General features: G+C 37.0%; 3 protein-coding genes across 4 annotated transcripts; all 3 read left to right on the top strand.

Annotated features, from left to right (window-relative positions):
* The first annotated feature begins 58019 nt into the window (after positions 1-58019).
* On the top strand, positions 58020-63532 carry LOC131041800 (disease resistance protein RPV1-like). Of its 2 annotated transcripts, none has more exons than XM_059221643.1 (3): positions 58020-58978; positions 60971-62855; positions 63012-63185. In XM_059221643.1, exons 1-3 carry the CDS (start codon positions 58407-58409, stop codon positions 63048-63050), a joined length of 2496 nt encoding a protein of 831 aa, XP_059077626.1. In that variant the 5' UTR covers positions 58020-58406; the 3' UTR covers positions 63051-63185. The 2 variants fall into 2 exon arrangements, with proteins under 2 accessions (XP_059077626.1, XP_057830997.2); XM_057975014.2 differs by having other exon boundaries at positions 58022-58978; positions 60971-62872; positions 63012-63532.
* Positions 63533-69540: 6008 nt separating this feature from the next.
* Positions 69541-112603, top strand: LOC131876090 (disease resistance protein RUN1-like). Its single transcript, XM_059220877.1, has 5 exons — positions 69541-69949; positions 93160-94831; positions 94974-95305; positions 109371-109866; positions 111661-112603. Exons 1-5 carry the CDS (start codon positions 69541-69543, stop codon positions 112601-112603), a joined length of 3852 nt encoding a protein of 1283 aa, XP_059076860.1.
* A 308-nt stretch (positions 112604-112911) lies between these two features.
* On the top strand, positions 112912-113983 carry LOC131876089 (disease resistance protein TAO1-like). Its single transcript, XM_059220876.1, has 2 exons — positions 112912-113489; positions 113632-113983. Exons 1-2 carry the CDS (start codon positions 112912-112914, stop codon positions 113981-113983), a joined length of 930 nt encoding a protein of 309 aa, XP_059076859.1.
* The last annotated feature ends 30196 nt before the right edge of the window (positions 113984-144179 follow it).

The raw sequence follows: 144179 nt of genomic DNA, 5'->3' as shown, positions 1-144179 counted from the left end.
AAGAGAAACTGATAGAACGAACCGAGAAGAAATTTGATAAAAAGGTGCTTGAGCACATTGCTCAGCAGATAGCAATAAAACAAGTAGAATTGACCACTATTTTGGCCAAGTTAGAAAATTCTTTCAATAATGTAACTTCATTCTTTGCAAAGTTATGTGATGTCACCGAGTTCACAAAAGGAATCAGAGATCAACTGAAGAAAGTTGATGATGATCTGAAAGCAAGTGCATGACAGTTGCAGCTTGACCCCAGCTCAAGCTTAACTCACCATTCAAAAATCAGAGTCCTATCAGATAAGCAATCAGAATTGCTTAGGGAAGATGCAAGGATCCGGTCTACATTATTAGATATTCAAAATATGATCCTTCCTAACATGGATACAATGCAGAAACACATTACACATTCCAAAACATTGATCCATGATAACAGTTTTTCAGTTGCAGAGCATGTAATTGAACTATCAGCCAAAGTTCAAGTTGCATTGTCTATTTGCACAATTTTGCAAGAAAATTGGGATAAGACCTTGGCTCATATCAAACAGGTACACTCAGAGTTTATCTCATGCTTTAATATCTCTATTTGAGTTATCTATTCTTTGGCATTATTGTCAAAAAGGGGGAGAATATGAAACATATTATTAGAGACAAGGGGAGAATGTAAATAACAATTGGTATAGAGATAAGTATAGAATCATATGTATATTCTATGGGGGAGTTATGTACAGTGAGATATACAGGTATATACAGCAATCTACAATTGGTATCAATTTTGAAGAATCAAGTCAGCATGACAGATTCATTTTTGTCTCATAAGTGTTTTTGTCACTAATGCCAAAGGGGGAGATTGTTGGAATAATGATATATTTGTCATTAGTGAATAACACTTAGTGAAAACACTTATTCGATTTTGAATGCTTACCGAGCTCATCACTCAGTCCACAACCTATACCGAGCATTCGGTAAAGCTTACCGATTAAACAGTTCATACCGAGCAGTAAGACTCTTACCGAGCATATGAGACAAACAGCAGTAACCGAGAAGTCAGTTCTTACCGAGTTACCAGTGGTTACCGAGTGTCACTATATCTACCGAGTCACCACAGCTACCGAGTTCCAAGCTACACTTCGGGACTAGTATGGACCGAGCTTCTACTCTTACCGAGAGCATGATGATGTCGAGTACTGTAGTGGACGCCGTGTATCAGAAGATCACCGAGCCAGCTTGAGGAACCGAGTATCTACCGACTCAGTAATATTTTGTTCACCTTTGTAAGGCCGACTTAAGAATGAGTTTATGTTATTAATTTGTATGAAGCCGACTTTATGAAATGTAATGTAATTATGGATGGTATATATATGTGATGTATTATACCATCTGTAATAAGCAATGTGAAAAAAAATGTAAGATGTATGAATATGCGAAATTAGAAAGAGCAGAGTAGAAACTGCATTAAGGCAGCAGACCAGAACATTTTCGCAGAGTCAGTAAAGAAGCAGAATCGACATATCTATCTCAGAAGGAGATCAATACTCAAAGGATCTTATCAGCAATAAAGTTGTAAGTCAAGATCTACTGTTTCATCCTAACAGTTGAATCAGTTTGTAAATCCTTTAACCGGGTAGACTTAACAGTCTTTTGTAAATCTCTTAACCAAGTGCATACTTCATTGTATGTTTGTAAATCCTCTAACAAGGTGGACCTAGCAGTCCAAATTTGCTTCTAACAGGGCAGATCATCAGAAGTGATCATTGTAAGCCTTAACCGACCAACTTTTACTGCAGTACCAAAGTTTTGTGGGTACCATCCCCACCCCAGTTTTACTTTCTATTTGGAAGGTTTCTGGGTCACCAAATCTTTGTGTTAAGTGCTATACTTTCATGCATACAGTAGATTAAATGAATGAATGGTTTAATATATGCAAGTGCAGAAATGAATTAAAAGTTTTAAGTGTTACTGATTCACCCCTCCCCTCTCAGTAACTTGGTTAGTCCTGAATATTTTCAACACCATTATGGCTTGAAATTAATCTATATTAATATCACTAGGGAATTATGATTCTATTAAGGTGTGATCTAATATGTCCCTATGGATAGATGAATATAAAAGAAGCTCCAAGATAGATAACTATGTTAGAGTCTTATCAAGCATGCTTTACACAGGATTTGGGGCATAATGGAGATGAGATGTGGGGCTCTATGCTAGATGAAAGAAAACTTATGTAGCTTCAACCTTTCACCCTTTTAAATACAAAAGATTGGTGATGACTAACATGCCAGGGATACTAAGCATCATTATGAAATTTCAAGGTTACAAATTTTCATGATCCCTTTTTTAATGACAAACATGGTTACATTAGGGTTTAGGTTAAAATTAGAATTGTATTGATTAGGTACATTTGATGGATCAAAAAGTGACATATTTTCTAAACTAATATTGATTCATATATGATAGACAACTTAGTAGTGTTGACCTTAGTTTCCTCAATGTGACCCACTAAGATAGACAACTCTCATTGTATTTGATTAGATATGGCTATAATTATATTGTTTCATGCATTTGGACATAGAATGACCCTCTACATGATAGTGCTAAAAGTACTAAATTTCTTTCTATCATGCAAGTTTGGGTGCATTGTCATTGAAAACTATGGTATATGGGAATTTAATAAGGTTGGCTTCAACTGATTTTTGAAATACTACTTTGATATTCCTAAAACCTAACCCTAACCATAATCATAAACCTAAGCCAAATCCTAATCCTATTGTTAATCTTAACCTTAATCCTAACCTTGACCCTAACCCTAGCCCTAACCAAATCTAAATCTTCACCCTACTCCTAATCATAATTTTGATCCCAACCCTAATTGTAATTTCAACCCTACCCTTAATCCTTACAATGTCGAATCTAGATTGGATGATACAGACAAAGAGTTAGATGAAGAAGAAGATCAATGACATTGAAATGTATGAGTTATACGATTATATTTTCTATTTGTTATTATTTTCTTGAGAGAATTATATTTGACTTATATGGATACATATTTAATTCATTATGTTTTTAATATTTATGTCATTACATAATTAATTCATGATCTATATTTTCTTTATGGAATGTACCTAATGTTGGAGCTTAAAATCACTAGTTTATAGTAGGAAGCTAAAAAAAATGAGTATATTTTATTTATGGAATGTACCTAATGTTGGAAGCCTAGTATATATTTATATTGATATTTAGTAAAAGTTTTACAATGTATAAAAAAAGGGGGGCTCTTATTAGCTAGATTTTCTCTAACATTTTCAACAGAAAATAACAAGTATTCTAGGCCTAAACAACTTCCAGGATTACCTATAGGTCTAAACAACTTCTAGGGTTACCTATACATATTAGATTAGGCTTGCTTCCATAAGAAAAAAAAAAAAGGAAGTTTTTATCACAAAAGTGCACACCCTTGATGAACCTCTGAGCTCATCAACCTTGTGACACATAGAAAGAACCTCCCAAGTGTGGGACTTGTAAAAGTGAGGCTGTCTCTGGAGAAGGTCGACTTCCTCTTCAATCTGAGAACAAGTGTTGAATCAACCCAACACTGATAAAATTAATCTATGAATGACAGGGGAAAATGGAGAGAGAGAGAGAGAAGGGTAACTAAAAGAGGGGAAAGGGGCTTGCACCCAGACTGAAATAATGATCTCTCCTACTTGTAACTGCATAGAAAATGAACAAGACTACCCAAGTATGCACAATTTCCTATCTTAACCGGCCCCTAAAATGCAGAGTGAAGGTTGGAATTTGTAAGATAGTAGGAGGAACTGATCCAGTTCATGGATGATATCCACAAGGAATTAACACAGTCATCTATACTCAGGAAACAAATTAAAATGCACTTAGACAAAGAGGTAAAAGAAATACACAAATTGTCAGAACTGAAAGAAGGCAAAATAGGTGAACTTTATTGATGTAAGGGGAAGGAAAAAATTGATAAGTGCAGAGAAACATAAGAATTATGCATGAGAAAAGAAGGGAGAAGATCCTAAGAAAAATGTACAAAATTGCCTTAATAGTTCAAGCATAACTCAAATGGTTACATGGAGAAAACCCTAACCCTACCCAAGTTAAGTTACAAAAAATCAAAGAGGAGGGGAAGAAATCAGATCGATAGATCTGATGGCATACTGTAACAACTCTACAAGCTAGTCCTATGTCTCTAGAAGCACAAAAAATGGCCTGTAGGGTCACATCTAAAGTAATGACAAGAAAATCTGGTGGTTGGATGGTGATCGGATCAGATATGAGGTGCTAACTGAGTAGGAAGAACGTCTCGACCATCAAGTTGACAACAACCCACTTGCAAAAGTTTAAATGCCAATGGCCTCCATGAATTCAAATGCTGATCGTTATTCTGAGAGATTCACACGAAGATGGACATGCAAGATCTCTCCATCTAGGCCTCCAACAGGCCCAATCACTGATTAAAACATGGTCATTGGATTGGGTCTTTATGAATTTCTGACGATCATAATTGGTTGACATGGCACCCCGGGTCCACGTATCCTTACTGTGTTTGACCACTAAATAACCCCTGAATTCTTATCCCGTAGGGCCCCTGCGGGCCTGAACTTACCTCACGGGATAAGCATTTTCTTTAATTCTTCCTTATTTCTTATCCCACCCGGTCCTTTGCACTCTCCTGTCTACCTCATGTGATAAGGCCTTAATGTATTTGCTTGCTTTATTCTTATCTCGCGGGCCATTTGTGTCCTCAAACTTACCCCACAAGATAAGAAAAATGCTTTGTAGTTTTTGTTTGCTCCTTATCGCGCGGGATCTTTGTGGGTCTCTCCTCCACATCGCGGGATAAGAGTCCCTCAAGTTTTCCTTATTACCTTATCCCGTGGGAACGTGCGGGATAAGGAAGCCATATGTTCCCTTGTTTCCACTCTATTCCCTCGCAGGATAAAAGAAAATTCAATGTTTCTTTAACAAATCTTATCCCACGAGCCTTTTTTGTCCTTCCTGTTTACCTCTCGAGATAAGAGTCACTTTGATTTACTCTGATTTCCTTATCCCGCATGGCCTCGTGAACCTTTGTTTCACTCCGCAGGATAAGGTTTCTTTGATTTACTTTTGTCTTTTCATATCTCACGACACTTATGCACTCCTCTTTTTAGCTCGTGGGATAAGAAAAAAAAAACTTTATGCTTTGTGTTCCTTATCTTGTGCAGTCCAACTGAAGTCCTTGAAACTCTGCAGGATAAGAATTAATGCTTCCTTTTTCATTACTTTCTTATCTTGCAAGCTTCCATTGTTGCTGAGAAAAGACCGCCATTAGCTGGTGAGAGGGCAAGGAGGAAAACCGACCCACCAATGACCATCGAACCCTCCAGCCGATAGACAAGTGAGTTGACCGGCCAACCCGATCAACTCAAAAATAGAATTGGAGCCCACTATGTTCTTTGAACCTTTATTTTCTTATCTCGTGGGAATGTGAGGGATAAGATAGTCCCTTTTTCTTATGTTTTCCTTGTTCTACAAGACCTTATCCTGTGAGACCTAAGTTTTTTTTGGCTAAGGTTCGCACGAAAATAGCCAACATTTATGGCAACTTTGAGGGGATGGCAAGCCTTCTTTGCACACTAATCAATAGCCTTTAGGTATCCATTGGGCGCAGAGTCAAAACCTGGAACAAAATAAATCTCTGTCCCTATAAAATGTCAAAATTTTCTGCCACATTGAAAGAGCAGACTATGCTCGAGCACTTCTTGGAAAGTAGAAGAACATAAATTACAAATATATACAAAATTGAATTCGCCTCAAGCACATGATTTAAGGTGAATCCCATTTATTGCAATGGGAAGGTCTTCGCCACTCAGTCTAGCCAAATTGAAAACATTAGCCTCCTTACGGCCTATGATCACATAGGGACCACACTATATTGTATCAAATTTTGAATGTCTCCTAGGCTTTTCTCTATCAACATCCCACTTTAGGACAAGGTCTCCAACCCTGAAAGTCCTGAAAGTGGACTTTTTATCAAAACATCTCTTTACCTACCCCCGATTGACATTTAAAACTTGCTTGTATTTATCCCTAACCTCTTCAAGCTCTATAAGTTCAACATACCTCATTGATAAGGCATCATTTTCTAGGAGCTCCAACTGATATGGCAAGTTCAGGGATGGCAACTCAAGTGATAAGGGAAGCCTTGCTTCCCTTCCATACACTAGCACAAAAGGTGAGTTGCTCAAGGCTCTCTTGGGAGTAATCCTATCATACCACAAGGTTGTTCCTAATTTGAGGTTCCACAACCTTTGATTGTCTTCAAGAGTCCTCTTGATGATTCTAATGAGATTTTTGTTGGAGGAATCAACTAAGCCATTGCCTTGGGGATAGTAATTTGATGATGTTTTGAGAAACACATCATGCTAGACTGCCCATAGACTGATCTGAGATCCCACAAAGGCCTTGGAATTTTTTGATATGATGGTGGAAAGGGCTCCAAATTTGGTTGCAATCCCCTCAAGGAATTGAACCACTGAATTCTCAGTTGCATCCTTCAAAGCAACAACCTTTGTCCACCTTGTGAAATAGTCTATGGAGACTGGAATCCACTTGTGGCCTGCAGTTGATATTGGATTGATAGGGCCAATTAAATCAAGCCCCCATTGTGCAAAGGGCTGATCAATTGAAATGGGATGAAGGGGCAGGGCTGCTAATCTTTGTTTTCCTGCAAAAAATGCACACTCCTTGCACCTCCTGACCCACTTGTGAGCATCATTGAATAGGGAAGGCCAATAATATCCTTCTCTCATGATCTTCATGGCTGTAGTTCTTGCTGATAAATGGCCACCAGAGGCCCATTATGAAATTCCTCTAACAACCTATTGGTTCGATCTCCATGGATGCATCTCAACAAGACACCATCCAGGCTTCTTTTGAATAATTCATCCTTCACTAAGGCATAAGGGATGGACTGCAGTCTGAGATGCCTTCTCTTGGTTCTATTAAAGTGAGAAGGATAGCTACCATCCCTTAAGAAGACATACAACTTCCAACCAACTAGTTTGTGCATCTCTCTGGTTATCAACCTATTCTTCTTCCTATAGCAAGAGGGAGGTCTTTGACTCTTTCCCAAAAGATGAAATGAATTTCTCACAAACTCCTCTTCCTCTCACTAACTTGGTAATTTTTATGTCAAGGTCATACTCCATGACCTTAGTGATCCACCCAACTCTCTTCTCACCTATATCCTTGCTAAGAAGGAAATCCTTAATGTTGGCATGTGGGACTAAGAGCTAGATCCTATTGTTCAAGAGCATGTGTCTAAACTTTTTTAGTGCTCTCACAACTATGATGACTTGCTTTTCCACATAGTTATACCTGAGTTCATAGTCCTTTAGGCCTTCACTAAAAAAGGATATGGGCTGCTCCAAATCATCCTGATTTAACTATGTTAGGACACAAGATATACTTGCATCTCCTCCCAATGTATAAAGGATGAAATCCTTCTCATAGTTATGATTTACTAAGGTAGGATCCTGAGCAATGGCCTACTTCATTTGGTCAAAGCCCTCCTTCCCTTTGCTGGTCCATTTGAAGGGTAAATCCTTCTTTAGCATTGTTGTGAGAGGCTTAACCAAAGCTGCAAGGTTTGGGATAAACCTTTTGACAAAGTTGATTCTTCCAAGGAATCTTTGAATTTCATTCTTGTGACGTGGAAGTGGAAGAGACATAATGGCTTCTACTCTCTCTGGGTCCATGGCCAGACCATCTTTGGATACAATATGTCCAAGTAATTTTCCCTGATCAGTGGAAAATACACAATTGTTGGGATTCAAGGACACACCATATTCCCTGCACCTTTTGAATACTTGCTCAAGATGAGCAAAGCGATCTATTGCATGCTCAGAGTATATAGTAATATCATCAAGATATACTAGTATAAATTCTGCTAATACTCCCTTAAAAGCCATATATGTGGCCCTTTGAAAAGTTGCACTTGCATTTGTTAGTCCAAAAGGCATCTTACAATAGGCATAAGCACTCCATTTAATAGTGAATACAGTCTTGTATTGGTCATATTCTTGGACTAAAATTTGGTTATACCCTGAGTATCCATCCAAGAATGAAAATATTTCAAAGCCACTAACTTTGGCTAAAATTTGTTCCATGGAAGGGAGGGGGTAATGATTCTTAAGGGAGGCTTTGTTGAGGTCCCTAAAGTCCATAAAGTCCACACACAGTCTAATTTCCTCATTTTTCTTCCTAACTGGAACAAGATTGGCTACCCAAGAGGAATGCTTAATTGGAAAAATAATGTTAGATTCTATAAGCTTGGATACCTCTCTCCTCATCAAAGGCTCAATTTTGGGATTTATAGGCTTTTGCTTTTGTCTAACTGTTTTAGCATTAGGATCTAACTCTATGGTATGCTGAGCTAAAATAGGGTCAAACCCTTTTAGATCCTCATATGTAAAATCAAAAATATCATTATACTCTTGACAGAGATTTACAAAAGTATTTTGATCTGATTGGGAACATACCTTCACCAAATTGAGAGATTTTCCTTCCAACATGGCTATTGATTTGTAGTCTCATTTCTTGGCGACCAGGTTCATTGCTTTCCCTTTCATTTGATCATCATGGTTGAAGATCCCCTCTAAGGTGATCAACCCCTTGGGCAACTTGTTAGAGCCGAGCTGCATGATTTGATCTCCATACTGGTCCTGTAGCATGCCCTACTTCCTATGGGAGAACTTTGCTTCATCTTGGAGGAAGTTCACAATCTACTGATCAGAATCAAAGACCTACCAATTTACTTGATTATTAGGCACTACAGGTATCATCACAAGTCTGATATGTTGTTCTTTATTAGTTGCAACATGAGATGGAATGTCATGTTGGGCACCAATTGCTTCTAATCGGTCAACATGTTTATTTTGATTTCTAGGGATGCTAGTGTTGGCCATTTGGTGGAATTGATTATGTGTTGCATTGATGTTTTGTCATTGATTCCAACACTAGCTGTTTGGATGCTTTACTGACACCCTTTTGGTCCCGATAGGTTGAGTGGTTTCTAGTTGATTTGGATATGGCATGATCCGGTAGGCTCTAGTATAGTTTGGTGATGGAATTGGATTGTTCATGATACTCGTGCTCATATTTGGTCAGTTGGTTTTGGTCTGGTGATCGGATGCTATCCTGCTTACTTAGAAGCTTAGTTTCTGGTTCCGGCGAGAGTTTCACCGGCAGATCTTTTGATGAAGATCTTTGATGAATTACATAAATGGTGTTGGTGCAGCTTCTGGTGGAGTTTCAAGATGTTGTTGGTGATCATGTTTGAGACTTGGTGAATGGAGATCATTGCTATAGTGTATGGACCTATACTAGGTCTCAGTTGATCTAGGTTATGGATCGACTTTAATGTAACGTGTGGATTGGACCTCTCGATGTGTTTCCAGGATGTCTTATGTGTTGGATATTATTTTTTTGGTCTTAGGCTGACATGGTTTGTAATTATGTAATTGGTTTATTGTTTGGTGGCCGACCTAATTGTTTATGGTCGAGGGTTTGTATATATAGATGTAAGATCTCATTGTAGATCATCATGGTTATGTTAGAGGTTATGGTCAAGGAATGTAATGTGCGAACAATGTAATATCATTCAGGTAGAGGAGTTGATCGATCATTAGAGATCGAATTGGGTTTATGTAAGAGGATTTAGTCCTCTGGTATTGAGATTAACCGAAACTATACTTAGGCATAGGAGATGTTGTCTTTTGTAGTTCAACACTTCTCCGGATTGTAGTCTGGATTTCTATGTAGTCAGTGAGGCTCCATTTGTGATGAGCAGTGCACTCTAGGTTGTTGGCCTTCTTACAAGTGCAGGCCCTTCAGTTGTAATTCACATACTTACTATAGAAGTATTATCTGACTATGGGTAGGCTTCCCACCGTGGTTTTTCCCTTTACTGGGTTCTCCACGTATAAATCTTGGTGTCATGTGGATGGCTCTTATTCTGTGATTATTGTTTATGCTTAATTGGTTTAATTACTATTCCGATATTAATGTTTTGGGTTTCGATATTAAAGTTTAAATTGCTAATAGTTCTGGCAATCTATGACAACTGATTCACCCCCCCCCCTCTCAGTTGTCTTCTAGTTATTTGAACTATCTAATAGCTATAAATATTGAAGGCTTCAACTTTGTCAATTAGGTCCCATGTTTTATGCTTGTAGGACTTGAGAAGGTTGTTCTTGGTGGTGCTCTGAGCTCTAATCTAGTTGTAGCCTCGTAAATTGTACGCACTTGCTAGGGTGGTACAATTTCACACCTAGTTTAGCACCCGCCTTGGCGCAATTTTCATTTTGCATTGCATTTCCCATTTAGCACTTAATTAATTAAATTAATTAGGTCTAGGGTTCTATTTTATCATCTCCCATATCATAAAGTTGGGCCCTTTTCATTAAAGTGTGCCCCTTTCATTTTATTCTTCCAATACATCATTTAATCTAAAACCCTAATTAGGTCCTATTTTGAACTTGGGGGCTTGATTTCGGGGGTCAAAACATCTCGAAATCAGCTGTAACTTTGAGATTCTCTCTAAAATCATCATATCCGACGGCCCTGAAAATTTGGTGAAAAGTTGTCGGGACCATGGCGCCCGGAGAGGACCATGGCGCCTGGAGTGCACATGGTCCCGGACATTTTTCCTGAAATTTTAGGAGCATGATCCAATCATAAAATAAAGCTTAACCCCAAGATATTGGTGGGAGATTCAATCTCTAGGTTGGCCAAAAGTTGAAATTAAGACCTAGGGTTTCATATATAAGAGCTCTCTTTCTTCATTGGAAGGGATCCAGAATTTTGGTTTCAAGGGCCTTCTATGCAGTGAAAGAGCAGATCTTTGAAGACTTCAACAACATTCAACATCCATCCATCAAGCATCCATCAATTTCATTCATCCATTTAGGGCTTTGAAGGCATTGAAGAACAATAAGGGATCACCGACTAAAGATTGGCTTGTACCCCTCCCTTGGGGTTGGGTATGATTTCATGTTGTTTTCATGTCTTTGCATAAGCTTCATCATATCATTTGTATTCATGCTTTAGATCACTTTGCATCTTGATTTGGAGCATTTACATTATCATTTACAAGCAATTAGGGTTTACTTTCTAGGTTGCTCTAGTTTGCTTACTTGCATTTTAGGATCTTGCACACACACAAGGTCTGCACACACTACTTTTACAATACAACTTGGCTATTCGTGGAGGTGGAAATCACCAAAGCAGGGGTTTGACTAAGGAAAAACCCTATATAGCCACCCACAAAACCTTTTCAGATATAAGTGCAGGTTTCGGGATTCGGACGACGCCGCAAGTTGTAGATCCGACGGAAGCAGACTGAGATGGGACAACACACCAAATTTCAGAGAAAAAGACAAGGACAGGGGCATGGGGCACCCTAGTCCTGCCAGGACAGGGGCGCTGGGCGCCCTGGTCCCTCTGTCAGACAGCAGTTTCAACATTTTTCTGACAGCTTTTCAGGTTGCAAAACAACAGTTTCAGGTGCAGAATCAGGACAGTGGCGCCCGCGCCCCTGTCCCAAACATTTCCACTCAAATTTTAACACCAGGTATGCATTTACATTCTTGTCTTGTCCTTGTGTTTACATCTTTCCATTATTTAAGTTCAATTCTGCAAATCTTGTTATTAGTTCATACTTGCACTTTCGGGTTTGGGATTGAACTTGCATCATTCTATCTATCATTTGCAACAAAGGAATAGAAATCCTAATAGGTAGCCCATGGCTCTCTCTTCCACAAAAAGAAGTAGCCAATTGTGTGATACCTCTAGGCTCTTTCGTATTCCACAAGTGTGTGATTGAAAGTGAGATTAGGGCATGTTTGCTTAGTGTCACTTTTTCCCCCACACATTTTGGTGAACCCGACGTGAATTCCAATCTTCTGTAATTCTGATTTATGTTTTCAAATTTGAGTGTTTATGCTATTTCAAATTCAAATTTGTATTTACAAGTGTTAATTTCTTGCAAGATTCAAAAATTTAGAGGAAATTTTTGCTAAAACCCTAAATTTTTCAATTCAAAGTTGAACTTGTGGATAGCTTAATTGGGATCACTAATTTCAAATCTGATTTAGGAACTCATTTGAATCATAAATTTCATTTTCTAAATCTACATTCTAAGTGCTTGCATTGGTTAAAATTAAACATTTCCTTCTATTTTGCATGTGTTATCATTTGAAAGAGGAAAATTGTTGTTATGATGCATTCATTTCATAGATGTGATAATGGGTTAGCTTCCCTTGTTTCAATTTTTCCTTCTCCTAAAGAACCTCCTCCCATCTATAACAACATTTTAGTGCCTAAAAGAGTTGCTACCAATCCCTTTGAGACTCTCCCATGCTCTAAGGATGAAGACTTTAAGAGTGATCTTGGCAATTCTCCTAAAATGTGCCCTTCCTATTTAGCTATCCTGGAGGAAGAGAATGATATCATAAACACCTTTCTTAATGTTACTTCACCTTCCCTACATGATGCCTCTCTAAGTGAAGAGGTATTGATGGACATTGACTTATTTTCTCCTAAAGTTGGTCCTTCCAATGGGGGCATGTTAGTGCAACAAGAGGTTATGAACACTTCTTTCAAAGATCTCCTTCCTAAGCATGAATCTTTGGAGAAATATGTTCATGTTCCTCCTAAAAAACACTCCCTTCATGAGGATCCTTTTGTGCAAGAAGATGACATTATCCCTACATTTCCTAGTGATGGCATTTCCTTTTCCAACAAAATTCCCACTAGAGATGATGAATTAATGATAAATGCTTACCCTTCTCCTAAAGTTTGTCTTACCCATAAGCATCCCTTAGAGAAAGAAGATGAAATAATAAGAAATTTCCTTAATTCTCTCTCCCCTAAAGATCATATTGAACATATTTTGAGGAAAGAGGATGAGTTTAACACATCTATTGATGCTCTCCCTCCTAAGGATGAGGAATTAATAAACAATGTTATCTCCTCTCCTGAAATTGACAATACTTCAAACATTCCTTTCAACAACTTCACTATTTGGGATGAACCATTAGAAGAAGGTATAGATTATTCTCTACCCCTAGCCAAAGGGGATGAAATCAAGATTGAAAAATCCCTTGATAGTTTCTCACCTTCCTTGAATCTCAATTATTCTCCCTCTAAAAATAAAGCATCTCCCTCTCCTCAACTTGGTTCTACTCATAAGGAAACCCTAGTTCAAAGCAAGATGGTTAACATCTCTTTCAAAGATCTCCCTCTCAAGAGTGAGACTTTAGAGAGTAATGTTGATCCTTCTCCTAGAGAGTTTATTCCCCATGTAGATCCTTTGATGATAGAGGATGATATGACCTTTCCTAGTATTACTCTACCTACTAGAACATCAATGCCTACCCCTTGTCTCTCTCCTAAAATTGATTTAATCCGTGATGAGATTTTAGTGCAAGAGAAGACTACCAACAATTCTTCCAACACTTTTGTTCATTCCTCTAAACCATCCTCAATTAATTTGATACATGTGAATGAAACACCTAACAAACCTCTCTTCACGGTCCAAGGTGCCTGTCCTTCTCAAAATTCTCAACCTTTAAATAAGCCTATCTTAGTGGTCCAAGGTGGTTATGCTAATGATTCTTTTTGCACTCCTAAGAAACCTATTATTACTGTGCAAGGAGGTTATTCTACTAAGAGCCCTTATGAGTATGCTAAGCAACTGACCAGAGAGAGTTATAATGCGGTTGCTCATACCTATAACACAAGAAACAATAGGCAGCCTAATCCTCCTCCAGTTATCCCAACTTCACTTCCTCCTTCCCAACCTATTCTTCCGCAAGCTCCACGTATTTCACAAGTTCTTGGTAAGGAATATGATCTCATAGAACAACTTAAAGCTACCCCTGCTAAGATATACCTTTGGGATTTGATCCAAACTTCTTTCGCTCATCATGGAATGTTACAAGATGCCTTGAAATATTTGAATGTTCCTCCACCTAATACGTCTAGTAATATAGTGTCTTTGGTTAACTCTATGATGAATCCTAAAGCTCAAATTGTGTTTACTCAAGATGAGTTGCCTACTAGTGAAATTCAACATCAATATGATCCCTTGATGATTGTGGTTATCATAAATGACACTGCTATAAGACGAACACTGGTAGATAATGGTTCTGGCCTTAATGTGTGTAGCATTAATCTATTGCATAAGATGAATGTGGATACATCCCTTATTGAGCCTGACTCTTGTCCCATCCGAGGCTTTGATAATGTGGCTAAGTCTTCATTAGGTATTATCACCTTACCCATCACAGTGGGACCTGTTACTTTGCCTACTCCTATCCATGTTATGTCGGGAAATCTAACATACAACTTGTTATTAGGGAGACCTTGGATTCACAGTATGCAAGTTGTCCCCTCTACATTGCATAGACAAGTTAAATTTATTTATAATAATAAGACATATACCTTGATAGGTGGTACTAATTTTCAAGCTTGTTTGCAAACATCTACTTCCAAATGGAGTTCTTCTAAGCCTTCCTCTTCTAGTGATGACTCATTAAACAAGGTACCTATGGATGAATCATCACCCTCTGATAATCAAAATTCTTTGGATGAGTCTGAAGTTCCTGAAGAAGATTCTTCTCAACTTGAATCTACACATGAAAAGGCTTTTGATCCTGAGAAGGTTCTCGTAGAAGACGATTGGGGATCTCTTGATTTCAATCCCACCTTTGTAGGTGAGTATAGGGTTCCTCCTAGATAGCTTAAAGTTAAAAAGAAGGAAGAAACTAGAGATCAATCAGTTTTACCTGAACCTATGAGCAATAATTTTGTGGCTGCTTCTCAAACTTTTTCTCCTCACACCTCTAATTCTGAAGAATTTGATTCTTTGTCTTATGAAAAAACACCTTTTCTTTCTGAAATGGCTAATCGTTATGGTCATGGTTTTGATATTTTGGCTAAGAGTGGCTATAGTGGAAATGGTTGTGGCGCAAATGAACAAGGAATTAAAGTTCCTTTAGAACATAACATGCATGAATATTCATTTGGACTTGGATATAATCTTTCTAAGCCCACCAAAGCATCTAAAAGACCATCTCTCAATGTGAATGCTATATTTAGTAGTGACGATGATCTCACTTCAACTAAATCATCTTCTACTTCTATCAACTCTCATTCCCCTCATAAGGAAATCTTGGCGATGAACAAATCTCTTTATGATTCCCCTCAAATTTCTAAATCCACTTATGAATCTTTATCTCCTATTCATCATAAAGTCCTTTCCTCCAGGGATAAGGCTCTAATTAATTACACTCATCCCTCTTCTAAGATTTCTTGTGACTTTTCTTCTTCAATTTTTATCACTTTATACATGTTTTTGATCTCACTTATAGTTGAGCATTTAGCATGTCATATTCAAATACCTTATTCAATCTATCATGTCTTTAAATAACATTAATGGCTATTATGTTGCTCATCATTATGTGACATTGGTAGCTCATTTACTGGGGGCTCATGGTCATTCATGATGGTACAATTTCAAGTGCAATCATATTTTTGAAGCAACATAATAGCCTAATTTTTCTATGTTATCTCTTATTCCTATGAGGTAATAGTGTGGGAATATTGATCATCTTTTCTTTCGAAATCCTCTTTTCCTAGATATGGGAGAAGATGTGTATTCTCTTTCTTATCCTACCCACTTCTTGTGAGGAGCATTTTACATACACTAATGTCTTGCTTGCATGAACTCATGTGAGTATGTAGTACATTTTGCTTATGTCTAAATCTCTCCCTGGAAGATTGTGTGAGTCCTTCTCATTGACCTTATCCTTGGGAGGCAATGATCTTTTCTCATTTTTATCTAAGGATCCACTTTTTCCTATTTCGTGGATGGTGTGAACTTTATTACTTGATGTTATTCCTTGTATGTATTTGTTGTTGTTTGTTCAAGGATTCTCTCTTACAAGAGGTGTAAGTCCTTGACTACAACCTCTTTTGCACTTGGTAAAATACATCCATAATGAATTCACTCTCCCAATTGGGTTAAAAAGAGTGTCATCCTTCATTAAGAATCACTTTCATCTCGCAAAAGGAGGAAGTATTGCATTCTTATTCTCTTCTTTGTCTTATTCTAGAAGATGTTTCCTCTCAGGGATAGGTGTCTTTTGTACAAAGATCTCTTCTCCTCTAAGGATCTGCTTTACATATACTACATGATATCCCTTTTCAACTATCTTATCCATGCTTAAAGAGTGCAAAACTCTCTTGCTTGGATCTATGACATTGTTGCATTTTTGGGGTATCTTATTTTTTGATGAAGGTAGGTATCCTTGTTCTACTTTGCTTATGACATAAACATTACACTTTTGAGCAATGGGTCATTCTCGGAACCAGAGCATAGACTCTTAGAGCGAGATGTCTCCACTTTTCTTGTATGCAAGGTGATTATTCTCGGAACCAGAGCACAGACTCTTAGAGCGAGATGTCACGCTTTTGTACTATACATATACAGGTTGTAGCATACTTGGGCATAGACTCCTATGAGGTGCTTCTAACCTCACTTACACACACATGCACGAGGTTGAGTGGAACTAGCGGCATAAGGCTAGACTTTCTCACTCTCCTCCCTTACATGGATCGCCTAGATAGACTCTAGGGGCTAGTTTTCCATGTCCTTTTTCCCATGGATCACCTAGACAAGATCTAGGGGTGAGAAGTCCATGTTTTCTCTGTCACTATTCTTCTCATGGATCACCAATGTGTATTCATGCTTTTTTTTCCCTTTCTTTTCTTCTCTTTGCATTTTGTTTCCATTTACATCCTTCATCTTGCATTAGAGAACTCTCAAATCCTCACACTCTTTGTTGTGTTGGAATTGAGGTTTAGTCCTCTTTCTTACCAAATGATTCTCCATTAGTTTTTGATCTCATATCAAATCTTCTTGTGAGCATTTGTCATCAATATTCTTTAACAATTCGAAGTGGTAAACATGATACCCTGTTTCAACTCACTAAAATTAGCAAGCCGAAACAGGGGGGGGCATATAGCTACCCTCGAATTTTCATCACCTTCCTTAGTAAGCATTAGGTGATTTTGTGATCTAACATGTGTTTTGTAGGGTGCGGTTCCTAACTGTGTACTGCAGATACCGCTAGGGGCTTCATTCGACGAACTTATGGATATATCCTTTTTCAAATAATGTTTACTTTCCTATACTTTAGCTTGCATATGCACGTAGTGTCCATATGACCGCTAAAGTGGGGGCTAAATGTAGCGTCGTAAATTGTACGCACTTGCTAGGGTGGTACAATTTCACACCTAGTTTAGCACCCGCCTTGGCACAATTTTCATTTTGCATTGCATTTCCCCTTTAGCACTTAATTAATTAAATTAATTAGGTCTAGGGTTCTATTTTATCATCTCCCATATCATAAAGTTGGGCCCTTTTCATTAAAGTGTGCCCCTTTCATTTTATTCTTCCAATACATCATTTAATCTAAAACCCTAATTAGGTCCTATTTTGAACTTGGGGGCTTGATTTCAGGGGTCAAAACATCTTGAAATCAGCTGTAACTTCGGGATTTGCTCTAAAATCATCATATCTGACAGCCCTGAAAATTTGGTGAAAAGTTGTCAGGACCATGGCACCCGGAGAGGACGCTGGCGCCCAGAGTGCACATGGTCCCAGACAATTTTCCCTAAATTTTAGGAGCACGATCCAATCATAAAATAAAGCTTAACCCCAAGATATTGGAGGGAGATTCAATCTCTAGGTCAGCCAAAAGTTGAAATTAAGACCTAGGGTTTCATATATAAGAGCTATCTTTCTTCATTGGAAGGGATCCGGAATTTTGGTTTCAAGGGCCTTCTATGCAGCGAAAGAGTAGATCTTTGAAGACTTCAACAACATTCAACATCCATCCATCAAGCATCCATCAATTTCATTCATCCATTTAGGGCTTTGAAGGCATTGAAGAACAATAAGGGATCACCGACTGAAGATTGGCTTGTACCCCTCCCTTGGGGTTGGGTATGATTTCATGTTGTTTTCATGTCTTTGCATAAGCTTCATCATATCATTTGTATTCATTCTTTAGATCACTTTGCATCTTGATTTGGAGCATTTACATTATCATTTACAAGCAATTAGGGTTTACTTTCTAGGTTGCTCTAGTTTGCTTACTTGCATTTTAGGATCTTGCACACACACAAGGTCTGCACACACTACTTTTACAATACAACTTGGCTATTCATGGAGGTGGAAATCACCAAAGCGGGGGTTTGACTAAGGCAAAACCCTATATAGCCGCCCACCATACCTTTTCAGATATAAGTGCAGGTTTCGAGATTCGGACGACGCTGCAAGTTGCAAATCCGACGGAAGCAGACTGAGACGGGACAACACACCAAATTTCAGAGCAAAAGACCAGGACAGGGGCGTGGGGTGCCCTGGTCCTGCCAGGATAAGGGCGTTGGGCGCCCTGGTCCCTCTGTCAGACAGCAGTTTTAGCATTTTTCTGACAGCTTTTCAGGTTGCAAAACAACAATTTCAGGTGCAGAATCAGGACAGTGGCGCCCGCGCCCCCGTCCCGAACATTTCCACTCAAATTTTAACACCAGGTACGCATTTACATTCTTGTCTTGTCCTTGTGTTTACAGCTTTCCATTATTTAAGTTCAATTCTGCAAATCTTGTTATTAGTTCATACTTGCACTTTGGGGTTTGGGATTGAACTTGCATCATTCTATCTATCATTTGCAACAAAGGAATAGAAATCCTAATAGGTAGCCCATGGCTCTCTCCTCCACAAAAAGAAGTAGCCAATTGTGTGATACCTCTAGGCTCTTTCGTATTCCACAAGTGTGTGATTGAAAGTGAGATTAGGGCATGTTTGCTTAGTGTCACTTTTTCCCCCACACACTAGTTTACAACCAACTCACTCTCTCCATGCACCTTTAAGGATTCGATCCCTCTGTTTTGTGTCATTTGGAGAGCCAAAATCAGGGCTTCATACTCAGCTGCATTGTTAGTGCAACTAAACTAAAGTCTGAAAGAAAAGTAATATTTCTCCCCCTTGGGGGAGGTCAGCAATACACCAGCCCCTACACCATTCTTGCTCCTTGAACCATCAAAGAACATGCCCCATATCCCTTGCACATCATTGTCTTCCTTCAAAATATTGGGAATGGGTGTGTCTTGCTCATGTATACAATATGTGCCCACACTGGTATTATTGACCTCATCAATGGGTTCAAATTGAAATGCATTTTCCCACTCATCAAGTAGTCAATTAGGAACCTCATCCAACTGAGTTCCAGGCTCTCTTACTAAATTTCTTCTTTCTCCTCATGGAGAGTACAATTCATGTTGATAGGACTTGGGGTATAGGGTTCTATATGATCATTGACAATAGGTTCAACCCTAATGGTTACTTTGGTACCATATCTTGTCCTAAACAACATGTGAGACTAGTCAGAAGATAGGCAGCCACCTATCTTGGCAGTGAATTCCCTAGACAGACAAATAGAAAAATAAGTAGGGAGGTCATTCACTGAGATGTCTTGCAACACACTATAATCCGGGCAGGCATGCAAGTACAACCTAGGAAGGTGTGCAAGGATAGATTTAAATCTTTAATGACTTACACAGTCTGAACTGATGTGCCATCAAGATGCACCACCCCTCTTGTTATACATTCATACTTGATACCTAGGCGGTCAACTATCCCCTTTGGCATAACTGAACTACTAGCCCCACTATCTATCATGCAATTATGAACAAGCTTATCTCCTATGATTAATGACAGATACAAAGGGGGAGGCTTAATTATTTTATTTGAACTCTCTACCTCCAAAGGTTGCTCCAAGCTTGTGGAAGTTGAAGAATTGCAATGTTGACCGGTACCTTCTGCAACATCCATCCCCTTCAAGGCCTCCTAAAGTAGGTCTCTTTGAGATGAGATAGCAAGAGCATCCCACATAGATACACCAAGGCTGGCCCTCTTCATCTATTCAACAATATTAAAGGGGATGACAGCCTTAGTAGGGAATTTTGCAACAACAAGGTCCAGTTTTGATATTATAGGAGCCTTAGGTGGCTCTCTCTCCTTGTCACTTTGTGTCAAGTCTTTCTCTTTGTTTAGAGCAATCACCTTATCAAATGAATTTAGCATTGAAGATTGCAGGATGGGTAGTGAAGCTTGAGCTATAGATGGAGTTTGAGGTGATGTTGCAGAATTATCACTAGGATCTATGGCCCTCCTTCTTGATCTTGTGTTGCCATCCACACTACCCCCACTTGTCCAATTCATTCCACAAAAATCAGCCTTCTCCCAATTCATAAAATTTGTATCTTCCTATGTATGACTGAGACAGTTGGCAAATTGTTGTTGCCCTGATGTTGTTCACTCCTCTTGTGCTACTAGGGCCTGAGAAAACTCACCATTCTGACATGAGGCCTGATTATGAGGTTGATTGCATGGAACAAACCAATCTTGTTCTTGAGAACGATTATTCTGAACTGGCACTATAGCCTTTGAGGTGCTTGAAATTGTGGGATTTAAACTGTTCAAGGGCCTAACATTGGTTCTGTTCAAGGGCCTAGCATTGCTCCATTGGTTCTGCCCTTGAAAATTTGATCTTTACTGTTGATAATTTTGGTTTTAGGGCTGATAAGGCCTACTATTAGCCTATGGTAACTATCTCTTGATTGAGACCAATTCATTTCCATGTCCCTGCAACAGTTGTTGTAATGGACTGATCATCTTCTACATTGATATCTCAAGATACACCTGCAGTTCCTTAATTTTAGAAGATAAGGAAGAGGGTACAGGTGTAAGCAAATGGCTTGTGGAAGCCACTAGAATATGAGCTAAAATAGGCTATTGGGTAGGAGCCTCTATAAATAAGGGTATTAGAGGCCTAGGGGACAACTTTTCTGCCTATACTAAGCAATTTTATGCCCTTATAGTAGTTTCATAAGCTAATGGGAGATTATCTCCTCCCACAGATTGAATCATTGCAGCTATGCTGTTGTTCAAAGCCTTGAGAAAATATAAGAAAGCATGGTTTGATGAAGGCTTTACTAATGATGAGATTCTATCCCATGTCTTTTGCAATCTATAGTTAAAATCACCCATAAGTGATAGATGGTTACTTTTGTCCTGAAAATGCTTGCACAATTTCTCCCCTAACTCATCCCAATTGTGAATAGAGTTAAGAGCTAGTACTTTGTACAACTAAAGGGCCTTTCCCTTGAATGAGGCAGCAAGAAGCTTCATTGCAACATTGTCTTGAGTGACATAAAATACTCTGCAAATGCTTGCCATATCTTGTATATGCTCCTCCGGGGAGGTAGATGTCTCTCTAGTGAAAAGGGGTATAGCCTTCAAGGCTGCTATTGGAATGTCATTCTTTTGAGATAAGACTAAGGGACTGCCACTATTGAAGGTGACAAAGGTATGTGGTCTTGGGACCGCCATATGAAATAAGGGCCTATTGATGTGGATAGAAGGGCCTCTAGGCCATGTTAATCTTGTAATAGGAGGGGTGGACTGAGACCTAGGGGGTGTAGATGTATTTGCTTGAGTTCCCCTAATCAGTGACAAAAAAAATCCTACCTCTTCTACTCTTGTAATTTGAATAAGGAAGCTAGATAAATTAAAAAACACTTCTAGATGATGATCTGGTGTGTCTCCTTGGCATAAAGTTGCAACTGGTATCACCGAGAGTCTGAATTGCTCCTTAAGAGAGTCACCAAGTGCTTGATGTTTGCCTCCAAAGGCTTATTTGCTAAGAGTAGCACTTAATCCTTAGTAAAAATGTTGAAAAGTCCCACCAAACATGCCAAAAACTGTGGTATGGCTGGTGGCTTGGAATGGAACTGGGTTTTTTCTTGAATGCTTTAAAAATCTGTCCCACCTGGCATGCCAAAAACTATTATCACAAAAGTGTACACCCTTGATGAACCTTTGAGCTCATCAACCTTGTGACACATAGAAATAACCTCCCAAGTGTAGAACTTGCATAAGTAAGGCTGAGTCTCTGGAGAAGGCCAACTTCCTCTTTAATCTAAGAACAAGTGTTGGATCAACCCAACATTGATAAAACTAATCTATGAATGATAGGAGAAAAGGGAGAGAGAGAAGGGTAACTGTAAGAGGGGAAAGGGGTTTGCACCTAGACTGAAATGATGATCTCTCATGCCTATAACTACATAGAAAATGAATGACTACCCAAGTATGCACAATTTTCTATCTTAACCAACCCCTAAAATGTAGAGTGAAGGTTGGAATTTGTAAGATAGTAGGAGGAATTGATCCAGTTCATAGATGATATCCACAAGGAATCAACACAGTCATCTATACTCAACAAACAAATTAAAATGCACTCAAACAAAGAGGTAAAAGAAATACACAGATTGTCAAAACTGAAAGAAGGCAAAACAGGTGAACTCTAGTCATATAAGGGCAAGGAAAAACTTTACAAGTGTAGAGAAACATAAGAATTCTACATGATAAAAGAAGGGAGAAGATCCTGAGAAAAATGTACAAAATTGCCTTTATAGTTCAGGCATAACTCAGATGGTTACATTGAGAAAACCCTAACCCTACCCGGGTTAAGTTACAAAAAATTAGAGAGGAGGGGAAGAAATCAGATTGACAGATCTCATGGTGTACTGTAACAACTCTACAAGATAGTCTTCTGTCTCTAGAAGCATAAAAAACGCCCCCTTGGCGAAGTAATCCCTACCAACAAGCATGGTTGAGCACACTTGCAAGGACAAAAATTCTTTATTCTGCATTAAAGAGGGCATGGTGGCGTCTAAAAATGGCCTGCATGGTTGCGTCTGAAATAATGATGAGCAAATCTGGTGGTTGGAAGATGATCAGATTAGATATGAGGTGTTGACTGAGCAGGAAGAATGTCTCAACCATTGGGTCGACAACAAACCGCCTACCAAAGTTTAAATGCTAATGCCCTCCATGAATTCAAATACTGACTGTTTTTCTAAGAGATTCGCACAAAGATGGACGCGTGAGATCTCTCCATCTAGGCCTCCAACATGCCCAATCGATGATTAAAACATGGTTGTTGGATCGGGCCTTTATGAAGATCCAATGACAACAATTGGCCGACGTGGCACCTTTGGTCCATGTATCCTTACTATGTTTGGCTGCTAAATGGCCCCTGAATTCTTATCCTGCAGGGCCCCTGCAGACCTGACCTTACCTCACGAGATAAGCATTTGCTTTAATTCTTCCTTATTTCTTATCCTACACGATCCTTTGCACTCTTCTGTCTACCTTGTTAGATAATGCCTTAATGTCTTTTCTTTCTTTGTTCTTATCCCTTGGGCCATTTGTGTCCTCAAATTTACCCCATGGGATTAGCAAAATGCTTTGTACTTTATCTTTGCTCCTTATCCCGCGGGATCTCTGTGGGTCTCTCCTCCACATCGCATGATAAGAGTCCCTCGAGTTTTCCTTATTATCTTATCTCACAGGAACACGTAGGATGAGGAAGTCATATGTTCCCTTGTTTCCACTCTGTTCCCCTGCGGGATAAAAGAGCATTCAATGTTTCTTTGATAAACCTTATCCTGTGAGCCTTTTTGTCCTTCTTGTTTACCTCGTGGGATAAGAGTCGCCTTGATTTACTCTTATTTCCTTATCTCACGCGGCCTCGCAAACCTTTGTTTCACTCTACGGGATAAGGTTTCTTTTGTTTGCTTCTGCCTTGTCATATCTTGTGACACTTATGCACTTCTCTTTTCCACTCGCGAGATAAGAAAAAAAAACCTTTATGCTTTGTGTTCCTTATCTTGCGTGATCCAAATAAAGTCCTTGAAACTCCGTAGGATAAGAATAAATGCTTCCTTTTTAGTTACTTTCTTATCCTGTGGGCTGTTGTTGTTGCTGAGAGAAGACCGCCATCGACCGATGAGTGGCCAAGGAGGAAAACCAGTTTGCCAATGACCATCGAACCCTCCAGCCGATAGACTTAAGTGAGCTGACCGGCTGACCCGGTCAACTCAAAAATAGAATTAAAGCCCATTGTGTTCTTTGAAACCTTTATTTTCTTATCTCACAGGAACACGTGGGATAAGATAGTTCTTTGTTCTTCTATTTGCCTTGCCTCGCAGGACCTTATCCTACGAGACCTAAGTTTTTTTTTTGCTAAGGTTGGCACAAAAATAGCCAACAAAATCCATAACACATGCTAAAGAAGGATTACATATGGGGATTTTACATTACATACATGAGAAAAAATTGGAAGTAGTATTACAAAAATCATATTGTCTATTTTTCATTCTTCCATGGCTACAGGAGCAATAATATTCTGAGGAAACTCATTATACTGGCTGATAATGAAACTCTCCCCCTGACTATGTGTCATAGGTACTATCATGTACACCCATTCTTGAATATCCTAAAAATTGTACACTTAACCCATTGCAACCCGCTCACAAAATTTAATACTTTCCTTAAAAATAACCCGAGAGAAAAATCACACAATGATATGCAAATATCACGGTAAACAAATCAATCCTTAACACATTTGTTCACATGAATTCATAAAAAGAAAATTTAGGAGACAAAGCATATGACAATGGAAAAATTTCTTTCATTTTAAATTGAATTCTTAAAATGATTCAGTCATATGCCTCCCTTTTGAAACAAACTCTACAACCACTGATAAAACTAGCTTATACTACCCAACTTGCTAAGGTGAAACTAATTTTTTGTTCTGTCCCTTTTTCTTACAACCTTGGTATTCCTTTTATATAATAAGGAATGCATAATCTACAGGGTGTTTACATCTATCAAATTCATTATTTCTCATCATTTAGCCCATAATAAGAAAATAAACTTCTACAAAACCAACAAGAAAAGAGAATATGTCCAAAAACCGCTTTGTTGGAGTCTTAACTACTTTTGAGTTGTGCTATCATCGCACTGCAGATGCTTCCAAATGGAGGCATGAATTCCACCACTTCATTCTGTGAAAAAGCCCATTTGCTTTGAAACCGTGCCCTGTGGGATGAAAAATTGTGCACCCTCAGACTTGGAGGAGCCCTTTTCCCTGAACTAGTAGCAATGAGGGTAGAAAGAAGAGCTTATTCAAAAAGCCTGTGAACTGAGAAGGAGTAGCAACTTCCATGCGTTGATAGGATCCAAATTTTTGCAAACCCGATCCATCCATCCTCCTCAACTGCTCCTCTTATTTTCTCTTCCACCCCCTTTGAGTGATTCGATGTTGTAGGAGAAAAAATAAACAATCCTTGAAAGGATCCCCACAATTGAAAAGAACTTCGAAGATCCCTGTGATTATCCATATCCTTTCTGAGATCCCCTGATTATCTAGCAACCTAATGACACTCTCTCCAACCAATGTCATAAAATAAGAACAAGACAAAAGTGCAACTCTACTGCTTCATCTCAGGCAAGGCTAGTAGACTTCTTCGGGAAAATAAGAATCATTGTGTTTTCCTCTTAGTGAACAACTTTGCTGATTTTATAGAAAAAAGAGGATTCCAAAAATAGTCCTACAACTACTCTATCATGCAATTTGTGACTCGTGCTTTTTTGCTTTCAAATCCCTCCTTATCTACCATATGTAAACTTCAGAAGGCTCGTACAGGATTTTACTCATTATGTTCAAGCTTATTCTAAATAAAGCAATTATACCATGATCTTATCTATCCTTTCTTTCCAAATCGCAATATTCACCAATTATGATATGTACCTAACAAGACATTCACTTACCACGTATACTTTACTAATTGCAGCTGCATGCAAGTCGAGAAGTCACACAATCAACTCTGGGTTACTTAAGATCTCAATTCCATATTCTGGACACCAAGCTTAAAACTTCAAATATAAACCATCGATGTTGTTGAGGTAGCGTAAAACAAAGTAGGGTTGAAGAGACTTCAAGTACTTTGCCAAAAAACATTCGGTGGGAAGAAAAACAACCTTATATCATCGATATAACTTGCATGACTTACCCCGATATATCTTCTTTTCGTTGTAGGATGTGCTTTCGACAAAGTACCTTTATATTTGGTAGGATAGATACAATACACCAAAATTTGTATTTTCGATAATATTAGATGTGATTATATGTCGATATGAAATCCCTTTTTGGTACAAGTATCCCTTTCAGAGAAAGTAATACTTATTGTGTTGTTGTTATTAGCTACTCTGAAATATTCCTTTTTGTTGTAGAATTTCATGAGTCTTGTCGATACCGAGTATTTCGTATAAGGAGTATAATGTATTTCTTCCTTGACTTTCTAAAATGAATTCATAGATTTTATTTTGTTTCGTTACTACATGTTGGGCTCGACCCTCATGGGAGACACATTTGTCCCCACATATAGAAAACTCATGTTCATGTATTAAGAAAACTCTATAATTGATGCATATTTAACTGTTTTATCCTTCATGTCTTTCATTAATGAACTTCAACAACAATGATCAAATAAACCATTCTTCTCAATCCAATGTTTGTAGACAACTTAGAAAATTCTGAGTGGAGTCTTAGAGAAGAATTTCTCTTTCTGGTTGAATACAAAAGCTTGGTGATGACAAGACTAGGGGAGTTAACTTATTATTTGAGAAAGACTAAACTTTTTTTAGAAAAATAGGGTTCCAACACCTAAACCATGAGGTTTGTCACTCTAATGCTAGAACCAAGTCAAATTAACCCCTAACACCTATTGGAAAAGTCAAAACATGCATTTCTTTCAAAATCACAAGAACGTATAAACGTCCTTTTTGAAACCACACATGCATGTTATGAAAGTGTATGGTAATCCTACTTATAGTAGAAATTTACATGATAAGCTAACCAATGGCACTATATTGGAGGATAAACCCACATATGGAATTAATTTAAGAGGTAAGGGATGCCTCTTAGTGGAATTCATAGATTTTATTTCCTTTTGTTACTACATGCTGGGCTCGACCCTCATGGGAGCCACATTTGTCCCCACATATAGAAAACTCATGTTCATGTATTAAGCAAACTCTGTAATTGATACATATTTAACTGTTGTATCCTTCATGTCTTGCATTAATAAACTTCAACAATAATGATCAAATAAACCATTCTTCTCAAGTTGAATGGAACCTTTTTTACCGATGCATCTATGTTTTCCTACCCTCATGGATCAAGACTTGACATCACCTAAACAATATTCTTTATGTCATATCATTTATCTGAAGTGCCTTTGGAATGCTTTAGATGTGTCAATATTAACTAGATTGAATATACTTTTAAAGTCTCAACATGTTCCATGACAAGAAAATGACTCATTTGGAAAAAGGAGTACTTTCCTAAACCATTCCTTCATATTCAACAATCCATTCTCACACCCACATCATAATTCATATCCATGTTAGTTGTAATGAGTATTTTAAACCAACAATGTGAATCATAGGATAGAAGAAAACTCTTTATGCACAAGGATAAGTATTTCAATAACTGATTCTTAAACATTCATCATGATAAAACATCACATATCATAATCCTTTTTAACAATCACTAGGATTGTACATAATATTCAATCATATTGTAGGATATAAATCATCAATAATTATAAGAAAAGAGAGAGCCAACTATATAAGCTCAGCAAGCCACCATACAAAAATTATATTTTGTAGAAAATAAAATAAACTATATGTTGGCATGACATATATATTTTGTATATAAACTATATGTTGACATAGCATATATATAAACTATTTATTTCAATTTTGACTGTGCGTGCGTAGGAGCACGACATTGCATACTGCACTGAGACCCTAACTGGATAGTTGCACCAAGAACCACTACATCCAACCCTTGATTGGAGAGTTACGAGACTTCACTAGATGAGTGTTGCAAGGCCATTGAGACGAGGAGGAAGACTAGGAACCATTTGGCAGGAGGAACGCCAGAGCGAGAGTTGAGGGCACTCAGAAAGGGAAAATCGACCAAGGGACAATGATTGTAAGTGATTTTTCTTGACATTTAGAAATTACATTCAAACTTACCATCTTGTCAAAGTTTTAAATCTTTGAGCTCATATTTGTTACAATATTGTTATTAAGATTTCTATTGTAGGAGAAGTAATTTTTCTGGTATAATATATGCCTTTTTTGGATCGATAATTGGTATTTATATAATTTAATAAGAAAATGAGTACATTTGGACTAGAGAAAAGTGGTTTCATAAAACCACCAGTCAACCCTATCACCCAAAAACACTTCTACAAAACCATCTTTTCAGACCAGATGCAAAAACCCCCATGGCATACAAAAAAAGACCCATATCCACACACCTAGATATATAAATTAGTGTCTATGACACCATCTCAAATTTATAGAGGTAGGGACTGAGTCCCAAATACCAAAGACATGAAACAAAATTTTATCAAAGTAGGAGCTAGACCAAAAAAACTACAATCCAAACCATACACAACAATTAACCCATAAGTGGCTTGTACGTTGGATCATTGTTGAAGTTGGAGAGGGACTTCATTGTCATCCTCTGCCTTGCTCACAACTATTGACCCACCTCTTCTCTTGCCACCTTGTGAAAATCCCATAGAATTTCCTCTGTCCTCATTAAATTAGCAAAGGTTTTGAATGCTTCCCACCTACGACAAGCCAGGTCCCTGTCGCAAGCCTTCAAGCCATCCTCCTTCTATCGAATGAAAGGTAATGGTGCACCCGGTACATCCTGGCCCGTAGAGGTCCTAATGCCCACACCTGGAATTGCTCATTCATAGATATCGTCCAAATTCAATAGGTAGTCTGAATCAATCAAATTTCTTAGAGCCCTCTTCACCTTCTCCACCTCTTCCTCACATTGCAACCCCCAAGCAACAATCAAAGAGTAAACTTCCATGTTAGTAAGATATCAGTGACTCATATGGACAAAATCTTCCCCAAGCAACATTTTAACTGATTCATACAGATGTTGGTCTTTGAGAAGGAAAAGACCTTTCATCCTCCTATCTATTATCTTGCCCAAAAATGACACCAATTTCTTGTTTGTCATGAATGTGAAATTCACTTCCATTCTGCATTGACCAAAACCACCCTGCATTTGCATCTTTGAGAAAGAAAATAAAAGTGACATCCCCAAACAATCCCAAGGCTTTAAATGCATTAACATCAGCTGTCAGAATTAAAGGCTTTAAATGCATTAACACAAGAAACATCATTCCTCGCATCTACCAAACTATGTGCACTATCCTTTTGCATGGGATGGCATTGAATACACATTCATATATTAAAAATAATAATAATAGTATATTAGAAATAATAATAGTATACTAGAAATAATAATAGTATATTAGAAATAATGGATTAACATTTTGTGGGTTAGACTGAGCAATAGTTTGGGGCAACAATTAGAGACAAACCAACTTACACCTTCGACCCAAAGATGATTTATATAGTCATTACAGACCCTCACCAATTGTTTTAACATGCTAAATATGACATAAAACCGTGAATTATATCAATTTCATCACTTTTGGCCACCTCTGGAGGCGTTGACCAGTGTTGACCTATTCAAGACGTAGTTGGCCTAGACATCACAAAAAATGGCACAATGGCCTTACAACTTTGATCCAATACATTGAATGACCTTATTTACTCACGGAATGGTGTCAAAGGGCTCTTGGTGCTCCTGCACCATACACCCCCCTAAGAAGATTCTCTTATCACAAGAGAAAGTGCTAAGTATTTGTTTGCCTTGACTCATTAGATGAAGTGCAAGTACCACCAAATAGGTATTTGTCAAATCTGTCTTCCTCGAGCGAGTGAAATTTAGGAAGAGAAGAGGAAAGCAAGACATGTAGTAGGTCTAAAAGAGGGAGATCAACTAGAGGTCAAAACATTAGAAGAAAATTTTGTAAACGCATGGAATTTTTTCTTGCTGAAGGGGAGCCATGTTCTTATGATGATGAGAGCATAGGCAACATCGAGGTGCCCTTGAGGTATAAATATCTATAGAAATAATGGGTACACAAGGAACTTCCTCCAAGAAACACTGATTTTTGTGTCAACGAGAGGATATATCGCATAGAAACATCATCATTACATGGTTTGGGCTTATTTTGCATGGATAACATAAATTTTTGTTATGACAAAGTTATTGAATTGATGGAGTATGCCGGACCCTGTTATAGTTACAAAGATTGGATGCAGCTGGTTCGATATACACCAAGTATGCCTAGGTATGCACTGTGAGAAAATTATATACAACTAAAAGATAAGGATTAAAATAAAGGAGTGGTTATATACATTGATGGAAGGTCAAAAGCATCAAGGAATATTGTAGGGTTTATAAACAATACACGACCTGGGTCAACAAATAATAACCCAATTGCATATTCGAGGCGCTCGAGGGAAATTGTGTATTCGTATGTATGATAAAATCAATAACTGTAGGGGAAGAGTTGCCAATTGATTACAATTTGAATCGCATAGATACAAACACAATTACTATGGGGGCGGTACGTACTATATACCATTTTACCCAACCTCTAATTAATGACTCCAATATACCATTTTATTATTATGTTTTTTTCGTAAGTCTATTGTTTCGTTTTGGTAATATTTTTTTATATTTAATTTTTGTCACAGTGAGACATTGATCATAGTGGGAAGGCTTCGACCCAGAGCATAGATCGCGATGCATCTTCAAGCACTTCTACCCAACATGTTTACCTCGTTGTAACTGTACAAATTAGATATGAGAAAAATGTTTTATTATTATTATTTTTTTGTAAGTTCATTGGGTTAATTTCAATAATGTTTTTAATATTCTTGTCACAACTGGATGATTGGGGAAAGGCACCATCAGTAGAGGAGAGCATCCATAGGGAGGTGCAGTCACTATTATGCGATGATGACCACATATTATGCAAACCCTCTGGATATGATAAGGAAGACCCAAAAAAATGCAATGAAGAAATCCTTCAGTTGTTATTCATAGTGCCTCAAGAAGATGAGATAAGAGAAAGGGTTAAAATATTGACTGAGAGAGCATGGAACTTTCAAGTAAGTTGTCATGAGATCTTTAATTATAACACAAATTCACTCATGGTTTTATATTTTGTACTCTTTTATTCCATGGACTAAAATATGAGTTGTTTTTATAGGATTTTTTGCGTCCTCATGATGTTGTTGGCCATGATCAAGGTACTGGAGGTGCTGCCTAGGGAGTAGGGTTGGTTCAAGTGTCCATCCTGATCTTCTTGTGCATACATCACATCATCTGACCCCATCATCCATGCCTATATTGTCGCCTAAAATGTCAACAACACGTAGCATGCATGCATCATGTACTGCACCCTTTGGTAGCGAACAAATGCCAGAACATGCATTAGGAAATGTACCTGGGGATGCAGAGGACACTAGTACTGGTGATGTTTTAGCAGCATTTCCTGGATCTTCACGTATTACTAGTATGAGAACATTTATGGTCACATTTGTGGTGACCGAGGATTTCATTCCCATAAATATAGAGAAGGGCCTAGGTACTTTAAAATGTTTTAATTATTATTATATATAATCCAATTGAAATTTACTTATTGATCACTTTTTTTAGACTAATGATTCCAAGATCTTTTTGCAAGAAATGATGTTTTTTATAAACATCTAAATGATATTACATTGGAGATATTCAGGCCCACCATATGTACATGATGGAATGCCCAAAATCAAGATTTAAAAGATGAGCTCATTAACCGTTTAGTTGTGTTGTTCGGTAATAAAGCATTCAATAGAACCAAGGTCCTTAAGAAAGTTGGTACCTATCTAAAGTATGTGAGGGACCAATATAGGTCACTTTAAAGAAAAAAGTACGAGCGTCCCCTTATGATTCTGGAGAGGGAGTGGAAGAACCTAGTGTCAGATGGAAAGGAGAAGACTGAAAAGAAAAAAGGAAAGACACCACCAGGCCAAGGAAGGTATGTGATACTATCAACAATGTAATTATATACTGATTACTCTTTCTTTTTACATAATCTAATGTATTTCAAACTTTTCATAGGCTTCCAGACACATCGAAGGCAACGAAGGCAAGACTACAAAAACACGAGCGACCCAAATTTGGCTCTAGTGGCTATATGAAATTTGTTGCATGAATTGTAAGTATCAATAAACAAAATATTGCATCCAAATAATAAATTACAAAAAAAATTGGTTTTATCACACCATACAAGCAAAATTCATGATCTTATGCAAAAATGTAGGGCTCTGAATTCAATAGATTGCCCATAGAAGAGGACCTAAAGATTGCTTTTCAGCAAGGCTATGGAGTCGTGGCTAAACGCCTAAGAGTCTTGACTGGGCAAACAAAATATTCCAGCACACAAGTAAATAAAATCAATGAAGTTTATTAAAATTGAATAGTTGTGCAATCTATTCAATATAATTTTCACCATAAAGTAATTATGTGCCTATTTGTTTTAAACAGGTAGGCAATGAAAATAATGCACATGACATTGGAATGCAGCTTGGTGAGGGTGGAGCACAACCTACAGATGAAAGTCATGGTGTGCATCTTGGTACTGTCATGTATGCATGTGCTATACAAAATATAGTATGGATTAATACAATTAAACATCTTTGATTGCAATTGGTGTATTGATTAATGTAATCTTTCATGTTTCAACTTTAGAGCTTGTAGAGTGTGATCAACATGTTGAGCATGAACAGGCTAGATAAGATCAAGAACATGATGTGGCCCCATCAGGTAAAGAGGACCACACTAATGTTTTGGATTAAGATAAAAAATAGGTTTTAAAAGGGCCCTGAAACCCTTTACATAGAAGATTCTAAAAGGCTTAGAATCAAAGCATTAGAAGATCCAAAACAAAACAAGTTGCAAAAGATAGGACAATATGTATAGAGCAACCAAGAAACCAGCAAATGCCCAAATGGGTAGACAAAAGACCAACAAAGAACCAAAACACAAAACACAAAACCACAGAAACATAGAAAAGATAACACAATTGCATGAGGCTCTTAAGGGTCTCAACAACGTCAGCCTCCAACAGGCTCATCTTGTTAGCAACCATCCTCATCTCTTTGTAATCCACGCTTTGAGTCGCAAATTTTTTCTTCATGTTACCCGGGGTCCGCCTATAAGGGCCTTGATTAGCCCGACTCTTCTCATTATCATCACCAATATTGATTAGAACTTTCTCCTGTTGCACTTTGTCAAAATTATTCACCATGGCATTTATGTCTTCCATAGTCTGTTTGACAATCTTGTGACTATTGGCCATAATTGTCATTAGAGTGGCTTGAATTTTCTTATAGTTTTCTTCCACATGGGTGGGCCTATCCTCAAATATTTTTTGCATCTGACTAATGTCCTCAACAACTCTATTGATGCCTTCCACCACTGATTTATTTTCCTCTTCCATCCATTGCCCGTTATCATTTTTATTTTCCTAAGTAGTGCCCATAGGAATAGCTTCCATCTTGCTACCCAAATTCCTTTGGTTGAGTCTGACCTCTTTAAGCTCATGATAGAGACACTTAAACATGTTGAAAGTATAAATGGAATGGTCCCTGGCCATTCCCAAAAATTTTCCACAGTCATCCCTCTTATCACTTAGCTCCACACTCTTCACATGGAGGTCCTTGGTGGTATTCTGCGGAAGCGGCGAAGGGGGCTTCTCAAGGTTCTGGCTATCAGGCTTCATGCAAGCCCTATTATCTTGTGCAAATCCCTCATAATTATCCTTATTACCATAAGACATAGGGGAATCCTTTCCAGCCAAAGTGGACAAGGAAGAAACAACCAATTGCTTTCGCACATTCTTACCCTTACCCAAAGAGGATTTAGCCTTTGAGGAAATCTCAGATTTGGCTTTTTTATTAGGGGAAGGAGAATCTTCTTCAGAGTCTGAGTTGGATTCCTCACCTCCCAACTCCCCACCGCTAGTGTCATCCTTAAAAGAAGTAGGGATGTAATCAGACGGGGCAAGGAGGGCACGAAAATGGGAGTCAATAAGCACCAAAATCCCTTCATGGAGGATAGGGAACTTGACAAGGTTCTTTTTATGGTCCCTAAAATTATCCCTCAAAGTAGACATTAGATAAAAAGGAAGGTACACCTTGATTCCATGATGAAAGTGATTTAGAAGCACAAAATGATGACCATAAACCATAGTGAGCCTACCATCAAGAGTGAAATATTCCATAATTACCTTGAGGAGTTTCACCTAGAATTCCTTGATGACGGAGATGTCATAGTAGCTTGCCATTTTCTTCACCATCTTGGCCCTCTCTTCTTCATTTTTAGGGAAGTTTTGCATCACCATATCTATATAGTTTCTATCCCTATAATATTTCATCCCATCAGCCGAGAGGCCAGTGACCTATGCAATCAAACTCTCATCTATCAACACCTTGCGCCCATGCAGAGTGATAGTGCCATCTTTCCAATGCTTCTCGACTTAGGCCATCACATCCTCATTTCTCCCCTGTAACCTCTCAATATATGGATTGACACCCCCTTTCTCTAGGAGCCTCCATATTTTCTTGTCCTTCTTGATCTGCACACAGCTTGGAGGTTCAATTCTCTTCCTAGCCCCAACCATTCTTCTCTTCACTATGTGACTAAAGAAACTCATGACTTTCAAACCAAGAAAGAAAGCCCAAATGAAGCCAATATCAACCCACATAACATGAGAATTAATTATACAATAATGACACTAACCACTATAAACACATGCAATATGTGGGAAGGGGCCGATCTTTCTAGATACATATCTAGTTATGATGGCAAAAGTACTCATAAAATTAGCTGCCTCGACTTCTATCATGAAGAGAAAGCATATAGAGTTCAGTGTCCGATTTATCCTTATTGGTCTAGCTAATTTGGCAAGTACTTCTCACTCCCTTATTAGCTAAGTAGTTGGCCACACGGTTGGACTCCCTAAAAACATGGGATATGAAGCATTGATCAAAAGAGTTAATAATTGACCTATCCTTATTAATCCTCACTTTGACATTTCAAGAGGGCTTAGATATACCTTTAAGATAGTTAATAATATTTTTGGAATCACCCTCCACCCACACAAGCTTCTAGTTATGCTTTCTAGCTAAATTGAGTCCTTGGTATGCTCCTATGGCTTCAACAAGGTGGTTAGTCTAAATTCCCAAGGGGAGTGCCACTGCTAAAACAAGATTGCCATTATGATCTCGCAACACTCCCCCACAAGGACCACTCTAATGTTCTTTTTAACATAAATATTAAATTGCAATTGGTGTTTTAATTAATGTAACCTTTCATGTTTCAACTCCAAAGGATTTAGAGGGTGTTCAACATGTTGAGCATGAGGCTATACGACAAGATCAGGAACATGATGTGGGCCCAACAGGTAAAGATCACCACTCTAATTTTCTTTTAAACATATATTTAATTGTAATTGGTGTATTAATTAATGTAACCTTTCATGTTTCAACTCCAGAGGATTTAGAGGGTCTTCAACATGTTGAGCATGAGGCTATAAGACAAGATCGAGAACATGATGTGGACCCAACAGGTAAAGAGCACCACTCTATTGTTCTTTTAAACATATATATTTTATTGAAATTGGTGTATTAATTAATGCAACCTTTCGTGTTTCAACTCCAAAGGATTTAGAGGGTGTTCAACATGTTGAGCATGAGGCTATAAGACAAGATTAGGAACATGATGTGGCCCCATCAGGTAAAGAGCACCACTCTATTGCTCTTTTAATTAATGAAATACTTGTAACAATAATAAAACATATCAATTTAACATTTCTTTGTTATTGCAGCAGACCCCCCTTGCAGCAACATCCACATCATGAGTACACGACTAGGCATATAGTAAGATCATGAGCAGAGGGTAGAACAACTGAAAGAGAGACATATGATTTAAAAAATGATACTCCACTTCTTTATTTAGCTGCAAAAAAGAAACTAAATAAAAAGAGATTGTAATCATATTATGACAACCATGTTTTTGATAATATGGTAATGAATGTTAAAAATTGATATTTTTGACAACCATATTTGTGATAATATGAAAAAATTGAAAGAATGAATGTTATATATTAATCAATGAATGTGAATATGTTAATTAATGAGTGTTATAAGTTATTAATGGATGAATGATTGAATGTTATATGTTATTAATGGATGAATGAATGAATGTTATATGTTAATAATGGATGAATGAATGATTAATGTTATATGATCGGGTATGGAGATAGTCTATGAAGGTATATTTAACATGATTCCATTGAGAGATGGCAGGTATGGAAGTTTCTAAGGAGATTTAATAATGAAAAATAATAAAATTTGTCATTTTCCTTCATGTTCAGATCTTTGTGACAACAATACTCCAAGGATATAATGTTATTTGGTTTCAAATAGTCTTATGTATAACAAGGAATGTTGATAAATGTCTTTCCATTCATTAGAGTCCAATTCCAAAAGGAGGAAGTATAAGGGAATGAAGTTTTTGTAACAGGATGACCAACAGTCATACAGTTCTGCAACTTTATGTATTTGTGATATCAATGTTCATTATTCATGTTATCTTGATGTGCATATAAATGCTCCGGTACTTTTGACTCTCTACTTTTGATTCTTAATTGTTGAGCACTAATTTGTTGTTGCTTTCATTACATTGTCCTATTACTGCAAATTAATGATGTTTCTCGTAGCTTCCATCATGTGGCAATGTACTATTACACTATCGACATAATAAAAACCTACCAAAATGACAATATAAGTCATTTCGATGACATACTATCAATTCTCCTCTATCGACATTGGTATCCCGAACCACAATCCCATCGGAATCCCCAACACTATTGAAATTGCACAAAAAGGATAATCCGATAGTATAGACTTATTCCAAAAATGCACCTCGGAACACTATCGACATAGCTATACCGATCAAGACTCATCGACCATATTTATAGTATCAAAATAGTATGAAAACTTTAAATCAACAATAGAAACTATTCCGATCACTTGGCCATCAGCTAAGCTATCCCGATAAATCTTGTCAAGCCAAAAAATAACCATCGATAAACTATCTCGATATGCTTCCACTAGAATAATTTTTGATCGAATTATTTAAAAAAAAAAATTGTTTTGTTTTGTCGCAATTTTGACAAAAATAGGTATCGACATATCTTAAACTGATAAAGAAACTTCCTCAAAGATGATCTTTTTTAGAAAAGCTATACCGATCATCAAAAGAATAGTTCTATCATAATACTTATCCCGACAACACAAGTCAGTTCTGAAAACACAAAATCGTAATAGCTATCCCGAACAACAATTTATCAACCATGCTAATACTGTTGGGATAACTTGAAAGGGTAAAACGATTCTAAAAGTTATTCCGATCATTTATTATCCTTGAACCTTCGACATACAGAGCCCGAGGAACCACAAACATTTCTAACGAAGTTGTTGTACACGTGACGTTCATTTCATCAAAATGAGAACGAAAGTTTGCTCCCCCTCGTTAGAAAATAGATGATAGTTTGGTGTATTTTCGATGATTTTAAACAGGCGTTTTGCAACGCTCTGTGGTTTTTTTTGTCGATAGATGGATGAAAATTTGCGATGAACACTACAAAAATTTCCCTTGTTGTCGACCAATGATTTTTGGTTGTTGTTCCAACGAAAAAATAAAGCATTGTTACAACGACAAAATTCCAGTGACGAAATTCAAACCAAGGTTTTGTTGGTAATTCAACAATATTTCATCGCGATGTCACCAAACATTCATCAGAAATTAGAGTCAAATATAGTAGTGAGATAAATCCACTCTTGTTTAATAGCCAATACCAACACCTCATAAGTAAACATACGATTAAATCCTATAATTGCATCTTTACAACATGAATAGTAGACATAACATTATTACATTATCTTGATACCATATATTACATCATTACTACATCAATCCCTTCATTGAGAATGTCATAATACAGATTACATATACATAGATGATCTTGACTTAATGAGAGTTTACATAAGCATCATGAATTCCAACCATTGAATCTGAAGAGAATTGGAAACATCCACCACAGTCACGGATAGGACTCCAAGGTATCCCAATGGAAGAAGGCATCAAGCACCTGACCATGTGGAACCAAAAGGCCCACTCCTCGTGCTAGGAGATGACATAAGGCCCCACACACACCACTAGACCTAGACTGACAATCAACATCCAATGTGACTCATAAGAATATATGGGAATAAACATACACAAAGTTGAAGCATCATGTTTCATTGGCTTACCCCAAAGACATGACTCATCAAAGGCTTCTACACAACATAGGGATTAGACCCTCATAAATACTAAAGACACAAAACAGGACATATAACTCATAAGATATCAAAGGTTACATGACACAATTAAAAACTAAAACTAAAATTAATTCCACATAAAACCTCTTTATAATTTGGAAAACAACTATAATTTACTACATATACTAAATTTATACTATTAAGTATTTGACCTTAATTCTTATTTAATTTGTTTATTTCAAATATTTTACCTTACCTATTTTTTAACTTAAAATAAAAACACTAAATTTAAATAAATGAGAATCCTTTCTTATTGAAGTCCTTGATGGGTCCCATCTAACCTCACAATAGATTCAAATTCAAATTGTTATTATTATTTTTGTAAGAATATTTTCATACCAATGTTTGTATATATATATAATTAGACATTTCTTAACATAAAAATATATATAAATAAATAAAGGTAAAGATAACAACCTTTTTCTTATTATTTTTAAATAAATAGCCTCTTTCTTTTTAAAGATTTTAATAATCTGGAACTTATGTGGCTTTCTAAATCTTAATAAGTTTCCTTCTTACTTTTTAGAAAGTTTATTAACTTGGTAAGATTTAATCATTTACTTTCTAGGAGGACGTGATTATTATATTGTAGAGTATGTCATTTAATTTGGTCCAATAATTACCTATAAAGCAAGTATTGCAGGTGGTATTGGTAATCCTTATAGTTTTGCATCAACATAAGAAAAGATAAAATACAAAGTCAAATTGAGTATAATACTCAAAGTAATGATATTAATTGGCAGCTATAAGGTTGAATTCTTTGTCAACACAGGTCTGTCAAAGGCTCCCGAAAAGGCCAACTTCACAAAATCCAAGACTCGAAACCAAAAATAGGCAAAGACCCATTTGAGATTTGAGGATCAAAACTCCATAAAAGCAACTAGATCATACCCAATTGTTTCCATAAAGTTACATGACTCAAAAATACAAATCTTCTCTATAAAAAAACCCCTCATATGTGCAACCTAAAACTCCAGTTTTGAAGAATCAAACCAGATATTGACACAATCAAAAAATCATGAAATTAAGAAAAAATACATTCACAAAACACATAAATACGCTCCAAAAATCAAAAGGAAGAACCAATTAAGTTTATGTACTCAATCTCATAGAAAATCAAAATAAATTCTAGAATCCATTTTTTTTCAAAACAAAAAATGCAACAATTATAGCATACACTTCCAGATTTCTCACAAAATAATAATAACTATAGATTTAGACAACAATACACTCTTTTCAATAAAATAAATTCATATTTTCAACTGAAAACAAAGGTTTTAAGAATCCAACCTGGGTAACGAAGTATGAAAATAAGAGTTGTGTAGCGTCGTAAATTGTACGCACTCGCTAGGGTGGTACAATTTCACACCTAGTTTAGCACCCGCCTTAGCGTATTTTGCATTCTGCATTGCATTTCTCCTTAAGCACTTAATTAATCAAATTAATTAGGTCTAAAGTCTTATTTCATCATTCTCTACATCATAAAGTAGGGCCCTTTCACTAAAGCGCGCCCTTCGCATTTTATTCCTCCAATACATCACTTAATCAAAAACCCTAATTAAGTCCTATTTCGAACTTGGGGGCTTGGTTTCGGGGTCTAAACATCTCGAAATCACCTGTAACTTCGGGATTCTCTCTAAAATCATCATATCCGACGGCCCTGAAAATTTGGTGAAAAGTTGTCGGGACCATGGCGCCCATGCAACATGGTCCCAGACATTTTTCCCAAAATTTTGGGAGCACGATCCAATAATAAAATAAAGCTTAACCCCAAGAAATTGGCGGGATATTCAATCTCTAGGTCGGCCAAAATACGAATTTACGACCTAGGGTTTCATACATAAAAGCTCTCTTTCCTCATTTGAAGGGATCCGATTTTTGGTTTCCAGGAACTTCATAGGCAGCGAAAGAGCAGATCTTTGAAGACTTCAACAACACTCAACATCATTCTATCAAGCATCTATCAAATTCATTCATTCATCCAATTAGGGCTTGGAAGACATTGAAGAACAATAGGAGATTACCGACTGAAGATTGGCTTGTACTCCTCCCTTGAGGGTTGGGTATGATTTCATATTGTTTTCATGTCCTTACATAAGCTTTGATATATCATTTATTCATGCTTTAGATCACATTGCATCTTGATTTAGAGCATTTGCATTATCATTTACAAGCAATTAGGGTTTACTTTCTAGGTTGCTCTAGTTTGCTTTCTTGCATTTTGGACCTTGCACACACACTAGGTCTGCACACACAATACATTTTACAAAACAACTTGGCTATTCGTGGAGGTGGAAATCACCAAAGCGGGGGTTTGACTAAGGCAAAACCCTATATAGCCGCCCTTCCCCCTTTTCAGATATTATTGCAGGTTTCGGGATTCGGACGACGCCGCAGGACACAGATCCGGAAAGAGGAGACTGAGACAGAACTCTGTGTGCAATTGCAGCTCAGAAGACTAGGATAGGGGCGCTGGGCACCCTGGTCCTGCCAGGACAGGGGCGCTGGGCGCCCTGGTCCCTGGGACAGAGGCGCTGGGCGCCCTGGTCCTCCGGACAGACAGCTTTCCGATAGTTTCCAGACAGTGTTTCAGGGTGCAAAATAGTGGTTTCCGGTGCAGTTTTCAGGACAGTGGCACCCGCGCCCCCGTCCCGAACATTTTCAGTTTGATTTTGACTCCAGGTACATATCTGCATTCTTATTTTATCCTTACATTTACAGCTGTTCATTGTTTAATCTCAATTCTGCAAACTTGTTACTAGTTCATACTTACATTTTGAGGTTAGGGTTTGAACTTGTATCATTTTAGCTTTCAATTTCAACAAGGGAACAGAAATCCTAATAGATATCCCGTGGCTCTCTCTTTCACCAAAAGAAGTAGCCAATTGTGCGATATCTCTAGGCTCTTTCGTATTCCGCAATGTGTGTCAAAAGGTAGGATTAGGGTACATTGACCTAGTCTCGCTTTTTTCCCCTACACATTTTGGTGAACCCGAGGTGAATCTATCATTGCTTCCTCTTGCATTGCATTTGTTAGATCTAGATCTAGATTTAGTGTGTTTTTCATTAAAAGAGAAAAAAAAAAAAAAAAGAGAACTTGTGTTTCTTTGCATTGTGTGTTTCAATTTTATGCAATCTTTTCAAAATGTCAGATTTTTATTTGCAAAATGTTCATGCATTTGATGATTATTATGAGTATAGCCAAGATGAATTAGATGAAGCTTTAGATGAGTTTTTAAACCCTAAGGATGCTAAACCTTCATTTTACCAAAAACTCATAAACCTTGTTACTATGCCATTTAGGTGTGATGAGAAAGATAAGTTGAATGATTCCTCTCAAGGATACATTCCTATCCACTCTTCCCCTGAATCTAGTAACATGGTTGTTTTCAATAATCCCCTCTATGAGGAGATGTCTCCTTTCGAATCAAAAGACAAACCCTTTAACCGATATGATTATGCTTTGTTGGATGATGCCCTTGATGACTTTGTGGCTTTGTCGAAACCTATAAACAAAAAAAAGACCTCTAAGTTGGTTAACATGATAAATTTGAATGAATATAACAAACCTCTCTTTGAAATCCAAGGTGCTTATCCTTCTCCCACCTTTCAAATTCCTAAGACTCCTCTCCTTACTGTCCAAGGGAGGTATGATCATGATTCCTTTTGTACTCCAAATAAACCAATCATTACCGTACAAGGAAGACAACCTATAAGTCCTTACAATTATGCTAAGCAAATAACTAGAGAGAGTTATCATGCGGTTGCCCATACTTATCATACCAGAAATAATAAGCAACCTAATCCTCCTCCTGTTATTCTAGTTTCGCTTCCTAATCCTCAACCAATTCTTCCTCAAGCTCCCCGTATTTCGCAAGTTATGGGTAAGGAATATGATCTCATAGAACAACTTAAAGCTACCCCTGCTAAGATATCCCTTTGGGATTTGATTCAAACTTCTTCCGCTTATCATGGAATGTTACAAGATGCCTTGAGAGATTTGAATGTTCCTCCACCGAATACATCTAGTAATATAGCATCTTTTGTTAACTCTGTGATGAATCCTAAACCTCAAATTGTGTTTACGCAAGATGAGTTGCCTACTGGTGAAGTCCAACAACAATATGATCCCTTGATGATTGTGGTTGTCATGAAAGACACTGCTATAAGATGAACACTAGTAGATAATGGCTCTGGCCTTAATGTGTGTAGCATCAATCTATTGCATAAGATGAATGTGGATACATCTCTTATGGAGCCTGACTCTCGTTCTATTCGTGGCTTTGATAATGTGGCTAAGACTTCATTGGGTATCATCACCTTACCTCTCACAGTGGGACCTGTTACTTTGCCTACTCCTATCCATGTTATGCCAGGAAATTTAACATACAACTTGTTATTAGGGAGGCCTTGGATTCATAGCATGCAAGCTGTCCCCTCTACATTGCATAGACAAGTTAAATTCATCTATAACAATAAGACATATACTTTGATGGGAGATACTAATTTTCAAGCTTGTCTACAAACATCTAATTCCAAAGGAGATTCTTCTAAGCCATCCTCATCTAGTGATGACTCTTTAAACAAGAAACCTATCGATGAGTCTTCGCTTTCCGATGATCAAAATCCTTGGGATGAATCTGGAATTCCTAAGGAAGATCCTTCTCGGCTTGAAACTACACATAAAAAGGATTTTGATCCTGAGAAGATTCTCGTAGAAGATGATTGGGGATCTCTTGACTTTAACCCTACCTTTGTGGGTGAATATAAGATTCCTTCTAGAGAACTTAAAGTTGAAAAGAAGGAAGAAGCTGAAAATCACAAAGTTGGAAAGAAAGAAGAAACTAAAAGACAATCAACCCTGCCTGAAGCTATGAGTAATAATTTTGTGGCCGCTTCTCAAACTTCCTCTTCTCACATCTATAACTATGAAGAGTTTGATTCTTTGTCTTATGAAAAACCACCTTCTCTTCCTGAAATGGCTGATCGTTATGGTCGTGGTTTTCGCATTTTTGCTAAGCATGGGTATCATGGAAAAGGTTGTGGTGCTAATGAACAAGGGATTAGAGTTCCCCTAGAGACTAATTTTCAACATTATGCCTTTGGACTTGGCTATAATCCCTGCAGACGTACTAAAGCCTCTAAAAGACCATGCATTAGTGTTAATGCCATCTCTACATCTTTATCAATACAACACCTTGAGTATATTGATGAGGATTCTTCGGGTGATTGTGCTCTAGATATCTTCCCTACCAACGATGCTTTAGCTGAGTTCTTGGGAGCCTATGACACTCTTCCTCGTTATCATCACAATAGGGGACTCCCTTATTGTTTGAACACTGAAGCTTATTTTGGAAAAGAGATTGATAATGATAAGACTGTGATAGAATTCCCTCAGTTAAAGGATACTCCTCAACAAAGTAATCTCCTCATAAGTGATACCCTTGATGTTAAGATGGATCCTTGCAACAAAGAAAAAATCATTAAAATTGGAAAATGTTTGGATGAAGAGGAACAGAAACAATATGAAGAACTATTGCATGAATTCCCTGAGATCTTTGCTTGGGCATATTCTGACATGCCTGGTATAGATCCTAAGATTGTTACTCATAATATCGTCTTAGTACCTGATGCTAAGCCCGTGAAACAAAAGATTCAAAAAATGAATCCTAAGATAGCTCTGCTTGTTAAAGCTGAGATTGAAAAGTTATTGGAGGCTGGATTTATCCGCCCTATTGACTATTCCCCATGGATTTCAAACATTGTCGCTGTGGCTAAACCAGATAACAAAATAAGAATGTGTACCGACTTTCGGGATCTAAATAAGGCTTCTTTAAAAGATGATTTCCCTCTTCCAAACATTGATATGATAGTTGATTCTACGGCAGGACATGCCCTCTTATCCTTCATGGATGGTTTTTCAGGCTACAATCAAATTTTCATTAACCCTCAAGATCAATACAAAACCGCTTTCACCACTCCTTGGGGTACGTTTTGTTGGATAATGATGCCTTTTGGAATTAAAAACGCCAGTGCAACTTATCAACGAGCGATGACCCTTATCTTTCATGATTATATGCATAAGATTTTAGAGGATTACGTTGATGATATTTTGGCTAAATCCTTTCTTCGCATGGATCATGTTAAAGTCCTTCGTCAAATCTTCGAAAGAATTCGTAAATATCACATATGCTTGAATCCTCGAAAATGTGTTTTTGGTGTGGATAGTGGAAAACTATTAGGATTCATAGTTTCGCATCGTGGGATTGAGGTGGACACTAAGAAAATAGATGCTATTGTTAACATGCCACCTCCTCGAAATGTCTCTCAACTTAAAAGCTTACAAGGAAAGATTCAAGCTATTCGTAGGTTTGTGTCTCAACTTGCGGATCGTACCTTTCCTTTTACTCAACTTCTTAAAAAGGATATCACTTTTCAGTGGAATGAGGATTGTCAACAAGCATTTGAAGATTTAAAAGTGTATTTAGCTAGTCCTCCTATTCTTCAACCTGCCGAACCTTCTAAACCCTTTATCCTGTATACAGCTGCTTCTTCTCATGCTCTCGCAGCATTGTTAGCACAACATGATAAAGATGGTAAGGAGTGTCCGGTGTATTACATAAGTCGTACCTTACTCGATTATGAGACCCAATATTCTGTGATAGAAAGACAATGCTTGGCCGTGGTGTTTGCGACTCAGAAATTGAGACATTATCTTTTAAATTCAGAAGTCCATGTCATGGTTAAGTTTGATCCGTTGAAGCATCTTTTCTCTAAAACTGATTTATCAGGACGTCTCGCTAAGTGGGTTATGATGTTAACTGAATTTGACCTTAAATTTGTTTCACAAAGAGCAATTAAAGGACAAGCGTTGACTGATCACTTAGTTGAGGCTCCTTCACCTTTTTCATTCCCTAACCCTGAGTCCTTTCCTGATGACTTCATTCTTTCTATAGAGAAAGATGAAACTTGGGAGTTATATTTTGATGGCTCTAAGTGTCATACGGGATCGGGGGCAGGTGTTGTTTTGGTTTCTCCTACAAAGAAACCTATTCCCTTATCATATCGTCTAAATTTCCTGTGTACCAATAACATTGCTGAGTATGAGGCTCTTATAGTAGGAATAAAAGCAGCCCTAGCTCTTAATATAAAACACATACATATCTATGGAGATTCGCAATTAATTATAAGACAAGTAACAGGAATATATCAAGCAAAACAAGACAAATTATCACAATATAAAGACCTTGCTATATCTTTATTACAAAATTTTGATTCTTATACCATGGAACCTGTTCCTCGAAAAGATAATCGACATGCGGATGCAATGGCATGTGTGGCTTCGTTAGTATCTTTAGAGGACCCTATGGTCGATCTTAACTTCGTTATTCACAATCTTATTTCTCCAGCTATTGAAGATGATTCTAGCTTGGTAACATGTTGTGACTTTGTAGATTTGGATGAATGGTTCTCGCATATCGTACGATATTTGACTGATGGTACCTTCCCTGATTCTGCTAATAGGAACACTAGGGCTAGAATCCGCAAGCTGTCTGCTAGGTATATCATCCTTTCTAATGTCCTTTATCGAAGGGGTTATGATGGTCTTCTTCTTCGTTGTCTTAACAAGTCAGAAATCCCTGTTGCTCTTGAAGAGGCACATTCGGGTGCCTGTGGGGGGCATTTTGGGGGCAAATCCCTGGTTCATAGGTTGCTTCGTATGGGATACTATTGGCAAACTATGCAGAAGGATTCCTTCTCATTTGTTAAGAAATCTCACCAATGTCAACAACACAATAACCTGATTCATGCTCCTACCCAAGAACTCCGCTCTCAAGTAGCTTCTTGGCCCTTCTCCACATGGGGTTTGGATCTTATTGGAAAAATCTCTCCTCCTTCATCTCAAGGACACACCTTCATTATAACCGCAACAGATTACTTTACGAAGTGGGTAGAGGCTATTCCCGTTCGCTCTACTACTGCTGAAGTGATTTGTCAATTTCTTCTAGAAAACATTATTTCTCGATTTGGGATACCTTCCACTATTATCTCAGATAATGGAACATCGTTTAAGAACAAGGACGTGAAGAAATTCCTCGAGAAGTATCATATCAAACATCGATTTTCTACACCGTATTACCCTCAGTCAAATGGTCAAGCCGAATCATCCAATAAGATAATTGAGCAAATTCTTCGTAAAACCGTAAATAAGCATGGTAAGGATTGGAGTAACCAGCTAATCTACGCTCTTTGGGCCTACCGAACGAGTGTACGAATTGCTACGGGAACTACTCCTTATAATCTTGTTTATGGTGCTGACGCTATTATGCCCTTAGAGTTAGAAATTCCATCACTTAGGGTTTCTCTTAAAGGTATAGTAGATGATGACTCCTATAGAGAACAACGACTTCAACAGCTTGAGATGCTTGATGAACAGCGTATAAACGCTCTTGAGCATATTCAAGCGTATCACAAAACTCTACAGCGAAGCTATAATGATAAGGTCATTCAACGTTCCTTCTCAGTAGGTGATTTAGTCCTTTATGAGAATCAGCGCAATGTGAATGCCTTGCCGGCCGAAAAGGGAAAATTTAGTCCTAATTGGCTTGGACCATATATCGTCATTGAGGATTATGGATCAGGTGCTTACAAAATAGCAGATGTAGACGGTACACCTCTTAAAGAACCTATCAATGCTATGCACTTGCGTAGGTATTATGCTTAATTCTTCATTTCTTATCTATCTTCTTTTCAATTCTTCAACATTGGGTAATATGTTAGTATTTCTTAATTAAAGCAAAATAGAATTACATGTTATGACGTTTGATCTATATTGCTTCGTTCCTGACAAGCATTTCTTCTTACTTTATAGTTTGTCTTGAATTCATTAATGTAAATTGTAAAAGGTTTACATTTTTATAATGCTAGCATATTATACAGTGTTTTTATGTGTTAAGTAGAATCGTATCATGTTGTGTTTAAGTTCACAATTAAATCACATTAGTTGTATGATTCTTAAACTTAATGCATATTTCTTCCTTATCATCAATGTCGTACTTGATTAAATATTTTAATTAAGTCACACATGTATCAATTTAATCATGGAGTATTGAGAAATCAATCACATTGAAATTAAATTCTGAACATACATGTACATTTACCAAATGTATTAGATTTAATCAAAACAAAATATACATTGTTTTAGGCATTAAAGATAACACATTTGAGACAGAACGAGAAGCATGTATATATACATATATATGTGTGGATCGTGTACAAACATAGTTCACTGTATATCCAAAGTGTGATCTCTCTCTTACATCATACAATCATCTCCTATCCCTAGGGCTAGTGGCTGGAGAGTGTCGACTGGATGCTCCCTCCTGATCTGGCCGTGGAGGTGGACCCATGGGTGTGTAGCACGATACAGATCGTGATTGACTCCGAGAGGAACTCCTACGATCCCTATCCATGAGGATCGCACGATAGGTGGTAGCCTCGGTCTGGGCCGCTACTAGATCTCGCCGCACCTGCTGGAGGTCCTCTGATAGGACTCTCTCTCTCTGCCCCGCCTGATGGAGATCCTCTGATAGGACTCTCTCTCTCTGCCGCGCCTGATGGAGATCCTCCGATAGGACTCCCTCTCTCTGCCGCGCCTGACGGAGATCCTCTGATAGGATTCTCTCTCTCTCCCTCCATATATCTACCTGTAATCGGAATGGGAAAAACAAATCCTCATGTCGACCCGCGTTCCCCTGAGGCCTGTAGGTAATCTGTGAGGAACTAGGAATCTGTGCTATCATGGAGATGTCTATCATTGCCTGCTGAATCAAGGAACGCCACTCCTGCACATTAGCTGTGGTAGTAGAACAGAATTTTTGTTAGTACCATTCTATATCATCAAAGCATTAATCAATCAATATAAACCTACTATACCTGGACCTCCCTCGCGCCAGTAGGGATCATGATATGGTAGCATCTGTGACTGGGAACTGCTAGGCTCCCCTCGCTCGAATACTCTATCCACGATGGGTGTAGGCTGGACGGTACTGGTGACAGGTCTCCGTATCGCCTCCTGTTCCCCCTGTTGGGGAATAAGAGGTGGATCCAGGGCTATGGTATCGTCTCCTGAGTGGTGGGGAGCTGCATCCGACTCCTCCTCATCATCTCTATCATCCTCCTCGTCGTCCTCCTCATCATCCTCATCCTCATCCGCATCATCACCTGCATCCTCCTCGTCCTCCTCTCTATCTGCATCCTCCTCCTCCTCATCACTGGGCTGATCGCCTGTAGGTGGATCAGGATCTCCCGTCTCCTCATGACCCTCTCCCTCATCTGGCTCCTCTGACCTGGATCCCTCGTCCTCGTCTCGGTCTCCATGTCTCCATGGGCCCGGATAGCCTGTCGGATGATCTGGTGGAAAGATAGGACCTGGATATGATCTCATGAACCATGAAACATATCTACGCTGTGCTCCAGGCTCTGCAGAATAGTCAGTGACTACATCCTGATCTGATCCCTCCAAGTCTGTCGTCTCAATATCATCCACCGTCGGTCTCGCTACTGCTCTAGGTCTGGGAAGGACCCGTGAGTGTCGAGTATAGATGGGCACATCGGCTGGAACACACTGCTCTAGTCCGAACTGCCTCCGTACTCGGTCAAAGTAGAAAGGGACTATGATGTGTGCATATCGTCCTCGCAGTAGGCGGTTCCTCTGTAGACATGCTAACTGTCTCTCCATACCATCCCATCTGTGCATCCGTAGGTAAGGTCTCCACACTATCACCTCGGCTGTCAGTCTGTCAATAATCACTCTCCAATACAACAAATCCCCAAATCTCCACTCGCTGGTCAGTGGATAAGCGAACACCCTAGGTCGCTCGCTCGCTATACTCAGTGGATAGTCGACGGGCCTGGTGCATGTGAAGTGCTCTAAGATCCACACCTGCAGAAGTGTGCATGTCATCAAACTACAACCCTGTCCGAATACATACTCCTCAAGGTCGTGATAGAGATGTGCAACCATACTCCGACCCCATGCATAAACTCTCCTATGTCTCTCCATCCCTCTGATACACCATGTGAGGCCCCCATGCATGTGTGTCCCTCGCCCATTAGGGCTGACGGCTAGTGCTATGATGGCTATCATGAGGCGTCTCAGAAGTGGTATCTCTCCTGTAGGATGTAAGAGCCAGCTGACCATGATACGACCTCTCGTCTCGCTCGGCATGACTCTCCCTATGCAGTACATCTGCTCCCTCTGATGATCCTCTGCTACCCGATCAGTCGCATATGTGACTATCGCTCCTCTGATAGGAAGACGTAGTATACGGTACACATCCTCGAGTGTGACCGTCAGCTCTCCTACCGGAAGGTGAAAGGTACAGGTGTCAGGATCCCATCTCTCCATCAGTGCCATCAGCATCGCAGGATGAAATCGAATGGCCGGCATAAGAATCATGTACCACAATCCTACTATCGATAAGGTGTCTCTCTCTGACTGGGTCAGCCGCGGAATCTAATCTCGCAAAGTACGAAGGATGTGTCCCGCTGTGTGCTCTCTCATGTACGGGAGACCTTGCAAAACGAAAACATGACCAAAATCAGTACTCAATCATCAAAATCGCAAATGCAAACTGTTGAACATTGAATGCTTGCCTTGTAACCCCTCGCCAGGCCCTGATTGGGGACCATGGCGCCCTGTCAGGGACCATGGCGCCCTGCAGGGACCATGGCACCCTGGGGGGACCAGGGCGCCCCTCAGGGACTAGGGCGCCCTAGGTGGGCCCCGTTCGGCATTCAGGGTCCGCATTCGATCACAGAAAAGTCAAACATGCGAGAAATCAAAAGTCAAACGTTCAGTCAACTCACCTCGTCCAGTGGCTCGTCGTCGATCACGGCCTGGCGTAGGATCTCGATCCTCGTGGGACGCTCCGGTCGTCATGAAGGCATGATGACTAGGTGGGCTCCGCTGCACTGAATAGTATCCTGAAATCGGCAAAGTGACGAATACAAGTGTCACTTTCGAAGTATATACTCTCGTTTGTCTATTCTTACTTCTCGAAACCCTAATTTTTCCCCTATCATTCATTTTATCATAACTTGGGTTTGGGAGATGCGATTTTCGAGCCGTTTGTTGCGTTGGAATCGTATTTTCCTTCTTCTACTCTCGGGATGTTCCAAAAAGTGCTCTGATGAAGCCTATTTAGTGAACACCCCTCATCAACACTCTATTACACAATTTGTCGCAAGTAAACATGCTACCCTGTTTCACCTCCCTAAATAAGCAAGTCGAAATAGGGGGGGGCATATAGCTACTCACAGATTTCATCACTTTCCCTAGTAAGCATTAGGTGATTTTGTGATCTAACGTTTGTTTGTAGGGTGCGGTTCCTAACTGTGTACTGCAGATACCGCTGGGGGCTTCGTCCGACGACTTATGGATATATCCTTTTTCAAATAATGTTTACTTTTCTGCACTTTAGCTTGCATATGCACGTAGTACTCATATGACCACTAAAGTGGGGGCTAAATGTAGCGTCGTAAATTGTACGCACTCGCTAGGGTGGTACAATTTCACACCTAGTTTAGCACCCGCCTTAGCGCATTTTGCATTCTACATTGCATTTCTCCTTAAGCACTTAATTAATCAAATTAATTAGGTCTAAAGTCTTATTTCATCATTCTCTACATCATAAAGTAGGGCCCTTTCACTAAAGCACGCCCTTCGCATTTTATTCCTCCAATACATCACTTAATCAAAAACCCTAATTAAGTCCTATTTCGAACTTGGGGGCTTGGTTTCGGGGTCTAAACATCTCGAAATCACCTGTAACTTCGGGATTCTCTCTAAAATCATCATATCCGACGGCCCTGAAAATTTGGTGAAAAGTTGTCGGGACCATGGCGCCCATGCAACATGGTCCCGGACATTTTTCCCAAAATTTTGGGAGCACGATCCAATCATAAAATAAAGCTTAACCCCAAGAAATTGGCGGGATATTCAATCTCTAGGTCAGCCAAAATACGAATTTACGACCTAGGGTTTCATACATAAAAGCTCTCTTTCCTCATTTGAAGGGATCCGATTTTTGGTTTCCAGGAACTTCATAGGCAGCGAAAGAGCAGATCTTTGAAGACTTCAACAACACTCAACATCATTCTATCAAGCATCTATCAAATTCATTCATTCATCCAATTAGGGCTTGGAAGACATTGAAGAACAATAGGAGATTACCGACTGAAGATTGGCTTGTACTCCTCCCTTGAGGGTTGGGTATGATTTCATATTGTTTTCATGTCCTTACATAAGCTTTGATATATCATTTATTCATGCTTTAGATCACATTGCATCTTGATTTAGAGCATTTGCATTATCATTTACAAGCAATTAGGGTTTACTTTCTAGGTTGCTCTAGTTTGCTTTCTTGCATTTTGGACCTTGCACACACACTAGGTCTGCACACACAATACATTTTACAAAACAACTTGGCTATTCGTGGAGGTGGAAATCACCAAAGCGGGGGTTTGACTAAGGCAAAACCCTATACAGCCGCCCTTCCCCCTTTTCAGATATTATTGCAGGTTTCGGGATTCGGACGACGCCGCAGGACACAGATCCGGAAAGAGGAGACTGAGACAGAACTCTGTGTGCAATTGCAGCTCAGAAGACTGGGACAGGGGCGCTGGGCACCCTGGTCCTGCCAGGACAGGGGCGCTGGGCGCCCTAGTCCCTGGGACAGAGGCGCTGGGCGCCCTGGTCCTCCGGACAGACAGCTTTCCAACAGTTTCCAGACAATGTTTCAGGGTGCAAAACAGTGGTTTCCGGTGCAGTTTTCAGGATAGTGGCGCCCGCGCCCCCGTCCCGAACATTTTCAGTCTGATTTCGACTCCAGGTACATATCTGCATTCTTATTTTATCCTTACATTTACAGCTGTTCATTATTTAATCTCAATTCTGCAAACTTGTTACTAGTTCATACTTACATTTTGAGGTTAGGGTTTGAACTTGTATCATTTTAGCTTTCAATTTCAACAAGGGAATAGAAATCCTAATAGATATCCCGTGGCTCTCTCTTTCACCAAAAGAAGTAGCCAATTGTGCGATATCTCTAGGCTCTTTCGTATTCCGCAATGTGTGTCAAAAGGTAGGATTAGGGTACATTGACCTAGTCTCGCTTTTTTCCCCTACACAAGTTGAAACAAAACCACTTTGATGCAAAACCTATGAAGAAAGAATCTCCAGCAAGATGCCAAGACTTTGCATGTGAGGAAATCACCAACAATCGCTCAAAATAACCTCCAAAATCCACAAATTTGAGCACAAGATCCAAACCAACAAATCCCACACAAAACCACTCACAAATAATTTAAAACCACTCACAAATATTCAAATACCACTCTCAAATTATCAAAACCACCCTTCAATTATAAAACCCACTCTCCAACCTTGAATACCACTTGTTAGAGTATTCGGGTATTTACTTGATTAATTAAACAATATTTGTTTAATTATTTAAGTTCCCTTTATCTCTTTTACACTTAAGCTAACTTTAGGTGCATAATAATTAATTCTTTTATTAACTATTATGTGCAAATCTAGGTTTTCCTTTTTAGGGTTTCTTGACCTATTAAAGGTTGAGTTCTTTCTTTTGTATTGTAAGGATTATCACATTACACATTTTGTGAATATTGAGCTCTCATTTTTTTGAGCATATTTTCTGTGTATTTGTTTTATCTGTTATTTATTTCCTCAACTTCTTCATGGTATCAAAGCTTCAAATCTGCAGCTATCTGTTCTTGTTTTGAGAATTTTAGCATTGGAAGCAGATCTAGGGTTTCAGGAAGTTTTTTTTATGTACTTAGGGATAGGCCTTTTTTTGGGCACGTTAGGCCTAAACGGAGCTCACCATTGTGCTCAGAAGGCCCAAAAACCCCTATAGTCATATAAACTTGACCATTTTTGGCTCTTGAGCCTCTGGGAGTATTTTTTCTCCAATCCTAGGCCATATGGCTCTGGCACGTAGTTCGAGAATTTTTTTTTCAAAAAAATAATTTTTTGCCTTTTTACAATGCAAGCTGATTTTTTGATTTTTTGATTTTTTGAAAAAAAAATAAAAAATCAAAACACTTTACAAGGCGAAATATTTCTTTGAAAAATCTAAATTTTTTTTTTTTTTTGGGGGCTCCCACGGTATGCAGGGTACCATGGGGCCCTTGCCTTATCGCAGGCCCTACGGGTGTCAATATGACCCCCGTCGTCGCTTCCCTGGCCGCCGTCGTCACTTCCCCGGCTCCTCGCATATTGCAGCTCCCCGTCGGTCGCATCTTTCCGGCCGCAGCTCCCTGGCCTCCGCTGCCCGTAGACCCTGCTGGCACCGCCTCTGCGCTACGCCACCCACGTCGACCTCCCTACTGGCACCGTAGCCCTTGCTGCCAGCGCCTATGCATTGCGCCACCCGCGCCGACCTCCTTGTTGACCCTGCCGGCCCCTGCCACCGCTGCCTCTGTGCTGCGCCACCTGCGTCGGCCTCCCTGCGACCCCGTCAGCCCCCGCCGCCAGCCTTCCTGCCTGTAGCCCCTTCCCGACCCCCGCCGCCCGCAGCTCCTCACCGGCCCCTAGTCGCCCTGGCTTCGCTTGCCGAAAACCATAGCCCTAGATGAAAACAACCGCCCGCCCACCGTTGCGCCACCTGCCCGCCACCACTGTGCCGCCCACGGGCCACCTCCGCCCACCCTCGCCACTAGACTACCCCTCCCTCTTGTTTTGAAGGGGGGTTTGGTTTTTTTGCCATAACTTGGGCATACGGAGTTGTTTTTTCAAAAACGAATAGGCGTCGGAAAGCTGGTTTTGAAACGAACCTCGTGATGTTGGAATTTTTTTCCAATTTTTCTATTTGACTATGTTTTTTTCTAATCAAAGTGGGGTCTTTGTTTTGCACTCAGGGAGCCATAGAATGAGCATCCGAACTCCATTTTTCAAAAATTTATATCATTGGAAAGTTTGTCTTGTTTACTTTCCAGCCATATGAGTTTTCTTTCCAGATTCTTCTCCAGTAATATTCTCTTCAGCTTTTTTCTTTTTCAGCACCTTGTGGATATCTTGGTTGTTTCAGGTCTTGGGATCTCTTCTCTAAGTAGGATGTCTCTATTTTGGTTCTCCTTTATATTTCCAGTCTTCTTATCATTGTAGCTTCATTTATGCAAACACATTGAGATAAAGTGCCATCATGCATTGTTTACTTGGGATCTTGCACATCTTGTGCCTTATTGTACACGCACTACTTATAAAGTGCCATGAGGGGGTTGATGTTTGCCTTGTTTTCCATCCACCTTTGTCCAGTGAGTGTTCCTTCCACGACACTATGTACTTTCTTAGAACCTTCGATGTTCCTGGTTCTTTGTCATGCAGCTCTTGTTGGGCGTTCTTTTCAGTGTACCTTTCCCTCTCCCTCTTCAACATTATGGGGAGGTTTGTCCTGTTGGTTCTAATACTTCTATGGTTTGATTGATCAGCTCTTCAGGCTTTAGTTTCACATGCCATCTGTATCTTTGAGTTCAGTTGTTTGCCTTGTTTGCCATCTGATTCGAGTAGTGTCATTTGAGGGCACTCATACAGATTACAATCTTCTCTACCTGGTCATGTTCTATTTCAATGGAGGTTCTTCAGATCAGCAATTTCTCTTCGACAGTGTTTGCATCTATTTCATGCTTCAGTGGTGTTCTTTTCCATCTCTTTTTGGAGTAGAGTTTTTTCCCACGTGGTTTTCTCTATTTCTCCGGTTCATAGAGATTTGGTTGTATTTGGGTACCTGATCAGGCCTTGTTGCCGAGACCCATCTTTCATGCTTTCAGTAGTTGTTCTAGGTTTTAGCTTCTCCCTAAGTCTAGCTTAAGGGGGTGTTAGAGTATTCGGGTATTTACTTGATTAATTAAACAATATTTGTTTAATTATTTAAGTTCCCTTTATCTCTTTTACACTTAAGCTAACTTTAGGTGCATAATAATTAATTCTTTTATTAATTATTATATGCAAATCTAGGTTTTCCTTTTTAGGGTTTCTTGACCTATTAAAGGTTGAGTTCTTTCTTTTGTATTGTAAGGATTATCACATTACACATTTTGTGAATATTGAGCTCTCATCTTTTTGAGCATATTTTCAGTGTATTTGTTTTATTTGTTATTTGCTTCCTTGCTTCTCCTTGTAACAGGGTTTTCAGCTTGCAGAGATCATTTGGGCTCCTGTGGTGTTGTGTTTCTCAACTCCAACACTACCCTCTAATTTTTTTTTAAATCACCCACAAAATCTCCTCCCCAAAATCGTCCCCCCAAAAATTTCTAAAACAACTTCACACTTTCAAAACCATTTCCTCCCACATTCACAAATGAGAAAGGCAACCTGCCATAAGAAACCCCTCTCCACTCAAAATGAAAATAGAAATTAGCATTTGAACTCCAACACTAAATTCATTTCCAAAATGAATATATATATTTTATTTAATAATCAATATCTTTCTCACACAATTAATTATAAATATAATAATAATAATAACCATATAATATTTTCATGCAATTAATAATAGTAATAATATTAATAACCATACTATAATACAAAGACATAATATCATAATGATATAATCATGTAATACTAATGTCAATATTAATAATAATATTTTAATAATATAACTAATATAACAATCATATATAAATGATTCTATCCAACAAACTATGATATATATATATATATATATATATATATATATATATATATATATATATATATATATATATATTAACCTCAATTATTAAATACAAAATAAAAGCAAATCATACGATTCCTCGGGTTAGGAATAATAAATAATTGCCAAACACAATCCATAATTTAAAGAAATGTGAAATAATAAAATCTCTTAAACTTCTAGTTTACATATTCAATTATACGCATATTCATATTGCCTTTACATGTAGGATATTTGTATAGATGTACACACATAAATTAATTGCCTTATGATCAACGTAAACCAAACATTAAATGCCACATATAAAACAATGAATAACATAACTTAACCAAAATAATATTCAACACAAAAACACACAAGGCCTAAGGACAACTCAAGACCTAGACCACACAAACTAAATTAGGCTATAGGATAGGTTTTGGATGTGATAAGGGCCTTGATGTCACCTCCAAACAACTACCATTGGGATTAAAGACACGCTCAGACCTGTATAGCCAGGTGGAGTCGATGTCTAGTACCTGCATCCTGCATGAAACCAACCGTCTATATGCATACATACATAACACTCAGATCTAGTGAAAGGAAATCACAACATCATATGGCTCTCACAAGTGAGAAATATGATATCGTTCCCTTCACCCTAATCAACAATCAAATACACATCGGTTAACTAGTCTACTCACACATCATTATAAAAATATGTTCATCATACCAGGGCTAGCTCATGATAAACATCATAGTTAGTAAACATGAACCATATCAACTGATTAATGAATAGTTAGCATAAACCTAACATCACCACATAAAATCAATAATATAAAATTCACAAGCAAATATTATAACCATCCTAAGAAGTGTGTCATGAAAGGCCACTACATCTACTTACCCTCCAACTTTGGCTGCTACAACATAGGTTAGTACATCAAAATCCCTTATAAAACTAATCATTCATCATCTTATAGAAACATTACAAAATCATAATCATTATAAGCATCAAGTCCTAAGCCAACAACACATTCTCAATCATCCATATTCCTAACTATATTGATTACCATTTAATATCAAATATATCTATTGATAACATTTTTGCAAAAGTATGATATCACAATACCTCCTTATTTGTAGCCGACCTAGAGGTGTATTACATGCACAAATGTGTGTTAATAAAAACTAAAAATATTAAATTTTACGTGTTTGTGATACTTAAATGCATGAAAAATTAAAAAAATATTTTATTTATTTAATTATTAAATAATTTTTTGCTTTGTTTAAGAGTTTAATAGAAATATAAAAAATATACAAATAGTAATATATAAATAATAATTTAATATTGATTGTAATATTATAATATAATAATAATAATTTAATATTAATTATAATATAATAAATAATAATTATTTTTAAATAAAATAATGAGTAAATAATATATCTTTTGACATATCTTACTTATATTTAAAATATATATATATATATATACTAATAATGAATTATGATCTATACTTTCAATGTCTTGTATGTTGCCATAGTCTTCATCTCTTCATTGATCGCAAGAGGACTAAATGTGCGACCAGCTGGAATCCTCTTGCTTTCCACGTGTAGAAATTGACAAAGGTATAGGGTTAAGTGTAGTGCCTTCCGAGTCAGCAATAATGTTTCTCGACTACTTTCAGGGAATTGTCAATGTCAATGTCAACGTCAAGACTAATTTTAAAAAGCAACTCTTCCGCGTAATTGTTTTCTTTCCGCGTCAATCTCGCGGACTTTGAACAGTTGAAACTTGGTGGGTCCTCTCCATTTGGTTTCCTAGAAATTCTCTGAAACTCCACTGGAAAATTCCATTCACCCTTTTCTACTCCATTCTATTTTATCTCACGCGCTTTGAACTCTTGAAACTCGTTTGGTCCCCTTCATATGCTTTCCAAGAAATTGTCTAAGACTTCACAAGAAACTTCCCTCTCTCTGTCCTTCTACTTTGTTTATCTCACGCACTTGACCTGTTGAAAGTCCACTGAAAAATTCCATTCACCCTTTTCTACTCCATTCTACTTTGTTTATCGCACGCAGTTGACCTGTTGAAACTCGTTTAGTTCCCTTCATATGCTTTCCAAGAAATTCTCTAACACTCCACAAGAAACTTCCCTCTCTCTGTCGTTCACCGCACTCAGCTTGGTTTATATAACCCCGATCGCGTTTGGGACTGCATATCCATACTCTCTCTTCAAACTTGTGCAGAACAAGTCATGGAGATTTCTGTTCAGCACCAGTCTCAGCCTCCCGCCATCAAAATCCTCTGCGATCTCAACGAGGAGTTTCATCAGTATCAGCCGCCCATCAACAGAATCCCCTTCGATGTCAACAACAAATTTAATGTGTTTCTGAGCTTTCGCGGAAAAGATGTGAGAAAAACTTTTGTCGACCATCTTTACGAATCTCTCTCTGGAGCGGGACTTAGGGTTTTCCTCGACAGCGAAGAACTGGAGAAGGGCAAAGACATCGATTCCAGCTTGCAAACGGCCATTGAAACAAGTGATGTTTTCATTCCGATATTTTCCCAACACTATGCAGAATCACCATGGTGTCTGAAGGAGGCGGCCCAGATGTTGAGATCTAATGGCTTCATCATTCCTCTGTTTTATGATGTGGAGCCCTGTGATGTTCGCTACCCTCAAAGAGAGGGAGGTCCATTCGCCGAGGCATTCAGAAAACATTACAGCCATTTAGATCGGCAGGATGAGACTACAATCGAGGAATGGAAGAATGCTCTTTATCAAATCTCTTCTCTTTCTGGTTGGACAAGGGCGGAAGAATTCGGGTTAGTAATTTGCATCCTTTTTTTTTCAATTAACCCATGGCAAAAACCAAAGGAGAACTGTTTTTTAGAGTTTCAGTTATACTATTAGCCATTTGTTTGGGGAACAAACTGTTTCCTTACAAAATCCTTCAGAGTTAGCTTGATTTTCATACTTCATACGAGCACACCACTTTGAAAAATTGTTTTTCTTTTTCATTTATAGTTCTATAAATGTTCAACTGTTTGCTAGAGTTGATTATAGCTCACTGAATAGAATCAAAGTAGATGGACGAATGTGATACCAGAAAATAAGCTCATTTTTTAGCCATCATTAATTCATTATCCATACAGTCTGCACTCTGCAATAAAGGAATGTGGTCTTATAACATCAATATTTTTCCTTGGTGAGCCAACCCTGTCATAGTCACAGCTGCCTATGTCCTCTTGTTCAACTCTTTACACCTGTTTCTAAGATGATACTTATACTAGATTATGGGCTCCTCCTTGTATTCTATTGCCTGGTTTAGTCGCTTTATTAATTTCTTCGAGATTTGCTTCAGGTCTCTTTCCACTTTACGGCCCCGAAATCCGTGAATGGTCAATTATCTCTTTTTCATGTCTGATAAGAGGGATCACTAAGTGATTTGATTTTATCAATGTTTTTTTTTGCTGTTATTGTGTTTTCTCTGCTGTCATATACATTCAATCAGCTAGTTTAAGGGTAAGGGCTACCTTAAGAAATTACACGAATAATTCGTGGTAGTCTCATTTCATTTACTCCAGGATATGTGATCATGTCATTCCAGGATATGGAATTGAATTTCATCTTTCTTTGATTAGCTAGTTTCCAATGGTGAGATCGTGTGGGGCTTTTTTTCCTCTTTTTCTGACACAAATTTTCTCAGATTTGGCCGTAGTTAGTCCTGTTAATTTAATCTTGTGAAAAAAGCACCCTCTCTTCACTCGGTTTATCCCTCTCAGCAATCACTTATACATTTAGCTATTTGCCATTAAAAAAATGTAGTTCTAAATTGGAATAAATAAGGCATTATTCCTTAAATAGTATATATAAAACCAAGAGTCTGAAAACCTTTCTCAGATAGAAATTGTGTTACTCCAGTATATCCTATTATAAATTTCGGGTGTAAACATAAGTCTGATTAAAATCATTTAGACCTCTTGATTCTTGATGGTAAGTTTGGCTCCTATTTAAAATATCAGGTTGTTAGACTTTGATCAGTATCAACGTTTACTTCCATGAGATTTTGGAAAGAATAATGTTAAGGTATTTTATATATTTATTAGCCATTTGTAGATAAAGTAAATCATTTTAGTATGTAAATTATTCAGAAGAGGCTCACTTTCTATTTTTGCTTTGCTTTCTGTTACTTTTCTTTACAGAGTAGGATATGTAGATTCTTGAAACACAAGACACAAATAAATCTTTTATTCAGAATGGATTACATTTTACACCTCAATATAGAGGTCTTACATCAATTGTTGCTCCTCCTCAATATAATAGACTTACACACTTAAAAACAAGGGGATCTCTATATCCCTAAAAATAGACTGCAAACTGAACTTGTTTGTTCTCTATATCCTTAAAAATAGACTGTAAAGTGAACTTGTTTGTTCCATACATTTAGCATGGACAACGTAGAACTCAAATTAACTTTAAGACTCCTGGATATTCTCTTTACTCCCTCATTACCGGTTACATCAGTTTTATTAAAATAAAATCCACACTTCAGGTAGCTTGACTGGCTGTCTTTAATCTATATATCAAACCCCTAATTGTCCTTGCAACATTTTTTAATTTAATGGCAAAATTGATAATTGTGAATGGTCAATAATATGTTGTATTCATCTCAGAATATATGATTTTTTTTTTTTCCTTTATAAATTCATGAGATACTCTGTAATTTTTCAACCCTATAAACTGGTCGTATAAGTGTTCCTTATATTTAGTTACGGCTTAAATTTGAATCGTAATATATGTAAGGTGATTTGCAGATACGAAGGAAGACTGGTTAAAAGGGTTGTGAAAGACGTGTTGAATACCTTAAAGATCACTCCGCTGGATGTCCCTGTTCATCTTGTGGGACTTGAAACGCATATGTGTGACCTACTCAATAGATTAGATCTCAGTTCGTCGCATAACACAGTAAGAGTGGGAGTCAGTGGTATAGGCGGCGTCGGTAAAACCACCCTGGCCAAGGCTGTTTACAATGGAATTTATGCTAGGTTTAATGCCTATTTCTTTGCACAGAAAAATAATACTCTTGTAGACTTGCAACGGGCAATTCTAAGAAGATTGGTAAATTACCATGGAGAAGTTTCAAGTGTTGCCGAGGGAAAAGCTCTGATGGAAAACCTATTGCGAGGAGTTTGTGCCCTTGTCATATTGGATGATGTGAATGATCGGAGCCACTTGGATGCAGTGAATGGGGATTGGTTCGGGCCTGGTAGCAGAATCATCATTACATCCCGAAATCGACACATACTCAATCTTGCTAAGGTTGATTCAGTTCTTGAAATGAGTGGGCTAGGGGAGGGTGAAGCTCTTCAATTGTTTTGTTGGCATGCTTTCTCGAGGGCATTCGCGGAGAACCCCTACAAACAACTTTCTACAAGAATTGCAAAAGCCTGCCGGGGACATCCTCTTGCATTGCAAGTTATTGGAGCACATTTGTTTGATAAGAAGCAGCGGGACGACATTCAATGTTGGGAAGAAGCTCTGCACAACATTGGGGAAAATCAAGAAATATCCGAAGTCCTTCGAATCAGTTACGATGGACTTAGCCATGTTGAGAAGGAAATATTTCAGGATATAGCTTATTGCTTTGCTGGTGAAAGGGAAAATGACGCTGTTATGTTCTGGGAAGTTTTACACCCAAACAGAGTTCAAACAGCCCTCAAGAACCTTTCGCTGAAAATGCTTATAGGTATAAATGTCAGTGACTCTCAAGCATTCCTCAGTATGCATGACCTTTTGCGGGAAATGGGAAGAGGAATTCAAGAGCAGGTTGATAATAATAGGAGACTGTGGCTGCCAATGGGTGCACACAGAAATTTGAGCAGAGACAGAGCAGAGGGAGTGAATATGCTCGTTTACACAGGAGAGAATGGAAGAGAGCCCGTCAGTGTCCATAGAATGCATTCCCTACGCTACCTAGTTGTGCAAAATACTATAGTGGGGAACATTGGAAACTTGGCACCGAATTTGTTATGGATAAAAATAAGAAATTGTGAATTTGTAAGTGATACATATTCATTGTTAACATTGAGAAACAGATTCCAGCTGGATAGCAATTGGTCCCAAGTCAGGATTTTAAGTGTAGACCAGTGTGCAAGTATTACGAGAATTCCAAATACACTTGACAGCTTGGTGAACCTCCGACGCCTGTATCTGCGGGATTGCATAGCTCTCACAACACTTCCAAACACTCTTGGTAACTTGTCACAATTGGAAAAGTTATATTTGGGCGGCTGTACGAGTTTAACAAGCCTTCCTCATACTGTGGGCAACTTGAGGCAGCTAAAATATTTGGGTTTGGAAGGTTGTACAGGTCTAAGAAGCCTTCCCAGCACTGTAGGCAACTTGAGGCAGCTAGAAGCATTAGATTTGTCAGGCTGTATAGGTCTAAGAAGCCTTCCCAGCACTGTAGGTGATTTAGCTCATCTAAAAGTGTTGTACTTAAGAAGATGTACAGGACTAAGTAATCTTCCCAACACAATAGGCGACCTGGCACAACTCTGGCGTTTGTCCATCTTTGGTTGTTCAGCTTTACAGAGCCTTCGTTACCCGTTGGCCAAGTTACAAAATCTAAGGAGTTTCACTTTATCAGGTTCGGGAGACATAGAAAGCTTTCATGATGCGGTGGTCAAGTCAGCCCAGGTTAGGGAGTTAAACAGGTAAAAGATCATTTATTGGTGCATTTCATTTGGTGTACACGAACGCTATTTAACTTTGAAAGAAGATATATTTCTATTGAATTGTTTGGAATTTTTTCTCGTGATAAAGTAGTGAGTAAAATGATTTTAAATTTTGCAGAAGGGTCGGCATAGGAAGCTTGGTTCAGAAGAAGTTTAATGTCTACTTTATTTACCACGCAGCAGATGAAAAGGAAATATTGATAGATTATTATAAGTACAAATACTTGCGCACCGGATCACTTCGAATATGCCCAGGCAGTTTGGATAGCGAAAGTAGTGACATTAGGGAGGCAATTGATAACATTGATAACTCTGATATTCTTGTTCCTGTATATTCCAAAAGCTTTGCGGAGTCGAATATGTGCGTGAGAATGTACGCAGCCATGAGCCGCTCGAAAGCCTTTATTATGCCTCTGCAACTTCGCACCTATACACGGCGCTATTTTAACGAAGTTACGAAAACAATGAGAGAGTTAGAAGTCAAAGGTTTTAAGATATAAAAAGTTTTTATTTTTTCATTGACATATTTTCATTGTGAATATTGAAACTATAATGTCTATTTTCCGGGGTTTAAAGTTTTGTAATGAGATTTTTGGGTAGAATATTTAAATAAAATTTGAAATTCAATTGGATTTAAAATTTTCAATCTAAAGTGTTTTAAATTATATTTAAATTTTAGTAGTTAAGTTTTTAATTTTAAATTTTATAAGTAATGTTTAAATTTTGATTAAGCTTTATGTTTATCTTGTGGAGGGAAATGTGCATGTTCTTATCTTAAAGATTTATGATTAAAGCTAAGATACAGTTTTAAGTATAATTAAATGTCTATTTTCCTCCACCTAGTAACGTGTTTGGATTTTTTTGGTTTTAAAGTTTTGTAATGGGATTTTTGGGTAGAGTATTTAAATAAAATTTGAAATTTAATTGGATTTAAAATTTTCAATTAAAGTGTTTTACATTATATTTAAATTCTAGTAGTTAATTTTTCAATTTTAAATTTTACAAGTTATGTTTAAATTTTGATTAAGCTTTTATTTTTATTATGTAGAGGGAAATGTACATATTCTAATCTTAAAGATTTATAACTAAAGTTAAGATAGAGTTTTAAGTATAATTAAGTGTATTAAGTGTTTGGATTTCATTTATTTTGTTACAAACCACATTGTCCCTAACATGCCTCAAAACATCACTTTTGAAACCCTTCCATGAAAACTGCTCTCTTACCTGCTTGTATGTCTTGTAATACCCTGGATGACCAACATGTGTTATGTCATGCCATGCCCTTAAAGTATAACTTGGTCAAATATCAATTTTAAGTATAACTTGGTCAAATATCAGTAAATCTATAAAATATTTATATGTTAGTGAGATTTAACTATTTTTATTATATTGTTCAAGTTGTTAAGTATAACTGGAAAATATTTCTTTTTTTATTGATTTGGTAAAAAATACTTGACAAAATAAATTTGATATTGATTTTATTTTCTTCTCACAATTATTATCATGAACACTAAGAGGAATTCCTAGTATGTAGATTAAACAAAATCAATGCCTAAATTTTATAAATAATGATTCCAAGTAAGAATTTATGTACCGTACTCATTTTGAAGTCTCTAATCCACCATTGCTTCCAATCGAATTCTTCCTCTATTCTATCCTTGCCAAAAATTTAGGTTTCTCTTCCATTCTTCTTTAGTATGTTTTATAAATCATCATTGACCTCTGTTACATTGCGCTTGTGCCCTAGTTGATTTTTGTAGTATTTACGTCCTGATACATGCTAACCCTAGCGCATTTTGATATACTCGTCTGATATATAATTTGCCTAGTTTTATGCTTTAAATGATGGATTTGTTCAGATGATTATGCAAATGTGAATAATGATATTTATGTTTTCTATGCTAATTTGATGTACTTTGATTTAGTAAATTGATGAATAGCAGTTAGCAATATGATATCATGTTTCACTTTTATCAAGATTTATTATTTGTCAAAACTAGACAAGATTGGATCTAATCGATTTCTATGGGCCAAGTGTGTGCAAGAGATCGTCGTCCTCCACGAAAGGAGGGAAAGTATTCTCAGGTCGGGAGGTGAAAGGAAGGAAGAACTCAATGCCGTTTGGAAACCCTAGCCTAAGCCAGGTAAACCTAGGTTGATCTTGTCAGACCTTGTTAGCCAGTGTGTTAGGTAACCTGGTAGGTCAGTACATAGAATCTAAGGTTTGTCGCTTCTTTTAATAATTAATAATTATTAATATTAATAAATTATTTCATTAATTATTAATTAAATTGTTTGGATTGATGTTACTTTTAATGTATAGGTATATATATTTATGTATGTGTATATATACGTTACAAATATATCCTATATGAGTACTTGGGTACGGTAGTACGTATACCTGGTCGTATACGTACTACTGCAGTTAGGTATACGTAGGATGTATGGGTCACACACACACACACACACACACACACACACACACACACACACACACACACACACATTAAGTATATTTAAATTAATTAATAATTTGCATGACAAGGTTTATTGTAATTAAATAAATTAATATTTTTTGCCAACTTTAATTGGCAACTCAATTATGCAAGTGAATGTTATGTGAGGGGGAGATATGAAATTAACCTCTCCTATAGTTGCTAGTTAATTGGCTTAGAATATTTTAATAATGCCAAGAGGGAAATAAGTTTTTTAATAAATCATTTTGCATCGCTCCACCTTACCTTATGATTTTATCGGGCATGAAGGAGGTATTAATTATAAATAAAAGTAAAGGAGATTAAAACCATTTTATTTCTCAACCTTGATATAATTTTTATCGAGCATATTGGGAGGGAAACAAAATTTCATTTTCTTGGAGCATTTTTGGCGTGAAGGGGTCGAAGCTTCTCTTGGAAGCCAAAATGCAGATCGCGTGAGGGAATGAGCATGCCTTGCATGACTCCTTGGGGGGTTTTGATAATCCTGCCTAGTATTAGGGCGTGGGATTAAGACTACGTTGGTATATAAAAACCAGAAGGAAAAGAGAGGAGATATTATTTTTACGGCTGGCTTTTGGAAAACGGCAGAGGTTAAGAGTTGCTTTGCATTTTTCTACCATTATCAACACTATTATTTGACACTTCTGAGGGTCTTTAGCTGGGTTACTTCTTTTCCTAGGTCATTCTATCTCCCAGACCTGCGATTTCCTCTTACAGTTATTTGGTTCCTCAAATAGAAATTAGAAGGAAGAAATGCATATATGCATTTGTGGTTGTAAAGTACAGAAAGTCTGCAAATATTTCATGGAATTTTTACGGGTTAGAAACCTTTATGCATTGTTATGAAACATAATGTTGTTACTTCAATTCTTAGTAAATAATTTTTAGTTTGAAATTAGTCCATAAAATTTTGAAAGGGGTTTCAGGTAGCTGAAAATGAAATATGAAGGGAGGTATTCTTGCATACATATTTGTTTATATAAATGGGAATATATGCACAAATATGCATGTAAGGATGCCTACAGGTTTGTAACTTACTATTATGCCCTTTAAAACATGTTTGAAAAGAGAGGAAAAGAATTAAAAACTCATACCTCTATTGGATGAGGGTTAAACTTGTATAAAAAGAAAATACAGGTCTCTTCTCTGCAGAACTTTTATATTAAACAAATTTGTTCACTATTTGGAATATTAAGGAAGGAAGGAATAAATGTCATTATTGTTATTATGTTGTAAGTAGAAGCATGACCTTGAGAGAGCAATTTATTTTAGAAGGCAAGATATCTCTATTATGATAATCCTGTTGTTGTCTTCCTAAAACAAGGAAATTAAATCTTCAACAACCTTGATAGAACAACTGAAACTAAACAACAAACTATGAATTAATTTTATAGACTCACTTGTAAATCGCAGTTAAACTACAGTTTGGAATAAATCTTACCCGCAAAATCTCTGCTCTTATGAAATTTTAAGACAATATAGCACAAAGGACAAGGCCATTGTTAATTTATGACTAAAGTAAACTAAGCCTTAAATCTTAGACACCAAGAGTACTCATTGTGTCTGCAAGGGAGTGGATACAGGTGCACATATGTACCATACTTGGGCATATACGAAAAGTATGTACTAGTGTGTTAATAACTGGTAATACTTGTCATGTACACATTTGAAGGTAATTGTACTCGCATGTATGTGTATACGTATCTTGGCATACACTGGTAAGTATATTCCGACATAACGGTGTGGATCTGTATCATTCCAAGGAAGAGAGTTCTTTTCTGAGTCAACCTAAAGAAGATTTGACCTCTAACCAAGCTTCCAAAACCTTTTAAAACTGAGATGTTAAGACATCACTTGAACAAACTTATTATAATAAGATCAACTGCTCTAGAATTATGAAATTTATCCATACCCCAGCCTAGGAAGGCAGTGGGTGGAAGATCACGATTGTACATGATGCAGTAGCATCATTTTTGGGAGGTTACTGTCAAGTGACTGGACAGTAGTGATGTGTTTGGCAAGTTTAAATCCATACTTGGGATTTGTAAGTGCAATTGGCGGCTCCTATGCCTCTAATTTCCTAAGCCAGGGGTTCAGTTGAAACATATTGAAAACATAGTAGTTGTGCGAGGAAGAAATGGTTGATAACACTTGAAATACTTATACTATAACTATTGAAGACTAACCCCAAGAAGGTCCTTAGATTTCCTTTTGAGTTCAGCTGAACTCCTTAACCCAGACTTATTGCCGAGAAGGGTGAGATCATTGACAGGGCGGAAATTTGTGCTTACAGTGTAAAACATTGGCCAAGGTGGTGCTGCATAATGCATGCACTAGTCTGATCTTTAGCACCAGATACACCATTAGTCAGAGTGTCATACTAGTAGGGAGTTACCCTTAGTGTATGACCAACTAAGTGTGTAGGTCCTAACACCAAGTCTCATATGGCATTGAGTTCTCATATTCCTTTACCTCCCTATGAAGGGTCGGGCCAGTCCATAAGGACATGGCATGGGGGGCTAGATAGTCTGTGGCTAGGCAAAAAAGTGCCCTAATGATACTTTCCCTCCTCACCAGTATCATGATAGAGTTTGAAGTTCAAAATTTAGTATCAGTTGAAAAGTAGTCTCTAAACCCTATCCCTTTAATTTCATGCAAGTTATTTATTTCTTAAATCTTAAATGTATGCTTAATTTTTTAATATGCTTAACATTTCAATTACCATTATTCATGATCCTATTTTTAAAAAAATAAAAAAATTCTTCTTGCCATGTTTATTTGTCTGTTAACGGTTATATTTGCAACGGTTAGTTTATTTGAATTTAATTTTCTTTTAAATTTTTTAGCATGTTACATATGGTATTAGAGCGCCGGGTTGAACATTGAACCTTGGCCTCACCACAACAACAAAAAAAAAACTTGAAAAGAAACTGAAACAAAATACTTGGCATTGTCCAGGATGTTCCACACAACCAAAAGAAAACAAGTACGTGACCTGGTTTACCTTCGGTTGTGGAAGGTAATCAATCACAAGTATGATTACTCATACTGCTTCATGTCGTCTGATGACGAAACCCTAGCGGATGCCCTAAAAATAATCATCAAGGAAAGATGACCTTAGACTATTGCTAGTAAGGCATCAGTATGAACAAAAATACTAGCAAACAAAGCACTAAAACTGATGAAACTTGCAAGGGAAGAGATGAAATATAACACAGCCGTCATCCATCTCGAACCTGAGGAACCGAAGATGGTTCGCATACCCTGACCTGGTTTTCGGTTGGTAACCTTTTTCGACTTTGAGGGGCAAGAAGAGTCCATCATAGGATTGGAAAGTAGTTCTTAGAGAGGAAGCCTTTCTTGTAAATATTGAAACCTAACCCGAACTATTTTTGAGAATAACCCTGCTAGGGTTACATTGTATATAATGAACTTTAACTCCCTCGCTTACTTTTGACAACAGTTTTTGGAAACATTTTCATGATATATATGTGGATAGTTAGATGGTTAATTTTTTATTATTATTATTATTATTATGCTTTCATCCCATACTCTTAATGTTGAATGCTAGACAAAACTAAAACTGCATATCTTTGTAATATCAGGTGTCACAAGAACTATAACATGTCTCATCACCCGAAAGGTGGGGGAGAATCCGAAGGTCCGGAAACATCAAATGATAAACTAGATAAACTCATCTAGATGGTTCAAAACATGCAAAACAGGCTCCATGACTTGGAGCAGAGAGTAAGTGGTCATACAAAAACACCCAGCGTGGAATTTGATTCTCGATCAATTTAGGGACCAGTTTATAGAGGAGCACACTCTTTAGAGTGGGTTCCAAGAAACACAAAACCGTAACTGGAACCCCAAGGGGAAGCAACTTATGGGGGTAATATCGAATGATATGAAGAAAGTAAGACCTCCATAGTACGATGGGGCTGAAGGAGGAGACGTTTCTGAAGCCTGGCTTACAAGCATGGAGAAGTACTTTGAGATAAGAGATTATACTGAAAACATGAAGGCTGTTTGGGGAGCCTACCAACTAACCGAAGAAGCTACTAGTTGGTGGGAGAACAAAAAGACCAAACTTGGCTTGAGATCAAACACTATAACCTGGAGCAAATTTATGGAGGTGTTTAGACAAAGATGGCTGCCTCAATTATTCTTCGAGCAAAATTTATAGACTTCCAGGATTTGAAACAAGGAGAACTTTCCGTGCATGCTTACTGGAAAAAATTTACGCGTCTCCTGAAGTATGTACCTCGCTTCCAAGTAGACGAAAGGTATAAAATTAGGAAGTTCATCATGGGCTTAAACAACCAAATAGGTGGTTCAGTAGATGTTTTAGCTCGGACTACTATGGATGAAGCCTATGAGAAAGCTGTTAGGCAAGAACAAAAACTCCGTAAGGATAATTCCATTAGAGATAAAAGCAGAAAGAAGAGTAATTGGGGACAGTCATCTCAGAACTTCAACAAGAAGGGAGATAGATATGGAGTCAACAATAAAAACAATAAAAGGCACCAAGGAGGACAACAAAACAACCATAGAGAGGGTAAGAGTTTTGATAAACCCATAAGGGACTATGGTGGGAATAGTAGCAAATTAGAAAAGAAGGGACTACCAAGGGGTTGTTTTAATTGGGTTGGTAATCACTATGCCAACTAGTACCCAACTAAACCACCAGGAGGGCAACATCAGAGGAACCCACTGCCACCTCAACAGGCAGTTTTTCAACAAAGAATTCATGCAGTGGTTGATAACTGCCAAGTTGAGTACCAGTTCACACCAGTAGAGACTCTAGGTACTTTATATGGTATATGCATTAATATACTCATTGATATAGGTGCTACTGAAAATTTCATTTCACCAAAACTGCTTAGGAGATTTCCTAGGAGAGCTAGTTTTATGGTTAATTCATGGACAGTAGAATATGCCAACTAGTCAAGAGCTCAGGTAGAGAAATGCTTGTTTGGGGCAAGAGTAGAATTTCCAAACTTCACTACTGAAGTTGACTTGTTTGTAGGACCACTAGGCACATATGATGTCATCTTAGGAATGAAGTGGTTGGGTCAGCATAGGGCAAGGGTAAAGTGTTTCGACAAGTTTGTGGAATGCCAGGATGACTTTGGCAACAAAGTACTCTTACGAGGCATGCAACGGGAAATTAGATTGCGACAACTCTCTGCCATGCAACTGAGACAAAGCGAAAAGAAAGGATGTCAGATATTTGCAGCTAAAATGGATGAAATCAGGGATGCAAAGGATGTCCTATATTAGGATGATATGATGATGTATGAGAACTGTAATTGTCACGAAAAGGAGTTTGGTGAAGTTGAAGAACCAGAAGAGCCTTTTGAAGTGAAATATCCTTACCTCCAAGATTTTCAGGATGTATTCCCAGAGGAATTGCCTAGCTTACCACCAAAAAGGATATTCAATTTTTCCATTGAATTAATAGCAAGAGCAACACCTGTATCCAAAGCTCCTTATCAGATGACAACTGTCGAGTTGATGGAGTTAAAGGCCAAACTTAAAGAACTCCTGGATAAGGGATTGATAAGACCTAGTGTGTCACCTTGGGGGGCACTAGTAATCTTTGTTAAAAAGAAAGATGGGACTCTCCGACTTTGCATAGATTACAAGATGCTGAATAAATTGACCATCTGAAACATATATCCTCTACCTCGCATTGATGATTTATTTGATCAAATGCGTGGAGTAGTAGTCTTTTCCAAGATCGATTTGTGATCAGGGTACCATCGGTTGAGGCTAAAGGATGAGGATATCCATAAAACTGCCTTCAGAACTTGTTATGGACATTATGAGTTCACGGTTCTACCATTTGGACTTACTAATGCACCAGCCACTTTCATGAATTTAATGAATAGTGTATTCCATGACTGCCTCAACAAGTTCATCTTGGTGTTCTTAGATGACATTTTGATATACTCAAGGAATGAAGAAGAACACCTGCAACAATTGCGATTTGTTGTACAACGATTGCGAGAAAACAAATTATATGCAAAATTATCCAAGTGTACCTTCTTCCAAAAAGAAGTACAATACCTAGGGCATATAATTTCAGCCAAAGGGATATCAGTAGACTCGACAAAGTTTAAAGTCATTTATGAATGGCCAACTCCCAGGAATGTGCATGAAGTTAGAAGCTTCATGGGGTTAACAAGATACTATAGAAAGTTCATAATGAACTTCTCGCGCATCGCACACCCTATCACATCATTGCAAAGGAAGGGCAAAAGATTTGAATGGTTAGAAAAATGCCAGGTGGCATTTGAACTCCTTAAAGAGAAGTTGACCACGACACCAATTCTAAAAGTGCTAGATCCAGATTACCAATACTTAGTAGTAATTGAAGCTTCAGGGAAAGTATTAAGTGGAGTCCTGATGCAAAGAGGACAAGTAATTGCCTATGAATCAAGAAAGCTAAAAAATTATGAGTAAAATTATGCACCACATGACCTTGAGCTCGCAACAATAGTACATGCTCTACAAATGTGGCGTCACTATTTGCTAGGTAAGCCTTTTGAGATTCAGTCGGATCACCAAGGGTTGAAATATATTTTCACTCAACCCAACCTTAATGCACGACCTAGACAATGGTTAGAACTAATCTCAGATTATGATTTTGAGATCAGCTACATCAAGGGTAAGGAAAACCGAGTGGCAGACGCACTGAGTCGTAGATGCCATATTAATGCCATCACTGCAGTGCATACAGATTTTTGGAATCATGTCCTACAATTGTTAGGAGGGGATAGATTTTACCAGCAGGTAAAAGAGGCTTTACAAATAGATTCCCAGGATCCAAGATATGATGGTTTCAAATTTGAATCAGATGAACTTTTAAGATAGCAAGGTAGGATGTATATACTCGAGTCCTCCGAGTTGAGAAAATTGGTGTTGAAAGAAGTGCACTCTGGACCTTACTTTGGACATGGGTATGTGCAGGATCATGGCATGCCAAAACAGACCCTTAAGTGGCAATGAAATTTCAGAAAATCAGAGTTATGCAACTTGACATGAAAATTTGAATAAGTTGTGAACATTATTTTTAAAATATGTAAGAAGAGAATCTATAGAAAATTGAATGTAGTTTCTAAGCTACTAGTTATTATTTGGAAAAAAAAAATCCCATTTGATGAAAATTTCAAATTTCAATGTAGTGGTACTAAAATTTCAGGAAAAAGATAAGAAATAGACGTAATCACAATCAAATCATAATATTTTTGTATAATATTTATAATATAAGTATTAGACTCATGTTTGGATGTGACACATATTTTTTAATAATTTTTTATAAAGTAAATAATTATTTATAAATTTTTTACTACAACTTTTCATAAATTCAGAAACTCCTACGTCTGACCACCTTAACTTGGTCAAAACCTTATGATTTTTTTTCTTTTTTTTTTCTCTATAGTAGACAAAGCATAGGATGTGATGCATGTTTTGGATTCAAAAAATGTTATACCGTTTGAAAGAATTGAGTGTTTTTCAATCAATCTATCAATCAGGACTATTGTCAGAATTCAATTAGAAAATAAATAATAATTATTTATTAAAGTTGAAATAAGACAAGCCTTATATTGTTGGAAAGCTGAGAATGTCCTTAAAAAACCCTTTTCATTTTATCAATTTCAGCTACAAAAAAATTCGTCAGCTACCAGTGTAAAGTCTAGAAAATCAAGGAATACTGAAAAACACGTTTTTTCAGTTGACTTTCTAGGCTTGTCACTTCCAAGCCAAATCCCAAAGAATTCCCGAGCCAAAATTTGAAAATTTTATAACAAAAATAGGATATCCGATTTTAATCAGTAAATTCACTAACTAAATTTGCACATAATTAATCTAATATTTATTAATATATTAATATATAATATTTTAATATATTAATTTATAAATAAATTAGTATATGATATGAGGGAGAGGGAGAGGGAGAGGGGGGAGTGGGAGGAGAGAGAGAGATGGGGAGGGGTAAGGGAGAGAGAGATAGAGAGAGATTAGAGGAAAGAGAGAGAGAGAAAGAGAGAGAGAGAGAGAGAGAGGGGGGAGAAGGGAGAGAGATAAAGAGATTAGTGGAGAGAGAGAGAGATTAGGGAAGAGGGGGAGAGAGATTAAGACACCAAATCGTTTCGTTATCAGTCATATGGTGTCCTAAGGAATCAGAGGACACAATATGACCCCTTAGGACACCATAGGACCCATAGCGACCCAATATGGTGTCACGAGGGGTAAGATTGTGTCCTGAGGGGTCATATGATGTCTCAAAGGGGTCATATGACACAATATGACCAATTAGAACACAATATGATTCATAACCACATAATTTGGTGTCTTAAGGGGTCATATGGTGTCCTAAGGGGTCGTAGGACACAATATGACCCCTCAGGACACCATAGGACCCATAACGACCCAATATGGTGTCTTAAGGTGTCATATGGTGTCCTAAGGGGTCGTAGGATACAATATAACCCCTTAGGACACCATAGGACCTATAACGACCCAATATGGTGTCATAAGGGGTCGTATGTTGTCCTTAGGGGTTATATGTTGTCCCATGACCCCTTAGGACACAATATGACCTATAACGACACAATTTGGTGTCTTAAGGGGTCATATGGTGTCATAAGGGGTCATATGGTGTCCTATGACCCCTTGGGACACCATATGACCCCTTAAGACACCATATTGTGTCATTAGGGGTCATATGGTGTCCTAAGGGGTTGTAGAACACAATATGACCCCTTAGGACACCATATGACCCCTTAAGACACCAAATTATGTCTTTAGGGGTCATAGTGATCCAATATCATGTCATAAGGGGTCATATTATGTCCTTAGGGGTCATATGATGTCTTAAAGGGGTCATATGGCACAATATGACCCATTAGGACACAATATGACCCATAATGACACAATTTGGTGTCTTAAGGGGTGATATGGTGTCCTAGGACACCATATGACCCCTATGAACACCATATGACCCGTAACGACACCATATGGTGTCATAAGGGGTCATATGTTGTCCTTAGGGGTCATATGGTGTCCCATGACCCCTTATGACCTGATATGACACCATATTGGGTTTTTATGGGTCCTATAGTGTTCTAAGGAGTCATATTATGTCCTACGACCCCTTTGGACACAATATGACCCCTAACGACACAATTTGGTGTCTTAAGGGGTCATATGGTGTCCTAAGGGGTCATATTGTGTCCTATGACCCCTTAGGACACCATATGAGCCCTAACAACACAATTTGGTGTCTTAAGGGGTCATATGGTGTCCATAGCGATCATATGGTGTCCTATGACCCCTTAGGATACTATATGACCCCTTAAGACACCAAATTGTGTTGTTAGGGTTCATATTATGTCCTAAGGGGTCATATTTTGTCGTTAGGGGTCTTATTGTGTCCTAAGAGGTCATATGATGTCTTAAAGGGGTCATATGACACAATATGACCCATTAGGACACAATAAGACCCATAACGACACAATTTGGTGTCTTAAGGGGTCATATAGTGTCCTAAGGGGTCATATGGTGTCCTAAGGGGTCATATAGTGTCATATGACACAATATGACCCATTAGGACACAATATGGTGTCTTAAGGGGTCATATGGTGTCCTAAGGGATCCGAGGACACAATATGACCCCTTATGACACCATATGACCCCTAACAACACCATATGGTGTCATAAGGGGTCATATGTTGTCCTTAGGGGTCAAATGGTGTCATAAGGGGTCATATGGTGTCCTAAGGGGTCATATTGTGTCCTACAACCCCTTAGGACACCATATGACCCCTAACAACACAATTTAGGACACCATATGACCCCTTATGACACCAAATTGTGTCGTTAGGGGTCATATGGTATCCTAAGGGGTTGTAGGACATAATATGACCCCTTAGGACACCATATGACCCCTTAAGACACCAAATTATGTCGTTAGGGGTCATATGGTGTCCTAAGGGGTCATAGGACACAATATGACCCCTTAGGACACCATATGACCCTTTAAGACACCAAATTGTGTCATTAGGAGTCATATGGTGTCCTAAGGGGTTGTAGGACATAATATGACCCTTAAGGACACCATAAGACCCATAACGACCCAATATGGTGTCATAACGGGTTGTATGGTGTCCTAAGGGGTCATAAGGGGTTATGAGACACCATATGACCCCTAAGGATAACATACGACCCCTTATGACACCATATGGTGTCTTTAGGGGTCATATGGTGTCCTCGGACACCATAGGACCCCTTAAGACACCAAATTGTGTCGTTATGGGTCATATAGTGTCCTAAGGCCATAGGACCCATAGCGACCTAATATGGTGTCATAAGGGGTCATATTGTGTCCTAAGGGGTCATATGATGTCTTAAAGGGGTCATCTGACACAATATGACCCATAACGATACAATTTGGTGTCTTAAGGGGTCATATGGTGTCCTAGGACACCATATGACCCCTAATGACACCATATGGTGTCATAAAGGGTCGTATATTGTCCTTAGGGGTCATATGGTGTCCCATGACCCCTTATGACCCCTTAGGACACCATACGACCCATTATGATATCATATTGGGTCGGTATGGGTCTTATGGTCTCCTAAGGGGTCATGTTATGTCCTATGACCCCTTAGGACACCACATGACCCCTAATGACACAATTTGGTATCTTAAGGGGTCATATGGTGTCCTAAGGGGTTATATTATGTCCTAAGGGGTTGTATTATGTCATTAGGGGTTGTTATGTGTCCTAAGGGGTCATATGATGTCGTAAAGGGGTCATATAACACAATATGACCCATAATGATATAATTTGGTGTCTTAAGGGGTCATATGGTGTCCTAAGGGGTCATATGATGTCTTAAAGGGGTCCTGTGACACAATATGACCCATTAGCACACAATATGACCCATAACAACACAATTTGATGTCTTAAGGGGTCATATGGTGTCCTGAGGGGTCCCAAGACACAATATGACCCGTAACGACACCATATGGTGTCCTAAGGGGTCCCAGGACACAATATGACCCCTTAGGACACCATATGACCTGTAATGGTGCCATATAGTGTCCTAAGGGGTTGTAAGACACAATATGACCCCTTAAGACACCAAATTGTGTCGTTAGTGGTCATATGGTGTGCTAAGGGGTCGCAAGACATAATATGACCCCTTAGGACACCATAGGACCCATAACGACCCAATATGGTGTCATAACAGGTCATGTGGTGTCCTAAGGGGCTGTAAGGGGTCATGGGACACCATATGACCCCTAAGGACAACATACGACCCTTTATGACACCATATGGTTTCGTTAGGGGTCATATGGTGTCTTAGGACACCATATGACCCCAAAGGACAACATACGACCCCTTATGACACCATATGGTGTCCTAAGGGTTCGTAGGACACAATATGACCCCTTAGGACACCATATGACCCCTTAAGACACCAAATTGTGTTGTTAGGGGTCATATGGTGTCCTAAGGGGTTGTAGGCCATAATATGACCCCTTAGGACACCATAGGACTCATAATGACCCAATATGGTGTCATAATGGGTCTATGGTGGTCGAAGGGGTCATAAGGGGTCATGGGACACCATATGACCCCTAAGGATAACATGCAACCCCTTATGACACCATATGGTGTCGTTAGGGGTCATATGGTCTCCATAGGGGTCAATGGTTTCCTAAGACACCATATGACCCCTTAAGACACCAAATTGTGTTGTTATGGGTCATATGGTGTCCTAAGGGGTCGTAGGACACAATATGACCCCTTAGGACACCATAGGACCCATAGCGACCCAATATGGTGTCATAAGAGGTCATATTGTGTCCTAAGGGGTCATATGATGTCTTAAAGGGGTCATATGACATAATATTACCCATTAGGACACAATATGACCCTTAACAACACAATTTGGTGTCTTAAGGGGTCATATGGTGTCCTAGGACACCATATGACCCCTAACGACACCATATGGTGTCATAAGGGGTTGTATGTTGTCCTTAGGGTTCATATGGTGTCCCATGACCCCTTATGACCCCTTAGGACACCATATGACCCGTTATGACACCATATTGGGTCGTTATGGGTCCTATCATGTCCTAAGGGGTCATATTATGTCCTACGACCCCTTAGAACACCATATGACCCCTAACAACACAATTTGGTGTCTTAAGGGGTCATATGGTGTCCTAAGGGGTCATATTGTGTCCTACGACCCCTTAGGACACCGTATGACCCATAACAACACAATTTGGTGTCTTAAGGGGTCATATGGTGTCCTAAGGGGTCACATGATGTCTTAAAGGGGTCATATGACACAATATGAACCATTAGGACACAATCTCTCTCTCCCCCCTCCCTCGATGTCTCTCTCTCTCTCCCCCTCCCCTGATGTCTCTCTCTCTCTCTCACTCTCAAATATGAGTAATAAAATTGGATATCGGATATCCGATTTCTGTCATTGCCATTAATGTGGCTATAGTAAAAAAAAAAGTCGACAACCAGAAATTTTTTTTGGGACCACAAATTTATACATTAAAATCAGATATCCGATAAAATCAGTTATTTGATTTTATCAGATCTCCAATTTTTGTAAATAAAAAGGAGCCTTGTGGGCCATTTTGTGGATTCCAACGACCCACAGTCTGCATATTCTATTTTTTGTCAACAATCACGGGTTTTCAGATAGGTTGAGACAAATTTGTGCTTTTGGGAGATTCTTAAAGTCAAATCTTACATTGTCAATCATTTAGGAGCATCTTTGTGGAGGTAAATGGGGAGTAGTAGTTGTCAAAAGTCTAAACACAAAAGAAAACTTTCAAATAACCAAATTGAAGTGTATAGAGAAAGAGATAGAGAAGATCATAGGAGGAGAAGACAAGGTATGCTAAATATTGCTAATGTTACTTCAAGTGAAGAGGAAATTGAATTTGAAAATGTGTCAGAAGTTATTGAAAATGAAAATGTAGATTTTGAAAGTGAAAATTTTGAAAATATTGAAAATGTTGAAATGGTTAATGAAAATGCTCAACATGTGGAAAATTTTGACATAGGAGGTGAAAATATGGAAAACTTTGACATTGAAGGTGGAATTGCTCAACCAAGTGAACCATATGTAACACCCAATTACTTTAGAAATGAATACCCTCTCACGGATGAAAGAAAAATTCCAAATCCAAGACCTTCAAGAACCCCAAAATGGTTACTTGAAATCGATGAGAACATTATTGCGAATCTTGAAGGCAAGAGGTCAACAAGAACTATTCGGTTGTGGGCTACACAACTTTTTGACCAAAATTTTAGCAATAAGACACTGACCGAGCAATTCCAACTCTTTGTTCAATTTATAAAGATGATAAAGATGGGACCATTGGTAAACAAATTGAAGATTCATATGAACAAGAAGATGGAGAGAAATTCTATTATTGCCAAAAATCTATTTGACTCTCTCAATTCTATTGGAAAGAATACCAAAGAAAGAGATAAGAGAGCCACTCGAAAGCCACTCGAAGAGTGATTACAACCTCCTTAGTAAGCCATCAATTGAGGAAGGCTCATCAAATGAGACAAACTTGTGTTGATTTTAACATAAACCGTAAAATTTTGGATAGAGCACTTGCATGAAGATAAAGACTTGACGATCCACTTCAACAAGATACATGGGCTTTTGGTGGGAGGCTTCCACATGTTGATAGAAAGTTGACTAACAATGTGAAGGAGGAGATTCAACAATTTTGGCACTCTAATTCTAGAGTGTCACCCAATGTAAATGACGTTTTGAAATTAAGAATCGACAACCGAGACTGCACACCGCATCCCAAACATTTCTTGGAATCAAGCCAAACAATGTTGTACAATTTTTTTTGTGAACTACATCCAAATTTACAAATATCACAAAGGGCCTTTGAATCTTTGAAACCATTTTATTGTGTTTCTCTTAAGATTCGCAATACTTGTTGTTGCAAGTACCATGTGGAGTTTTCAATGTACCATGAACTTTTATTTCATATTTGTTCTACAATGCATACTAATGAGATGTTATAGAAGTGTGGTGCAATGCTATTTTTGAGATCATCAAGGGACTTGCAAGATCTATTTTTATGCCCTAGAGATGATGGCTGCTATTTCTATAGAGATGATTGTTTGAATGAGAAGTGCTCAGAATGTGGTGGGTTGTCAAAGTTTGTTTCATGTTTTCATGAGGGCAGCTAACACGAGTTTGGAAAGAATTATGTTGAGAAAAAAAGATATTAGACAATGAAATATACTTTGAAGAGTGGAGGTGAAGGTTCTAGATGCGAATTAGTCTCAAGAGAAGTGAGTATTGCTAATTATATTTTGGATTTTAAGGAAAAACATTTCTACAAGTATGCAAGGCACACCCATAGGTCTCAGTGGTTGGATCAATAGTTCAGGATGTGTAAGAACTCTTTCCCGATTGGCACTATTGTATCAGTGGTTGATTTTGCAGAGAACTATACATTGCAACCACAGAATGAGGTTCAGTCTCAGTACTACAATTCAATCCAGATTGCTATTTTTGTTCACATTACATATAGACATGCTCCTGATAATACATAAGAGGATAGGAAGATAATCAAGGAGTATCATTTTTATATGAGTGATGATATATCACACTCCTCCGAGTATGTGCAACGTTTTTTCGAGAATTTTTTTGAGTTCTTGCATGAGAAAGATATTGCAATTGATCGACGTATCATATAGTCATATAACTGTACGGGTCAATTGAAGAATGCCCGTATGTTTTATTGGTTGAGTAGAATGCATTTAGAGAGGCGTATACCTCATATTTGATGTTTTTTCGAGGTAGGGCATGGGAAGGGGGAGCATGATGGAGCAGGTGCATGTTTGAAGAGAGCTCTAGTTAAGGAACAATTGAGGATTTCAGGTGCAAATTTCTCTGATGCATGTTCTATTGTTGATTGGTGTAGTTCAGCATTGTCACATGGAGGTACTCTTGATTCAGCAGTGACCAGATTCTTTTGGTTGGTTGAGAAGGGCACAATGGGAGATAGATTAGATTGTCAAAGAATTAAAGATTATACAAAGATGCTTTCATTTCTTGGCTCAGATGCAAGTACATGGACCATTTGGACACGAGCGTTGGCTTGTTTTTGTCAGAGTTGTGTTCGGTGTGATTGGGATCAGTGCGAGTCAAGTGAGTGGGTTGATACGTGGGTTCCCCAATATCTAACTCCTTTATCTCAAACAATATCCTTGTCAAATGATGACATGAAAAGCTCACTTGAGTATGACCATCTATTAGATCTTGTATAGAAAGGACATGTTTTTGCCGTTGTTGCACCACAAGGGAATGAAGAGAGATTAGAATATTGGTTGATACGATGTGTACAGGGAAAACAAAAGCTAACACAACCAGTGACAGATGATGACGAGTTCACATATCCTACAGGTTTAGTTGTTGTTGTGGGAACTTGATTGCGAACATACATGATTAGAAAGAATGATATACCTGCATTTGAAGACTATGAGAGACACAAAACCATTATAATGTATTCATACCTTATTATAGCTACAAATGTCAATTTGTTGAAGCATCAAGCAAAACCAAAGACCAAAGAGCTATGGACAGTGACTACTACTAATCATGAAGAAATACTAGATACTCTTAAGCAAAGAGATGACCCTTTAGGCATACTTGAGTAGTAGGTCTTTAATGGTGCCTTATTTTTCTATCATGCATTTCATTTCAAACAATGATCATTAAACCTTAATGTTCAAGTTTGTTACGTGCATATTAAGGATGTGTTCAAAATGTAGGTCTATTGATGAACATTTTTTTTTGGCAACACGGTTTTTGCATGCACATAGCGGGTACACTTGATATAATTGGAAGGGATGTATTTTTTCAACATGAATTATTATCATGCATTTGAGTTTTTTTACAATTTTTGATTTAGAGAACACTATTTGACAATTTTTGATGATATAATTATCGCAAAACCTTTATGCTCATGCAGGGCTTTTTTGATGATATACAATAGTATCACATTATGATTTTTGCATCAACATAGTGGGTTCTATTGATATAATTCGAAGGGACGTATTTTTATGGTATATAATCCCACCTTTTCATTTATTATCACGCATTTCAATTGAAGTGATTATCATAAAGCCTTTATGTTCATCCATGCATTTTATGTGTAGATTAACAATTCTTAAAAAAACAAGTTCATGCTAGATCATTTGCCATTGACAAGACCCTCTCTTGGTGATGGTACATATTCCTTTGTGCATTAATGAGATTAAATTTTGTGCATAAACAGTTAGTCAAGTGAATGTATTGCTATTTAGAAATGACCATATCTACCATCGTCTTCAACCAAGCATAGAAATGCAGTGAGAAGGGCTTTATTCAACATATGTCTTTCTTCAAGTTATGCTTGTATACTTTGTAGAGAAACTAGTAAGCTTCATAATTATACAATCTTGTATGTCTTAAAAATGTTTCAAATGATCTATTTATAATTTGACAGAATAATTTGTATTAAGTGTTATAATTTATTTATTGTAGCACATTCATTCTACATAAAAAGGTTACTTATTTTGGTCTTCATTTATATGCAAGCATTGTTGTATGTAAGCTTTTCTCTTAGGACATGAGGATGTCTGATGCAGATGAAGTGGGATGTTGTTTTGTATATGGATTTGAATTGATGTAACTTTGTTATGATGATATACAATGTCCATGAGCAAATTGGTTTAGTTATATTGATGATATACAATGTATCTGTACATGAGTACATTGGTGTAGTTGTATTCATAATGAAAAAAAATCATGTTTGCATATCCCTTCATGGATGTCACATGCAAGTGTAATGGTAATTATGTGTATACAATACATGGAAATATTGATGATCATTATGTGTCTACAGTATAATGCTTGTTATCTATATTTTTCATTGAACAAGTTAGGGCCATCGATTTTGAGATAGGATTTTGTAGGGACCCCTCTTGTGGCCCTGTAGGTTCAAACAGATCGTTCACAGGTGCCACGGATTTTGAGTTAGGTTCAGTCAAAGTTTGACAATTTTTAGCACTTAGGGCGCTCAAGGGACGATGTCGATAGGGCATGAACCCGAGCGTTTGATCGAGTGGGGGGGAAAGATAGGAGCATGCATAGGGTAATAATGCCTAACTAGACATTTCAGAGCTGATGGTTCATTGTCACAACGAGAAGAATGAGAAATTGGCCACGCGACAACATTCGATTGAATGAGACTGACGATTTTTTTGCCAACCGAAAAAATGCTGCCCTAATAAACCATAGGGAAAATAGAATAATCAAGATAGGATTTTGTAGGGACCCCTCTTGTGGCCCTGTAGGTTCAAATGGATCATTTGTAGGTGCCACAGATTTTGAATCAGGGCCCGTCAAAGGTTGACAATTTTTAGCACTTAGGGCGCTTAAGGGACGACGTCGGTAGGGCATGACCCCAAGCGTTTGACCGAGTGGGGGGAAAAATAGGAGCATGCATAGGGTAATAATGCCTAACTGGACATGTCAGAGCCGACGGTTCATTGTCATGATGAGTAGAATGAGAAATTGGCCATGCGACAACATTCGATTGAATGAGACTGATGATTTTTTTGCCAACCAAAAAAATGTTTCCCTAATAAAACTGTAGGGAAATTGAAAAAACAAGATAGACTTTTGTAGGGGCCTCTCTCATGGCCTTGTAGGTTCAAATAGATCATTCATAGGTGCCACAGATTCTGAGTTAGGGGCCATCAAAGTTTGACAATTTTTAACACTTACGATGCTCAAGGGACGACGCCGGTAGGGCGTGACCCCGAGCGTTCGACCAAGTGGGGGGGGGGAGAAATAGGACCATGCGTCGGGTAATAATTCCTAACTGGACATGTTAGAGCCGACGGTTCATCATCATGAAAAGCAGAATGAGAAATTGGCCACGCGATAACATTCGATTGAATGAGACTGATGATTTTTTTGCCAACCGAAAAAATGCTTCCCTAATAAAACCATAGGAAAAATTGAAAAATAGAGATAGGCTTTTTTAGGGACCCCTCTCGTGGTCCCATAGGTTCAAACAGATTATTTGCAGGTGCCACAGATTTCGAGTTAGGGCTCATCAAAGTTTGACATTTTTTTGCACTTAGGGTGCTCAAGGGATGACACCAGTAGGGCATGACCCCGAGCGTTCGACCGAGTGGGGGGGGAATATAAGAATGCCTATGTTAATAATGCCTAACTAGACATGTAGGAGATGATGGTTCATCATCACGACGAGCATAACGAGAAATTGGTCACGCGAAAACATTCGATTGAATGAGACTGATGATTTATTTGCCAATCGAAAAGATTTTGCCCTAATAAAACCATAGGGAAAATTGAAAAACCGTGATAGGATTTTGTAGGGACCCCTCTCATAGCCCTGTAGGTTCAAATGGATTGTTCCCAGGTGCCACAGATTCCGAGTTAGGGCCCGTCAAAGTTTGACAATTTTTAGCACTTAGGGTGCTCAAGGGATGACACCAGTAGGGTATGACCTCAAGTGTTCAACCGAGTGGGGGGGAAAAATAGGACCATGCATAGGGTAATAATGAATTATATCAAGTATTGTTCATTAAATGTATTGTATTGTATTGTTCATTAAATGAATTGTATTATGTTGTTCATTAAATGAATTGTATTGTTCATTATACAAACAAAACTTACGATGAAATGAAATGAATTGTATTATTCATTAAATAACCATTATTAACCATTGTTAATTATTGGAATGAAGATTAAAGATTTCCATGATAACACCATGCATAGATGAACAACAATTTATATGATCGAATATCAACTTCTGTATATATAAAAATGTTAAATGATTAAAAATGTATGTCCATACACAAATATGACATAAACACCAACTCAAACAAAATGTATGTCTAAATACGTGAATGTATGTCCATATACAAAATATACATGCCAACTAGACATGTAAGCATCCCAAAACTATCTATAACATCCTAAGCTGCTAATGGATCATCAAAATCGATCCTATTCACCGCACTGCTTGGCTTTGAAGGATCCTGCACAAGAAAAACAAACCACAATTAATATTAGTTATATTATATAATTCACATTTGAAAAGTTAACATTGAAATGAACTATAATTGAACTATTCATGTTTACCTTATCTCCACGTTTTCTCTTTGGCTTTGCAGGACTCTTGATGTATGTCTTAGGTAGAGGAGGTATGTTTTCTATATTTTCATACACAACCTACATATGTTCACAAACATGACATTGACACAAGTTAGCATATAATTGTCACTAATTTAATAAAAAAATATATCTACTAGACACAAAATAAAATAAACACACATGTACTCGAGGCATCTCTTCTTCTTCTTCTTCTTCTTCTTCTTCTTCATCTTCAGGTATACTTGGTGTAATCATCAAGGATGTGAAGCCAAGAATTCTTTGTACATATACACAACAAGTATATGAAACTATCAATCTATGTCTAGACGTGTATAATCACTATAAGTTATTTAAACTATTCATCCAATCATATTTGCATTCAATTACCTTTCCCTTGTCTCCAACGACACTACCAGATCCTAAATTACACTACTCCACACTCGTGCCGCTTGTGCCCTACAAGAGTAAAATAAGATATACATGCAAGTTACTACATAATCTAATTAATACCAATATAAATGATGAGCATGTATGTGCAATGAAATACAAATGACTAGGTGCAATAATATATGTATCGTCAAGCTATCAAGGCCAAATGAAATGGATGACAAGGTGACCTCCTGAATCTGTCTCAACTCCTCCTCAGTCATCAACTGTTAAATAGACCATGTAAATAAAAATTAGTACTTAAAATTATCTAGATTATAAATATTCATTTAAAATATAGCATGAACTATGAAAATATAAATCTTACCACTACATCATCAATGTATGATGAAGGTGCCTCCTTGCCTCTAGCATGCAAAAACTCCCTAGGGTATCCTCTAGTCTGTGTCATAACATCTAGTGCATCATGTATCTCATTCACCTCATAATCTTCACTTCCCGTAGGAGGATCAACAAGCTGTCCAACTAGACCCAAGCATACGTGCCCACACATGACACAACTATGGGGCACACAAATGTGTGGAGCCGAGGATGATGCGTTAGCACCATCAGATGCACCACTACCATCAAAAGTAGGTTGAGCTACTGACCCATCCTGAGAAAGCAAAAGGCTACTCAAAGAGTGAATAGCCAATATGGTATGTGAAGCCGCCTCACAAATGATATCTAGATGTTGCACTAGAGGTGGGGGATCAACAGGAGGAGGGGGGACATATGGGCCTTGGACTACTCTGTTTGCCCCATGTCTATTTTGGGGCATACCTAAACCCACACCTTGGAAAGGTTGGATGTCAAAGTAGTTCACATGTTTTCCTAAAACAAACTCAACATACAATTTTTTTATGAAGTAGAAGGGGACATCAAGTTTGTTGTTGGGTGGTTTGTCGAAAACCATCCACCAACAATCCCAATTTTTTTTCACAATACCATCATTTGTGCACCATATAATAGAAAGTTTTATTTTTTGGGGGTCTATGGGTTGACCAGTGTGGGGATTCACAAATAATGAGGCGATATCGACTTTTGATATCTCAAGATCCTTGATCTCCTTATATGACAAGTCATCCGCATATTGTTCCCTCATAGAATCTCGCCACAAAAGGGCGACATTGTGCTCCTCAGTCATGGTTTCCATACTCTTTATGATCGATGTGAGAGGATCAAACATTGGGTTTAGACAAGGGATCCTACGATATACATCTACAATCCCCCTCAATTCATTCAAATTTTGTGCAATCAAATCCTGAATTGAGGGGCGGTTTGGCAAAGGAGGGTTTGGTTGTTGCAGTTGTGGTTGATCAATGTTTTCATTGTTATCTCCCATTTTTAACCTAATTGAATGTAAACAATTGAATTTAGTTAATAAATTTAAACAATTTTGTATTTGATTTTAAAAAACCCAGTTTTCATGAAAAAACCATATTTTAAATGAAAAAACAAATAAACATTAAAAAAAATACAAAAATTGAATGAAAATGATTGAAAACAATAAAAATATTACCTTTCAATGTATTGTTTGGAATTTTTTGGGCAAAAAACTGGATATTGGATGCAATCGGATATCAAATTTCCACAAATCACGCAGCCCATGGGTTAAAAATAACTCACGGGCCAGCGTCATAGTTCAAATATATTGTCTCAGAAAATCGGATATCCGATTTCATACTTAAATTATTTAAAAATAACATTATATTATATAATATAATAATATATTATATATTACGCATTATATTATATTATCATCAGTTTGGGAGGTGAAAGGAAGGAAGAACTCAATGCCGTTTGGAAACCCTAGCCTAAGTGAGGTAAACCTAGGTTGATCTTGTCAGACCTTGTTAGCCTCTGTGTTAGGTAACTTGGTAGGTCAGTATATAAAATTTAAGGTTTGCCGCTTCTTGTAATAATTATTAATTATTAATATTAATAAATTATTTCATTAATTATTAATTAAGTTGTCTGGACTGATGTTACTTTTAATATACAGGTATATATATTTATGTATGTGTATGTATACATTATAATTATATCCTATACGAGTACCTGGGTATGGTAGTACGTATACCTGGTCGTATACATACTACCATAGTCAGGTATACGTAGGATGTATGGGTCACATATATATAAATAAGTATATTTAAATCAATTAATAATTTGCATGACAAGGTTTATTGTAATTAAATAAATTAATATTTTTTGCCAACTTTAATTGGCAACTCAATTATGCAAGTGAAGGTTATGTGAGGGGGAGATATGAAATTAACCTCTCCTATAGTTGCTAGTTAATTGGCTTGGAATATTTTAATAATGCCAAGAGGGAAATAAGTTTTTTAATAAATCATTTTGCATTGTTCCACCTTACCTTATCATTTTATCGGGCATGAAGGAGGTATTAATTATAAAAAAAAACTAAAGGAGATTAAAACCACTTTATTTCTCAACCTTGATATAATTGTTATCGAGCATATTGGGAGAGAAAAAGATATTTCATTTTCTTGGAGCATTTTTGGCGTGAAGGGGTCGAATCTTCTCTTGGAAGCCAAAATGCATATCACGTGAGGGAATAAGCATACCCTACGTGACTCCTTGGGGGTTTTGATAATCCTGCCTGGTATTAGGGCATGGGATTGAGACTACGTTGGTATATAAAAACTGGAAGGAAAGGAGAGGAGATATTATTTTTACGACTGACTTTTGGAAAACAGCAGAGGGTAAGGGTTGTTGTGCATTTTTCTGCCATTATCAACACTGCTATTTCACACTTCTGAGGGTCTCCGGCTGGGTTACTTCTTTTCTCAGGTCATTCTATCTTCCAGACCTGTGATCTCCTCTTACAATTATTTGGTTTCTCAGATAGAAATTAGAAGGAAGAAATGAATATATGAGTTTGTGGTTGTAAAGTACAAAAAGTCTAAAAATATTTCATGGAATTTTTATGGGTTAGAAAACCTTATGCATTGTTATGAAACATAATGTTGTTACTTCAGTTCTTAGTAAATAATTTTTAGTTTGAAATTAGTCCATAAAATTTTGAAAGGGGTTTTAGGTAGCTGAAAATGAAATATGAAGGGAGGTATTCTTGCATACATATTTGTTTATATAAATGAGAATATATACACAAATATGTATGTAAGGATGCCTGCAGGTCTAGAACTTACTATTATGCCCTTTAAAACATGTTTTAAAAGAGAGGAAAATAATTAAAAACTCAAACCTCTGTTGGATGAGGGTTAAACTTGTATAAAAAGAAAATACAGGTCTATTCTCTGCAGAAATTTTATATTAAACAGATTTGTTCACTATTTGGAATATTAAGGAAGGAAGGAATAAATGTCATTACTGTTATTATGTTGTAAGTAGTATCATGACCTTTAGAGAGCAATTTATTTGAGAAGGCAAGATATCTATATTATGATACTCCTACTGTTATCTTCCTAAAACAAGGAAATTAAATCTTTAGCAACCTCGATAGAACAACTGAAACTAAACAACAAACAGTGAAATAATTATATAGACTCACTTGTAAATCAAAGTTAAACTACAGTTTGGAATAAATCTTACTCGAATAATCTCTGCTCTTATGAAATTTTAAGATAGTATAACACAAAGGACAAGGCCATTGTTAATTTATGACTAAAGTAAACTAAGCCTTAAATCTTAGACACCAAGAGTACTCATTGTGTTTGCAAAGGAGTGGATACAGGTGCATGTATGTACCATACATGGGTATATACGAAAAGTATGTACCAGTGTGTTAATAATTGGTAAGACTTTCCATGTATGCAAAGGTAATTATACTCGTGTGTACGTGTATACATATCCTGACATACACTGGTAAGTATATTCTGACAAAACGGTGCGGATCTATGTGTTACATGCTTCTGGAGCATGTCTTGGTTAGTTGGTATTGACTTGGTGATCGGATGCTATCATACACTCTAGCAAACCCTTACCGACATAGGTTTAAGGTTTTACCGACATAGCTTTTATTGAGAATCTTTGACAAGATGTATAAGTGGTGTTGGTGCAGTTTCTAGGATGTAGAAAATGACCTCTGATCGTGCTTCAACTAGTTGGAGACATCACTTTGGTATGGTGATCCCAGAATAGGTCTAGTGCCTATTTGGGTTATGGACTGGTATCATGTTAACGTGTTCTCTACATGTTACCGAGATGATTTATGGATTGGTTAATGTTGTTTTGGTCTAAAGCCGACATGACATATCATTGTAATATGGATGTATGCAATGATCATATTTGTAATATCTTTTAGGTGGCCAACCTAATTGGTTTAGGCCTTAGGGTTGGTATAAATTAATGTAAGATCTCATTGTAGACCGTGGATATGGGAAAAATGAATGTAATATGCGAATATTATAATATCATTTGGGCAGAGGATTAGGTCGATCATTGAATATCAAATTGGGTTTATGTAAGAGGTCAAAGGCCTCTAGTATTGAGCTTAACTGGGACTGTAATCAGGCATGGTAGATGCTATCTTTGGCAGTTCACTCTACTGGATTGTTGTCCAATTATCTTGAGGTGGTTTTAACCTCTCTATAGTCAGTGAGACTCTTTTGTAATGAGCAGTGTGCTCTAGCCAGTGTGCCTTCCTGCATGTGCAGGCCCCTCATTGTATCACATACTTTCTGCAAAAGTATCATCTAACTGTGGGTAGGCTTCCCATTGTGGGTTTTCCCCTTACTGGGTTTTCCACGTACAAATCATGGTGTTATGTGGTATGGTTGCATTGTGTTGATTATCTTTTTTATTGTTGAGTTGCATTGTTTACCGGTATCTATTTTTACTGGTATCTATTTCTACTATTTTGGTATTCAATGTTTATGTGCTCCAATTTAAGGTTGTAAAGTGAATTAATTGATATAATCTGTTAACAACTGATTCACCCCCCCTCTCAGTTGTTCACTGGTTATCCTAACAACCATCACCTTTATTTTGTTTCTCCCTCCAGACATGCTTATGAGATCCTTTGCTATTAGGTGGGTTCCTTTGAATGCTAGGACAACACTTGGCCCAGTGTCCCATTTTTTTGCAATGAAAGCAAACAAAGGGTAAGGATTGACACTCTATAGCTTGCACCCATTTGCCCAGCTTAGAGAAAATATCAATTGATGATGGTAGATCAGTGTTCTGACAGACATTTAGACAAATCTTGTCATACACCAACCTTTTTCTAGATGAAGTCATTGAGTCTATGGCAAGAAGATCACCAAAGGAAATGGCAATGCCCTTGAAGACATATTCAAACCAAAAATCCACGGGCAAACTAGGCAGCCTGACCCAGACAAGAGCCAAGTCAAAAAAGGAATCATTTAACTCCTAATTAGGGGACCATTTTCTTAAGGAAAGCAAAGATCTCCTAACCATCCGAGGACCTCCATACAGAACACCTTCCAAATCTTTCGAACACGAAAAGTTGAAGGCAAAAAAGCCTTTAGGCATCGCAAAGATTTCAACTTGGCCTTTCAATTGCCATTTCTTTTTGGTGAAATCTCTCACCACATCAATGTTAGGTCTTGGACTAACAAATTTTCCAACTAAAGTGAAGGCCATTAATGATATATTATGATCAATGATAGCGTCGAGAATGGAGATAACAAACTTACTCGCTGCCTTGTCTGATAAGTCTGAAACACTAAGAAAGGAAGATTTTGCAGTAAGTTTCGACCCAAGTATTCCGACCCTCGATCCAACTATTCTGGCCTAGGATATCGAGGGATCCTTTTGTACAACATTCTTTTCCCGCTCAGGTCCCTCTTTCAATATTCCCTCTCGGTTGGAGACTCCTTCACGTGATTCCCCCTTATCTCCAGGGTCAAAAGGAGGGTCCCCAGATGGGTACCCTTCCTTTTTGTTCTCTCCATCCACATGCGCTTCAACATGTGTGTCTGAATCCTTCTGCCCATGCGATAGAAGCACAAAGAATCCAGCACAGTTACCAGAACCAACTTTCCCGCCCAGCTCCATTCAGAAGCTAATAACATCTATAATATAATAATTATTAAAAAATTAAAAAATAATATTTAATTAAAAATTATTTTTATTTACCTATATATTTAAAAGTTAAATAATAATAATATTAAACTTTTCATATAATACTTATTAAAATGAATTTTTATATATTAGATATTATAATATGATAATTATTAAAAATTAATAAAAAGAGAAAAAATTACAAAGTTTTAAACATACAATTTACTATATATATTATATTTATTATTTTGAAACTAAATTAAATTTATATATTATAATATAATAATTATTAAATATTAGAAACTGAGACACTATTTAATTAAAACTACATTATTGTTTATCTATATAAAATTAAAAATTAAAAAGTTTAAACTATAATTTTTTTGTTTTGTTTTTTCTAAACTATATTTTATTATTTATATATTATATTTATTATTCTAACAATAGATTAAATTTATATATTAAAAATATAATAATTATTTAAATCTTAAAAACTTATATAATATTTAATTAAAAAATTATTATTATTTTCCCTTCTTTCTATATATGCTAGATAAAAGTATTATCGAAATTTTTATATTATATATTAAAATTAATTAGTTGTGTATATATAATAATTATTAAAATAAAAAAAATACAATATTTTAAACATCTAATATATTATTTATACATTATATTTGTTATTTTAAAATAAAACTAAATTTATATATTAAAATATAATAATTATTAAAACTTAAAAAATAAAAAAAGCATTTATTTAAAAATATATATAATCTAAATACATTTAAAATAAATAAATAATGTAAGTACATTTTATTGTATTTCATATTAAGATAGGAAAATCTGACCAAGTGATAGTAAATTTAAAATAGCTATTAAAAAAGGTTTAACAATTAATGATGAAAGGAAAAAATATAGAATTTTTAAATTATTCATTTATGTAAGTTGTAGATTCAAGTCATAGAGCTCAAAGAGCATTTACTAGAAACTTTAGTTTTTTAAATTTTTTATTAATAACACGTCACTCTTAATCAAATAACAACTACAAAGCAAAGGGTAGTCTTTTTACGGAAGTAAATGAATTTAAAAAAGCGGTCAACAAAAAATTGGAAGAAAAACTTTTCACATAAATAGAGTCAGAAGTTGAAGGAAAAAACTGAACTGCCAATAATAAAATCAATGGCTAGCTAGTTAAGTGTCTTTTTCAAAAATAAGATATACTTTCGATGTAATTTATGTCACGTCAAAGGTGCATTTCATTTAAAAGTATTAAATTCCATGTGTTTGTGATATTTAAATGTATGAAAAATAAAAAAAATTATTTTATTTATTTAATTATTTTATTTATTTAATGTTTCGGATCACAATTTGTGATCCATCATCAGAATGATACATGTGAGAGCAAATGAGAAAAATGACCAAGAAACTATTTGTATTTTTGTATTTGTATATAAAAATACAAATATATATATATATATATTAAAATATTAAAAACATATATGTATATGTGTGTGAGAATATGTAAATAATTATATATATATATATATATAAAACATATATGTATATGTATGTGCGAATATGTAAATATACATATATGTTTTTTATTTTTTATTATGTATATATATGTGTGTATGTATATGTATGTATATATATAGATATATATACATATATGTGTATATATATGTATGTATGTATGTATGTATGTATGTGTATATATAGATATATATACATATATGTGTATATATGTGTATATATATATATGTATGTATGTATGTATGTATGTTTATGTATGTATGTGTATTTTTTGTCTTGTTTTTTCTTATATATACATGTATGTATATTATATACACACATATACATATTTATGTATATGTGAGATGTATATGTAAATGGATATACATATTTTTTGGTTGATTTGTTTCTATAGTCAATTGTGGGTCTCTCTTTTATATTTAGTTACAGCACGTGTTGAATACCTTAAAGATTACTCCGCTGGATGTCCCTGTCCATCTTGTGGGAATTGAAACACATATTTGTGACCTACTCAGTAAAATAGATCGCATAGCACAGTGAGAGTGGGAGTCAGTGGTATAGGCAGCGTTGGTAAAACCACCTTCGCCAAGGTTGTTTACAATAGAATTTATGCCAGGTTTGATGCTTATTTCTTTGCACAGAAAAATAATACTCTTGTAGACTTGCAACGGGCAATTCTAAGAAGATTGGTAAATTACCATGGAGAAGCTTCAAGTGTTGCTGAGGGAAAAGCACTGATGGAAAACCTATTACAAGGAGTTCGTGCCCTTGTCATATTGGATGATGTGACTGATCGGAGCCACTTGGATGAAGTGAATGGGGATTGGTTCGGGCCTGGTAGCAGAATCATCATTACATCCCGAAATCGACACATACTCAATCTTGCTGAGGTTGATTCAGCTCTGGAAATGACTGGGCTAGGGGAATATGATGCTCTTCAATTGTTTTGTTGGCCTGCTTTCTCAAGGCCATTCGCGAAGACCCCCTACAAAAATATTTCTACAAGAATTGCAAGAGCTTGCTGGGGGCATCCTCTTTCATTACAAGTTATTGGAGCCCATTTGTTTGATAAGAAGGAGCAGGACGACATTCAATGTTGGGAAGAAGCTCTCCATAACATTGGGAAAAATCAAGAAATATCCGGAGTCCTTCGAATCAGTTATGACGGACTTAGCCATGTTGAGAAGGAAATATTTTTAGATATAGCTTGTTGCTTTGCTGGTGAAAGGAAACATGACGCTGTTATCTTCTGGGAAGTTTTATACCCAAACAGAGTTCAAACAGCCCTCAAAAATCTTATGCTGAAAATGCTTATAAACTACAGTGGCACTCCAGATCTCCTCAATATGCATGACCTTTTGCGGGAAATGGGAAGAGGGATTCAAGAGCAGGTTGGTAACAATAGCAGACTGTGGCTGCCTACGGGTGTACACAGAACTTTGAGCAGAGACAGAGCAGAGGGAGTGAATATGCCTGTTTACACAGGACAGAATGGAAGAGAGCCCCTTAGCTTGCACAAAATGCCTTCCCTACGCTACCTTGTTGTGCAAAATACAAAAGTAGTGGGCAACATTGGAAATTTAGCTCCAAATTTGTTATGGATAAAAATTAGAAATTGTGAATTAAATGATACGTATACATGGTTAAGATTAAGAAACAGATTCCAGCTAGATAGTAGTTGGTCCCAAGTGAGGATTTTAAGTATAGAGCAGTGTGCAAGTCTTACGAGAATCCCAAATACCCTGGACAGCTTGGTGAACCTCCGATGCTTGAATCTAGAGAATTGTGTAGCTCTCACAACACTTCCAAACACCCTTGGTAACTTGTCACAATTGAAGGAGTTACATGTTCGCAACTGTACCAATTTAACAAGCCTTCCGGATACTGTGGGCAATCTCATGCAGCTAGAAATGTTGGAGCTGAGAGCATGTACAGTTCTACGCAGCCTTCCCAGCACACTAGGTAATTTAGCTCGACTAAGAAAGCTGCGATTGAAATATTGCACAGGGTTAAGGTATCTTCGCAACACAAAAGGCGACTTGGCACAACTCCAACATTTGTCCATGCGTGGTTGTTCAGGTTTACAGAGCCTTCGTTACCCTTTGGGCAAGCTACAAAATCTAAAGAGATTGCATTTATCAGATTGGAAAGACCTACAAAGCTTTCATGATGGGGTTGTCAAGTTAGCCCAGCTTAGGGAGTTAAACAGGTAAAAAATAATTTATAGGTACATTTAATTTGGTCTATACGGACTCTATTTAAAAGCTTTGAAAGAAAATATATTTATATTGAATTGTTTGAAATTTTGTCTCGTGATAAAGTAGTGATTGAAATGGTTTTAAATTTTGCAGAAGGGTCGGCATTGGAAGCTTGGTGCAGAAGAAGTTTAATGTCTACTTTATATACCACGCAGCAGATGAAAGGGAAATATCGATGTATTATTATAAGTACAAATACCTGCGCACCGGATCACTTCGTATATGCCCTTGCAGTGAGGATGAGGAAAGTAGTGACATTAGAGAGGCAATTGATAGCAGTGATATTGACATTCTTGTTCCTGTGTATTCCAAAACCTTTCTGCAGTCAAATATTTGCATGAGAAAGTACGTAGCCATACGCCGCTCGAATGCCCTTGTTATTCCTATGTGCCAATGCATCTTTACATGGTACTATTTTATCCAACGTTTGAACACATTGAGAGAGTCGAATGCCATTATTTTTTTCATCATACTTTTTTCATAGTGAATATTGCAATTATAGTTTTTCTTTAAAATTCTTGTAATGCGAATTTTGGGTGTAATTTTTTGAATCATAAGTATTTTAAATCATATTTAAATTTTAATAGTTAATTTTTAAATTTTAAATTTTGTAAATTATGTTAATTAGGTTTTAATTTTAATTTGTGGAGGGAAATGTGTATGTTTTTAATTTGTGGAGGGAAATGTGTATGTTCTAATCCTAAAAATTTATGACTAAAAATAAAAATAAAAATAAAATTAATTATATAAAGTGTTTGAATTTCAAAAGATATTTTTGTAAATCTAAAAAATATTTTTATGTTAGTGATATTTGATTATTTTTATTATATTGATCAAGTTGTTATATATGATTGTAAAATAGCTATTTTTTTTATTCATTTGGTAAAATAATATTTGACAAAATAACTTTTGATATTGATTTTATTTTCTTCTCATAGTTATTATTGTGAACAATAACTGGAACTCCTAGTATGTAGATTAAACAAAATCAATACCTAACTTTTTTTTAATAATTATTCCAACTAAAAAATTCTCTCTCATACTCATTTTGAAGGTTCTAATCCACCATATATAGCTTCCAACCAAATTCTTCCTCTATTCTATCCTTGACCAAAAAAAAAGGTTTTTCTTTCATTCTTCTTAGGTATGTTTTATAAATAATCATTAATGGCCTCTTAACAAATTGTCAATCGATATCATCCATCCATACTTACATTAATTATCCTCCACCACTTTCCTTATCTCCATTTCCCTCCTAACCCTAGCAAAATCTCTCATCATTTTCTTCTGAAAAATAATTGGTGCAAAATTTTCCTTCCCCATTCTTCTTGGTTGAAGATATACCCTTTGAACCTTTCCATTGGTCTTGACTTTTACATATCAAGTGACATTTTCCCCACCATAAATACTTTTTCTCTTGAAGTTTTTCAACATGAAGAAATCTTCACACAAACCACTAAAAAACCATAATTTGTGTCTTAGTGTCTTAGTGGTAATAAGCATGAAAAATGACTTGGTAATGATTGTCATCAAGTGAGTTTTGGGCAAGGGCTTTCTAGTTTTTGAGGACTAGTATAGAGTCCTTACTAACATAGTCTTTTGTTTTGTAGCTTTTCTATTGGGTCTGGGGGGAATGAAGCTTGATACTTTGAAGCTTACTAGAGACCTATTTGGGAATGAGTACAATGTTGGTATGGATGAATTTCTATATGTAGCTCAATATGGCATAGGCATCCCAAATTTCACTAATTTAAGGGCTTATGTTGAAAAAGATGGTGTGGTTCCTTGGCTACCCTTCCTTGCCAGATTTCAGATAACCAAGGTTGAGAGGCATTAGGAGTGATCTGTTCTTGATTTTGAATTCCCAAGGAAGGTGTTGGGAGTGGATCCCATAAATAGCGGGAACTGGTGGGAGGACTTGAGGTCTTTGGTTACTGCTATGAAGGGTGCAGATCACTTGGATACGAAAGAGTATGGAAAGTGAATGAGCTATGTTTTCTAACATGGACACTAATGATGAAGAGACCAAGGGGGATATCCCCCTTTGAATGATTTATAATCTTGTTCCTTTTTTATCTTTTTTTCTAATTTTTTTTGCTAAACTAAAGAGTTATTTTGAAATTTTTCAATACAAACAATTGAAAGCATACATGCACAATTTTTTCACATAAATTATGAATACATATAAATAGCTTACAATATTTCAAGCACTTTGCAAAATTTTATTAGAGCTATGCATGGTGTTGAAAGTGTCTGCATTTTACATTATTTTCCATTGCACAAGAATTTATTTCATTACATTTGAGTATAATATTTTAAGACTAAAACATGGTTTGACAATGATGAATTTATGGCTAACACTTATGAATGAAATAAAATACTCTAATTGTATATGAAAGAACACCAATCTTAGTTTAAAATGAAAAAAATAATACTTACTTTTACAATGTATCATTTAAAATAGGGTTTTTTTAATCACTGCATACATCAATTGGTAGTGGATAGAGTGTACTTCAAATCATATGGTAAGTGTTGCACTTGATTTTACCTCAACTATGGGTTGTGAGAGAATGGATATGTGTCTCTTTTCATGCAGTTATCTCTTGATGAATGTAGTGTCACTTTACATTGCAAAGTAGCATTAATTAAATTTTTTGAATTCCTTACATGTGAGTCTCCTGAAAATCCTTTTGTATAACCATAAGACAACTGAACGAGGGGGGGGGGGGGCGTGAATCAGTTGTCACAGATCACCGGAAGCATTAACAATTTAAACTTTAATACTAAAACCCAAAATAGTAATACCGGAATAGTAATTAAATCAATTAAGCATAAACAATAATAACAAAATAAAAACCATCCACACAACACCAAGATTCACACGTGGAAAAGGCAGTAAAGGGAAAAACCATGGTGGGAAGCCTACCCACAGTCAGATAATACTTATGCACTAAGTATGTGAATTACAAAGAAGGGGTCTGCACTTGAAGGAAGGCCAACAACTTAGAGCACACTGCTCATCACAAAAGGAGCCTCACTAACTACATAAAAATCCAGACTACAATTCAAAGAAATATTAAATTGCAATAGATACCATCTCCTATGCCTGAGTACAGTTCCGGTTAAGCTCAATACTAGAGGACTAAATCCTCTTACAAAAACCCAATTCGATCTCCAATAATCGACCAACTCCTTGGCTTGGATGATATTATATTATTCACACATTACATTCCTTGATCATGACCTCTTACATTAACCATGATGATCTACAATGAGATCTTACATCTATTTATACAAACCCTTGACCATAAACAATCAGGTCGGCCACCAGACATTAAACCAATTACATAATTACAAACCATGTTAGCCTTAGACCAAATAACAAATAATATCAACACATAAGACATCCCAGAAATAAATCAATAGGTCCTATCCACACATTACATTAATGTCGGTCCATAACCTAGATTAATCGGGACCAAGTATAGGTCCACACGCTTCAACAACGGTCTCCATTCGCCAAGTCTCGAACATGAGCATCCTAAAACTCCATCAGAAGCTGTACCAACACCACTTATACAATTCATCAAGATCTCCAAAATCTCTATCGGTGAAACCCTCGCGGGAACCACAAACCAAGCTTCGAAGAAGGCAAGATAGCATCCAATCTACAAAACAAAACCAACTGACCAAATTTGAGTATAAGTGTCATGAATAAGTCAATTCCATCACCAGATTATATCAAAGTCTACCAGATCATGCCAGATTCAAGTTAATTAGAAACCACTCATCCTACCAGAACTAGAAGGGTGTCGTTAAAGCATCCAAACAACTAGTGTTGACATCAATAACAAAACATCAATGCAACACATAATCAATTCCACAAAATGGCCAACAATCTCCCCCTTTGGCATTCATGACAACACTAGATGTGAAAAACATCTCAGTACCAAGAGATGCCAAACAAGTCTCTCCCTGTGGAAGACAATCAACAATCATCTGTATATAACTCTGAATATCAATAACTCTCCCCCTTTGAATAATATTTCTCCCTGTTTTCTATTTACTTTTTCACATCATTATCTCTCCCCCTTTGACATCAATGCCAAAAATCTGACAAAAATATCAAAGAAAAAAAATAAGCCTCTGAATCTCAAAGCTGACTACTCCCCCTGAGCAGTAGCATCCCACATTAGTGCTGTAATGAATAGTATCTATGATAATTCATGTCAGACTGATGCCAAACTGCATCAATCAAGTCTCTGTCAGAGGGGCGGAAACCCCCAATATGTCTCTTAGGTAATCAAATGCTTCCTTGGATAAAGGTTTAGTGAAAATATCTACAATCTATTCTTTAGGGTTCACATAAACCAGTTTAACTTCATTTGCTTCCACCTTTTCCTTCAAAAAGTTATACTTGATAGATATGTGCTTTGTCTTAGAATGAAATACTGGATTCTTTGAAATATCAATAGAATTAATTATCATAGTGAATAATTGTTAGTGCATCACAATCCACCTTTATATCCTTCAACATTTGCTTCATCCATAAAACTTGTGTACAGTTAGTAGAAGCAACAACATACTCACCTTCAACATTAGATAGATAAGTACATGATTGTTTCTTGCTAATCCATGAACCCAACTTCTTTCCAAGAAAGAAAGCTCCATCGGAAGTACTTTTCTGGTCATCAACATCTCCAGCCCAGTAAGCATCTGTATATGATCATAAAGTGAAGTAATCATCCTTAGGGTACCATAAACCATATTCTGATGTACCTTGCAAGTATCTAAAAATCCTTTTCACCACCATTTCATGATTTTCTTTAGGATCACTCTGAAATCTTGAAAAAATACAAACAACATTCATAATGTCAGGCCTACTCTGAGTCAAATAAAGTAGACCACCAATCATAGACTTGTATCTTGTAGGATTTACCGGTGCAAAAAAATCTTTACTTGTCAATTTCTCACTTGTAACCATAGGTGTACTTATTGGTTTAGAATCTCTCATACCAAATTTCTTCAACAATTCCTTAGCATATTTAGTTTGACAGATAAAAATACCTTTATCAGTCTGAGTAATCTGCAAGTCTAAGAAAAATTTCATCTCACCAATCATAGGCATCTCAAATTGTTTCTCGATATTCTTAGAAAATTCTATGCATAATTTATGTTCACCTCCAAAAATAATGTCATCAACAAATACTTCAACAATTAGTATATTATCATTAGTGATTTTATAATATAAATTACTGTCAGCACTTCCCTTAGTAAAACCAAGCTTCAAAAGATATTTATCCAACCTTGCAACCAACTCTAGGAGCTTATTTCAATCCATATAAAGATTTCCTTAACCTACAAACCATATCAGTATCATCTGATAGTGAAAAACCATCAGGTTGCTCAATATAAACTTTCTCATCAAGATCCCCATTCAAAAATGCACATTTAACATCTATCTGATAAACCTTGTAGTTTTTATAAGCAGCATAGGCAAGAAATAATCTTACAGCTTCAATCCTAGCTACCAGTGCAAAATTTTCTCCATAATTAATTCCTTCCTTTTGAGAATATCCTTTACAAACCAATCTAGCCTTATTCCTTATAACTTGACCATCCTCATTCAATTTATTCCTAAAAGCCCATTTAGTTCCAATAACATTTTCATTTTTAGGTCGAGGAACCAAAGTCAATTTGTAATTTTTCTCAATCTAATCTAATTCTTCTTCCATAGCTTTTAACCAAAATTTATCTTTACATGCCTCAATTACCGATACCGATTCAAGTTATGAAATCAAACATACTTCATTAGTTGCCAGTCTTCTTCTTGTCATAATTCCATTGCTCGTATCCCCAATGATTTGATCTTACGAATGATTCAATCTCACATACCTAGGAGTCTTCTGACTCTCTGCTCATCTTCCTTGTTCTTCAGTTATTGTAAAATTCTCTTATGTTGCCGAAGTAACTGGTTCAACTCTTTATTCCGGTAAAGGTGCTACCGGTTCAGATATAATCATTTCCACTGCCAGTTCCTTCTCATAAACTCTGATTTGACTTTTGCTCAGCTCATCTACTTTGACATTAGCACTCTCCAATATTCTCTGCAATCTCTTGTTATAACATCTATATGCTTTTCTTTCATTAAAATAACCAAGAAATATGCCTTCATCACATCCGAGATCAAATTTCCCAATAGTATCATCTCTCCTAATATAACATTTACTACCAAAAGTTCTAAAATACTTAACTATAGGTGTATTGCCAAACCATAATTCATAAGGTGTCTTACCGATTTCTCCTTTGATGTGTACTTTGTTGAATATATAAACCCCTGTACTCACTACTTCTCTCCAGTAGATATGAGGTAGATTTTCTTCCATCATCATTGTTCTAGTAGCATCCAAGATAGTTCTATTTTTCCTTTCCACAACTCCAATCTGCTGAGGTGTCCGGGGAGCAGAAAATTATCTTCTTATACCATGCTTGTCACAAAAGTTATTAAACTCACTGGATGTGAATTCTCCACCATGATCCGATCTCAAACATTTAATCTTCAATCCTATCTTAGTTTCCAATTTAGCCTTAAAGATTTTAAACTTTTCAAATGCTTCAGTTTTTTCTCTCAAAAAAGTAACCCACATCATTCTATAATAATCATCAATGATTAACATGAAATATCTATCACAATAAAAACTTTTAACTCTAGTAGGGCCACACAAATCAGTATGAATAAGTTCAAGAATATCTTTTGATTTATCTTGTATACTCCTAAAAGAGGTTCTGACCTATTTACCCATTTGACATTCTTTACATACCGGATTATAGGGCTTCATAATCTTAGGTATATCTCTAACAACCTTAGTTGAATTGATCTTCACAATAAAATCAAAATTCACATGACACAGTCTTTTATGCCATAGCCAACTCTCATCAGTCTATGTAATCAAACATGTCTTCTCACTGGAGTTCAAATAAAATATATTACCTTTTGTCTGTGTACCGGTTACAATCTCCAAGCTAGATTTGTTAATGATTTTGCATTTTCCATCCTTGAACTCTAATTAAAATATTTTATCTACCAATTTTCCTACACTCAAAAGATTATGCTTCAAACCTTCAACATAATAAATGTTGTCAGTATTGTTCTTACCATCCAATGATATAGTTCCTTTTCCCTTGATCATACATGCCTTGTCATCTCCAAATCTAACTAGTCCACCATCAAATTCTTGCAAAGACAAAAACTTCCCTTTATCTCTAGTCATATGATGTGAACAATCACTGCCAATTACCCATTCATCCGTATCCTCAATTTTAGCAGCAAGTGCCTTCTCCTCAAGTACATTCTCTTCTAGTGCTAGATCATCTTGCTTGATAGCCAAGAACACCCATTCCTTCCCATTGCCAGATCCACTAGTAGAGTCTTCTATCGGTTCATCATCTTAATCAGTAATGCCTTCCTCATCCGCTATGTAGCATGATTTGTCTCTGTTTTTCTTGAATCTATACTTGTTCTGATATCCAGGGTTAGGCTTAAATGATCTTTTAACTATTTCTTTAAATCTTGAATTCCTTTCAGAACATCTAGATGCAAAATGACCAATCTTATTACATGCAAAATATTTAAAAGGTTCTTTTCCTTCATACTTACTTCCTACCAGTCCTTTCGGTACTCTTCTAGAAAACAGTGCTTCAAGTTTCTTAAACTCATCATCTTCTCTCTTCATATGTTCTAATTCTTTTGCATATAAATCTTTCCAGTCTTTGTTACTGGTTGCAAATGTAGATACATGAAAAGTAGGTTTAGTCTTCATAGCTCCAAAAGTTCCAAATTACTCAAGCTCAAAAGCAGATAATTTCTCAAACAAAGTATCTTTGTTGACAGATGTATTAGCCATTGTTCTCAACTTATTGATAGCAATAGCCTTTATTTTGTAAGCTGGTGGTAAGACTCTCCGGACTTTAGAAACAATTCCATCTTTGCTCAGAGTTCCACCACAACATTCAATTCCCATAACAATCTCATTTAACCTTTCCATGAATGTAGTAATCCTTTCATCTTCTTCCATCTTCATGTTTTCATATCTCACCTGGTAACCATCAAGTTTAGCAATCTTCACTATAGGGTCACCTTCATTAAGAGTTTGCAACTTATCCCATATAGCCTTTCCAGATGATTTGTTTGTTAATCCCATTATTTTCTCATTAGAAAGTGCACACAAGAGGGCTTATATTGCTCTACAATCATTCTCAAGCTCCTTGTCCAGGTTAGCCAGAGGAGGATTGACAGATCTTGGATTAAAGGGTGTGATACCATTTTGTGTGATCTCCCAAATCTCCTTGCCAAGATATCTCAGATGAGTCTCCATCTGAATCTTCCATACTATGTAATTTGTTCCTTCAAGCCTCTGTATATCCTTTTGAAAGGTATCTCTAGAAGAACTAGATGAACTTGAACTATTTGTCACCATAGGATCTTCCTCAAGCGGTTAAGATTTCTCCAAAGAGGACCAAAGCTCTGATACCAATTGTTAGACAGTTCAGATAACTAGAAGACAACCGAGGGGGGGGGGGGCGGGGGTGAATCAGTTGTCACAGATTACTGGAAGTATTAACAATTTAAACTTTAATACCGAAACCCAAAACAATAATACTAGAATAGCAGTTAATCCAATTAAGCATAAACAATAATCACAGAATAAAAGACCTCCACACAACACCAAGATTTGTACGTGGAAAACTCGATAAAGGGAAAAACCACGGTGGGAAGCTTACCCACAGTTAGATAATACTTCTGTAGTAAGTATGTGAATTACAAAGAAGGGGCCTACACTTCAAGGAAGGCAACCATCCTAGAGCACATTGCTCATCACAAAAGGAGCCTCATTGACTACATAAAAATCTAGACTACAATCTAGAGAAGTGTTTAACAACAAAAGATAGCATCTCCTATGCTTGAGTACAGTTCTAGTTAAGCTCAATACTGGAGGACTAAATCCTCTTACAAAAACCCAATTCAATCTCTAATGATCGACCGACTCCTCTGCCTAAATGATATTATATTATTCGCACATTACATTCCTTGACCATGATCTCTTACATTAACCATGATGACCTACAATGGTATCTTACATCTATTTATACAAACCCTCGACCATAAACAATCAGATCAGCCACCAAACAATAAACCAATTACATAATTACAAACCATGTTAGCCTTAGACAAAATAACAAATAATATCGATGCATAAGACATCTTGAAAATACATCAATAGGTCCTATCCACATGTTATATTAATGTCAGTCCATAATCTAGATCAATCGGGACCAAGTATAGGTCTACACGCTTCAACAATGATCTCCATCCACCAAGTCTCAAACATGATCACCAACAACATCCTAAAACTCCATCAGAAGTTGCACCAACACCACTTATGCAATTCATCAAAGATCTCCAGAAGATCTACCGGTGAAACCCTCGCCGGAACCAAAAACCAAACTTCTAAGCAGGCATGATAGCATCCAATCTCTAGACCAAAACCAACTAACCAAATATGAGTATAAGTATCATGAACAAGACAATTCCATCACCAGATTATATCGGAGTCTATCGGATCATGCCGAATCCAAGTTAACCAAAAACCACTCATCCTACCAAAACCAGAAGGGTGCCGATAAAGCATCCAAATAGCTAGTGTTGACATCAATGCAACACATAATCAATTCCACCAAATGGCCAACACATTTTTGTTTGAAGATCCATTTTGTTCTTGAGGAGGGTTTAGTTCTCAAAAGACAATGCTTAACCACCCATTGGGATTCAACCACAAAAATGTGCATGATTGCATTTTGGGATCCTCGTAAGGAGGACATAGCATTTGCAATTGCACTTCTTGAAAGGGAAAAGTGACCAAGCTAACCTAACCTAAAAAATAGATGGGAAAAATAAACAAAACCATTAATTGGCTTTTCAAAGAGGCTTCTCTTCCTTCTTAGCCTTTGATATCGTACATGTTTCTAAATGAAATAAAAAAAAGGGAAAGCAACAAACAACCAATGAGATTTCCAAATATACCCCAAGCACTATATATAATGAAACTTACCCACTTGGAGATGTTGTCTATATGTAGTAAGTGAGAGAATTTTCTATTCTCATTGAAATTCTTCTCCTTGCTTAGAAGTACGTATAACTTGTGGTGACTTGCTGATTTCCTATTGAGCTAAATGCTTGATGGGGAATCCTCTTCATAGCATGGTAGTTATCAATGGACTTACAACTACACTTTACTTCTTTGGATATTTTTTAATCAATGAGAATTGACCTTCAAGACCCTCCTAATTGCATCAGGTCTTCATCCCTTTCTTTGTTTCTCATACTTTACCATCATAGCCGATAATGGTTTAATGTCAATAGATGAGAAAAATGCTTCTAATTTATCTCATAATTGGATTTCATCAATTTACTCCTAACTTTTCTCCTTGAGGTTAACCTCGTGATTTGATTGCTTGTAAAGCTTTATTACATCACTTTGAGGTTTTGAAATTGCTTCCAAAATCAAAACAGGCATGCTCTCTTCTTCTCCTTCAACAAAGAAGAAGGAATCTTCTAACACGAGGCATGAGTAACTTTCCTCACTCATTTCTTGTACATAGATAACATCTTTGTAGTCCAGTTGTTCTCTTTCATTTTTCTCTTGCCAAGAAAGGAATTCCTTGCCTTTATGAGCTTGCAAAAGCTCGTAATTAATAGGTTGCTCATCCTCCTTTTCATGTCCTCGGGACTAATCCAATTTCTAGACCACGAGCCCCCCTGTAAAAAAGGGAAATCATATGATATCATGACGACTATGGGAGGAAATGGTTTTACAAACGATACCAAAGAAACTAGCCTTCTTGAATAGGGATACTCTCTCAAGAAATATTTTCTTGTTAAACATAGGTCTAGAATCCTCAAGAATAGTTGATTCATCAAAAGATATCTCTTGGCTAGATCTTGGAATTTTGAGTTGAGCCCGGGATTTAGATTTAACTTGCTTGAAAATTTGAAATTGCTCCTGCTGCCAACTTAGGGCTTCCAATTCCTATCATTGTAACTAGGCTTGGAGAAAAATTTGTTCTCGATATTCTAGTTCTTTCTCAAGGGATTTTAATTGTGTCTAGAAATTTGATATGATTGCTAAGATTTATTATATTTTTATGTTGGTTAAAGGGATATGCATGTTGATAAGGGATAGAATGTATCTCTTGAATTTGTTGGGAAGTGAATTCCTATTGTCAGGAAAGTGACACTAGAGAAAGTAAGGGTTAGACATTTGAGGATTATTCAATTATTTCCGCTATGGAGAGATATCGAAGAAAATTACCATTTTTACTTGTGTAACATTGTGGCTAAAAAATAAATGGTGTGTATTTTTATGGAAATGAGGGAAATTATGAAATTTGGAAACTCTCTCCATACTATATAAAGAGATTTGTAAATTATCTATCTTGGAATAGAACAATAGGTCTGTTAAATATTAGGATTTTGAACAAATACCCATAAAGATAAGGGGATGTATTAATTCCTACAGAGTCACCAAATACTTTCTGAGATGTCACTTGAGGTTGAGTGTTTTGAAGAATTCATGAAATATTCAATGATAAAAATCTCTTTTGGGTTCCACCGGGTGTGCTAGGAAAACTTCAGTGGTACTTATGTGCCCTCCACATGTCTAAAGGTTTCATTTATTTGAGGGTAGTTTGGAAGTTTCTGGTGTAGGGGTACCCTTTCATGCAAATATGCCCAACTTTAGGTTTTTGTCTTATTTTGTAAGGACTGGTGTAAATAAGGTCATTTTGGACCATTATAGAGCATCTGGGTCATTTGTGAAGTTTTGCGGTTAATTGGTTACAAGATGCAAACGTTGTTCATTTGTTGTCAAATTTGTCAATGACAACTTTTTGAAAAGTTGTTAAATGTTAGTTGAGGGTCAGTTGGAGGTTGTAACTAGTTTGGAATAGGTTGGGAATAGGGGTTTTCCTCAGGTCAAACCCGAGTTTTGGAATTAACCATGAAATAGAAATGAAATGTAATTGAATTGCAATAATGAAAATGATCTCCTTTTGATGGAGATGCTAAATAATGTATGAACCACTAATGATATATCTTTTTAATGGAGTTTAGTTTGTCTCCACAAATAATTAGGGTTTCATGAAGTCTTCATAAACATAGAACTTGAATTTCAACTCAAATGCTTAGAAGAGGACTGATTGCTTCCTCACTTGAATTTGAATGCTTGTTTGCTTGAATTGATTGCATGAATAGCTTAGCTCCTTCTAAAATTGAGAGGGTACACTTCCTTTCATACTTTCTTATTGATAAACAATTTAATTTTCCAACATGAATCGACATGGGGTCTAGGTCCCCACCAAAATGATGTTACTATTGAGGGGCCCCAAAATTGGCAGCAATTGGGAGGACCAGAGCGCTAGGAGCTCTGGTCCTTGAGGACTTGAGCGCTAGTGCCTTGGTATTGACCAATCAAAAACCAAGAAAAGTGGGACAAGAGGTGTGCATTCTGAAAATTATGAGATATTTGCACGGTGTGAATAGAATCAAGGCTTCGATTAGGCCTTGAGACATGAATGCTAAGGTGAGGGCCCAAATGAGGACAAAATTGTAAGGGAGTAAACTTTAGGATGCTAAAAATATGTACTTTCATCATCAATATCACAGCCAACAACATTAGTATGTACTTCCATCATTAGCAGTATCAATAATACAAGCCAACAGCATCAAAATATCAATAATGACATCTAGTCATTAATGACACCAATTCCAACAATCTCCATTGTTATATCTTTGCACTCAACTCCCCCATTCGACATTAATGACAACACTACACTGAGGATTAGCACCAATGACAACACTAAGTCATTAATGACAACAACTACCAACAATCTCCCCATTTGTCACTTATGGCAATACACACACAATATATTCTCTTCCCCTTGACATGAAGGACAAAGGTCAAAGGACTTTATTGTAATCTCTTCTTTCTACACTTTTGATCTCCCCCTCTTTGATAGAATAGTCAATTATATGTTCCCTTTCTCTGTATGTTTATTCTCTCCCTCTTTCTATTTAATTGAAATCTTCCTATTTAACATTATTTGTATCTCTTTCATTTTCCATCTCCATCAACGTTGCCATCTCTCTCTCTCTCTCTCTCTCTCACACACACACACACACACACACACACACATACACATTCTAGATTGCAAAAATAACAAGAGCTTGTGGGTAGTGGAGCCTGACTATCTTCTTGATTCAAAGGTCTTATTTCATTCATCTTTCAATCCTTTTAATTGAGTCAGCATAGTTAATTTTAATCTATCACTTCTCCATTAATGCTTTCTTATAGATGGTTTGTTGCAAGGTGTGCACCCTTGGTCTTCTTGTGCTATTCAATGAAACACTTAGTTTTGTAACATGGCTTAATCGCCTCTCATGGATTCATTAGGTCTCACAATTGTATCAGGCATGAACAAGTTGATCCTTTGGTGCAACAACAATCGCATTTCCAACAAGTGGTATTAGAACCTAGGTCATAAGTTCAAAGCCCTCGCTCATGTTAGGGGGGTTATTACAAGGTGTATGCCTTTGGTCTCCTTGTGATGTGTAGTGCAGTGCTCTGGTTTGTGATATGGATTAGACATTCAAATGTTGCATTACACAACAATGTGCACAAAAGGTATCATGGTAAGCACAACAACACACAAAATGACATAACCAATGCATCAAGAATGGGGGCACAAAGTGAAAGACCTCACTAATCATGTGAATGGTCATTGTTATATTTTTTTTTGCAGAAACAACATCATTTTCTAAATGGCCTATCAATTGACCTCATATATTGCACAAATGTGTGCTACTAATAGACCAATATATTTCATAATTGACCTTCGACACCTTTTCAGTGTACCCATTAGACACTAAGATGTGATTGCTAGTTGTATTATAATTGATAACTTCTGTGACTTTGTTTTAATTATGTAAGAAGTATGTTTATTCCTTTGATGAAATTTTCAAGATACCTACACTAATTTTAAACGTGCAAAATTGTTAAGTCTTCTGAATAACATCTTATTGATTCATGGGGAATAAAGTAAATTTCGAAGTTTGGATTTAAATAATAAATAAATTATTATTGATTAAATTGATTACTTTTTATTAAGTTTTAAAAAGTTAACCGTCATTTTGTTCACAAGAAAAATAACAAGAAGGTTATTATTTTCTTGCATCTTGCCGACTCTGAACTGTTGAAACTCTGTGGGTTCTCTCCGTTCACAAGAAAATTCCATTCATCGGGTTTTCCTCCATCCGACTTTGTTTATCTCGCCGACTTGGTTGATCCTCTCAATATGGTTTCCAAGAAATTCTCTAACACTTCACGAGAAACTTCCAAGAAATTCTCTCTTTTGTGGCTCTTCAAATTTGTGCAGAACAAGGGATGGAGATTGCTGTTCAGTATCAGCCTCCCGCCACCAAAATTCCCTTCGATACCAACAACAAATTTAACGTTGTGAGAACAACTTTTGTCGACCATCTCTACGAATCTCTCTCGGGAGAGGGACTTAAGGTTTTCCTCGACAGCGAAGAGCTGGAGAAAGGCATAGAAATCGATTCAAATTTGCAAGAAGCCATTAAAACAAGTGATGTTCTGATCCCTATATTTTCTAAACACTATGCAGAATCAACTTGGTGTCTGAAGGAGGCTGCCCAGATGTGGAGATCCAATGGCTTCATCATTCCTCTTTTCTATGATGTGGAGCCCTCTGATGTTCGCTACCCTCAAAGAGAGGGAGGTCCATTCGCCAAGGCATTCCAAAAGCATTACAGCCATTTAGATCGACAGGATGAGAAAACAATCGAGGAATGGAAGAATGTTCTTCAACAAATCTCTTCTCTTTCTGGTTGGACAAGGGCGGAAGAATTCGGGTAAGTAATTTGCATCCTTTCTTTGCAATTAACCCAGGGCAAAAAACCAAAGGAGAACATCTTTTAGAGGTCCACTTATTATATTAGCTATTTGTTAAGGAGGCAAACTGTTTGTTTATTAAATCCTTAAAGATTAGCCTGATCTTCCTACTTTATATTTGTTAAAGTTCATTATAGCTGACTGAATATATTGAAAAATATAATCGAAGTAGATCAACGAGCATAACATCCCATCCAGGCTGCCAGAAAATAAGCCCTGTTTTTTAAGCCAGCATTAATTTATTATCCATATTGTCTGCAATAAAGGAACGTGGTCTTATAACATCAATAATTTTCCTTGGTGAGCCAACCCTGTCTTTCCATAACATGGCCATGATTGCCTATGTCCTCTTGTTCAACCTTTTACCCCGTTTCTATCATGATACTTATACTAGATCATGGGCTCCTCCTCAAATCCTATTACTTACTTTAGGCCCCGAAATCACTCTCATCCCTGGAATTATCTAGCCATCCAAGTTCTGCCTGCATCAAATTAGTTCACCTCTTGTTCATGCAATTATGTTGCTCGTCACACGTTCGAGCTTCCTTCAATTCCTTCAAAGTGGTTTATCTCTGCACACATCAGCGATCACCCATACATTTACCTATTTGTCACAAAAAAAAATAGTTCTAATTTCTAATAAATAAGGAATTAGTAAATATAAAACCAAAATTCTGAAAACCTTTCTCAGATAAAAATTGTGTTACTCCAGTCTATCCTATTGTAAATTTGTAGTGTAAACATAAGTTTGGTTAAAATCATTTAGACCCATTAATTCTCCATGGTAAGTTTTGTTCTCCTTTAAAATGTCAGACAGTTGTTAGACTTTGATCAGTATGTTTGTTTCTTTTTCATGAGGTTTTTGAAAAAATACTGTAAAGATGTTTTGTATATAAATTAGCCATTTGTAGATTAAGCAAATAATTTTAGTATGTAAATTATTCAGACGAAGTTCATCTTTTTTCTTTCTGGTAGTTTTCTTTACAGGTTAGAATATGTAGATACTTGAAACACAAGCTGTTAACATACAAATAAACCTTTTATTCAATACGGATTACTTTTTGCACCTCAATGTTGAGATCTTACATCAATTGTCTGTTTCTCAGTACATTACAGACTTGCACACTTAACAACAAGGCGGGATCTCTATATAGAAATTAGAGTCCCTCAAAATCGACCGTAAATTGAACTTGTTTGTTCCATCAATTTAGCATGGAACAATTGAGAACTCAAATTATCCTCGAGACTCTAAATTCAGAATTCATTATGCATACCATGCATCACATATCAACAGGATTGTATTGGTTACGACTTAGAACAACCAATAGCTTTAAAGTTTATAATAGCATTAACAGGACCCACCTGCGTAAGAGATTTGGATATTTTCATTACTCCCTCCTTAGTCCTTACCAGTTACATCAGATTTATTACTCGCTCAACGACTTAAGTACTAAAGTAAAATCCACGATTCAGGTAGCTTCACTTGCTGTCCTTAATCTAGACCCCTAATTGTCCTTGAAACATTTTTTTAATTTTATGGAAAGATTGATTATTGTGAATGGTCAATATTATGAGGTAATCATCTCGAAATATATAAGTTTAACTTTTTCTTTTTCGTTTTATAAATTCATAAGATACTTGTAATTCTTTAGCCCTGTAAACTGGTTGTTTTCGTGGAATTTAGTGTGCCTTATATGTAATTACAACCTTAAATTTGAAATGGTCATGTGTAATATAAGGAAGGTGATTTGCAGGTACGAAGGAAGACTGGTAAAAAGAGTTGTGAAAGACGTGTTGAATACCTTGAAGATTACTCCGCCTCTGCCAGATGTTCCTGTCCATCTTGTGGGACTTGAAATGCATATGTGTGCCCTGCTCCATAGATTAGATTTGAGTTCATGGCATAGTACAGTGAGAGTGGGAGTCAGCGGTATAGGCGGCGTAGGAAAAACCACCCTGGCCAAGGCTGTTTACAATAGAATTTATGCTAGGTTTGATGCTTATTTCTTTGCACAGAAAAAAAGTACCCTTGTAGACTTGCAACGGGCAATTCTAAGAAGATTGGTAAATTACCATGGAGAAGTTTCAAGTGTTGCCGAGGGAAAAGCTCTGATGAAAAACTTATTGCAAGGAGTTCGTGCCCTTGTCATTTTGGATGATGTGAATGATCTGAGTCACTTGGATGCACTGAATGGAGACTGGTGTGGGCCTGGTAGCAGAATCATCTTTACATCCCGAGACCGACACATACTCAATCTTGCTAAAGTTGATTCAATTCTTAATATGAGTGGGCTAGGAAGGATGAAGCTCTTCAATTGTTTTGTTGGCATGCTTTCTCGAGGGCGTTTGCGGAGACCCCCTACAAAAAGCTTTCTACAAGAATTGCAAGAGCCTGCAAGGGTCATCCTCTTTCATTACAAGTTATTGGAGTATATTTGTTTGATAAGAAAGAGCGGGATGACATTCAATATTGGGAAGAAGCTCTCCATAACATTTGGGGAAAATCAAGAAATATCCAAAGTCCTTCGAATCAGTTATGATGGACTTAACCATGTTGAGAAGGAAATGTTTCTGGATATAGCTTGTTGTTTTGCTGGTAAAAGAGAAAATGATGCTGTTACCTTCTGGGAAGTTTTATACCCAAAAAGAGTTAAAACAGCTCTCAAAGAATCTTTCGCTGAAAATGCTTATAAATGAGAGTGGCCCTAAAAATCTCCTCGATATGCATGACCTTCTGCGGGGAATGGGAAGAGGAATTCAAGAGCAGATTGATAATAATAGCAGACTCTTGCTGCCTATGGGTTCACACAGAGCTTTGAGCAGAGACAGAGCAGAGGGAGTGAATATGCTTGTTTACACGGGATAATGGAAAAGAGCCTGTGAGCTTCCATAGAATACCATCCCTACGCTACCTAGTTGTGCAAAATACAAAAATAGTGGGAAACATTGGAAAGTTAGCTCCGAATTTGTTATGGATAAAAATAAAAAACTGTGAATTAGGTGGTATGTATACATGGTTAACATTAAGAAACAGATTCCAACTGGATAGCAGTTGGTCCCAAGGCAGGATTTTAAATGTAGAGCAGTGTCCAACTCTTACGATAATCCCAAAGACACTTGACAGCTTGGTGAACCTCCGATGCTTGTATCTGCAGGATTGTGTTGCTCTCACAACTCTTCCAGACACACTTGGTAACATGGCACAATTGAAGGAGTTGCATTTGTGCGGCTGTACAAATTTAACAAGCCTTCCTGAAACTGTAGGCAACTTGATGCATTTAGAAATCTTGCATTTGAAAGACTGTACAGCTCTAAGAAGCCTTCCCAGCACTATAGGTAATTTAGTTCAACTACAGGAGCTGGTTTTGAAAAGATGTACAGGGCTAAGGAATGTTCCCAACACAATAGGCGACTTGGCACAACTCCAGACTTTGATTACGTATAATTGTTCAAGTTTACAGAGCATTCCTTACCCGTTAGGCAAGTTACAAAATCTTAGGCGGTTACACATTCCAGGTTGGACAGACCTAGAAAGCTTTCATGATGCGGTTATCAGGTTAGCCCAGCTTATGGAGTTAAGCAGGTAAAAGATCATTTATAGGTGAATTTAATTTTGTATATACGGACTCTATTTAAGAACTTTGAAAGAAGACATAGTTCTATTGAATTGTTTAAAATTTTATCTCTTGATAAAGTAGTCTGTAAAATTATTTTAAATTTTACAGAAGCGTCGGGATAGGAAGCTCGGTGCAGAAGAAGTTTAATGTCTACTTTGTTTACCACGCAGCAGCTGAAAGGAAAATATTGATGGCTCATAAGTACAAACACCTGCGCACCGGAAAATATTGTTTGTGCACAGGCAGTGAGGATAAGGAAAGCAGTGACATTAGGGATGCAATTGATAGCTGTGAAATTCTTGTCCTTGGTTTATCCAAGAGCTTTGCAGAGTCGATTGTGTGCATGAAAAAGTTCGCAGCCATAAGGCGCTCGAAGAACGGCCTTATTGTTCCTCTATCCCTTCGCAGCTTTATACAGCCCTGTCGTATCAAATTTTTGAACACATTGAGAGAGTTATAATACCACAGTTTTGAAGATGGTAGTGTTTTTCCGTCGACATTTTTTTCTAAGTGATTATTGAAATAAAAATCTACTATTTTTTACTTTAGTAACTTTTTAATGGTATTTTCTTTTATTGAATATTCCATATTATTTTTGAAGTTTCAAAATAGAAAAGACAAAATTATTAAAAAAGAAAGGATTAACTATTTTTTCTACTTTTTTAAATGATTAATTTTTAATTAAGTGAAAATCTTATTTTAATTATTTATGTTTTTTAATGAAATTACAAATAATTGGAACCTTGTAAGAGAATGCAAAGTGGATTTGAAACTATCACTTCTCCATTGAGACCTTTGATGTAAAAGCAACATTATTTTCTAAATTTGTTCTACCAATTGATCTCATGTACTACACAAATTTATGCAAAAAAATGACCAAATTTTGGCCTAATTGATCTTCCACACCTCTTCGACATACCCATTGCACACTAAAGTGCAATTGCTAGTATAGATTATGTTTAAATTTTGATTAATATTACTTTTTAGCTTGTGAAGGAAATGTGCATGTTCTACTTTTAAAGATTTATGGCCAAAGGCAAGATTAATTTTTGTATAATTAAGTCTACAAAATATTCAAACTTTTTTTTTGTAAATATATAAAATATTTAAATGAAATTTGAAATTCAATTAGATTTTGTTTTTCCAATTGTTTAAGTGTTTAAAAATATATTTAAATTTTAGTAGTTAATTTTAAGTTTTAAATTTTATAAATTATGTTTAAATTTTGATCAAGTTTTTATTTTTAACTTGCGAGGGAAACGTGCATGCTCTACCTCTAAAGATTTATGGCTAATAGTAAGATAAGTTTCTAAGTATAATTAGGTCTATAAAATATTTAGATTTCAATTTTTTTTGGTAAATATATAAAATATTTTCACATTTTAAAATCGATAAATTGATTCTATAATCCAAATCTTAAAATAATTTACTTTCAATCCTTTAAAATTTAAATTATAATTAACCTATCTCCGCAATTATGAAAAATGAAACAACAAAGCACAACATACAAGAGAACACCATATTTATGTGGAATACCCTAAGTAGGGAACAACCATGATGGGAATGACACTTACAATATATATAACTAATCCCATTGTTTTAGGCTTAAGACCAAGGCAGCTCATAAATACTTGATTTGAACTTGCAAGACCAAGGCGTACAACCTTAGGGCAAGATACAAGGGACTTTCAAAACTAAGACACACAATCTCAAGGAAAGATACAATGGACTTGCATTACTAAAGCACACTACTCCAAGGGAAAACATAGAGACTATAGAAGCTGCCAAAAGGATTCACTATCTTTCAAAAGTATTGGGAAATGATGAATTGAAATGAACAATTTCTCCTAATCATAAAATTATCCTTAAATCATTGTGTCAAGAAAATAAAATCATGGAAAACACATCTCACTTCACTTATTGTCTCAAAACGTTATCATTCTAAAGATATGATCATCAAAGCTCATCACAAACTGAAATTCACACTTTTACTTCTCCATATATGCTTGCACCCTATTCACAATTAGTCTACCACAATCCATAATCAGTTTACACATCTGCACCTCTATTTATAATAGGTTATTCAATGAAACCCTTTACTTGGTCAACCACAATCAAAATATGCATAAATTGGGCCACTAGGAGCAACTACAAACAATGCAATTGAATTCAAGACATAAAGGGGACCCAAATACATAGAAAATTATCTTTCTAAGTCAAAATGCACACTAACACATCCTGCGAGATTGGCATCAAACATAATGTGTATATAAACAATAATGTAGGTTAACCAATTTGTCTGAAAATACTGTCCAATGCAAATTACTTAATGTGAATCTTTACATGTCATGATAAGACTAATATCACTATTATAACTTTATTTCCAAAGAAAATTTGGACCAAAAGAGTATCATCTAAATAAGATAAATCAAATGAGTTGGCCAAAGACCAACATAACTAATAGTGTCAAATGCAGAACAACATAACTTCACTTATGGAGAAACCCAACACTAGAAATATGAATTATAACACTACATGAACCATATGAGCATGTCCTCCAAGACACAACAATTTAATCCACATAGTGTAGCAATGCAAAACATTGTCTAGGCTTGTTCTAATAGACACCCTCGCTATCAACAAACTACAACCACAAACTTCACCATTTGAGCAACAAAGAAAACCAAAACATAATAGTGCAACTTCCACAAAACTTAGACATTATATCCAGAATGACAAGTCATGTAATGTTCAAAATTTGAAGGAATTTCGAGCATTCTTCCATAGGGACTTTAAAAACTCTTTCCTACATATTTTTAGCTTCAACTATAGTTAACTTTTGAGAACACCTCAACTTATTCAACATCACTACTAGACAACATAACAACATTTGAACACTCAGTTTTTGACCATACAGTACATGCACATAATTGAAAAAATTCAACTTCCTCTTTAGTTCTATTACCAACACAACTAAACAACTTCAACTTCCTCTTCACTTATGTCACCAAAATACATAATCACAAACAACAAAGACTGTGACAACAATGACAACACCAAACAAGCTTGACATCAATGGCAATACACCTCAAGTTTCCAACAATCTCCCTATTTTTCATTAATGAAAACACTTGTACTACCAATCAACAATAAACTCACATCTCATTTGAACTCTCTCACCCTTTAACATCAACTAAAAAGGGTACATAACAATATACCACTTCATGCCAATCTGTATAACTCTCTCTCCCCCCTTCTAGGTATAAATCTAATATATGCAACACTCCCTCTGATAGGGATATCTTTATTTTGCAACCACTTTCTTACAACAAAGAAATCATAGCCTTGAATTCTACCCCTAAGGGAAACCACCACATCAATCTAGAGACAAAAGATAAACTCTGAAACTCCCCCTAGAAAAACATGCACCACTTAAATTCATCTAGTTTGAAGGAGGACTAATAACCCCTAACTTCTATCAAATATACTCAAAAGTATCTTTTAATAGTGCCTTGGTGAAAATATCTATAATATGATCCTTTGTAGGTACATACTCCAACTTGACTTCCTTCTCTACAACCCTTTTTCATAATATTGGATAAAAATATGTTTATTCCTTCAATACAACACCAAATTCTTTGAAATGTTAATTGCACTTGTATTATCACTGTAGTCACATAAATCTGTCCATCTTAATTAAGTGAATATTTGCTATTTATTTGATTAATAAACCCACTAGCCAACAGTTAATTAAATTAACATTTAATTAATTCATCTTCAATCATTCTCCTATTAATTAAATAAATTATTCAATTTATTTTAATTAATTCATTAAACTAAATTCACAATCAATTAAATAAATAAATCCTATTTATTTAATTTAATCCCCTTTCTTCTTTTAAATAAATAAATTAAAATATTTATTTAAATCATTAAACAACCACCCCACTTGCATTCTCCTAAGAATGCAAGTTGCAACCACAAGTTGAAATAAATTAATTTTATTTAAATTTAAATCCTATTTTCCCTCACCCACCAAACCCACTTGCAATCCTAAATCCCCTTCTAGACTCTTCTAACCCCTTCCTAATTAGCCTAATCCATCCCCTAAATATTGTCACATTCCTAAGCAACTTGGAGTCACTTCTCAAAGCCTTCAAAGTCTTTGAAAGCATTTAATGCTTTATGTGTTCAACAATCTAACCTCTAAAGTCTTCCAAACCACTAATGGCTCTTACATGACCATTAATGGTTCTTACATAACCATTTATGGTTAAATCCACTTGCACCCATGGTTAGAAAATTTGACCTCTAACTCAACCCTCATGTAACCCATGTGTCTCCTCAAGCATTTATTTCTTTGACCATGGTTATCCTCACTAACTCTTGCACAAGAGTTTATCCATTGGATAAAAACATTATTCCTTGAATACTGAATTTATTCACTCAACTCAACATTAACCCTACCTCCCAAGTTAACTCTCAGGTCATGTCAAACATTTAATGCTTCTTCCCTCTCCCCTCAACCCATCTCATGTTGACACTTGTCATCCTGCGATTGGGTTGAAAGTCCTCACATGGATCTTAAACCCTTCAATCCTGACCCTTGTTGAGATTACTCAATCTCAACCATCCATTGCTCCATTTTACCTATAAATAGAGCTCATTTCTTCATAATCCAAATCCTAAAAACTTGTATGCATTTAATTTATAGTCAATTATAGGTAGAGCATTTTAGCATAATCACTCATTGTGTGGGAGAAAAAGTGACACTAAGCAAACATGCCCTAATCTCACTTTCAACCACACACTTGTGGAATACGAAAGAGCCTAGAGGTATCACACAATTGGCTACTTCTTCTTGTGGAAGAGAGAGCCACGGGCTACCTATTAGGATTTCTATTCCTTTGTTGCAATTGAAAGATGAAATGATGCAAGTTCAATCCCTAACCCCAAAGTGCAAGTATGAACTAATAACAAGATTACAGAATTGAACTTAAACAATGGAAAGCTGTAAACACAAGAACAAGACAAGAATGTAAATGCGTACCCGGAGTTAAAATCTGACTGAAAATGTTCGGAACAGGGGCGTGGGCGCCACTGTCCTGACTCTACCCCTGAAACTGCTCCGAAAACTGTTGTTTTTGCACTTTGGAAAAGCTGTCAAAAATGCTGAAAATGCTGTCTGTCAGGAGGACCAGGGCGCCCAGCGCCCCTGTCCTGGCAGGACCAGGGCGCCCCACGCCCCTGTCCTGGTCTTTTTCTCTGATATTTGGTGTGAAGTTCGGTCTCCGTCTGCTTCTTCCGGATCTGTAACTTGCGGCGTCGTCCGAATTCCGAAACCTGCACTTATATTTGAAAAGGTGTGGTGGTCAGCTATATAGGGTTTTGCCTTAGTCAAACCCCCGCTTCAGTGATTTCCACCTCCACGAATAGCCAAGTTGTATTGTAAAATGTATTGTGTGTGTAGACCTAGTGTGTGTGCAAGGTCCTTAAATGCAAGAAAGCAAACTAGAGCAACCTAGAAAGTAAACCCTAATTGCTTGTAAATGATAATGTAAATGCTCTAAATCAAGATGCAAAGTGATCTAAAGCATGAATAAAGGATATATTGAAGCTTATGCAAAGACATGAAAACAACATGAAATCATACCCAACCCTCAAGGGAGGAGTACAAGCCAATCTTCAGTTGGTAATCTCCTATTGTTCTTCAATGTCTCCCAAGCCCTAAATGAATGAAATTGATGAATGCTTGATGGTTGGATGTTGAATGTTATTGAAGTCTTCAAAGATCTTCTCTTTCACTGCATAGAAGGTCCTCCAAAGCCAAAATTCGGATCCTTTCAAATGAAGAAAGAGAGCTCTTATATATGAAACCCTAGGTCTTAATTCCAACTTTTGGCCGACCTAGAGATTGAATCTCCCGCCAATTTCTTGGGGTTAAGCTTTATTTTATGATTGGTCTCGACAACTTTTCACCAAATTTTCAGGGCCGTCGGATATGATGATTTTAGAGAGAATCCCAAAGTTACAGGTGATTTCGAGATGTTTTGACCCCCGAAATCAAGCCCCCAAGTTCAAAATAGGACCTAATTAGGGTTTTTGATTAAATGATGTATTGGAAGAATAAAATGAAAGGGGCACACTTTAATGAAAGGGCGCAACTTTATGATGTGGGAGATGATGAAATAGGACTTTAGACCTAATTAATTTAATTAATTAAGCGCTAAGGGGAAATGCAATGTAAAATGCAAAATGCGCCAAGGCGGGTGCTAAACTAGGTGTGAAATTGTACCACCCTAGCAAGTGCGTACAATTTACGACGCTACATTTAGCCCCCACTTTAGCGGTCATATGAACACTACGTGCATATGCAAGCTAAAGTACAAAAAAGTAAACATTATTTGAAAAAGGATATATCCATAAGTCTGTCGAACGAAGCCCCCAATGGTATCTGCAGTACACAGTTAGGAACCGCACCCTACAAAACACACGTTAGATCACAAAATCACCTAATGCTTACTAAGGAAGGTGATGAAAATTCGAGGGTAGCTATATGCCCCCCCTTGTTTCAGCTTGCTAATTTTATTGAGTTGAAACAGGGTATCATGTTTACCACTCCGAATTGTTAAAGAAAATTGATGACAAATGCTCACAAGAAGATTTGATATGAGATCAAAAACTAATGGAGAATCATTTGGTAAGAAAGAGGACTAAATCTCAATTCCAACACAACAAAGAGTGTGAGGATTTGAGAGTTCTCTAACACAAGATGAAGGATGTAAACATGGACTTCTCGCCCCTAGATCTTGTCTAGGTGATCCATGGGAAAAAGGACATGGAAAACTAGCCCCTAGAGTCTGTCTAGGTGATGCATGTAAGGGAGGAGAGTGAGAAAGTCTAGCCTTACGCTAGTTCCACTCAACCTCGTGCATGTGTGTGTAAGTGAGGTTAGAAGCACCTCATAGGAGTCTATGCCTGAGTATGCTACAACCTGTATATGTATAGTACAAAAGCGTGACATCTCGCTCTAAGAGTCTGTGCTCCGGTTTCGAGAATAATCACCTTGCATAAAAGAAAAATGGAGACATCTCGCTCTAAGAGTCTATGCTCTGGTTCCGAGAATGACCCATTGCTCAAAAAGTGTAATGTTTATGTCATAAGCAAAGTAGAACAAGGATACCTACCTTCATCACAAAAGAAGATACCCCAAAAATGAAACAATGTCATAGATCCAAGCAAGAGAGTTTTGCACTCTTTAAGCAAGGATAAGATAGTTGAAAAGGGATATCTTGTAGTATGTGTAAAGGAGATCCTTAGAGGAGAAGAGATCTTTGTACAAAAGACATCTATCCCCGAGAGGAATTGTCTTAGACAAATATAACATCTTCTAGAATAAGACAAAGAAGGGAATGAGAATGCAATACTTCCTTCTTTTGCGAGGCGAAAGTGATTCATAATGAAGGATGACGCTCCTTTTAACCCAATTGGGAGAGTGAATTCATTATGGATGTATTTTACCAAGTGCAAAAGAGGTTGTAGTCAAGGACTTACACCTCTTGTAAGAGAGAACCCTTGAACAAACAACAACAAATGCGTACAAGGCATAACATCAAGTAATAAAGTCCACACCATCCACAAAATAGGAAAAAGTGGATCCTTAGATAAAAATAAGGAAAGATCATTGCCTCCCAAGGATAAGGACAATGAGAAGGACTTACACAATCTTCTAGGGAGAGATTTAGACATAAGCAAAATGTACTACATACTCACATGAGTTCATGCGAGCAAGACATTAGTGTATGTAAAATGCTCCTCACAAGAAGTGGGTAGGATAAGAAAGAGAATACACATCTTCTCTCATATCTAAGAAAAGAGGATTCTAAAGAAAATATGATCAATATTTCCACACTATTACCCCAAAGGGAAATTTTAATCATAAAAAGAAGAGATGTATGAAATCACTCTTGTCCCCATAGGAACAAAAGATAACATAGAAAATTAGGCTATTATGTTGCTTCAAAAATATGATTGCACTTGAAATTGTACCATCATGAATGACAATGAGCCCCCAGTAAATGAGCTACCAATGTCACATAATGATGAGCAACATAATAGCCATTAATGTTATTTAAAGACATGATAGATTGAATGAGGTATTTGAATATGACATGCTAAATGCTCAACTATAAGTGAGATGAAAAACATGTATAAAATGATGAAAATTGAAGAAGAAAAGTCACATGAAATCTTAGAAGAGGGATGAGTGTAATTTATTAGAGCCTTATCCCTAGAGGAAAGGACTTTATGATGAATAGGAGATAAAGATTCATAAGTGGATTTAGAAATTTGAGGGGATTCATAAAGAGATTTGTTCATTGCCAAGATTTCCTTATGAGGGGAATGAGAGTTGATAGAAGTAGAAGATGATTTAGTTGAAGTAAGATCATCATCACTACTAAATATAGCATTTACATTGAGAGATGGTCTTTTAGATGCTTTGGTACGTTTGCAGGGATTATAGCCGAGTCCAAAGGCATAATTGTGAAAATTAGTCTCTAGAGGAACTTTTATCCCTTGTTCATGAGTGCCACAACCATTTCCATGATACCCATGCTTAGCAAAAATGCGAAAACCACGACCATAACGATCAGCCATTTCAGGAAGAGAAGGTGGTTTTTCATAAGACAAAGAATCAAACTCTTCATAATTAGAGGTTTGAGGAGAAGAAGTTTGAGAAGCGGCCACAAAATTATTGCTCATAGGTTCAGGTAAGATTGATTGATTTTTAGTTTCTTCCTTCTTTTTAACTTTAAACTCTCTAGGAGGAACCCTATACTCACCTACAAAGGTGGGAGTGAAATCAAGAGATCCCCAATCATCTTCTGTGAGAACCTTCTCAGGATCAAAAGCCTTTTCATGTGTAGATTCAAGTTGAGAAGAATCTTCTTCAGGAACTTCAAACTCATCCAAAGAATTTTGATTATCTGAGGGTGATGATTCATCCATAGGTATCTTGTTTAATGAGTCATCACTAGAAGAGGAAGGCTTAGAAGAACTCCCCTCGGAAGTAGATGTTTGCAAACAAGTTTGAAAATTAGTATCACCTATCAAGGTATATGTCTTATTGTTATAAATAAATTTAATTTGTCTATGCAATGTAGAGGGGACAGCTTGCATACTATGAATCCAAGGTCTCCCTAATAGCAAGTTGTATGTTAGATTTCCCGACATAACATGGATAGGAGTAGGCAAAGTAATAGGTCCACTGTGATGGGTAAGGTGATAATACCTAATGAAGACTTAGCCACATTATCAAAGCCTCGAATGGGACGAGAGTCAGGCTCAATAAGGGATGTATCCACATTCATCTTATGCAATAGATTAATGCTACACACATTAAGGCCAGAGCCATTATCTACCAGTGTTCGTCTTATAGCAGTGTCATTTATGATAGCCACAATCATCAAGGGATCATATTGTTGTTGAATTTCACTAGTAGGCAACTCATCTTGGGTAAACACAATTTGAGCTTTAGGATTCATCACAGAGTTAACCAAAGACACTATATTACTAGATGTATTAGGTGGAGGAACATTCAAATCTTTCAAGGCATCTTGTAACATTCCATGATGAGCAGAAGAAGTTTGGATCAAATCCCAAAGGGATATCTTAGCAGGGGTAGTTTTAAGTTGCTCTATGAGATCATATTCCTTACCAAGAACTTGTGAAATACGTGGAGCTTGGGGAAGAATAGGTTGGGAAGGAGGAAGTGAAGTTGGGATAACTAGAGGAGGATTAGGTTGCCTATTGTTTCTAGTATTATAAGTATGGGCAACCACATGATAACTCTCTCTAGTCAATTGCTTAGCATACTCATAAGGGCTATTAGAAGAATAACCTCCTTGCACAGTAATAATAGGTTTCTTAGGAGTGCAAAAAGAATCATTAGCATGACCACCTTGAACCACTAAGATAGGCTTATTTAAAGGTTGAGAATTTTGAGAAGGACAAGCACCTTGGACAGTGAAGAGAGGTTTGTTAGGTGTTTCATTCACATGTATCAAATTGATTGAGGATGGTTTAGAGGAATGAACAAAAGTGTTGGAAGAATTATTGATAGTCTTCTCTTGCACTAAAATCTCATCACGGATTAAATCAATTTTAGGAGAGAGACAAGGGGTAGGCATTGATGTTCTAGTAGGCAGAGTAATACTAGGAAAGGTCATATCATCCTCTATCATCAAATGATCTACATGGGGAATAAACTCTCTAGGAGAAGAGTCAACATTACTCTCTAAAGTCTCACTTTTGAGAGGGAGATCTTTGAAAGAGATGTTAACCATCTTGCTTTGAACTAGGGTTTCCTTATGAGTAGAACCAAGTTGAGGAGAGGGAGATGCTTTATTTTTAGAGGGAGAATAATTGAGATTCAAGGAAGGGGAGAAACTATCAAGGGATTTTTCAATCTTGATTTCATCCCCTTTGGCTAGGGGTAGAGAATAATCTATACCTTCTTCTAATGGTTCATCCCAAATAGTGAGGTTGTTGAAAGGAATGTTTGAAGTATTGTCAATTTCGGGAGAGGAGATAACATTGTTTATTAATTCCTCATCCTTAGGAGGGAGAGCATCAATAGATGTGTTAAACTCATCCTCTTTCCTCAAAATATGTTCAATAGGGGAGAGAGAATTAAGGAAATTGCTTATTATTTCATCTTCTTTCTCTAAGGGATGCTTATGGGTAAGACCAACTTTAGGAGAAGGGTAAGCATTTACCATTAATTCATCATCTCTAGTGGGAATTTTGTTGGAAAAGGAAAGGCCATCACTAGGAAATGTAGGGATAATATCATCTTCTTGCACAAAAGGATCCTCATGAAGGGAGTGTTTTTTAGGAGACACAAAGGCATCAAGGGCATCATTCAACAAAGCATGATCATATCTATTAAAAGGTTTATCTTTTGATTCAAAAGGAGATATCTCTTCATAGAGGGGATCATTGAAAACAACCATGTTACTAGATTTAGTGGAAGAGCTGATAGGAATGTACCCTTGAGAGGAATCATTCGACTTATCTTTCTCATCACAACGAAATGGCATAGTAACAATGTTTATGAGTTTTTGGTAAAATGAAGGTTTGGTATATTTAGGTTTCAAAAATTCATCTAAAGCTTCATCTAACTCATAATCATCACAAATATGAACATCTTGCAAATAAAAATCTGACATTTTGAAATTGCATAAAATTTTAAACACACAATGCAAAGAAACACACTTTTTCTTTTTTTTTTTCTTTTTAATGAAAATGAAATGAAAACACACTAAATCTAGATCTAGATCTAACAAATGCAATTCAAGAGGAAGCAATGATAGATTCACGTCGGGTTCACCAAAATGTGTGGGAGAAAAAGTGACACTAAGCAAACATGCCCTAATCTCACTTTCAACCACACACTTGTGGAATACGAAAGAGCCTAGAGGTATCACACAATTGGCTACTTCTTCTTGTGGAAGAGAGAGCCACGGGCTACCTATTACGATTTCTATTCCTTTGTTGCAATTGAAAGATGAAATGATGCAAGTTCAATCCCTAACCCCAAAGTGCAAGTATGAACTAATAACAAGATTGCAGAATTGAACTTAAACAATGAAAAGTTGTAAACACAAGGACAAGACAAGAATGTAAATGCGTACCCGGAGTTAAAATCTGACTGAAAATGTTTGGGACAGGGGCGCGGGAGCCACTGTCCTGACTCTGCCCCTGAAACTGGTTCGAAAACTGCTATTTTTGCACTTTGGAAAAGCTGTCAAAAATGTTGAAAATGTTGTCTGTCAGGAGGACCAGGGCGCCCAGCGCCCCTGTCCCAGGGACCAGGGCACCCAGCGACCCTGTCCTGGCAGGACCAGGGCGCCCCACGCCCCTGTCCTGGTCTTTTGCTCTGAGATTTGGTGTGAAGTTTGGTCTCCGTCTGCTTCTTCCGGATCTGTAACTTGCGGCGTCATCCGAATTCCGAAACCTGCACTTATATCTGAAAAGGTGTGGTGGGCGGCTATATAGGGTTTTGCCTTAGTCAAACCCCCGCTTCGGTGATTTCCACCTCCACAAATAGCCAAGTTGTATTGTAAAATGTATTGTGTGTGCAGACCTAGTGTGTGTGCAAGGTCCTTAAATGCAAGAAAGCAAACTAGAGCAACCTAGAAAGTAAACCCTAATTGCTTGTAAATGATAATGTAAATGCTCTAAATCAAGATGCAAAGTGATCTAAAGCATGAATAAAGGATATATTGAAGCTTATGCAAAGACATGAAAACAACATGAAATCATACCCAACCCTCAAGGGAGGAGTACAAGCCAATCTTCAGTCGGTAATCTCCTATTGTTCTTCAATGTCTCCCAAGCCCTAAATGAATGAAATTGATGAATGCTTGATGGTTGGATGTTGAATGTTATTGAAGTCTTCAAAGATCTGCTCTTTCACTGCATAGAAGGTCCTCCAAAGCCAAAATTCGGATCCTTTCAAATGAAGAAAGAGAGCTCTTATATATGAAACCCTAGGTCTTAATTCCAACTTTTGGCCGACCTAGAGATTGAATCTCCTGCGAATTTCTTGGGGTTAAGCTTTATTTTATGATTGGGTCGTGCTCCTAAAATTTTGGGAAAAATGTCCGGGACCATGTGCACGCCGGGCGCCATGGTCCCGACAACTTTTCACCAAATTTTCAGGGCCGTCGGATATGATGATTTTAGAGAGAATCCTGAAGTTACAGGTGATTTCGAGATGTTTTGACCCCCGAAATCAAGCCCCCAAGTTCAAAATAGGACCTAATTAGGGTTTTTGATTAAATGATGTATTGGAAGAATAAAATGAAAGGGGCACACTTTAATGAAAGGGCCCAACTTTATGATGTGGGAGATGATGAAATAGGACCTTAGACCTAATTAATTTAATTAATTAAGCGCTAAGGGGAAATGCAATGCAAAATGCAAAATGCGCCAAGGCGGGTGCTAAACTAGGTGTGAAATTGTACCACCCTAGCAAGTGCGTACAATTTACGACGCTACACTCATATTGTCATTTTGGACTAAAATAAATCTTAGTTCATTTCATAACATTTCATATTTAGCTTTTTTTTACACTTGCATAGCATAGTTTAAAAGCATTTTCAATCTTGAATCTCCATAAGACATCCATAGTGCAAAAAGTTGCTGAGAGCTACACTTATTTGGAAACTTGGAGAAGAGAGGAACAAGGGAGGATGAGCTACAAGCATGGTGGAAGAAATTTGGAGATGCCTTGTTGCATTTGTTGTCTTTATTAAATGCTCTATTTTGTTTATAGTGTCTCTCTTGGTATGCCTATTTAGGATAGTCTTTAATTTGTGATTTCTAACACTAACATCTAATGATTGGTTTCTTGTTTCTTGTTTTGTGTTTGTTTATCCTAACTATCCATCCCTTTTTGCAGAACATCATTTGGTGAACCTGACATGAATGCAAAGCAACCAATTTTTAAACTTCTAACAATTTTTCATGATTTGAATTGACACACAGGTTATGCTTTAGTGCATTTGTTCACGCTTTAGCACCTTTGAAATTGGGCACTTTAACGCTATTGTTCATAATAATAGTGCTATTGTCTCTCATTTGGTGCTATTGACCCTTAAATAGCACTATCGTAGCTTCTTTTAGTGCTTTTGGCTCTTTGTTTGACAGAATTAATTTTGTCTGACAGAGTTCTTTTAGCACTTTTGTCTCTTTTTGTAGTGCTTTTGCACTTCTTTTAGTGCGTTTGTTGGTTATTTAGTGCTTTCATGTTAAATAACGCTTCTGTTTTCACACAGAGTAGCTTTGTTGTAATAGAGAGTTGTACATAAATACCTTGTAACTGAAAAACAAAAAAAATTAGGCTTGTAGAAGCCCATCGAATAGGCGAATTTTACTAACTCTTTTGTGTAGGTTTAAATTGGATTAAAAAGTAGATTTATTTGTTTTACTATCTTTTTGTCAAAGTTGGTTTTAAAAATGAATTCAGTTTTTATTTTGGTTTAAAATTAACTTCACATTTCAAATTTGGGCTTTTAAAAAGAATCACACATTTGTTTGGGCTCTTAAAAAGAATTTCATTGGTCAAAGGTAAAAAGAACCACAAACTCAAACCCAACAAATTTGATTTTTTTTTTTGCAAGTTAGGATTCATTTTATTTTGGTGCTTAAAATCAACAAATTTCATTTCTTGCATCAACTTAAGGAAATTCACAATCAACATTTCATTTTGGGCAAACTAAAAAGAACAAGCCATTTTTCCTTCAAGTTCCAAAATGATTTTACTTCAAGCAAAAATGTGTTTTTCAATTCAGTTGACTAGGATTTTAAGTTCCTAGTTTACAAAACATTTTGCCTTTGAAGTTAAAAAGAACACCATGATTGTTGGAGCAACATCTCCAAATAGTTAGATCACATTGCAATGAAAATAAGGTAAAAAGAACAAGTGCTTTTTGTGATTGGCACACTTGTGCAAAAGTTTGTCGAGTGGTCCTACTTCTAACACACACTATCCTCTCCCTTGGCTTTCGTGGTCCTAGGTGCAAGAGAAAAGTGTTAGTAACACTCAAAGTTTATCTTTTTAAGAGAGGCCTGCCAAGAGACACATCACTCTTGGGAATGACCTCATGCGGTAAATCCTTCGAGCCGCTATAGAAATCAGGTGTGAGTGAAAGTTGTAGCCTTGGGTATAGCTGTTCCTACAGTGTAACTTGCCGAAAGGACAAATGGGCCCCACCACAAGTTACAAGGCTCTTAAGTGAGTCACTACAGAATGATCTTATGTCCAAAAACATCAAAAATTATTAGACACCTTTTTATGTAGAAGCCCACCCATTCTATTGATTGAGGATATTTGTGAGAAGTTCAGTGCAAGAGAATATGTGGTTTTGATCCCAAGATACTCACCATACATATTTGGGTATGTGCAAGAGCATGGGGGGCCAAAAAGTGGCAATGGAGAAAAAAATGCGTTTTCAACCTTTCCAAACATGCCAAAATCCGCTTTGACTTTTTGTTTGGGTCGGGCAAATTTTGAAGTTGGTTTGGTAATACCAAACCAAATCGGATATCCGATTTGTGATGTCACCATTGTGATGTCACTATTGTGATGTCATACTTCTTTTCAAATCGGATATCAGATATCCGATTTGTGATGTCACCATTGTGATGTCACTATTGTGATGTCATACTTCTTTTCAAATCGGATATCCGTTTTTCTCAACATAAAAAATATAGTTTAGTAAAATGGCCATAACTTTTGTGTTTCTTATCAAAATTTTGATTTTTTATAGGCGTTGGAAAGGTAATTCAGAGACCTATCAAATGGATGAGGTAGTTTGATGATATTATAAACAAAAAATTAATTATAATCATTTGAAGTTGGTCCTTCAATCTTAAAACTTTAAATACTCACAAATTTTGCATACAAAGTCTCATTTTTTTCCTATCACCTCCTTTATCTATCACTTGTCTATCTATACTTATATAATATATTTTATATATCTTTTTCTTCTCTACTTATTTCACTTATTTTCTCATTCCATCTAGATAAATAAATTCCCAAGTTACATGCATCTTTGCATGTATCTCCATCTTTCTATTCCTATCTCTCCCTCTCCCACTTCGTCATTGTCACTCCTTATTTCTATATTTCTCTCTAATAATGTCTCTTCTCTCTATTTATCTCCCTCATCTACCTTATCCTACCTATACTTATATATTACTTGTCTCTATCACCTCCTTTCTCTCCTTATCTTGTCCCCCTCTCTCTCTATATCCCTATAGATCTATCTTCATGTACATTTATATCTCATTATCTCTAAATCTCACTTATTCACTCCATCTCTCCCTCCATTTTTCTTACTCTCTCTATCACTTTCTATCCATATCTATCTCTATCTCCATATTCACATCTCCATCTCTTTCCCTATCAATGTCTCCTTTTATATGTTCCTCTATCTTTATATATCTTCCTATGTACATGATTAATCTACTTCTTTGTCTCTTCCTTTATCGCCCTCTTGAAGTATCTTTCCCTTTCTCTACTTTTATCTCTTTATTTACTCCATCTTTATATATCTTTGGCTCTCTCCCCACATCCTTCTCTATAGTGCCTTTATATCTCTATATCTTCCTCTTTCTCTCTCTCCCTCTCTATCTATCCTTATCTATAATCTCTATCTCTCTTTCTCACTCTCTTGCACTATCTATATATCTCTATCTATTGATATTTCTCTTCCTTTATATCTCTCTATCACTTCCTTTGTTTATCTCTCTCTTTACCCCTCTCTATCCATTTTTCTGCATCTCTTCATATATTTATCTTTGTCTTTACCTCTCTCTTTCTCTATATCTATTCACCTCCCTTTCCCTTTATCTTCATTTTTTATCTCTATCTTCCTCTCTCCTTTTCAATATCTAGATATGTCTACCTCTTTCTATCCATCCTTGTCCTTTAGTTTTTCCCCCTCTCACATCATACTCCTTAATATCTATATCTCTATTTATGTCCTTGTCCTTTATTTCTTTTCCCTCTCTTTAGTTCTTCATCTCTCTTCAGCCTTATATCTCTCCTTATTTAAAAGTTAGTATACATGGTCTCCTAAGGGGTTATATTGTGTCCTAAGGAGTCATAGAACATCATATGACCCCTTAGGACATAATATGACCCCTAACTACACCATATGGTCTCCTAAGGGGTCATATGGTGTCATAAAACACCATATAACCCCTTAAGACACAATAAGACCCCTAATGACACCATATGGTGTCCTAAGGGGTCATAAGACACCAAATGACCCCTTAGGACACCATACAACCCCTAATGATACAATGTGGTGTCCTAAAGGGTCATATGGTGTCCTAAGGGGTCATAGGACACCATATGACCCCTTAGGACACCATATGACCCATAGCACCATATAGTGTCCCAAGGGGTCATATGGTGTCCTAAGGGGTCATAGAATGCCATATGACCCATTAGGACACAATATGACCCATGATGACACCTAAGGGATCATATAGTGTCATAAGGGGTCACAGGACACCATATGACCCCTTATAATACCATACGATCCCTTACGACACCATATGGTGTCCTAAGGGGTCATATAACACCATATGACCCCTTATAACGTAAGAAGACCCATAACAACACGATATGATGTCCTAAGGGGTCATATGGTGTCAGGAGACACTATATGACCCCTTAGGACACAATATGACCCCTAACAATACCTAAGGGGTCATATGGTGACCTAAGGGGTTATATGATGTCCTAGGAACCTTTAGGACATAATATGACCCCTTAGCACACCATACAACCCCTAACGACACCATATGGTGTTCTAAGGGGTTGTAGGACACCATATGACTCATTAGGACACAATATGAGCCCTAACAACACCTAAGGGGTCATATTGTGTCCTAAGGGGTCATAGGACACCATATGACCCCTAACAACACTATATGGTGTCTTAAGGGGTCATATTATGTCCTAAGGGTTCATAGGACACTATATGACCCGTAACGACACAAAATGACACCTAACAATACCTAAGGGGTCATATGGTATTCTAAGGGGTCATAGGACAACATATGACCCCTTAGCACACCATACAACCCCTAATGACACCATATGGTGTCCTAAGGGGTCATAGAACACCATATGACACCTTAGGACACCATATGATGCATAATGATACTATATGGTGTCCTAAGGGGTCATAGGACACCATATGACCCCTTAGGAGACCATACGATACCATATGACCCATTAGGACACAATAAGATGCCTAACGACACCTAAGGGATCATATAGTGTCCTAAGGGTTCATAGGACACCATACGACTCCTTGCGACACCATATGGTGTCCCAAGGGGTTGTATGGTATCCTAAGGGGTCATATAACACCATATGACCCCTTAGGACATAATATGACCCCTAATGACATCATATAGTGTCCTGAGGGGTCATAGGACACTATATGACCCCTTAGGACACAATACGACCCCTTAGGACACAAAATAAACCCTAACAAGACCTAAGGGGTCATATAGTTTCCTAAGGGGTCATAGGAAACCATATGAATCCTTAGCACACCATATGACCCCTAATGACACAATATGGTGTCCTAAGGGGTCATAGAACACCATATTACCCCTTAAGACACCATACAACACATAAAAACAACAAATAGTGACCTAAGGGGTCATATGGTGTCCTAAGGGGTCATAGGACATCAAATGACCCCTTAGGACACCATATGACCCATAACAACACCATATGGTGTCCTAAGGGGTCATAGAAAACCATATGACCCCTTAGGTCACCATATGACCCATAACGATACCATATGGCCCATAACGATACCATATGGTGTCCTAAGGGATCATAAGAGACCATATGACCCCTTAGAACATAATATGACCCCTAACAACATCATATAGTGTCTTAAGGGGTCATATGGCACCATATGACCCCTTATGACACAATATGACCCCTAACAACATCATATAGTGTTCTTAGGGGTCATATGGTGTCTTAAGGGGTTATAGAACACCATATGACCCCTTAGGATACCATAAGAGCCCTTAGGACACCATAAGACCCATAACAACACCATATGATGTCCTAAGGGGTCATATGGTGTCCTAAAGGGTCATGAGACACCATATGACCTCTTAGGACACAGTATGACCCCTAACAAAACCTAATGGATCATATGGTGTCCAAGGGGTCATATGATGTCTTGTCACCCTTTAGGACATAATATGACACCTTAGCACACCATACAACCCCTAAAGACACCATATGGTCTCCTAAGGGGTCATAGGACACCATATAACCCGTTAGGACACAATATGACCCCTAACAATACATATGGTGTCCTAAGGGGTAATATGGTGTTCTATGAGCCTTTAGGACACCATATGGTGTCCTAAGGGGTCATAGGATACCATATGACCCCTTAGGACACCATATGGTGTCCTAAAGGCTCATAGAACACCATATTAACCCTTAGGACACCATAAGACCCATAACAACATCATATGATTCCCTAAGGTGTCATATGGTGTGCTAAAGGTTCATGAGACACAATATGACCCCTAACAACACCTTAGGGGTCATATGGTGTCCTCAGTGGTCACATGATATCTTATGACCCCTTAGCACACCATACGAACCCTAACGACACAATATGTTGTCCTAAGGGGTCATATGTCATAGGATACCATATGACCCCTTAGGACACCATATGACCCATAACAACACCATATAGTGTTTTAAGGAGTCATATGGTGTCCTAAGAGGTCATAGGACACCATATGACCCTTTTGTAGACACCTAAAAATGTCTCATTGATCATGTACTAATTATTCCTCTAATTAGTTAAATAATTATTTAATTATTTAATTAGTCTAATTCTTCTAATTTCATATTTCCTCATCATCTTATTCTATTTCTTATTCTATCATCATTTAATCATTTTAACCAATTTTTAAATATTAATTAAATATTTATTATTAAAATAAATTAATTCTCAATTTCTATCTCTAATCATCTAATCATTCAACTCTCTTCTAAATATTAATTCAATATTATTATTTAATTAAATGTGATTTTATCCTTTAAATTAAATAATCTTTATTATTTAATTAAAGTCCATTTCTAGCGTAATTAAATAGTTTCTTTAAATTATTTAATTAAACTAATTAATTCTTCTAGTTCCCCAAGTTCTAATTTCATTTGATTTCTATTTCTTCTAATTTCTTTCAATTACATGCGCATGATTTCAAAAACCAAATTGAAAATCAAAGTCAAGTCCTATAAATATTCAAATGCTAAATTGAATTAAAATATATTCAATTATTTGAATAAATCTCATGCAAAGATTAAATTGAAAATCTAAATCTAAATGCAAGCACATGCTAAATTAATTAATTAAATCATTTATCTCTTCTAGTCTCTATTTCCATCTTTCGGTTAGCTTTTTCTAAATTAAACTTTCTTTGTCATCCTCTTTATTTCCTCCAATCATTCTTTTTTCTTCCTTTAGTCAGCTTTTTCTCAATCAGTTGACTCTATTGATCTATTCAATCTATTGAGTTTCACTCCTACAATCAGCAGTTCAACTATCAATTTTCATGTGAGCTCACCTGAGTTCCACCTCTTGACCAATTTGTTCCACCTTTCAATCAATCTTCTCCAAAAATCTATAAATTGAGCATTCAATCTCCATTCTCAATAATCACGAACTTTGAATCTTTGTGTCACTTGCAAGTTACCAGTGCAATATCTGAGAGCCATCATACCACGAAGAGGAGAAGAGCAATGGAAGCCATATGCAATCTTGGAATAGGGAGTTTGATTTGAATTATTTTAAATCCTATTTTGCTATTGTATTATTTCATTGTTAGTTTGTTAGAATTCTTTGATTAGATAGGGATTCGTGATTTCCCTTTGATTTTAATTGATTGTTTTGAATAAGATGAATTTTACAAACAATATTTTGGTGAACCCGACGTGAACTAACAACAATTTAACCTTCTTTATTTTCTGTGTGATTTTTGCAGATTGTGCAGATTTTTCATTTTTTCGTAGGTTGCACGAATTCCAAGAAAATAATTTTCCATCACGCAATCAAGCATTCATTTTCACGCAATCACATAGACAACATCATGCATTCACTTTGACAGGGTTACGCAATCGCCTTGTCTAGATCACACAATCGACCTTTCTGGAACACGCATTCGCAGGGAGAATTGTTGTTTAAATTTTTCTTCCGTCTATTATTTGTTCTATTTAATTATGCCTCAAATTGGGTTAATCTACAATCAAATTGCTTTTATTTTATGATTTGATTATAATAGTTTATGGCAAGAAAAGTTCAGTTCAGAATTTCAGGTGCAAAAAGGACAAAACAACAAAGGAGAGAAGCCAAACACTATCAAAAAGTTCTCCAAGCCGAAAAATTGATACAGGATTCAGAAGAACAACTGGCTTTTGATAGATATAATAGCTTAGTTCTTTCTTATCAAGTTAAATATGATCTAATCAATATTGAGTGGATGATGAGAGATTTGGCTAGGGCTTCACAATTGGTTGTGCAGGTTTCCAATCAGGATTAGTTTTCTTTTTTGTTAAAACTTAATTTTGTTGTTGTCTGCCTGTTTGTCACGCAATCGTCCTGTTGTTGCTACACATTCAGTCTGCCAGATTTATGCATTCGATCTGTCAGGATCACGCATGCGATCTATAATAATCAAGCATTCGCCTCTGTCAAGTTTTGAGTTTCTATTTTCTGTTAGTTTGGTTTTGCTACTAATCTTCTGTTTACAGCCTGTGGCAGATTTATAGAGAGGATTAGATTAGTATTTTTGCATGCACACTTTACACTTCATTTTTGGTGCTTAAAATCAACAATAGTTAAAATTGACATGCATGGACAATCTCACACTTCATTGTTGGTGCTTAAAATGAACATGGGCTAAAAATTGACATGCATGTATCTCACACTTGGCTTTTGGTGCTTAAAATCAACAAATGGTTAAAATTGACATGTATGCCTTCATACTTGGACTTGGTGTTTAAAATAGACATGCACATGCATATCTAACACCTAAATTTGGGCTATAAAAAGAACATGAATCAGGTTGCATTAGATTAAATCATTTTTTCTTTTTATTGTGTCTGGGGTGGACCTACTATTGCACTAACTAACTTTCCACCCGCCTTCGGGGTCTTGGGAGAAAGAAGGAAGGTGACAATGACATCCAAATTTTCTTTTATTCTACGTAGTGAGGGGTATCTTTGATTGGGAGTTTCATCACCCCACAGAGGTACTTCTAATTGGGATGCGTTGGGGATAGCATCTCTCCCAGTGTACTCTCGAGTGGGTTTTTCAAGCCGCTATATAAATATACTAGTCAGGTGGCTAGAGTGTTGAGTGAATTTGACGTATGTGGGGGCCTTCCCTGCACCGATAAGCTCAATTAAAGTCTTCAGTGGCTTGCTTTGAGAATAGGTCATTGGATCAGGATCCCTCGAAACCTAATACTAAGAACCAATTTAGTTGCCAAAAATCCTACATTCAGTGATTTCGAGAGTGCGGATTGTACCCCATAGATACCCCTCATGTACATTACATTATGAGACAGAAATCCCTTGGTGATAAGATCTTCAGATCTTTGGGGTAAGAGAGACTGGCATGCCCGAGAAGTGTGTGTCATGGAGTGGAGCCAGTGCTGCCGGACTCTCTATCTGTCCGTCTTGTTTCGGTATTTTTCTACAGGGGCCTCATTGAATGGTGTCCACTTTCCAGCCTAAGATTGTATTCCGTTCTTTTTTATGTATCGATGTGCTAGACCAGTATTGAGTTAGTCCTTTGGGCTATTTCAGGCTCTATCCCACGTATCTCCGATTCCGAGATTGTATGCAAATTGAGTCAGTCAGCTATACATACCTACTAGCAATTGTTCTCAGATTTGGAAACTACAAAACATTGTCCTACACACGAAGTTACAGAAAACAAAGTCCATTTTGAAACCAATTCTCCAAAAAATCCTTACATACTTGCGACCATAGGTAGTCTTTACATAGTCTTTTGCATAGTCCCACTTATGTCCTCATTATCGTCCTATGTCTTTTGCATAGTTTCACTTATGTCCTCATTATCATCTTATTTCTTTTGCATAGTCCCACTTACGTCTTCATTATCATCTTAAGTCCTTGCATAGTTCTCACTTACGTCCTCATTATCATCCCAAGTCTTTTGCATAGTCCCACTTACGTCCTCATTATCATCTATATAAGTTACATAGTCCTACATTATTATATACATCTTCATCTAGACCTCATGTACGTCTAAGTCCATTGTCAGTTATAGGTTCATAGCATGTGCTTTCATGGGTCTCCCAGGTGATGGTTTTCTCCCCTTCGAGCAACCTAATCTAGTTCCAAACGATGGTCAACAAGAAATCATTGACAGTCTAGCTAACTTAGCTTGGGATGTAAGAAGAAGTGCACCTCAATATATAGGAGTTATACACGAAATAAACATTGAGTCTAGGATTTCTCATATAATTGATAGAGAGATTGAGGCCGAACAACTTCATCAACAAATGGAAAGACTTGCATTAGAGAAATCTAGAAAAGCTCAACAGGTCTTACATCAAAATCCTCAATAGAGAGTCTAGTATAGTCTTGCATACCTCATATTTACGTCTATAGTCTAGTGTTAAGTCATCATCTTGCATAGAACCACCCTCATATAAGTAGTCTAGATGCCTGCCACAAGGTCACAAGCAGCGAAAGGAATAATGGATCCAAACAACACACAGTCTATAAACCCTACTTGGAATATGGATATGTCAACAGGTCAACACTCAGGTACTCAAATAATGTCTACCCTACACGAATTACAACAACATTTGACAAAGGAGGAAATAGAGTCTGCTCAACAAGATCCACATGTCCTCATGATCCTAGACACACTTATACATAGTGATAGGGACAAGTATCTCTCCTTGTTAATACAAAATGGGGCAAAACTACCTGAAGATTTTGATGTTAAAAAAATTTTACCACCAGGATAAACTTTAGGTCAAGATAACAATCAAACTTCACCCATGACACAAATACAAGCAACGACCTCCAACTTTCCTCAAAACATACCTATCCAAACAAATGTCAACACAAATGCAAACTTTCAAACAAGTGTGTCATCCTCGGTTATCAATGCTAGTATACCATCACAAAGCATACTGATAATATCAAATGTCTCAGCACCTATTCCAACACAAGCAACAAGTGCGACTCAACCTTCTGTTTCCTATTCTATGGGATCCACATATAGTCAACAAAATGCAAATCTAGGTATTCCCAATACAACAAGTACAATTCAACCAAACATGGGCTCGCATAGCAGCTATTTCACAGTACCTAGTGGATTATAAAACACACAAAGTTATAATCTTGGTACCTTCCAACAACCTCCTAGTTATGCAACAATGAATCCTTTTGTGGGACATACACAAATACAAGGTTTACCAAACAAATATTCTGACACAACAAATGCAAAATTTGCAACAACAAATGACAACTATGTAGACCGGTAATGATAAAAAGAGCTACACAATGCAGGAATTACGTCCTTATCCATTTGATCACACACTATACATGCCGCCTTTCCCTCAACATTTTGAAATGCCTAAATTTGATAGATATTGAGGGAAGGGTGATCCTAGAGATCATATCAGGGAATTTTTTATGGCATGTATAGAGGTGGCCTCAGAAGATACTTATCTAATGAGACTATTTCCTAAAAGTCTGGGAGGTCTTGCTTTAGAGTGGTTTTCACATTTACCACCAACCATCACATCATGGGGAGAATTAGTTGAACAATTTATTGCAAATTTCTCACACAACATTGACACTAGAGTTACTTTGATGGACTTGTGTGCCACTAAACAATATGAGAATGAAACATTTGCATCCTTCATACAACGATGGAGGGCTCTCTATAGGAGGTGCAAGACAGTTATCCCAGAAACAGAACAAGTAGACATGTTCACAGAAAACTTGATTCCTAAGATTAAATATCCAATACAAATGCAATGTTTAACCACATTCAAACAAATCACATAAAAATCTCTCAAATGTGAGAAGGTACTAATAGAGCAAGGTCTTATTAAGTATGGAAACAACAACAACAATGACAAATCCAAGTTTTGGTCAAAAAACAAAAATGTGACCAATGACGGTATTGTAGATGCCAGAATGATAAACAAAACTCAACCCGTTTTATCTTTGGGAACAAGTCAGTCATCTAATCCACATATAGGGAACACCATGACCTTTGCACATGTAAACGCTACACAAAACATGAACACAAGATATCCTAGGGTAAATGCTCCAAGAAGAAATTACACACCTCTAGGAGAACCTATTGAGTCAGCGCTCAAAAAGTTAATACAAACAAACATGATCACTTTACCTGAAGTCAGAGTGTATGAACTAGGTCCTTTCAAACCCACTTGGTGGAATGATAATGATTTCTGTGATTATCATTGGACTAAAGGTCATAAACAACAAGTTGCTACAAACTGAAAAAATTGGTCCAAGATATGATCGACCAAGGGGACATCACAATTGATACAGATAAAACCTCAGCAAACACAAATCATACAATTTTCAAGGATCCATTTGTTAAGCATGACAAAGGAAAAGCTACCACATCAGGTAACCGAGACAATACATCTAACTACACAAAAGTCTCATATGACTACACTATTCATGCTATTATCTCTGGAGACATAACAAACAATGATTCACAAGCAACATTTGAGCAAAATGAATGATATCAAGACACACACATAGATAATAATCAAATTTGCATGATATCAGAGGCACCAAAGTATGATGATGACATAAATCTTTGTCTCAGAGATTGGGGGGCATGATCAACCATCTCACTCAGGATGGTTTGAAGATGAAATCTTAGAACACATTATGGATGTCAAATATTCACATAAAGGCCATGAAGAGGGATTTAACATAAATCTTGATAAAACAACTTATGATACAGAAAAATCCTGCATGTCAAACGATACAGTTGCTACAATCATCATAACTCCCAAAGACAAAGACTGTGCAGTGGTTACTCACAAATCAAAAGTAACTTTACAAGGAATACCACCAAATCACCCACCAGCAGTAGGGACTTACAACGTTGTTGAACAACTCAAGAAAACTCCAGCACATATATCATTATTTGAACTATTGTGTATCTCACCCACTCACAGAGCTATACTGGATAAAGCACTTCAAGATTCAGTAGTAGACAAAGATATAGATGAAAATGCTTTCCAGACTATGGTAGGAAATTTGATACAAGGCACACATATTGCATTCACAGAACAAGATATTCCTAGTGATAGACTACTTCATAACGACCCACTACATCTGGAAGCTTACATTCATAAGAGAAGAATCAGAAGAGTACTCATAGATGGAGGAGCTGGTCTCAACATTTGTACTTTAAAATTGGTTAAGGCACTAGGATATTCTGAAGTTCACATTGATTCTTCCAAGAGGATAAACATCAAGGCATATGATGATGAAGAACGTCCATCAAAAGGAACTATAACATTACCTGTACAAGTGGGACCCATAACAACAGAGGTCACTTTTCAAGTCTTGGATAGAGAATTGGGATACAACATGCTACTGGGTCATCCATGGATCCACACCATGCAAGCAGTACCATCCACATTTCATCAGTGGGCCAAATTTCCATACAATGGTATTGAAATTACCATAAAGGGTGATCCAAATCCCTTCCAACATTGCAATTACTTGAAAGAAAGTGTCAATAATCAGGTACCTATCAATCAGGAAGCACCTCTTACTACACAATTGGAGGCATTACAAATCACAGACACAAAAAAGGACATACCTACAACATCATCCTTACAGATAAAAGATATGGGTTGTGGAGAGTATTCTATTGCAAACACTTTAAATGGGAATCAGTTGTCTCTTTCTCCTAAGTCTTTTGGGAAACCTCACAATACAGAGCAGAAACAAGACAAAGGAAAATAAATTGTCAGATACATAGACTCATGCTCTTTTATTAGATGGGGTGACTTACAAAGAATCCTTGAACGAAGATGTTAACCATTGGATATATAGAGAAGAAGATCATATGACAATACCCAGAATACATACAGATGAGTATGGAAATGGATTTAAAATGCTCTAGAGACATGGATATGATGGTACCATAGGCCTGGCGTTATAGAAACAAGGAAGGCTAGAACCTATTGTTCCTACTGATAATCCAGGGAATCAAGGATTGGGATATAAGAATGTACAACCGATCACAGAAGTAAGACAACATACCCTTGATATATTGAATCTACCAAGGAAACCATCAGACTTTATGACATAAAGGGATTTGTCCATAAGGGCACTTCCATCTACATCGCAAACAAGCAATGAGGTACCCACATCACCTAGTTCAGAATCAGATGGAGAAGACATGAGACAACTCCTACAAGAACCTAGCACTATGGTACAAAATGATGCAGTCATTGACACAACAGTATAGGCTAATGTTGCAACAGATGCAAGTTTAAGAAGAGTAACAAATGTCCACAGAAGACTAGTTAATCTACAACAGAATCAGAGGCAGGAACAAGAAGAAATTAGTGATGATAGCTCACATGATGAAACATATATGGAAAATGAGACAGACTCTCATGACTATGAGTTCTTATCACTCCATGATTCTAGCCCAACAAAAAGTGTAATATTAATGCCTACACAAGATGAACATACACAAAGTCATTCAAACAATCAAGTCTTCATGTTATCAAAGTCTACTATAGAAGGGAGTAATGAATTACCCCTCGTACATTCACACTTGATTGATTGGGGGCAAGAAGGGAAACCAATGCTGGATTGGTTTGAAAATGATGAAGTAATTACAAAATTTCTCCGAGTCAGAGAAGGATTTCCACAAGGTGACCATAAAGCATGGTTTGCTATAGACCTGAATAGAATGAAATACTTTGGAGAACAAAGTACTTCTACAACAGAAGATAAGGATCAAACTACCCATAATGGAAAGAGTGAGTTGGGTAACCTTCCTATTGAAAGAGAAAGTTCAACATTGCTTATGGAGGAAACAGAAGAAGTAAACATAGCAGAAGGGGAGGTTGTACACAATATCCATCTGGAAAAATCACTAAGCAAAGAAGAAAAAGACAGATTCATTCATTTTTTCAAGCAACAACCTATCAAATTTGCTTGGTCCTATTCAAATATGCCAAGCTTTGACTCTGAATTAGTGTTGCATCATTTACCTCTAATACCAGGAGTAAAACCTTACAAGCAAAAGTTGAGAAAAATGCATCCAAGTATTGCATTACTAGTTAAGATAGAACTACAAAAGTTGTTGGATGTAGGTTTCATAAGACCTATTGATTACACGGAATGGATATCTAACTTGGTACCTATGACTAAGCCCACAGGAGGGATAAGAATATGTATAGACTTTCGAGATCTAAATAAGGCTTGTCCTAAAGATGACTTCTCGCTACCTAATACCAACATGATAGTTGACCTAACAGCTGGAAATAAAATGCTATCCTTAATGGATGTTTTCTCAGAGTATAACTAGATTAAGATTGCACTAGAAGATCAACATAAAACAACCTTTACATGCCCATGGGGAACATATTGTTGGAATGTGATGCCATTTGGTCTTAAAAATGCTAAAGCAACATACCAAAGAGCTATGACAACGTTGTTTCATGACATGATCCATAACATAATGTAAGATTATGTGGATGACATATTGGCTAAATCACAAACAAGAGAAGGTCACCTCATAGTCCTTGCACAAATATTTGATCGGTTGGAGCAGTATAATGTCAGATCAAACCTGAAGAAGTGTGTGTTCGGTGTAACAACAGGTAAACTGCTAGGGTTCATAGTATCAAACAGAGGAATTGAAGTAGACCCTGCCAAGGTCAAGGCAATCATTGATATGCCACCCTCATCAACACTTAAACAACTTAGAGGGTTACAAGGAAGACTGCAATCCATAAGGAGATTCATAACACAGTTGGCAGATAAGTGCCACCCATTCCAGCATTTACTCAGGAAAGGAGTTATTTTTAAATGGACAGAACAATGTCAGGAAGCCTTCCAAGATTTGAAAGATTATCTTGTAAACACACCAGTGTTAGTATCACCAACTCCAGGAAAGCCTCTATTGTTATACATATCAGCAACAAACTTATCTCTAGGAGCTCTGTTGGCACAACATGACGACAAAGGAAAAGAAAGAGCCATTTATTACATAAGTAGGACTCTGATTGGCTATGAGCTTAATTATACCCCCATAGAGAAAGCATGCTTAGTAGTAATCTTTGCATCTCAAAAGCTCAGACATTACATGCTAAGTCATAAGGTACAACTTATTGCACGCTTTGATCCACTCAAATACTTATTGAGTAGATCAACATTGATCGGGCGATTGGCTAAGTGGGTCATGATCTTGAGTGAGTTCGACATAGAATACATAGAAAGAAGGGCCATTAAAGGACAAATCATAGCAGATCAGTTAGCAAAGGCTCCTTTACAAGACAATCATCCATTACTCATAGACTTTCCCGACGAATCAGTGTTTATATTGACAACATCCCTAATGTGGAAATTATACTTTGATGGGTCATATACAAGTCACGGATCTGGAGCAGGGATTCTCTTCATTACTCCTCAAGGGGATTCTATACCTAAATCATTTAGGATAAACTTTCCATGCACAAACAATATAGCTGAATATGAAGCTCTTCTCATAGGGCTTCGTACAACTATACAATGGAGAATACAAGAATTACAGGTCTATGGTGATTCACAGTTGATTGTAAACCAGGTCAATGATGATTATAACATGAAGGATGACAAACTCATGGCTTATAAGAAGATAGTGGAAGATTACAAAGAGCACTTCAACAAAATCACCTTTGAATAAATCCCCAAGATACAAAACAAGGCAGCAGATGCAATGGCTACCATAGGATCTCTAATCAGTATGCCTACTAGTGAAACTCAGTCTGAGTTTATCATAGAATAGTTGATGCTATCAGCTTATGAGACTCCTTCAATAGAACATGTGTGTACAATTGCAAGTCCACAATCACCTTGGTACAATGAAATATATACATATTTACATACTCAATACATGTCACCGGATCTGTCCAGGAGTCAAAAGAAGACATTAATTTGTTAGGCATCTAGATATACCATTATAGCTGATACTTTGTACATAAAAGGTTTAGATGGAACTCTTCTCTGATGCCTGGATGAAAATGAGGCACACCTTGCTTTAAAAGAAGTCCATGATGGAATCTGTGGGGCTCACCAAAGTGGTCCGCCATTGTCAAAAGAATTGTTGAGAACAGGTTATTATTGGCCAACCATGAAAAAAGACACTTACAAATATGTGGAGAAGTGTAAACAATGCCAAATGCATGGAGACCTTATTCATGCACTAGCACAAGATCTTCAACCCATTACATCACCATGGCTGTTTTCACAATGGGGATTAGACCTAGTGGGTAAAATCAACCCTACTTCTTCCAATGTTCACAAGTTCATATTAACAACTACTAAGTACTTTAACAAATTGGTTGAGGCAATTCCTCTTAGATACACTACTGGAAAGCAGATATCAAAATTCATGCTTAGCTACATTATATGCAGATACAAAGTTCCAATGTGCTTTGTAATAGACAATGGGCGTCCATTTAAAAACTAGGAAGTGAAGGAATTATGTGACAAGTTTCACATACAACAGAGATTTGCCACACCATACTACCCACAAAGCAACGGACAAGCAGAGGCTACAAATAAAACAATATTGAAAATTCTCAAGAAAGTTGTCACTGATACAGGACGAGACTGGCATCTCCAATTAAATCCCACTCTTTGGGCTTACAGAACAGGAGTACGCACACCTATAGGAGCGACACCATATTCCTTGGTCTATGGTACACAAGCAATACTCCCCATTGAAATAGAAATACCATCTCTAAGA

This window comes from Cryptomeria japonica, chromosome 5 (assembly GCF_030272615.1).
Source record: "Cryptomeria japonica chromosome 5, Sugi_1.0, whole genome shotgun sequence".
Classification (NCBI taxonomy): Eukaryota; Viridiplantae; Streptophyta; class Pinopsida; order Cupressales; family Cupressaceae; genus Cryptomeria; species Cryptomeria japonica.
This window is presented reverse-complemented; position numbering and strand designations above follow the sequence as displayed.

Excerpts from the sequence above, each read along its gene's own strand:
- LOC131041800 (XM_057975014.2), top strand. The coding sequence starts at position 58,407 with ATGGAGATTTCTGTTCAGCACCAGTCTCAGCCTCCCGCCATCAAAATC. Across the intron at positions 58,979-60,970 it reads ACAAGGGCGGAAGAATTCGG|ATACGAAGGAAGACTGGTTA; the intron begins GTTAGTAATTTG and ends GGTGATTTGCAG. Across the intron at positions 62,873-63,011 it reads CAGGTTAGGGAGTTAAACAG|AAGGGTCGGCATAGGAAGCT; the intron begins GTAAAAGATCAT and ends TAAATTTTGCAG.
- LOC131876090 (XM_059220877.1), top strand. The coding sequence starts at position 69,541 with ATGGCTGCCTCAATTATTCTTCGAGCAAAATTTATAGACTTCCAGGAT. Across the intron at positions 69,950-93,159 it reads ACAAAACAACCATAGAGAGG|TGAGAGTGGGAGTCAGTGGT; the intron begins GTAAGAGTTTTG and ends CGCATAGCACAG. Across the intron at positions 109,867-111,660 it reads ACAAGGGCGGAAGAATTCGG|GTACGAAGGAAGACTGGTAA; the intron begins GTAAGTAATTTG and ends GGTGATTTGCAG.
- LOC131876089 (XM_059220876.1), top strand. The coding sequence starts at position 112,912 with ATGTATACATGGTTAACATTAAGAAACAGATTCCAACTGGATAGCAGT. Across the intron at positions 113,490-113,631 it reads CAGCTTATGGAGTTAAGCAG|AAGCGTCGGGATAGGAAGCT; the intron begins GTAAAAGATCAT and ends TAAATTTTACAG.